This window comes from Salmo trutta, chromosome 14 (assembly GCF_901001165.1).
Source record: "Salmo trutta chromosome 14, fSalTru1.1, whole genome shotgun sequence".
NCBI lineage: Eukaryota > Metazoa > Chordata > Actinopteri > Salmoniformes > Salmonidae > Salmo > Salmo trutta.
This window is the reverse complement of record NC_042970.1, coordinates 57182493-57326671: the sequence shown is the minus strand read 5'-3', so window position 1 is coordinate 57326671 and position 144179 is coordinate 57182493. Positions and strand designations below refer to the sequence as shown.

The following is a 144179-nucleotide window of genomic DNA, read 5'->3' as shown; positions in this document are numbered from 1 at the left end:
CGGCCGTTACACATACCTATATCTATCCTACCCTGCCTTTCTATGGTCTTTGAAAGCCAAGTTAACAAACAGATCACAGACCATTTCGAATCCCACCGTACCTTCTCCGCTATGCAATCTGGTTACCGAGCTGGTCATGGGAGCACCTCAGCCATGCTCAAGGTCCTAAATGATACCATAACCACCATCGATAAAAGACACTACTGTGCAGCCATCTTCATCGACCTTGTCAAGGCTTTCGTCTCTGTCAATCACTGCATTCTTATCAGCAGACTCAACAGCCTTGGTTTCTCATATGACTGCCTCGCCTGGTTCACCAACTACTTCTCAGATCAAGTTCAGTGTGTCAAATCGGAGGGCCTGTTGTCCGGACCTCTGGCAGTCTATGGGGGTGCCACAGGGTTCAATTCTCGGGCCGACTCTTTTGTCTGTATATATCAATGATGTCGCTCTTGCTGCTGGTGATTCTCTGATCCACCTCTATGCAGATGACACCATTCTGTACACTTCTGGACCTTCTTTGGACACTGTGTTAACAAACCTCCATATGAGCTTCAATGCCACACAACACTCCTTCTGTGGCCTCCAACTGCTCTTAAATGCTAGTAAAATTAAATGCATGCTCTTCAACCGATCGCTGCCCGCACCCGCCCGCCTGACTAGCATCACTATTCTGGACGGTTCTGACTTAGAATATGTGGCCAACTACAAATACCTAGGTGTCTGGTTAGACTGTAAACTCTCCTTCCAGACTCACATTAAGCATCTCCAATCCAAAAATAAATCTAGAATCGGCTTCCTATTTTGCAACATAGCCTCCTTCACTCATGCTGCTAAACATACCCTCGTAAAACTGACTCTCATACCGATCCTTGACTTCGGTGATGTCATTTACAAAATAGCCTCCAACACTCTACTCAGCAAATTGGATGTAGTCTATCACAGTGCCATACGTTTTGTCACCAAAGCCCCATATACTACCCACCACTGTGACCTGTATGCTCTCGTTGGCTGGCCCTCGCTTCATATTCGTCGCCAAACCCAATGGCTCCAAGTCATCTATAAGTCTTTGCTAGGTAAAGCCCCACCTTATCTCAGCTCACTGGTCGCCATAGCAACACCCACCCATAGCACGCACACCAGCAAGTATATTTCACTGGTCATCCCCAAAGCAATCTCCTCCTTTGGCCACCTGTCCTTCCAAAAATCACTGAAGCTGGAGACTTATATCTCCCTCACTAACTTTAAACATCAGCTGTAAGAGCAGCTTACCGATCACTGCACCTGTACACAGCCCATCTGTAAATAGCCCACCCAACTACCTCATCCCCATATTGTTATTTATTTTTGCTCTTTTGCACCTCAGTATCTCTACTTGCACATCATCATCTGCACATCTATCACTCCAGTGTTAACGCTAAATTGTAATTATTTCCCCACTATGGCCTATTTATTGCCTTACCTCCCTAATCTTACTACATTTGCACACACTGTATAGAGATTTTTCTATTGTGTTATTGACTGTACATTTGTTTATCCCATGTGTAACTCTGTGTTGTTGTTGCACTGCTTTGCTTTATCTTGGCCAGGTCGCAGTTGTAAATGAGAACTTGTTCTCAACTGGCCTACCTGGTTAAATAAAGGTTAAATATTTTTTTTTCAAAGACTGGCCTGCTAATGCTGAGTTTTTAGCATCCTGCAGTTAGTCTGGGCGTCTGGTTAAGGAAATGGGTTTTGCTAGGGATAGCTTGAGTAGACAATGACTAGGTGATAAAAATCTAAAAGCTGGCATTCTATAGATAAGATGTGGTGTGTGTGACCCGAGATAGAGACAGCCTGGAAGAGTTTAGAACAATCCATCTTTGTCTCATCTTTCTGGCATCTGGGAAACTAAGCCAGGTTGGAAGTAAAACAACATCCCATGCAGATAACCAGGAGATGGACGAAGGTGGCTTATGGGAAGGGTAAAAATGACTGACTGAGCATTTATGGCTTATATAAGATCTCTATTTTTTCATTATCAGTTAAGCTCTCGGCAACACAACTTAGAGTGTGCGGTCAACGGTTTCCTTATTGCAATAATTAATCAATGTTGAATAAAGATGATTGTTTGAATATTTGTCCAAGTCTCTCTCAGTACTGACATTTCCATTACAGCAGTTGTTGGTTATTTCGTCTGACTGGATGCCAAAGCTGTTTATTGGGTGCTCTTGTCCATGGCGTCGGAGAGCGACTGATATAAATAAGCCTCGAGATCAGGGCTCCAGTGGACACACACACTCTCCAGTGTGCATTTGTAGTCACTCCTTGATTTCGAGGCCAAGAGCTTTTTGATGGGATGCTGGTAATCGGCCACAGCTTGGGCACCCTCTGACCCCATCTTGTACTTCACATTGTTCGAGATGTGGTTCTAGCAATTGACGATCCTGGCTTGCGGCAGCACAGACTGGATTGCCCCCTCAATAGCCGCCTCATGGTCTGTGTAGAAGATTGCTGTTGATAGTTGGGGAAGGAGTGAAAGGATGGTGCGAAAGAACTGTTTGTGGTTTTCCATGTGCCGGGTGGTGTAAATGAAGAAGGCCAGGGGAAGGACAGGTGCCTCTAGAAATGCTACATGACGGAAAACAAGGGGTGAAACATAAAAATTGCCCAGGTCAAACAGGGTGTCATAGTGAAAAATGTGTGCTTCTTGGTGTTTGCTTTTAGTGACTGCCTTGGCCTCTTCAACCATTTCTGGTGCTGCCACCACCAGAAGGGTTGCGGGTCGAGTCTCCATATGGGTGACAAATCCGGGGAGAATGTCACCCATCATATGTGTTGCCACCAACTAGTCCTGGTCCAAAACAGTGACGTCCCTTGCTCGGCGAATTGTGTTCTTCAATTGTGCTAAGTTGCAAGGTTGGTAAACTGGCATGAATGATGCATTTGGGAGTGCTGGTGGGTTATTGGTCATGAGTATACTTTGCCATGTGTTTCAGTCTTTCGCCTGGACATTTCATCTATAATTGAGGGAGCCAATCAGATGAAATCCCTTGCTTGCTGCTGTTGGCTGTTGCTGTGGGGGTGGGGGACAGCGGAGTGTGCCTCCTCACCAAAGTAGTAAACTAGCACAGTATGAGGCTGATGTAGCAACTCATACTCCCTTTTTTGGACCCCTGGTGCTTCCTTCCCTGCATACTACCACACCCTTAGTTTTGGTGAACGGCGCGGAAGGCTGTGGGATCCCTCCTGAATCCATCGCTTTTGGTCCGCCTTCCAGTCATCACATGATGAGGAACTACCCCCAAACATAAAAATGTCTCCAGGCTTGGGGTAGAGTGGTGGAAGGTGGGATACGTTAGCGGGATCAACCGTTTCAAACATTTCAGCTGCTTGTGCTGGTGTTAAAGGCAGCAGGCGTGTGGTGTATACTTGCTGGGGTATTGATTGGGGGACATGGGTTAGTGATGGGGCAATCTGGGAGACGGAGGGGGGTTGCGCATTGGCTATCCTTCCCTTACTCCACACGTCGTAGAGTTGACGACGATAGCTGAGGGTGTTCGACCGTTCCAGTTCAGTGACCAGCACAGAAAAAAAAACATGATGGTAGCACGCTGCTGTAACTTCGTCTGGTGAGAGGCCTTTTAACAACTGAGGTAATGTCATCAAAAGTTGGGGCCCTCTTTCTTGTATGGAGTATGGAGATGACACATAGGACAAGTTTTCCAGACAGTTACAGACTAACTATATGGAATGTTATATGGAAAAATGTCCCCTAGTGCTTCAAATAGTTTACCAAGCTAGATTGGGGTCCATTCAGAATTAAATTGAGACCTGTTACATTCTACATCAGTTACTTATTTTTTAATGGAAAGAATCAGTATGCAGAATTCGACACTGAATGTAAAGAACATGGATTGAAAGTGAATTACATTAGTAAAAATGTTTTAACCATATCCCCCCTGTAATCAATGATCATTTCTAAATACATGACCTGCCCAATCATGTCTAAGCAATTGATTACTTCCAGGGAGGATGGAATTGCGCTATGACGCATAACCACAGTGGGCTGCAGGCATAATCCACATAAGCAGTAGCTAGGGGGCCACCGACCATTATTATCATTATTATTTATTTTTTAACAACAGTCACTTACTGTTGTGTTACAATAGTAAAATACACAAGGTGAAATTTCGAGATTTGGTTGTGCATCAGCAGTTGGTTAGCAAATAAAAGTTTGTCACATACACATGTGTTAAGGGTGTGTACTGGAGGCAAAGTCAGGTGCAGGAGAGCAGAGTGTAGTTAACAGGCGCACTTTTTATTCCAGTCCAAACAAAAGCACATAAGTACATTTAACGTGCTCAAAACACGGAACATAAAACAAAAGTCTGGCGCGTACCAATACCCACATAACATCAAAACAATTTCACACAAAGACATGGAGGGGAACAGAGGACTAAATACATTCAGTGTGATTAGGGAATAAAAACCAGGTGTGTATGGAACAAGACAAAACAAATGGGAATATGAAAAATGGAGCGGCGATGGCTAGAAAGCCGGTGACGTCGATCGCCGAATGCCGCCCGAACAAGGAGAGGAGCCGACTTCGGCGGAAGTCGTGACAATATGTTATCGCAGAGGCAGCAAAATGTTGGTTTCTAGCTCCAACAATGCAGTAATACCTAACAATACAAAATACACAATCCTAAAAATGTATATAGTAAATAGCAGAACAAGCGTTGTCAGTCACTGAGTCACAATTAGCCATGGCAGCTACAAAAATTTAGATTGGTAAGTTAGTCTAGCCAGTTAGTCTAGCCAGTTATCTAAACTTCTTGTAATAATGGCCCGTTACCGACTGGGCACACAGGGCATGTGCCCAAGGGCCCTGACCTCCAGGAGGCCCCCAATGATTTTGTTAGTCACTCTCACTCAGATATGGTTAACATTGCATAAATCTTGGCAAAATGTGTAGAATTGCAGCAAATTCACTGTAATACTGCACCTTTTCTCTGCTCCATGGCAAAATGAGTCTAATTGCATGAAATGTATTCAAAATGGCTAAACCTTTCCCCGCACAATGGCAAAATGGCCACAATTGAAATGTAAATAATTCAACTATTTCAATTTCTATCCGCCGTCAAAAGGGGGGAGGGGCACTACAACGTTTTGCCAGCGAGGTGGGGAGCCCCCAAACCAAATATCGGTTAGGGCCCCCAAAAGGCATGTTAAGATCCAAATGAACAACATAACATGGACAGAGGGGGACCTGGGACTTCATCCACGAATCATCTCACAGTCAGTGCTGATCTAGGATGTGTCTATAATCTTATTCTTGTTGTAAACTGCAAAACTGATCCAAGAGGAACACTCCTACTCTGAGACACTTGATACGTAAGGCCGCAGGTTAGATTGAATGTTGACACTTGGCCCCTGGGGTTGAGTGGGGTCATATGGGTATCAAACTTCATGCTAATGAATTTACCTGGAGTAGGAGTGATGAGTTATTGCTGACGTGGACGAGGCAGAGGCTCAAGTGTTTCCACTGTACAAGATATCTGTGGAATGGTTACAGACAGTATACAGGTCAGAGGTCAAAAGTATATTATATGCAAATAACAGGATTGGGTTGTGCAGCTGACAATAGTGGCTCGCTCAATCTTTTACATACATCCCTCCTTTCTTGCTTCCTAGAAGTAATCACTGATTAGAAATGACTAGACAGGTTAAAGACTTGTAGTGGAGGCCTGGGTTTCACCTGCCCATTCCTGTCTAAGCAGTGATTACTTCAAAGAGGGAGGAAGGAGTTGTGCAGCAATTTGTACCAAACATCTCAGTTCTCCCAAAGTGCCCCCTTTCAATTCTCTGCATGAACAGGAAATATGGTGGAAACTCCTTTTGGGCCATGCATACGCCAATCTAATGCTCTTACATTTATGGCAAATAGTGAATCATATTATGTACGCCCTTCAGGAGAAGTGAGTGTTTGATGTCATTACACTAAATTGAAATAATGATCATCATAAGTGATTTCATACAGACATCCCACCAATTTATGTAAAATATATTTCAAAAGGACAAATTAAGAAAGACTACAAATGAAATGCTTCACCCACATATTAAACATATTCAAAGTATGTCTACATGAACAAATATAGCGATGTCCAGAATAAATTAGCAATTTCAATTGTCATTGATTGACATTTCCCCTCATCCAAAATCACATGTCATGTCTACATCAAGTAGCACCTTTCCATTTAACTGTAGGTCAGCCAACATGGGACAAGTGCTGGGGAAAAAAATAGTCACATGCTAGATCAAACAGTGAAATACCAACAAAATTTGGCAGGATGTCATCCAGAATGTGTAAATTTAAGGCCCTTTGCAAGGGATCAAAGGTCACAATAGGGCATAATGGAAAGTATTACCAATAACCAGAGACTGGATGATTTATTAGTGTATTTGTAAACTGTTCTGCATATACACAGAAAAAACCCGGTTAATTTTTCACCCGTCAGTTTTGAATTTCTCTACCCCACACTGTCAGATCGTGAAGTTATAGTTGCCATAGTTCATGAACGTCTTTGACAGGAAAATTGTGGTTAGCTAATGGCCAACTTCCACAAAAATTGAGAAATGTGTTGTTTTTGTGGATATGTAAGACTTAAAACATAATAAATGCAAAAACGAACTAAATGTTTTCTGGTAGGAGTATCATAGGACGGGCCACAGTGTCTCCCTACCCCTTGTATCTCAGCCTCCAGTATTTATGCTGCAATAGTTTGTGTCAGAGGGCTAGGGTCAATCTGTTATATCTGGAGTATTTCTCCTGTCTCATGCACCCTCTAATTCTCTCTCTCTCGCTCTCCCTCCCAGAGGACCTGAGCCCTGGAACCATGCCTCAGGACTTCCTGGCCTGATGACAACAACCTCTCTCTCAATATGAGCAAGACAAAGGGGCTGATCGTGGACTTTAGGACAAGGAGGGCCGAACAGGCCCCCATCAACATCGACGGGGCTGTAGTGGAGCGGGTCCAGAGTTCCAAGTTCCTTGGTGTCCACATCACCAACGAACTATCATAGTCAAAACACACCAACACAGTTGTGAAGAGGGCATGACAACACCTTTCCCCCTCAGGAGACTGACAATATTTAGCATGGGTCCCCAGATCCTCAAAACGTTCTACAGCTGCACCATCAAGAGCATCCTGAGAGGTTGCATAACCGCCTGGTATGGCAACTGCTGGGCATCTGACCATAAGGCGCTATAGAGGTTAGTGCGTACGACCCAGTACATTACTGGGGCAAAGCTTCCTGACATCAAGGACCTATATAATAAGCGTTGTCACAGGAAGAGCCAAAAAATGGTCAAAGACACCTCCCCCAGTGTTTTTACACTGCTGCTACTCACTGTTTATTATAAATGCAATGTCACTTTACAAATTTCTAACCTGTACCTCCACACATTGACTCGGTACCGGTACGCCATGTATATAGCTTCGTTATTGTTATCTAATTGTCTTGTGTTACTTAATTACGTGACTTTAGTTTACTTAGGAATTATTTTCTTAACTCTATTTCTTGACCTGCATTGTTGGTTAAGGGCTTGTAAGAACGCACTTCACGGTAAGGTCCACAGCTGTTGTATTCCGCGCATGTGACAAATAAAATTTGATTTGGCTTGGTATTTGCTCTGCCATGTAGTGTCAACTGTGGGACCTTATATAGGCAGGTGTGTGCCTTTCCAAATCATGTCAAATCAATTGAATTTACCATAGGTGCACTCCAATCAAGTTGTAGAAACAGCTCTAGGATGATCAATGGAAACAGGATGCACCTGAGCTCAATTTGAGTCTCACAGCAAAGGGGAAGAATCATTATGTAAATAAGGTATTTCTGTTTTTTACTTGTAATGAATTTGCTAAAATGTATAAACCCGATTTTACCTTTGTCATTATAGGGTATTGCGTGTAGATTGAGGGAAAAATTTAATGTAATCAGTTTTAGAATAAGGTTGAAAGGCAATAGCATGTAAATAGGGGAAGGAGTCTCAATACATCCAAATGCTCAGTGGTAACTTAGTCTGACCATTAGAGTAGTGGTTAAGGTGGTTACTCTCCAAATGAGAGTTTGAGAGTTCAAATCCCAGAGGAGCAATTAATAGTGAAAGTTTTTTGTTATTGCCTTTTTTGGCATGAAAGACAAATTTGAGGTTTGTAGAGGGATAGGGGCTAGTTCCCATCAAGTAAGTGACACCTTGTATAGAATGCCCTTTTAATAGTGTTGTGATAACATATTATGTCGTGGAGTAACAATACAATGTGAAACACGTACCTTTCGAATTTCGTCCCCCATTCCTAGACACATCCATCCTATAGTGTAGGTTTTGAAGGTTCGTATTCTATGCTTGTAGTCATCAGAAGAAGACTGAGGAACGGTTGATAGATCCAAGAAGTACAAGCCCCCACACCATTCTCCAACCTCTGAAATGTTGTCTTTGGTGTGTGCATTTTCAAGTTCCCCTTAACATTTTACCTCTGTCTGTCCGATAAAGTTGTGGTTATGGTGGTTGATCTCCAAACGAGGCTTATTATCCATAATCTTATTCTGGAGACAACTGATTCAGTATGATCTAGGCAAAGCTGATCGTAGAACAGTACTCCTCTGTACGCATTTATGAAATGTCTCAGGCTAAGAATGCTGAACTGGAATCAGCCCCCACCCCCTAAGCATGTGTTTAGTGAGTCCGCTCGATCAGATGCAGTAGGGATGACCAGGGATGTTCTCTTGATAAGTGTGTGAATTTCCTGTCTGGCTTAGTATTCGAAATGCAACAAGTACTTTTGGGTGCCAGGGAAATTGTATGGAGTAAAAAATACATATATTTTTTTAAATGTAGTGAAGTAAAATTAAAAGCTGTAAAGAAACAGCAAGAGTAAAAGTACAGATACAAAAAAAACATATATACGGAATGTAGTGGAGTAGTTTAAATACATTTTTGTTAAGTAATTTACACCACGACTTGAAAGGAACACCTCAATTACCTCGACTAACTGGTGCCCCCACACATTGACTCTGTACTGGTACCCCATGTATATAGCCTCACTATGTTTATTTTACATCTGCTCTTTCATTATTTGTTACTTTTATTTCTTATTTTTTACTTTAACACATTTTTCTTACAACTAAATTGTTGGTTAATTAAGGGCTTGTAAGTCAGCATTTCACTGTAAGGTCTACACATGTCGTATGCTCGGCGCATGTGACAAATACAAATGTGAACCTTGTGTGACATTATTGAAACTGTGCTGACACCTAGTGGACATCAAGAGAAACTACACACACACACACACACACACACACACACTATAACCTTAAAACAAATGGGATGCTTTTACATACGTTGCTCTTTTTCACTAATATATATGTCTAATAAACAGACGTTCAAAAGTTAGAATGTAAAGCACAAACGACTGAAAAGTTATTCAAAAGCAGCTGTAGTGAATCAAGCATCTTGAGGTTACCTGAAATAGGTCAAAGAATATATTTTACATTTTCTAATTTATTTTATCTTTATTTAACTAGGCAGGTTGAACTCAACAACATCGACACAAGTTATCTGCTATATTTGGGAAATAGGATTAACACAGAGAGAACTTGGCAAATTACAATTTATGTTTCTGTAGTACGAGTAGGCTGGTATATACAGTATCATCGGTAACAATTGTGTACAAGCCACCTAGCTAATAGAATACAGGGGCTAGCGGTCATTAGTTACATTTCAACCATAGCGATTCCCTAATTGAGGCGCTACAGAGTTCACCGGCGAATGCAGGAACACTGGAAATAATAACTAAACCAACGGACGAGGAATGGTGGAGGGTACCAAAATGAAGAGACATTTTTCCGAATAAACGTGGTGAGTGAAAAACGTAATTAATAGCTCACTCCCTACCCGGTATCTAATTCTACCGTTATACGACTTTGTATGCGTTGTTTGTTGGCAACCTTGATATTTACGAAGCTTTTGGAACGGATTCCTGTTGGAACGTTCCACAAATTATACCCACCCCTCCCTTTCCTCCACTGACACTGACCAAAAAGGGACAGTCTTCCACCTGATGGCGAAACTCGAGTGGCACCACATTATTTCTGCCTCATAAACAAATTCTTGTTACTCCTATGAACAGAGAAAGTGACATTTTCATCGATATTAAAAAAGACCCAAGCCGCTAATAATAACGCAAGCCTATAGATACTTTTCTACTCATTCATTACTGCTGCACTGCTTGTTGTAGCGCTGAGTGCAAATAGGAAATAGCGCATTTTATGGTTTATAAAAGTGTTGGTTACAAAGTGTTGACAGTGCTGAATAAGAACTTAAACTCACTCAAAAACAGCAGCTCTTTGCTGTAGTCGTTGACAGTTTCTCTAGTCATGCTTTTAAACGTTTTGAAATCTCACAGTATCAATTTTGCCGTAGCTTTCTTTCATGCCTGCTAAATTACTGCAGACTCGGTCATCTGAGCAATCTGATTGGCCAGCGGTAGGCCAATAGTGCACTTGATTTCCTTTCCAGGCCCACCGGGAAGGAAGAATTTGTACCTTCCGACATATGACAGTTTGCCTACCCGGCACGCAGGACAGCTGAATTGGCTGCACCTACCATCAACAGACCGAGACCGCAAAAAAAAAAATAGGAACACAAAAGCTTTATCGTTTGGTTTTTCCAGAAATGTTTGGCGATCGACTAGAAATGCCTTGGAGATCGACCGGTTGGTGACCGTTGGTCTAACCACTAGGCTACCTGTCGCCGTTTTACATACAGTAAAACACTTCCAATTTACCCATCGACTCAACCTGCAGCAAATAAGATGGGTCGTTCCACATCAAAAAGCACAGGCAGTCACTAACTCTACCCACATTACTCTACCCATATTACCTCAATTACCTTGACTAACCGGTGAACCTGCATATTGACCCTGTACCGGTATCCTCTGTATATAGCCTTGCTATTGTTATTTCACTGCTGCTGTTGAATTGTTTTACTTTTATTTAAAAATTTTACTTAAGAAGTTAAGAAAATAAAAAAAGTGTTAAAGCATTGTTGGTTAAGTAAGTTAAGCATTTCGCTGTAAGGTCCTGTTGTATTAGGTGCATGTGAAAAATAAAATTTGATTTGAAAGATTGACACCCACCATCTCAGATTGTTCTGAAATTGTTTGTTAGAAACAGATAGGATTAGCATCCCTGCAACATTATTTTGTTGAATATAATTTGATCTGAGAAATTAAGCTAATTGACTGCAACCAAATTGGCCATTTTAAATTATAGGGTTCCTATAAAATTCTATAAATATAATACCTAATATCTGATTTGGACTAAACTTTTTTTCTAACAATGAGTTAGACATGAGCAATCCAAAGAGAAGGTCAAAAGCCACCCACGGAACCGCCACATCCAGCAACCCCCCCCCCCCCCCAAAAGTAGGGGCCTGGATCAGAAAACCAAACAGTATCTGGTGTGACCACCATTTGCCACATGCAGCACGACATCTCCTTCGCAGAGTTGATCAGGCTGTTGATTGTGGTCAGTGGAATGTTGTCCCACTCCTCTTCAATGGCTGTGCGAAGTGGTGAGAACTGGAATGCTCTGAATCAACGTATGACAGTGTAGCCCAAACATGCTCAATGGGTGACATGTCTGGTGAGTATTCAGGCCATGGAAGAACTGGGACATTTTCAGCTTCCAGGAATTGTGTACAGATCCTTGCGACATGGGGCCGTGCATTATCATGTTGAAACATGCGGTGGCTGATGATGAATGGCACGACAATGGGCCATAGGATCTCGTCACGGTATCTCTGTGCATTCAAACTGCCATCGATAAAATGCAATTGTGTTTGTTGTCTATAGCTGATAACTGCCATAACCCCCTCCGCCACCATGGGGCACTCTGTTCACAACGTTGACGTCTGCATTCCAAACTACTCACCCACATACATTGTCTGCTATCTGCCTGGTAGAGTTGAAACCGGGATTCATCTGTGAAGAGCACACATCTCCAGCGTGCAAGTGGACATCAAAGGTGAGCATTTGCCCTCTGAAGTCAGTTATGATGTCAAACTGAAGTCAGGTCAAGACCCTGGTGATGAAGACAAGCATGCAGATTCCCGAGACAGTTTCTGCCAGTTCGTGGTGAAATTCTTTGGTTGTGCAGACCCACAGTTTCATCAGCTGTCCGGGTGGCTGGCCTCAGACGATCCCGCAGGTGAAGAAGCCGGATGTGGAGGTCGTAGGCTGGCGTGGTTACACATGATCTGCGGTTGTGTATTTGACATACTGCCAATGAGACACCAAAGATGACACCTTTAACCAGTGCCCTACTCTGAAAATCATCATTCGTCAACATCTTGTAGAGCCACAGAGTGTTCTCCTTTTGACCCATACAAAAATCAACATCATACCGCTCATGGTCACTCTGACCATTCCACTTTACCGAATTCGTCCTTAACCATCTTCGAAACCGCAAACAGGTCACCCAAAAAAACATCCTTGCTCATGAATCGATCTCCAACCATAAACTGCTGTTCATTTCCAACTTTAGCCTTTTTTATTCCACTCTTCTTCACCATCATCCACTCATTCTCAACTGTACTCGCTCCAAGAGAATCACACAACACATCAGCTTCCACCATTGCTCCCACCCGGAGCAGCCTCAGAAATTCAAGCTTTGTCTACGGTATTATGGCGGTTCGCATAGCAAGCGTTAGAAGTGCATGCACCTGCCACCTACTGTACGGGTGGTAAACTATCAAAAAAATATCCATTGTAGGAAAGGGGACGACGACCGCTAACAAAATACAAAAATAGACCCCCCCCCCCAAAAAAATACAATTATAATAATAATCACATTCCAATTCAAGTCATATTCCTGGCTCAGGTGCCTGTGAGGGCAGAACATCCTTTCACAGGACTTCTTGCAATGCCTCAGCTGTAAACTCACTGAGTCGCAAAAAGTGTTTTGCTGCACTCAACAATGATTCAAATGCCCTCTGACTTCTTTGCATGTGCTGTGCAGTTTATGACCATTGCAATAAATGCTACAAAGTCCACCTTTTTCACATGTAATATATACCATATGACCAAAAGTATGTGGACACCTGCTCATTGAACATCTCATTCCAAAATCATGGGCATTAATATGGCTTTCCACTAGATGTTGGAACATTGCTGTGGGGACTTGCTTCCATTCAGCCACGAGCATTAATGAGGTCGACACAGATGTTGGGCGATTAGGCCTGGCTTTCAGTTGGCGTTCCAATTCATCCTAAAGGTGTTCGATGGGGTAAAGGTCAGGGCTCTGTGCAGGCCAGTCAAGTTCTTCCACACCGATCGACAAACCATTTCTGTATGGACCTCACTTTGTGCACGGGGGCATTGCCATGCTGAAATAGGAAAGTGCCTTCCCCAAACTGTTGCCACAAGGTTGGAAGCACAGAATCATCTAGATAGAATGTCATTGGATGCTGTAGTGTTACTATTTCCCTTCACTGGAACTAAGGGGCCTTGCCCGAACCATGAAAAACAGCCCCAGACCATTATTTCTCATCCACCAAACTTTACAGTTGGCACTATGCACTGGGGCAGGTAGCGTTCTCCAGGCATCTGCCAAACCCAGATTTGTCCGTCGGACTGCCAGATGGTGAAGTGTGATTCATCACTCCAGAGGACACGTTTCCACTGCCCCAGAGTCCAATGGCGGCGAGTTTTACACCAATCCAGCCGATGCTTGGCATTGCACATGGTGATCTTAGGCTTGTTTGCGGCTGCTCGGCCATGGAAACCAATTTCATGAAGCTCCCGACAAACCGTTGTTGTGCTGATGTTGCTTCCAGAAGCAGTTTAGAACTCGGTAGTGAGTGTTGCAACCGAGGGTATTTTTCAGCACTCGACGGTCCCATTCTGTGAGCTTGTGGGGCTTACCACTTTGCGGCTGAGCAATTGTTACTCCTAGAACTTCTCACTTCACAATAGCGCTTACAGTTGACAGGGGCAAATTTGACAAACTGACTTGTCCACTCATTTGAAAGGGTGTCCACATACTTTTGTGTGTGTGTGTGTATATGTATATATATGTGTGTGTATATATGTGTGTGTGTATATATATATATATATATATATATATATATATATATATATATATATATATATATATATATATATATATATATATATCTCAGGAACCGTTGATTGCTGAGAAACATTCACTGGTGCTTTTTCAATTACCATTGAGTCTTCAACGCCACTTGCTCCTTCTACTCTTCTCAACGCCTCAAGATAGGAGACACGCTGAGCAGCCCTTATTCTCGCAACCTCTGTATGTGAATAACCAGCTGGTTTGATTATTAAGATGTGTCAAATCTGCGAAGACAGATTTAATCATGACACCAAAATGGCAACGTTACTTACAGCTGAACACTATGCTGGAAAACACTCGGCTTGTTAGTTTTGATTAAAACAAAACCGCTTTTAATTAAATACGAATAACAAATGTGTTTTTGCGTGGATTCCGCGAGTGCTAATTAACTGACTGTACTACAGACACCTGTCGTCGTGGAGAAAGACTCATTTGTTATATTTTGTAAAACAACTGGTTGCAGTAGAGAGCCAACCTGGATACTAAGGAGATCCTGAGGGAAATCGATGAGTACCAACAGCTTTACGTAATGAAGGAGGTAGTCGGATCATGGAAAGATCCGACTACCTCACAAAATAACTTTAACCTGACAAAAATAAGAAAAACAGATTAATCTACACACACGGACGATTTACTTACCGTTGAAGTAGAGGCTAGTGCTCTGGCTGGAATCCATGCAACACTGGAAAAGTTGTGTGAGGAGGCAGCAGGGCAGAGGGGGAGTTGAGGTAAGCCAGAATGTGAAATTCTCACGCTCCAAGGCGAGAACAAGGCACTCACAGCCAAGGTAAAAATCCACGATTCCAACATGGATTGTCTACTCAGGGAAAACAGGGTGATGGAGTTGCTAGACATACAAAGTCGTAGCATGTGTGAAAATCATTTTTTTTCTGGGATTCCTGAGGACACATCCAATAATCCAGAGGGTGGATCAAAAAATTCATGCAATCCGAAACTTCCTATAGAGCCTGAAAACAAGGTGGCTTTCCACCGAGTACACAGACTTGGAGCGAGAAGACCCATGGGACCGATCATCGCAAAATTTGAAACCTACCAACCAAAGGAGCTGATCAAAAGCAGGGGAATGGAGCTTAAAGGGACCAAATTTGGTCTCAATGACCAATTTCCAAGGGAGATAAACAAATGTTGTAAGAGACTGTATCCGGTACAGAGGCAACAAAGGGAGAAGGGTAAGCGTGCCTTTCTCATTGTGGACAAACTCTTTATAGGTGGACTGCTATTCCCAGACAGCTCAATAACACCATGGCTGTACTACATTCTACATGGACTTCAGTTTACGAAGAAAAGAAAGTATGGGAACTGTAAAAACATCTGAACACTATGAAGTGGATATGAACACACATACTCAATTACATGCTCGCTGACACATACGGACTTATTGTCACGTCCTGGCCAGTATAAGGGTTAATTAGTATTGTAGTTTGGTCAGGACGTGGCAGAGGGTATTCGTTTTATGTGGTTCGGGGTGGTGTGTTTTGTTGAAGGGGCATTTGGTTTAAGTATTCCGGGGTTTTTGGGCACTGTTTGGTTTTCAGGTATTCTATGTTTAGTCTAGTATGTCTGTTTCTATGTTTGGTTAATTGGGGTTGGGACTCTCAGTTGAAGGCAGGTGTTGTCTATCTGCCTTTGATTGAGAGTCCCATATATTAGGGTGTGTTTGTGTTTGTTATTTGTGGATGATTGTTCTGTGTTTAGCCTTTGTGCCTTACCAGACTGTTTTTGTTGATCGTTCGTTCTTTGTTATTTTGGTGTTCATTTTGTATTTATTAAAAAGCAAGATGAGCATAAACATACCTGCTGCGTTTTGGTCCTCCTTCACCGTCGACAACCGTGACACTTATACATAGACATCTGATCTCACTCTCTTCTCTCCCTCACCTCTCTATTGTCGAGAACTGCTTTATAATTTAATATGTTTCTTCTTTGTCTCTTTTTTTATGTGTTTGTCGACAAGTTTATATATGTTTACAACAAGCAAGGGGAAGATAGAATAGGGGCATTGGGGAATAATAATATGTTGTACGGAATACATTTGTACTGTAGTGAAGCCGTCGCTATAAGAATGCAAGGTCTATCTTGGGTTAATTATAAAAATCTTTGCTGTTGCCAGTGACAACAGTTTCAAACGTAAAATTGATCGCGTGCAACTTCCTTATGTTCGCGATCCAGATCGTCTAACCTTACTTTGCTACCTGACAACTTTACGGTTTTTACTTTTAATTACCCTTTATATTTTTTGTTTTTCCCTTACTCAACTTTTTTTCATTCAACTTTTTCACTCCGGACACTTTATCTGGACATGGCTCGTCAGGACCTCCACCAGCCGAAGCTAAGTAGTAACATTAACATGATGCCTTCTAATTGCAGTCGCTGTACTTATAATATACAGGAGAACGATCGCCTTAAGGCGAGGGTAGCTGTGCTGCTAGCCCAGCTTCAGACGCAATCGTTAGGCAAGAGTAATTTCAGTGTAGGAAAGGATGAAACGGCGTCTGTACCACCAGTAAGTACAGATAGTAGTATAAATCCCCTTGCACGGTCCCCGCAGCCGGACAACTTCCTCATGGCTTCTGGAGGGAAATGCAGTAGGAATGCTCAACTGGTGTTCCTGATTCAGCCGACAGAAACTTTCAACCGGTTCTCTCCATTAAGCAGCGAGTCGGAGTCAGAGGCCGAGCCTTCTCTGGTCTCTACTCCTCCCGTTACGGGGTCTGAGACACCGAAGCCTTCCACCATTAGCTCTGACAAATTGAAAACCCTAGTCATTGGCGACTCCATTACCCTCAGTAGTAGACTTAAAACGAATCATCCAGCGATCATACACTGTTTACCAGGGGGCAGGGCTACCGACGTTAATGCTAATCTGAAGATGGTGCTGGCTAAAGCTAAAACTGGCGAGTGTGGAGAGTATAGGGATATTGTTATCCACGTTGGCACCAACGATGTTAGGATGAAACAGTCAGAGGTCACCAAGCGCAACATAGCTTCAGCGTGTAAATCAGCTAGAAAGATGTGTCGGCATCGAGTAATTATTTCTGGCCCCCTCCCAGTTAGGGGGAGTGATGAGCTCTACAGCAGAGTCTCACAACTCAATCGCTGGTTGAACACTGTTTTCTGCCCCTCCCAAAAGATCAAATTTGTAGATAATTGGCCGTCTTTCTGGGATTCACCCACAAACAGGACCAAGCCTGGCCTGTTGAGGAGTGACGGATTCCATCCTAGCTGGAGGGGTGCTCTCATCTTATCTACGAACATAGACAGGGCTCTAACTCCCCTAGCTACACAATGAAATAGGGTGCAGGCAAGGCAGCAGGCTGTTAGCCAGCCTGCCAGCTTAGTGGAGTCTGCCACTAGCACAGTCAGTGTAGTCAGCTCAGCTATCCCCATTGAGACCGTGTCTGTGCCGCGACCTAGGTTGGGCAAAACTAAACATGGCGGTGTTCGCCCTAGCAATCTCACTAGAATAAAGACCTCCTCCATTCCCGCCATTATTGAAAGAGATTGTGATACCTCACATCTCAAAATAGGGCTACTTAATGTTAGATCCCTCACTTCCAAGGCAGTTATAGTCAATGAACAAATCACTGATCATAATCTTGATGTGATTGGCCTGACTGAAACATGGCTTAAGCCTGATGAATTTACTGTGTTAAATGAGGCCTCACCTCCTGGTTACACTAGTGACCATATCCCCCGCGCATCCCGCAAAGGCGGAGGTGTTGCTAACATTTACAAAAAATTGTTTTTTTTGTAAATTGAAATATGTTTTCGTCTTTTGAGCTTCTAGCCATGAAATCTATGCAGCCTACTCAATCACTTTTTATAGCTACTGTTTACAGGCCTCCTGGGCCATATACAGCGTTCCTCACTGAGTTCCCTGAATTCCTATTGGACCTTGTAGTCATAGCAGATAAAATTCTAATTTTTGGTGACTTTTAATATTCACATGGAAAAGTCCACAGACCCACTCCAAAAGGCTTTCAGAGCCATCATCGACTCAGTGGGTTTTGTCCAACATGTCTCCGGACTTACTCACTGCCACAGTCATACTCTGGACTTAGTTTTGTCCCATGGAATAAATGTTGTGGATCTTAATGTTTTTCCTCATAATCCTGGACTATCGGACCACCATTTTATTACGTTTGCAATCGCAACAAATAATCTGCTCAGACCCCAACCAAGGATCATCAAAAGTCGTGCTAGAAATTCTCAGACAACCCAAAGATTCCTTGATGCCCTTCCAGACTCCCTCTGCCTACCCAAGGACAAAAAAAAGGACAAAAAAAAAAGAAACTAGAATATGCATATAATTATTGGCTTTGGATAGAAAACACCCTAAAGTTTCTAAAACTGTTTGAATGGTGTCTGTGAGTATAACAGAACTCATATGGCAAGAAAAAACCTGAGAAGATTCCAAACAGGAAGTACCCTCTCTGACCATTCCTTGAGCTTCTTGGCTCTGTTTAAAGAAAATGTAGGATCTTTGCTGTAACGTGACACTTCCTACGGCTCCCATAAGCTCTCAGAACCCGGGAAAAAGCTGAATGATGTAATTCCAGCCGCTGGCTGAAAAACTTTAGCGCGTTTGGATGGTGGTTGATCAGAGGGCCATCAGACTGAGGCTCGTGCACGAGGGGATCACATGCTTTTACTTTCTCTCTCTCTGAATGTAAACACGCTTTCCCGGTCGGAATATTATCGCTTTTTTACGAGAAAAATTGCATAAAAATTGATTTTAAACAGCGGTTGACATGCTTCGAAGTACGGTAATGGAATATTTAGAATTTTTTTGTCACGAAACGCGTCGGGCGTGTAACCCTTATTTACCCTTTCGGATAGTGTCTTGAACGCACGAACAAAACGCCGCTGTTTGGATATAACTATGGATTATTTGGGACCAAACCAACATTTGTTATTGAAGTAGAAGTCCTGGGAGTGCATTCTGACAAAGAACAGCAAAGGTAATAACATTTTTCTTATAGTAAATCTGACTTTGGTGAGTGCTAAACTTGGTGGGTGGCTAGCCGTGATGGCTGGGCTATCTACTGAGAATATTGCAAAATGTGCTTTCACCGAAAAGCTATTTTAAAATCGAAAATAGCAAGTGCATAGAGGAGTTCTGTATCTATAATTCTTAAAATAATTGTTAGGTTTTTTGTGAACGTTTATCGTGAGTAATTTAGTAAATTCACCGGAAGTTTGCGGGGGGTATGCTAGTTCTGAACGTCACATGCTAATGTAAAAAGCTGTTTTTTGATATAAATATGAACTTGATTGAACAAAACATGCATGTATTGTATAACATAATGTCCTAGGGGTGTCATCTGATGAAGATCATCAAAGGTTAGTGCTGCATTTAGCTGTGGTTTGGATTTATGTGACATTATATGCTAGCTTGAAAAATGGGTGTCTGATTATTTCTGGCTGGGTACTCTGCTGACATAATCTAATGTTTTGCTTTCGTTGTAAAGCCTTTTTGAAATCGGACAGTGTGGTTAGATAAAGGAGAGCCTTGTCTTTAAAATGGTGTAAAATAGTCATATGTTTGAAAAATTGAAGTTTTTGTATTTTTGAGGAATTTGTAATTCGCGCCACGCCCATCATTGGCTATTGGAGCAGGTGTTCCGCTAGCAGAACGTCTAGATGTAAGAGGTTAACAACCTAACCGAGGAACTCAATTTAACCGTGCGCAATACCCTAGATGCAGTCGCACCCCTAACAACTAAAAACATTTGTCATTAGAAACTAGCTCCCTGGTATACAGAAAATACCCGAGCTCTGAAGCAAGCTTCCAGAAAATTGGAACGGAAATGGCGCCACACCAAACTGGAAGTCTTCCGACTAGCTTGGAAAGACAGTACCCGTGCAGTATCGAAGATCCCCTCACTGCTGCTCGATCATCCTATTTTTTCCAACTTAATTGAGGAAAATAAGAACAATCCAAAAGAATAAAAAATACATGTCGCAAAGCTAACTAAAAAGCAGCATTCCCCAAGAGAGGATGGCTTTCAGTTTAGCAGTAATAAATTCATTAACTTCTTTGAGGAAAAGATCATGATCATTAGAAAGCAAATTACAGACTCCTCTATAAATCTGCGTACTCCTCCAAAGCTCAGTTGTCCTGAGTCTGCACAACTCTGCCAGGATCTAGGATCAAGGGAGACACTAAAGTGTTTTAGTACTATATCTCTTGACACAATTATGAAAATAATCATGGCCTCTCAACCTTCAAGCTGCACACTGGACCCTATTCCAACTAAACTACTGAAAGAGCTGCTTCCTGTGCTTGGCCCTCCCATGTTGAACATAATAAATGGCTCTATCCACCGGATGTGGACCAAACTCACTAAAAGTGGCAGTAATAAAGCCTCTCTTGAAAAAGCCAAACCTTGACCCAGAAAATATTTAAAAAACTATCGGCCTATAACGAACCCATTCCTCTCAAAAAATATTGAAAAAGCTGTTGCGCAGCAACCTACTGCCTTCCTGAAGACAAACAATGTATACGAAATCCTTCGGTCTGGTTTTAGACCCCATCATAGCACTGAGACTGCACTAGTGAAGGTGGTAAATGACCTTTTAACCTCTTGGGTAGGGGGCAGTATTTTCACCTCCGGATGAAAAGTGTGCCCAAAGTTAACTGCCTGTTACTCAGGCCCAGAAGCTAGGATATGCATATAATTGGTAGATTTGGATAGAAAACACTAAAGTTTCTAAAACTGTTAAAATAATGTCTGTGAGTATAACAGAACTGATATGGCAGGTGAAACCCCGAGGACAAACCATCCAGGGGGAAAAAAATTGAGGTCATAGGATTTTTCAATTTGTTTTCTATGGGATACCCTCATTATTAGGAACCAGGTTGCAGTTCCTATGGCTTCCACTAGATGTCAACAGTCTTTAGAAATTGTTTGACGTTTTTCTTTTGAGAAATGAAGAAGTAGTCCTATTCATTGTAAGTGTCACTCCAGGTGGACTCTACTGTTTTGATGTGCGTGAACTGGAGCGTGCTTCACGTTGTTTTTATCTGGTATTAGAAACAGTTTATTCCATCTTAAATTTGTATTGATTATTTACATTTGAATGTACCTGAGGTTGGATTAGGAACATTGTTTGAAATGTTTGAGACCAAGATTACAGGTAACTTATTAGATACTTTGTAGGGATGTTGGGCGGGTTGAAACTGGTGTATTTCTGAATCAAACGCGACAAATAAATGGACATTTTTGGGACATAAAGAAGGACATTATGGAACAAAAGGACCATTTGTGATGTTTCTGGGACATTTTGGAGTGCCAACAGAAGAAGATCTTCAAAGGTAAGGCATTAATTATATCGTTATTTCTGACTTTTGTGGCGCACCTGCCTGGTTGAAATATGATTTTCATGTGTTTGTATGCGGGGTGCTGTCCTCAGATAATCGCATGGTTTGCTTTGTATAACACATATATTTTCAAGAATGTTAAATATTTCAATTTGGTATTTTTGAATTTGGCACTCTGCAATTTCACCGGATGTTGGCCAGGTGGGACGCTACCTGCCCATAAGAAGTTAATGGCATCAGATCGAGGCTCTGCATCTGTCCTCGTGCTCCTAGACCTTAGTGCTGCTTTTGATACCATCAATCACCACATTCTTTTGTAGAGATTGGAAACCCAAATTGGTCTACACGGACAAGTTCTGGCCTGGTTTAGATCTTATCTGTCGGAAAGATATCAGTTTGTCCCTGTGGATGGGTTGTCCTCTGACAAATCAACTGTACATTTTGGTGTTCCTCAAGGTTCCGTTTTAGGACCACTATTGTTTTCACTATATATTTTACCTCTTGGGGATGTCATTCGAAAACATAATGTTAATTTTCACTGCTATGCGGATGACGCACAGCTGTACATTTCAATGAAACATGGTGAAGCCCCAGACATAAGGAAGTGGATGGCTGCAAACTTTCTACTTTTAATCTCGGACAAAACAGAGATGCTTGTTCTAGGTCCCAAGAAACAAAGAGATCTTCTGTTGAATCTGACAAGTAATCTTGATGGTTGTACAGTCGTCACAGTTTTATTTGAGAAGGACCTCGGCGTTACTCTGGACCCTGATCTCTCTTTTGACGAACATATCAAGACTGCTTTTTTCCATCTACGTAACATTGCAAAAATCAGAAATGTTCTGTCCAAAAATGATGCAGAAAAATTAATCCATGCTTTTGTTACTTCTAGGTTTGACTACTGCAATGCTCTACTGTCCGGCTACCCGGATAAAGCACTAAATAAACTTCAGTTAGTGCTAAATACGGCTGCTAGAATCCTGACTAGAACCCAAAATCATATTACTCCAGTGCTAGCCTCCCTACACTGGCTTCCTGTTAAGGCAAGGGCTGATTTCAAGGTTTTACTGCTAACCTACAAAGCATTACATGGGCTTGCTCCTACCTATCTTTCTGATTTGGTCCTGCCGTACATACCTACACATACGCTATGGTCACAAGACGCAAGCCTCCTAATTGTCCCTAGAATTTCTAAGCAAACAGCTGGAGGCAGGGCTTTTTCCTATAGAGCTCCATTTTTATGGAATGGTCTGAGAGAAGCAGACTCGGTCTCAACCTTTAAGTCTTTATTGAAGACTCATCTCTTCAGTAGGTCCTATGATTGAGTGTAGTCTGGCCCAGGAGTGTGAAGGTGAACGGAAAGACACTGGAGCAACGAACCACACTTGCTGTCTCTGCCTGGCCGGTTCCCCTCTCTCCACTGGGATTCTCTGCCTCTCACCCTATTACAGGGGCTGAGTCACTGGCTTACTGGTGCTCTTCCATGCCGTCCCTAGGAGGGGTGCGTCACTTGAGTGGGCTGAGTCACTGATGTGGTCTTCCTGTCTGGGTTGGCGCCCCCCCTTGGGTTGTGCCGTGGCGGAGATCTTTGTGGGCTATACTCGGCCTTGTCTCAGGATGGTAATTTGGTGGTTGAAGATATCCCTCTAGTGGTGTGGGGGGTGTGCTTTGGCAAAGTGGGTGGGGTTATATCCTGCCTGTTTGGCCCTGTTCAGGGGTATCATCGGATGGGGCCACAGTGTCTCCTGACCCCTCCTGTCTCAGCCTCCAGTATTTATGCTGCAGTAGTTTGTGTCAGGGGGCTAGGGTCAGTCGGTTATATCTGGAGTATTTCTCCTGTCTTATCTGGTGTCCTGTATATTTAAGTATGCTCTCTCCTTCTCTCCTTTCTTTCTCTCTCTCGGAGGACCTGAGCCCTAGGACCATGCCTCAGGACTACCTGTCATGATGACTCCTTGCTGTCCCCAGTCCACCTGGCCGTGCTGCTGCTCCAGTTTCAACTGTTCTGCCGGCGGCTATGGAACCCTGACCTGTTCACCGGACGTGCTACCTGTCCCAGACCTGCTGTTTTCAACTCTCTAGAGACAGCCGGAGAGGTAGAGATACTCTCAATGATTGGCTATGAAAAGCCAACTGACATTTACTCCTGAGGTGCTGACCTGTTGCACCCTCGACAACTACTGTGATTGTTATTATTTGACCCTGCTGGTCATTTATGAACATTTGAACATCTTGGCCATGTTCTGTTATAATCTCCACCCGGCACAGCCAGAAGAGGACTGGCCACCCCTCATCGCCTGGTTCCTCTCTAGATTTCTTCCTAGGTTTTGGCCTTTCTAGGGAGTTTTTCCTAGCCATCGTGCTTCTACACCTGCATTACTTCCTGTTTGGGGTTTTAGGCTGGGTTTCTGTACAGCATATTGAGATATCAGCTGATCTAAGAAGGGCTATATAAATACATTTGATTTGATTTCATGATCATGTGAAACGTCAATTGCTATGGAAATGCTGGGATGTGTTTTTCAATTATGTTAAAGGTAATTATGATGCAACTATGACGATGATATGAATTACAATTATCATAAATATTAAGGCTCTTACACAGACATCGTACACACTCACTAAATCACATCCAATCTCATACACATCAACCTACTCTGATTTACTACACACATAGTATCCTGTCTCAATTTTCTAACATCTGTGGGATTGGCTCACAGGCAAACATGCAAGGGAATAAAATAAATATTGCTACAACCTATTTCTTGAATTCTAATGATCAGACAATTGAAAGCTCTAATTTTGACTGTCATAATATCTCTGATGGCAGTAACTGTACAAGCACTAATTAGGGTCAATTTAGACCGAGAATAGTATCTAGTTATGGTAAGGGGTGAAATAAGTATAGCCAGTTATAATTGTAACAGTTCAGCAGATTATAAAAAAAGATGATTAGTCTTTACGTGGCTAAAATAACAGGAATATACCATATACTGTTTACAGGAAACTCACTCTACATCCTTTGATTATTATTATTGTTATGCCTTTATTTCAACAAGGAACACAGACTGAGACCAAGGTCTCTTTTACAGCTGGGCCCTGAATATACATGTTTACACATACAGTTTAGGTACAATGCTTAAGAAACTAAACAAGACAAACAAAACGATCACAGATAACACAAAAAAATACAGCAACAGATTTAATTTACACATAGGTTATTATTCTAACAGCACAAGAACTTGCAATACCCGAAACAGTTACAAGCAATACAAAAATAAAAATGCTCCAATACATTTTTTAAATGAGCAAGGGGGACAAGAGTCTCAAGTTTAAGTTTAGTCTGCAGGCTATTCCATAGGCAAGGAGTGTAACAGGAAAAGGCAGCCATACCCAACTCTGTGGAAATCGCATGGGCCTCAAGTGTAATCCATGCTTGAGACTTGGTTTTAGGAATCATAATTCTAATAATGATGAGTGATGATAAATAAGAAGGTACTTTATTCAGAAGTGCTTTATAGACAAACACGAGAGCATGTTGCTCTCGTCTCACAGACAGCGAAGTCCAACCCACATTTTGATATAAAACACAGTGGTGAGTTCTGTAGCTAGCACCCGTAATAAACCTAAGTGCACAGTGATAAATAGCATCCAGCGATTTAAGTGTTGATGCCGTAGCAAGCATGTAAATAATATCCCCATAATCTATAACAGACATAAAAGTAGCTTGCACAATTTGTAGAGGACAAGCATGTCTTGTTTCTATAGAGGAAGCCTAGGTTGATTTTTAGCCGTTTACAAAGTTCGTCAATATGCATTTTAAAAGACAGTTTATCATCCAACCATATCCCTAAGTATTTATATGTAGAGACCTGATTAATTCGAGAACCATCTAAGCTCGTAAGTGCAAGTGTATTTTCACCCAACTTTTTGAACCTATTAAAAAATCATAGAATGTGTTTTCTTTACATTTAAAACAAGTTTCAGCTGTATAAAAGACCCTTGTAATATCTTAAAATCTGTCTCCAATAGTGATAATGCTTGGTCAGCCGTTGAAGCGATAGAGTACATGACAGTGTCATCAGCATATAAATGAATTTGACACTTTCTTATCTCATCACCGATATTGTTTATGTAGAGAGTGAAGAGTAATGGACCAAGTATAGAACCTTGTGGGACCCCTTTAACCAACTCCAATTGCTTTGACTGGATGCCGTTGACTCTAACAGCCTGACTTCTATCCTTTAGATAGTCATGAAACCAACGACAGGCATCCAATCCCAGTCCTATTGACGACAGCTTACCCAAAAGTATCACATGGTCTACAGTGTCAAAAGCTTTAGATAAATCTATGAACAAGGCGGCACAGTACTTTCTATTATCTAGGGCATTAGTAATATCATTTACATCATGTACAGTGGCCGTAATAGTACTGTGTTTAGGTCTAAAGCCAGATTGATTACTAGAAAGAGAATTGTTTACGTATAAAAAAGATTGTAGTTGCCTATTCACCAGTGACTCTAGAATTTTAGCCAAACAGGAGAGCTTAGAGATGGGCCGATAATTATCCAATTCACTACCATCACCATTTACATTACATTACATTTAAGTCATTTAGCAGACGCTCTTATCCAGAGCGACTTACAAATTGGTGCATTTACCTTATGATATCCAGTGGAACAACCACTTTACAATAGTGCATCTAAATCTTTTAAGGGGGGGTATTCCTTAAAGAGGTGGGGTTTCAGGTGTCTCCCGAAGGTGGTGATTGACTCCGCTGTCCTGGCGTCGTGAGGGAGCTTGTTCCACCATTGGGGTGCCAGAGCAGCGAACAGTTTGGACTGGGCTGAGCGGGAACCGTGCTTCCTCAGAGGTAGGGGGGCCAGCAGGCCAGAGGTGGATGAACGCAGTGCCCTTGTTTGGGTGTAGGGCCTGATCAGAGCCTGAAGGTATGGAGGTGCCGTTCCCCTCACAGCTCCGTAGGCAAGCACCATGGTCTTGTAGCGGATGCGAGCTTCAACTGGAAGCCAGTGGAGAGAGCGGAGGAGCGGGGTGAGGAGTGGTAAAACAAAAGCTGTTTTCCAAGATTTAGGAATCTTTCCTACGACAAATGTTTGATTAAAAATATGCGTCACTACACCAGCAATAATAGGTGCCGCACACTTGAGTAAATATGGATCCAGATTGTCAGCGCCTAATGATTTCTTAGAATCTATAGCAGATAGTGCAGATAAGACCTCATCTTCTGTGACTTTTTGAAAATTAAAAACCGGCTTACTGTTTTCCACATCAGCTGAAGGCCGAGGGACTGAAACAATAGACCGGTCAGGATCATGTTGGCCATTTTTTTCTTTCAAAAAGAAAACCAGCAGAAATAAAATGCTTATTAAAAACATCACAAATTTCAGTTCGGTTACTGATGATCCCAGATTCCGATGTAATTTGCTTCGGCAGGGAAGTCAAGGAGTTTCCTCGTTTAAGTGAGTTGCCAGTTTTCCAGAATTTAGCGGGATCACCAGCAGACTCTGTCATAGCATCAAGAAAATACCTAGATTTTGCCTTTTTTATTTCTCCAGTCCATTTATTTCTCAATTGCCTAAAAAGCAGCCAATCAGCTGTTTCACCAGTTTCCCTCGCCAAGGCCAATGCTTGATTCTTTTGCAGAAAAAGGATTTTGAAATCACAGGAGAACCATGGATTGGTTAGAATTTTTTTTTACCCTAAGTCGCTTTAACAGGGCGTGTTTATCAGCCATGAAGGTAAACATTTATGAAAAGTAAGAGAATGCTAAAACTGGGTCCATTATGCAGTTTACGGATAAAAGCTTGGAATAATAAAGGTCATGGATAAAGTCTTGCTCTGAGAAGTGTTTATAGTTTCTCTTTAGAATTATACAGGGGTCAGGGGTTTTTAGGCTAGTATCTCTGATACATGCAATAGGGCAGTGGTCACTGATGTCATTAGCAAATAACCCACTAGCTATATATTTGTGAGGTGTATTTGTTAAAATAAGGTCTATTAATGTAGATTTTTGGGGGTCTTTTGGATTAGGACGGGTAGGTATAGTTATTAGTTGAGTAAGATTTAGTTTGTTACAAATATCTTTTAATTTAAACAATGCTGGCATCAGCCAGTTCAGATTGAGATGTCCGATAATGAATAATTCAGAGTTTACATAATTAGACATTAACTCAAACAATTTGCTTAGAGCAGATACCGGAGCTGAGGGTGGGCAATAAACTCCCGCTAGCTTTAATAGTGCATTATGACCAAGGACCACATTTAGAACTAAGCATTCATACTGTTTCGGAACAGAAGTTGAAATGGATACAGTGACATCTAGGTTGCATTTAACATAAATGGTAATACCTCTACCCTCTCTGTCTGCTCTGTAGACATTATACCCAGCTAACAGAACATCTGAGTCTGGAACAGAGACACAGAGCCAGGATTCAGATATAATCATTATGTCAGCATGTGATTGTGAGACAAGTATTTCAATCAAATCTAGCTTTTGGATCAAGCTTCTAGCATTCAAATGAATAATTCCTAGGCCATTATTTCGAGAGCTCATGTCAGATGGAGCATTCAAGGTAATATTAGATGAGCGACGTTTCCTTGTGTGACAGGCCTGCGTTGGATGGAGATAAGATTACTTCTAACAATACCCCTCTGCCTGTGCGAGGAAGTGGCAACACGGTACCTTGACAGTAGTGTAACAATAACATAAAGTCCATCAAAAGTTTCACCCATGTTAGCAGCACCTGTAGAGCTATTTAAAGCTATGGGGGGAGCAGTAAGTATAGCCTGATGGGGAATCGACCAATTCCGAGTATGGCTATATACTGTCAATTCTTATATGCCCTGTATGAGGCTATAGTGAGAGCCAGGTTTGAGGAGAGAATGCTTGTACCATATCTATTCAGATGTAATCCATCCCGGAGAAATACATTTGGTCAATGTAGAAAAGCTGTAAAATTGTCCACATATTGTATGCTTATTGAACAACAATAACCTTTAAGCCAGATGTGTAGCTGGCGTACACAACTGAAATTATTATCCGTAGAGCGTGGAGACGGGAATGGACCTGAAATAATGTTAATAATTGTTTACCTGATTTAAGTACAGTATGAATCAGTGATTTAAAGTCCTTTTTAAGTTGCTCAGATTCCTGTAGTTTAATATCATTTGACCCTACATGGACAGTGATAGCTGAAGCAGTCGGGTGTTTACTAATGAGTAGCGGGGTCATACAGTCAATGTCCTGGACTCGGGCACCCGGGTAACAGATGGTCTCTGCTTTCCTAATAGAAACATTTTGGATCATAGATGAGCCCACAATAAGGACAGTGGGACTGCTGCTTGGTAAACATTTTTTAAAGTTGCGTCTCCCTTGAGTTATCTTCCTCCTAGAAGGTTGTTTGGGGCTAGTTATAGAGCTGTTTCTTGTAAATTGTTTAGATGGCAGGGGTCCACTTGCTTCCGGGCAAAATTGTTTGTTCCTTTGGGGCCAGCGGCAGAAATCTCCAACTCTTCCAATACCCGGTATCTGTTTCCCAGTTCCAAGGCATCACTTTGCCTTGGCGTTTTCCTGCCAAGGTTTTTTGGTTTCCGTACAGTAATCCATGGCTCCTGAGGTGGAGCAGAGGGAGTGGAGCAGACCGGGTGCTCGAGCACAGCTCCCGGTAATGGCCAAGGCTCTTCCAGCGGGACCAAAGCACATCTCATAGCCGCAGGCTCCTCCGAGCCCGCGGTGACTAGCCATGGGCAAGTGGCTTCGTTCACCACATTTTTGGCGGACTCAAGCAAAGAGTCAATCAGCTGTTCAACTTCTTTAATCTGATGAAGAGTAGACACTCTACCCTCCAGCAATTTTCTGGGTCAGTTGTTGACAATTGACACATCCAGGCGTGAGTTTGGTCATTATTCTAAGTTGTTAGCTAGCAACGCCAACTAGCCTTGGTGTGGGGGCCCAAAACGAGCTAACACGCTAGCCAGCGTTACGGTGCTACCGCAAGTCCAATACGATTTTCTTTGCAGATAGTCTGTTTGTAACTTTAAGATTGTGACTTGATAATAGTTATCACGCCAAGTTTAAAAGCAGAAGCAACGCTTCCATATGACCTTACAGGAGTATCGTTGATAGTTGCGTGGAAAAAGGAATGGGGTGGTGAAATAATTTTCTGTCATGGACAAAGGAACTCAAAGGGTGTGATATTAATTAACAAAAATGTTGATCTGAATGTGCAAATAGTCAGGAATGATTCGAAAGGAAGGTGGATCTTTTTGAATATGAAAGTGGACGAAAAACAGATTTGGATCATTAATCTATATGGTCCAAATCAGGATGACAACCGTGCCCTTAAGGAAATCACAAATTTTATAGACACATTAGAAATAGCGGATATTTGGAGACTAAAAAACCCCGACCTAGTGAGATATACATGGAGGAGACTTAATCAAGCTAGTCGGCTTGGCTACTTTGTCTCTTTCTCTCTTGCATCAAAGGTTAAACAAGTTTTAATAGGAGAAAGAATGCGACCGGATCATCTAATTGGCCTTCACATAAGTCTTATAGAATTTCCACGTGGACCGGGATATTGGAAATTTAAATCAAAGTTTACTGGAGGACAACTTATTTTTAACTAAGAAAAGACTTCAACTAAAATGTTCCACTATAATATAGGTTCAGCAAATCCCCTTATTGTTTGGGATACCTTTAAATGTACCTTCAGAGGTCATTCAATATTCATCAATAATAAAAAAGCAGTTTTTGGCTAAAGAGACAAGACTAACAGGGGAAATACATGAATAAATAGCAATAAAAACGATACTACAGAGATACAAAATAATTTAGAGGAAAAACAAAAAGAACTTGAGGAACTTATTCAAGAACGATCTAATGTAATCTATTTTTTAAAATAAGCAAACTGGATGGAATATGGAGAAAAATGCTAAATTCTTCCTGAATCTCCAGTACAGGAACAGAAATAATTTGCAGAAACTTGTTACTGAAGACAGAGTCATCTATGATTCTCTGAATTATATTTTAAAAGAGGAAGCTAAATATTTTAGGCAGATGTTCTATTTTCCATCTCATCCTCTCCCACTGAATGAAGATTACAGTAAGGAATTCTTTCCAAATAATATAAATAATGTAAAATTAACAAATGTACAGAAAGATCAGTGCGAAGGCCCTTGAATCCTTTCAGTCTGGAAAAACCCCAGGGCTTGATGGCATAGAAGTATATCAATACTTTTTTGATATACTAAAAGCACCATTGTTAGATTATATTAACTACTCCTATAGAAATGGTAGTCTGTCAGGTACTCAGCAGGAAGGTCTGATTTCTCTATTATTAAAACAAGACCCATAATGCAAATAACAACATTGAGGCTATCTAAAAAAAACTGGAGGCCCCTTACACTTGAATGTTGTGATGCAAAAATACTAGTGAAATGCAGAGCACTCAGAATTAAAAGGGTTTTACCAGGAATCGTTCATCCTGATCAGACAGGTTATTTACATGGACGAAACATTGGAGATAATATACGAAAACTACTAGAAATAATAGAACATCATGAAACATCTAAGAAGCCAGGCCTGGTATTTATAGCGGATTTTGAAAAGGCATTTGATAAAGTAAGAATGGATTTTATTTATAAATGGCTAGATTTTTTTCAATTTCGGTGAATCTCATAAAAAATGGGTAAAAATAATGTATAGCAACCCCAGGTGTAAAATAATAAATAACGGCTACTTCTCAGAGTTTTGAATTGTCAAGAGGAGTTAAACAAAGGTGTCCGCTGTCACCATATATATTCGTTATGGCCATCGAAATGCTAGCTATTAAAAATCAGATCCATTAGAGGGTTAGAAATCCAAGGCTTAAAAACAAAGGTGTCCATGTATGCCGATGACTCAAGTTTTATATTAAGTCCGCAAGCTAGATCCCTGCAATGTCTCATTGAAGATCTAGATAACTTTTCTGTACTCTCTGGATTAAAACCTAATTATGATAAGTGAACAATATTTCTTATTGGATCTTTAAAAAAGACAACTTTTACATTACCCTGCAGTTTACCTATAAAATGGGATGATGGTGAAGTAGACATACTCGGTGTTCATATCACAAAAGATATAAATAAGCTCTCCACAATGAATTTCAATAGAAATTGGAGAGGTAAGAGGTGGAGAGGTAAATACCTGTCTATTTATGGAAAAATTGCACTGATTAACTTCTTAGTCATATCTAAGTTTACTCACTTGCTTATGGCGCTTCCTACTCATGATGATTTGTTTTTCAAATCATATGAGCAAAAAATATTTTGCTTTATCTGAGACGCTACAGACAAAATAAAGCATGCCTATCCATATACTTTGGGTTGAGTTGAGATTATTACATATAAAAGCACAAAACCTCTAAAAGCTTCACTTATTCAAAAGTTTTACTTGAACCCTAAATGGTTCTCAAGTAGATTACTAAGAAAAGCTCATCCATCATTTAAAAATGGCTTTTTTGCCTTTGTGCAGATTGCCATGTCTCATTTTCGATTAATTGAAAATTATACTTTTTTCAAAGTATCTCTCCTTTTCAAACAAGCATTACAGAGCTGGCTACAATTTCAATTTCATCCCCCTGAAAAGATAGAACAAATATTACAACAATATTATGGCTGAACTCATAAAATACCTGTATTTATGGGAAAGATGTTTGAAAAGGGTATTTTGTTCTTAAATTATATTGTAAATTGGAATGGTAGAGTTATGTCCTTCATGGAGTTCTCAGAATTGTAAGGGAAGGTCTGCTCAATCCAAGAATACAACCAATTGATTACAGCATTACCCCAAAAATGGAGGCAGCGGGAGGAGTTAGGGAACTGGTCTGTCTGCCCAATATAAAGGATCAAAACTGTCAGAGGAATAAAAATAGCATAAATAGGAAAATATACCAGTTTCATTTAAGGACCAGGATGTTGATAACTGTGCCATACAGTTTGCAAAATAGTTGGGAAGATATTTTTGTTGTACTGATTCCATGGTACAGGGTGTATGAGTTGATATATAAAACGACGTCAAATTCAAGACTGTGCTTTTCAGCTAAAATTATTATATAGAATTCTTGCCACCAACAAAATGTTGAATATTTGGGGCATAAAATCATCGAAGCTCTGCAGATTTTGTTGTGAAGATACAGAATCAATAGACCATTTATCTTGGTATTGCCCTCAGGTAGCCTGTTTCTGGTCTCAGGTTCAGGAATAGCTGAAAATGCATAGCATTGATCTAAAATGGACCCAAGAAATAGTACTGTCAGGAGATCTGGAGAGACCAGGTCAGTCAATTACTAACACTCTAAGTAAAAGTATTTATCTTTAACTCACAATCTGTGGATTCTATTCGATTAGATAGAAATGGTAAGTTAAACATCACAGCATAGTTGAAAGACATGTTGAGTAGAAATCCGAAGAGGTTGGCCAGCAGAGATAGGTGGGATGGGCTGGTGGGAAAGTGAGGGTTGGGATGTGGAATTGGAGACAAGTGGGAGTGGGGAGTTGCTGTGCGGGAGATAGAATGATGGTCAAAGATAAAGGTAGAAAATAAAGTCAAAATAAAACATAATAAAAAGTACATTTGAATGACACTGAGGGGCAGTGTTTTTACAGCTAATGCCTGTTTGCCTGAGGCCGTGCAGGTGTTTGTACACATGCATATACACACACTCATTCAAATACATGCATACACATGTAATAGTGCCAGACATGCACTCAAACATATACAGTTGGCATTGCTGTTATGATTTCAGTTGTCCTTGATGTCCTTTTGTTGTTTTTGCATTTTTGTTTGCTGTCTTTCTCTTTAGTTAACTTTCTTGGTGCATTGGTTCTTGGGTGTGGGGAATGGAATTAATTATATATATTTTTTTACTTCTTGGGGGGGGGGGGGTATTGGAGGGTTCGAGTTAACATTTTTTGGCCTGGTGGGAGTTCTGTCAAAGTGCACTTGAGCAGGGCATTGGCCCTGGACGCTTCTGTCTGTTGGATGACTGGTGTGTTTTCGTATGTTTCGGATATTCAATAATAATAATAAGTAAAAAAAAAATACTTACACAAGATGGAAAAGACATGGGTGAAAGCCAGAAGGGCCAGGCCATATATTCTTGGGGTGGGCTGGTAAGTAAATAAATATATACAGTGCATTCGGAAAGCATTCAGACCCCTTCCCTTTTTCCACATTTTGTTACGTTACAGCCTTATTATAAAATAGATATTTTTTTTATCCTCAATCTACACACAATACCCCATAATGACAAAGCGAAAAAACAGGTTCTTATAAATTTCTGAAAATGAATAAAATATAAAAAATACATAAACCTTATTTACATAAGTATTCAGACCCTTTTCTACGAGACTTGAAATTGAGCTCAGGTGCATCCTGTTTCCATTGATCATTCTTGAGATGTTTCTACAACTTGATTGGAGTCCACCTGTGGTAAATTCAATTGATTGGACATGATTTGGAAAGGCACACACATGTATGTGTGTGTATATGTATATATATACATGCACACAGCTGAAGTCGGAAGGCACACACGTATGTATGTGTGTGTATATGTGTATATATATACATGCACACAGCTGAAGTCGGAAGGCACACACGTATGTATGTATGTGTGTGTATATGTGTATATATATACATGCACACAGCTGAAGTCGGAAGGCACACACATGTATGTATGTGTGTGTATATGTATATATATACATGCACACAGCTGAAGTCGGAAGCTTACATACACCTTAGCCAAATATCCTCTGTCAGGAGGAATGGGCCAAAATTCACCCAACTTATTGTGGGAAACTTGTGGAAGGCTACCCAAAACGTTTGACCCAAATTAAACTGTCACGACTCCCGCCGAAGTCGACCCCTCTCCTTGTTCGGGCAGCGTTCGGCGGTCGACGTCACCGGCTTCCTTACGTCACCGGCTTACTTTCACTGTTCGTTTGGTTTTGTCTTTATTGTGTACACCTGTTTTGATTTTCCCTAATTATGTTCATTATTTAAACCTTTGCATTTCCTGTTTGTCTTGTCGGTAATTGTTTCCTGTTGTGTGTGAACGGAGGTGTTTTCTCCGCTATATGGATTGTCCTCGGAGAAGATTTATTGATTATTTAAGTAAACACGTTTGTTTACATTGAGCCCTGTGTCCTGCGCCTGACTCCTCTACTTCTCCTAAATATAATCATGACATAAACAATTTAAAGGCAATGTTGCCAAATATTAATTGAGTGTATATAAACTTCTGACCCACTGGGAATGTGATGAAAGAAATAAAAGCTGAAATAAATAATTCTCTACTATTATTCTGACATTTCACATTCTTAAAATAAAGTGGTGATCCTAACTGACCTAAAACAGGGAATTTTTACTAGGATTAAATGTGAGGGATTGTGAAAAACTGAGTTTAAATGTATTTGGCTAAGGTGTATGTAAACTTCCGACTTCAACTGTTGGTATATGCATACAATCAGAGGTAAAGTGGCTCAGCAGCAGGATAAAAAATGAGTAAAATTGTAGCAGCAATGTATGGTGCGTTTGTTAGGAGAGAGTGATCTGCTCCATCCAAACCACGCATGAACAAGGGAATCTACAGTACCAGTCAAAAGTTTGGACACACCAACTCATTCAAGGGTTTTTCTTTTCACTATTTTATACATTGTAGAATAATAGTGAAGACATCAAAACTATGAAATAACACATATGGAATCATGTAGTAACCAAAAAAGTGTTAAACAAATCAAAGTACATTTTATATTTCAGATTCTTCAAAGTAGCCAGCCTTTGCCTTGATGACAGCTTTGGATACTCTTAGCATTCTCTCAACCAGCTTCACCTGGAATGCTAATCCATGCTTAAACAGTACCAGCCAAACTTTTGACTGGTACTGTATATTCGCAGAGCCTGTTTCTGTCCTGCCCTTGACTTTGGTGCAGGGCATGTGATGTCCATAGCCTCCTTCGCGAAGCTCCCTGGTCTTTTCAAAAATATACCTTTGTCTAGCTGTGTCCAGTCCAGGTTGTGCTTGTACAGGCAGACCATCTATGGGAGGAAGGATGTCAGCATTGCTCAGCAGCTGAAACCTGGTCCCGACTAAGTCTGAACACTCCTTGGTGACAACAACACCAGGCTCCAGAGCATTGGAAATAACAATAGTTGAAGACATTACAACCTTGCATAACATCAATTCACCTCCCAAGTTTAGATAATAAGAATAACCCCATACAATGCAATAAATTATATTCACCTGAAGTGCTGGTACTGCTTGATCTGTGGCAGCGGTCTGAAGTATAGAGTCCGGTGGTGCCAGCCATAGCTTTCCACCAGCACGGTACCATACTCCAGTCCACCCAGCTGTGGGATGCTGACCCCTTTCACAGTGCTGACCTTCACAACACCAGCAATCTCAGACAAAGTGTTCACTCTGGTCTTTCTGAAGCGCTGCTTGATGAGGCCGACGCACCAGTCGGGGGCAAACTTGGTGTGGCCTGTGATCAGGATGTGAAGGTCCAGACTGTGGTGGAGCTTGTGCATGGTCAGCCAGGTACAATACCAGAGCACAAACTTGTTCTTGTTTTGGCCACTACAATTATCACAATTCAGGTCCACATGTTTCCCCAACTCCATAGTTGGTGAAGAAATGGTGCATGTAGTTGATGACTGCGCTGCTGCATTTGTTGGATGACATGCCTTCATCAATCAAATAGTTGACTTGCTGTGTAAATAAAAAAATCCCAAGGGGGGATGAATATTTTTGCAAGGCACTGTACATGGATGAACGCTTCACGCTTCACCCCTTTCATTAAATAAGACGTCCTGTGTCGTTCCGTTTTTATTGTTTAGCTTGCTTGGCCCACTGTGTCAAAATCACTCTGGTTGAGAGCAGTAGCAACGAATTTGCAGTTCTCCATGGCTAACATTATATCTTTCAAAAAAATCCTTTCTTCTGCAGTTATCTACACATAACGAGCAGCTCCATTTTATAGACAGATGATACACAGCAGAACAATCCGAAACTCATCTGTGGGAATGTCCGGCCCATTCATTATCTCAGCCAATCATGGCTAGCGGGAAGGTTCCTGACTTTTTCTGTGGCTAAACCAACTAGGCTAATAATTTAACCTCTTACATCTAGACGTTACGCTAGCGGAAGACCTGCTCCAATATCCAATGATGGTCGTGGGGCGAAATACAAACTCCTCTAAAATCCGAAAACTTCCATTTTTCAAACATATGACTATTTTACAGCATTTTAAAGACAAGACTCTCGTTAATCTAACCACACTGTCCGATTTCAAAAAGGCTTTACAGTGAAAGCAAAACATTAGATTATGTCAGCAGAGTACCCAGCCAGAAATAATCAGACACCCATTTTTCAAGCTAGCATATAATGTCACAAAAAACAAAACCACAGCTAAATGCAGCACTAACCTTTGATGATCTTCATCAGATGACAACCCTAGGACATTATGTTATACAATGCATGCATGTTTTGTTCAATCAAGTTCATATTTATATCAAAAAACTGCTTTTTTACATTAGCATGTGACGTTCAGAACTAGCATACCCCCCGCAAACTTCCGGTGAATTTACTAAATTACTCACGATAAACGTTCACAAAAAACACAACAATTATTTTAAGAATTATAGATACAGAACTCCTCTATGCACTCGATATGTCCGATTTTAAAATAGCTTTTCGGTGAAAGCACATTTTGCAATATTCTCAGTAGATAGCCCGGCATCACAGGGCTAGCTATTTAGACACCCAGCAAGTTTACCCTTCACCAAACTCCGATTTACTATTAGAAAAGTTTGATTACCTTTGGTGTTCTTCGTCAGAATGCACTCCCAGGACTTCTACTTCAATAACAAATGTTGGTTTGGTCCAAAATAATCCATAGTTATATCCAAACAGCGGCGTTTTGTTCGTGCGTTCAAGACACTATCCGAAGTGTAAATAAGGGTCACGAGCATGGCGCATTTTGTGACAAAAGATTTCTAAATATTCCATTACCGTACTTCAAAGCATGTCAACCGCTGTTTAAAATCAATTTTTATGCCACTTTTCTCGTAAAAAAGCGCTAATATTCCGACCGGGAAAGCGTGTATACGTACAAAGAGAGAGAAAATAAAAGCATGGGATCCCTACGTGCACGAGCCTGAGTTTCATAGTACTGTGACTGGCCACTATCCAAACGCGCTATTCTTTTTCAGCCAGAGCCTGCAAAGCCACGATTCAGCTTTTTGCCGCCTTCTGAGATCCCATGGGAGCCGTAGGACGTGTCACGTAACAGCAGAGATCGCCTGTAATGGATAGAGATAACCAAGAAGGGCAAGAAATGGTCAGACAGGGTACTTCCTGTACAGAATCTTCTCAGGTTTTGGCCTGCCAAATGAGTTCTGTTATACTCACAGACACCATTCAAACAGTTTTAGAAACTTTGGAGTGTTTTCTATCCAAAGCTAATAATTATATGCATATTCTCGTTTCTGGGCAGGAGTAATAATCAGATTAAATCGGGTATGTTTTTTATCCGGCCGTGAAAATACTGCCCCCTAGCCATAACAGGTTAACGACTTTATTCTTATTTACAGATGGCATGCAAGTTTGTTATGGAGGCACATGAAAGTTCACATGTTCCAAAAGGCATTTCTGCCAAAAATGGTGTTTTGATAAATAAAAATAAATGTTCAAATGCCTCTCCTGTGAAGTCATGACTTGTGACATATACCTAGTTTCCTGAAACGAGTCACAATTTGAAAAGCACTTGATAATGACTCGAATTTCCCGGCGGCAAATACATCATTCACAAGTCATAGGCTAATATTGTCACCATCAGACTTTTTTATTTAATCTTGTCTTTACATATACAAAATAATATACAGTGCATTCGGAAAGTATTCAGACAGCCTTACTGTTCCCCCCAAAAATTACGTTACAGCCTTATTCTAAAATGGATTAAATATATATATATATATATATATATTTATCTACACACAATACCCCACAATGACAAAGCAAAAAACATTTTTTAGAAATTTTTGCAAATGTATTAAAAAGAAAACTGATCACATTTACAGAAGTATTCAGACCCTTTTCTCAGTACTTTGTTGAAGCACCTTTGGCAGCAATTACAGCCACAAATCTTCTTGGGTATGACACTACAACCTTGGCACAACTGTATTTGGGGAGTTTCTCCCATTCTTCTCTGCAGATCCTCTCAAGCTCTGTCAGGTTGAATGGAGAGCTTCGCTGCGCGGCTCTTTTCAGGGTTCTCCAGAGATGTTAGAACAGGTTCATGTCCGGGCTCTGGCTGGGCCACTCAAGGACATTCAGAGCCACTCCTGCGTTGTCTTGGCTGTGTGCTTAGGGTTGTTGTCCTTTTGGAAGGTGAACCTTCTCCCCAGTCTGAGGTCCTGAGTGCTCTGGAGCAGGTTATCATCAAGGATCGCTGTACTTTGCTCCGTTCATCTTTCCCTGAATCCTGACTAGTCTCCCAGTCCCTGCCACTGAAAAACATTCCCACAGCATGATGCTGCTACCACCATGTTTCACTGTAGGCATGGTGCAGGTTTCCACCAGACATGACACTTGGTATTCAGGGCAACAATTTCAATCTTGTTTTCATCAGACCAGAGAATCTTGTTTCATGGCTTTGTTTTTGCTCTGACATGCTCTGTAAACTGTGGGACCGTATAGAAAGGTGTGTGTGCCTTTCCAAATCATGTCCAATCAGTTGAATTTACCACAGGTGGACTCCAATCAGGGTGTAGAAACATCTCAAGGATGATCAATGTAAACATGATTCACCTGAGCTCAATTTCGAGTCTCAGAGCACAGGGTCTGAATACTTACGTAAATAAGGTATTTCTGTTTTTTATTTGTAATAAATTCACCAAAATTCTAAAAACCCGTTTTTGCTTTGGCATTATTGGGTATTGTGTGTAGATTGATGAGATGTTTTATTTATTTAATATTTTTAGAATAAGGCTGTAACATGGAAAGAGTGAAGTGGTCTGAATACTTTCCCGAATGCACTGTATGTGTTAAATTTGTTTGGATTTAAAATGGACCATTATCATGCACCTGTCTCCAGGCAGGGGAAAAAAATGTCATCTATGCACTTAAATAGCGAATGGAGGAAGCTATTCCTTTACTTAATTTGCATTGCCCTCCTGTTGTAAAGATATGCATTGTGCTTAATATTAGGAAAGTTGAGAAATAAATATAATAGGCCAAGCCTATAGAAAGCTGATGGGATCCTCTTTTTAATGGAGGCCATCACTCTGTTTTCTTACACAATATTTTATTTTTTATCTAAGCTTTATTTAACTAGTCAAGGCAGTTAAGAACAAATTATTTTTTACAATGATGGCCTACCCTGGCCAAGCCCTAACCCAGATGACGCTGGGCCAATTGTGCGCCGCCCTATGGGACTCCCAATCACGGCCGGATGTGATACAGCCTGCAATCGAACCAGGTCTGTAGTGATGCCTCTAGCACTGAGATGCAGTGCCTTAGACCGCTGCGCCACTCGGGAGCCCCCAATTGCATAGCCTATAGAAATGTTGCGCAACACGAGCTCATGGGCTCTCACATGAAGTGTTTGATTTAGATTTCCGAGACATTTGCATTGATATCAGAGTGATTAGAGGGACAATGGAGTGCTGAGTACCAGGCAGTTAGCAAGTTTGGTAGGCTACTAATGACCATTCGCTGCATCAGCGCTTGGAGAAGCCTAATTACCATGACTAAACGTTCACTCGGAAGTTGACTGCCATCATGACTCGTGACCGCTGGTGTGGTGGTAATACGGTCATAGTAACAGCCCTACCCATAACATAATGCAGCCACCACTAAGCTTGAAAATATGGAGAGTGATACGCAGTAATGTGCATGTTTTGAATATTTTTATTCTGTACAGCCTTCCTTTTCACTCTGTCAATTAGGTTAGTATTGTGTAATAACTAATATTGTTAATCCATCCTCAGCTTTCTCCTATCACAGCCATTAATAACAGGATACAAGTAACATAAAACAATACCCAACAAAGATCTGTCAATTTATGGCTGTCCGCATCTGCGTTGGAAGGTCTCCGAGCTACAGTGGTATTTGTCAGACCATGAGACATCCCGAAAAGCAGCCTTCTCACGAGAACGTCTGTAGCGTTCAAATCATTTGGGCTTCAAACTAATATGACCCCACTTTGGAAAGGGGAGACTCTCACAAACATGATAATGGTTGGTCTACGACACCAAACAGTGTCACGGGACTGAATTTAAACCATACAAATGAATGGACGTATGGAGGTAGTTTTGTGCCAACAAAAATATATATTTTCCTGAGCTTTCTTGTATCTTCTAGACATAGGACATGCATTTTAAAACCTTATGATTAATTTTTTTGTAAATGTATGAATCTGTTATTCAATACATTTCTATGGGCTGTAGTAGTAAAGGCCAAATAAAATATTTTATCAAATAACTTTTACATATTTTTGTACACCTAAAGGGGTCCTAAAATTCCAAATCAAATTGCTAAATGATCCATGGTATGACCATCTTAAAACAATTCCATATTTTAGCTTAGTAGAATTTTTGCCCATCTACCAATAGGTGCCCTTGGCGAGGCATTGGAAAAGCTCTCTGGTCTTTGTGGTTGAACCTGTGCTTGAAATTCACTGCTTGGCTGTGGGACCTTACAGATGTGATGGGTACAAAGATGGAGTAGTCATTCAACAATCCTATTTAACACTATTATTCCATGTCTATGCTTTTTATGTGACTTGTTAAGACATTTTTTACTCCTGAACTTATTTAGGCTTGCCGTAACATAAGAATACTTATTGACTCAATACATTTCAGCTTTACATTTTTTATTAATTTGTAAAAAGAAAATCGACTCTGACATGATGGGGTATTGTGTGTAGATCAGTGACACAATCCATTTTTTTTAAGCCATTTTAAATTCAGACTAACACAACAAAATGTGGAAGAAAAAGTCAAGGGGTGTGAACTTTCTGAAGGCACTGGTGTGTATACATGCATACATACTGAGTGTACAAAACATTAAGGACACCTTCCTAATATTGAGTTGCACCCCCCCTTTTGCCCTCAGAACAGTCTCAATTCGTCAGGGCATGGACTCTATAAGGTGTCAAAAGCAATCCACAGGGATGCCTGCTAATGTTGACTCCAATGCTTCCCACAGTTGTCAAGTTGGCTGGATGTCATTTGGGTGGTGGACCATTCTTAATACACACAGGAAACTGTTAAGCATTAAAAACCTAACAGCATTGCAGTTCTTGACACAAACCGGTGTGCCTGGCACTAACTACCATACCCCGTTCAAAAGCACTTAAATCTTTTGTCTTGCCCATTCACCCTCTGAATGGCACACAGACAATCCATGTCTCAATTGTCTCAAGGCTTAAAAATCCTTCTTTAAACTGTCTCCTCCCCTTTATCTACAATGAAGAGGATTTAACAAGTGACATCAATAAGGGATCATAGCTTTCACCTGGATTCACCTGGTCAGTCTGTCATGGAAAGAGCAGGTGTCCTTAATGTTTTTTTTTACACTCAGTGGATAGATAGATATTGAATTACACTGTTTTTTCTTCTACATTTTCATTACAATTCAAGTTGCTGCCATAATTATTTGGTGAAGAACAATAAAACCCTTTCTCTATATATATCATGAGAAAAATAATTTAGTTACACACCTTTCAAAATAAACCACTGAAAATATAGAGTATATAAACATGGAGAAGAATTATCCTGCTATGTGATCTATAAAGACCTTTTCACTTGGCTGGTGGTGTTTGAAAGGGACACATTTTGAGGATAAATGCTTATTCACCCTACACATCAAGTACCTCTTCAGATACTTACAAAAGGTCTGATCTCTAAGCCCATAAACTATTGGACTAATAAATCTGGGCAAAATATGAACAATTACATAGCTAGTAAACCGGATCTCCAGCGCATGTGTAGAAAATATATATAGCAACAGGCTGTCAATCAAAGGGCCTATGTAGGTGAACATGCACATTAACAACTGTACAGCATGAAGCAAGATGGTGTTGCGAGCCTTCTTGGCATCCGCATTAGCCGCCTTGGCAGTGAACATGATCCTGAAATACGTATAGAAAAGAGTGAACCAAACAACAGTCAGATACACAGCGTGGGAAATGTTTTTCTTCTCTATCAGGTACGGGTTGCGGAAAAGTGAGTCTCGACTACAGAATATGTTGGAGTGGAAGAACTGAAGTGGTTCTGTGGCCAAGAGAATGAAAAGGTCAGGTAAAATTGGAATGGCGCCCATGATCCAAATGATGCCAATGAGAATGTAGGTCCTGCGCGCTGTACATATCTGAGAATGGAGCAGCGGTATACATATAGCTATATAGCGCTCTAAGGCCATGGTAGCCAGGTTCACAGGAGTATTCAAAGTGGTAAAAATGGCGATCATCAAAAGAAAGCAGCAAAAAGACACATTGATTGTGAACAGGATGTAGCTTATGACATGCAGGAAGACAGCAATGGTCAATTGGATCATGTCATTGATCACCAGGTGAATGAAGAGGATGTAGCGAGGGTTGACATTCAAGGTCTCGTGTTTGAAGAAGGTGTGGACAAATGTGCCATTGATGTAGTTAATGGAGATGCACAGCGCCACCACAATAATGTTCTTTGTCAACGCCGTGACAAACGTGTCTCTGACCTTGAGAGAGATGTGTGTGACGTTGCCATCGACTGAGAAATTCATCGCTCAATAGTTGCAACCTGTAATGCAGTAGATTAGCAATATTTGGGCTGAAATATAAGGTAAATCAGATAGAGCTTTGTCATTTACATCCTCAAAGTTCAGATATTTACCTCATCACCCATGAGTTCATCAAACTACTGCTATTTCTAAATCTTGCTATAATAATGACTTGGTTAGGTACAGTAATGCACCATCTACTCACCTTTCTAGATGTCCTCTAATCTCAAGATCAACCTGACATAATATGTGAGTCTTCATCTCTGGCATGAGTTTATATAGTATAATTTGAGTCCTGGGACTAGCTTCTGACAAGGATGGTCATTCCCTTAACACGGGCCATATTGCTCACACATGCAGCTTTGCCACATGAGGGTGTTGAAGAAAAAAAAAACATGTTCACATGATATTTTTTAAGTGATGTTTGACTCATAATCTAATATAACACCTTTTATCCACTTACTTTGGCTGTCATCGATTGCCCAAGACAGATTCTTTGATATTTTCTAGCTAAATACATTCCTTTAATTGTTTTTTTCTGCTGCTTGGGAGTTGATAAATGGGTATGGTGTGATTTAATATTTGTCATTCTCACATTCAATTTCCAATCAGCATCCCCTAGAAAATAATTGTATCCCCAATGAGCACATTGGAATAGATCATTCACAGCTTGTGCATAATCAAGGGAAGGCTACAAAGCCCACGCCCAAACAAATGTTAATATATTCATGCTTATTGACATAGCCTAAACAAATACACTGTACATATTCAATCTCCAATCTCCACAGTTGGATCTGTGGAGAGCCTATGCCTCTCTCACTCAGATTTCTGGCTCACAGCCTATGAGTACATTAGATGTACATTATGTATTTACTGACCTCTGAAGAAGTCGAAGGGGGTTTAAGTTGACTGCAAATGCCACTTTAACACTATGGTTTAAACAGGTGTTATCCCTGTTACCACCAAAGTTCATCAAAATCACAATTTACATATGTTGAACATTTTGTTCAATTTATTTGACCAGTTTCTTGTGGTTCCTGAATGGGGAAACATCACTGTTAATGTGTTAGTTGCTAAAGGGTGGTGACTCAAATATGAACTGCTGTAATAAAATCACCAAAGTTGTATATCATCAGTGCTTTAGACTCCAAATAACACTGTGCAAGTCTGTTTACTAACTTAAAGGCATTTTGATACTGTAGACCATACACTGTTTTTAAAAAGGTTACACAATATTCAGCTATGTACAACTGCTATTGTTTTGTTGAACTGTCTTTCCATACATTGCTGGCATTGTTTACCGAGTGCTTAATTGCAACATGCATGTTTGGTATACCAACATTTGGTATATATTCTATCCACTCATCTATGATTTATCACTTGATGTGATTATTAAAAGATTTATTTTTCGTCCAAAATTAACAAACTCAACCATGATGCACTTAACACCCGGTGAATATACAAGGCCACACACGGTTTAGCATTGAAGGTGTAGTGGGCCCCACTTCAGGACCCACAGGAGGGTCATAGGTAGGCTGTTATGTGCCTGGGCTTGTGCCATCATGGCCATTGAGGCCAAAATAAATGATTTGATTGGCTGAACATTGTGCTCTTCAGCTCAAATTTCTGTAATCAAACCCAGTAAACCAACACATAAAGCATGGTATGAAGGGCAGCTGAATCAATACAGGTGTCTCAGGAAGTGGTTTTACTTTTAGACAGCTATATGGTGTGTGCCAACACTTCCTTGTCTGAGCTCCTCTGCTTCTTCCGTTCACTTGGCAATGTTACACCAGACTGAAAACTTTAGAGGCTAATTGTTGTTGAAAAGCAGTTGCATATGTTTTTCCACAGATCCTTGTGAGAGTCGAAGGCCAGACTACCTATTGGGACAATTAACATGTCTTTACCAAGGCTTGGGGGACCATCTGGCATTTCACATTCTCCAGTCTTGGCTGGGAGTTGGCAAACACGGCAATGGAAAGGGGAGCTCCGTCCCATTAGCCTTAATTAGAAGCTACTGACAAAGGTCATCCAGGGCGGGACACTTGTGGAAAGACAACATGGCATCCCAGGGACTTATTAGAACGTCTATGGAGATAAGAACTGAAGTTCATCACCATAAAGTATGTCTCTGTTTGCAAACAATGATGAAGCACGATCCCATTACACATTACTTGTCAATTTAGTCCCCCAGGGGTACACAACACTTCTCAGCCCAATTACAGGGTGACTGCTCTCTGGTTGCAATGATTCTACGAGTCGGTTCAGAGTTATGAAGAAACAACACAGAGAACAGTTCAGTCTTTATTACCATCTGTGCCAGAATAGAGAGTCTTCAACCATTACAAAAAAGGTTATTAGAAAAAATACAAAAAGTACAGGTAACCAAATATAGGAGTATAAATCTTTCCATCACATGGTCGTTTAATACAAGACTAAATAAAGAACAACAAGAAACTAAAAGGCCCTCTTGTTCATTTACATAGCTCAGTGACATTCTCTCGGTCTCAAGAAAATGCAGTAAAATGCTTCAAAGATAGGGCAAATCAGTTCAACTGTAAAAGCTCACTCCATTTAACCTCTTATGGCTAGGGGGCAGTATTTTCACGGCTGGATAAAAAACGTACCCGATTGAATCTGATTATTAGTCCTGCCCAGAAACTAGAATATGCATATAATTATTAGCTTTGGATAGAAAACACTCCAAAGTTTCTAAAACTGTTTGAATGGTGTCTGTGAGTATAACAGAACTCATTTGGCAGGCCAAAACGTGAGAAGATTCTGTACAGGAAGTACCCTGTCTGACCATTTCTTCCCCTTCTTTATTATCTCTATCCATTACAAAGGATCTCTGCTGTTACGTGACACTTCCTACGGCTCCAATGGGCTCTCAGAAGGCGGCAAAAAGCTGAATGACGTAATTCAAAGCCCTGGCTGAAACACACGAGCGCTTTTGCTAAGTGGTCTATCAGAGGACAAAGGGCTTAGGCGTGAGCACTGCCCGCCCCCGCTTTTCTGTTTTTCCTTCTGTTTACAGACACGCAGATTCCCGGTCGGAATATTATCGCTTTTCTACGAGATAAATTGCATAAAATTGATTTTAAACAGCGGTTGACATGCTTCGAAGTATGGTAATGGAATATTTAGACATTTTTTGTCACGTTATGCGCCATGCGCACGACCGTGATTTACCATTCTGATAGTGTCTAGAACTCACGAACAAAACGTCGCTGATGGAACATAACAATGGATTATTTGGGACCAAACCTACATTTGTTATTGAAGTAGAAGTCCTGGGAGTGCATTCTGACAAAGAACAGGAAAGGTAAGACCATTTTTCTTATAGGAAATGTGATTTTGGTGAAGGCTAAACTGGGTGGGTGTCTAAATAGCTAGCCCGTGATGGCTGGGCTATGTACTTAGAATATTGCAAAATGTGCTTCATCCGAAAAGCTATTTTAAAATCGGACATATCGAGTGCATAGAGGAGTTCTGTATCTAGAATTCTTATGGGTCAGCGGTCAAACGACCTCCACTCATCACTGTCAAACGCTCCCTGAAACATTTCAACGAGCAAGCCTTTCTAATCGACCTGGCCCTGGTATCCTGGAAGGATATTGATCTCATCCCGTCAGTAGAGGATGCCTGGTTATATTTTAAAAATGCCTTCCTCTCTATCTTAAATAAGCATGCCCCTTTCAAGAAATTTAGAACCAGGAACAGATATAGCCCTTGGTTCTCCCCAGACCTGACTGCCCTTAACCAACACAAAAATATCCTGTGGCGTTCTGCATTAGCATCGAACTGCCCCCGCGATATGCAACTTTTTAGGGAAGTTAGAAACCAATACACACAGGCAGTTAGAAACGCCAAGGCTAGCTTTTTCAAACAAAAATTTGCTTCGTGCAACTCCAACTCTAAAAAGTTCTGGGACATTGTAAAGTCCATGGAGAATAAGAACACCTCCTCCCAACTGCCCACTGCACTGAGGATAGGAAACTCTGTCACCACCGATAAGCCCACTATAATTGAGAATTTCAATAAGCATTTTTCTACGGCTGGCCATGCTTTCCACCTAACTACCCCTACTGCATTCAACTGCACTGCACCCCCCACAGCTACTCGCCCAAACCTCCCCCATTTCTCCTTCTCCCAAATCCATTCAGCTGATGTTCTGAAAGAGCTGCAAAATCTGGACCCCTACAAATCAGCTGGGCTTGACAATCTGGACCCTTTCTTTCTAAAATTATCTGCCGAAATTATTGCAACCCCTATTACTAGCCTGTTCAACCTCTCTTTCGTGACGTCTGAGATTCCCATAGATTGGAAAGCAGCTGCTGTCATCCCCCTCTTCAAAGGAGGTGACACTCTTGACCCAAATTGCTACAGACCTATATCCATCCTACCCTGCCTTTCTAAGGTCTTCGAAAGCCAAGTCAACAAACAGATTACCGACTATTTCGAATCCCACCGCACCCTCTCCGCTATGCAATCTGGTTTCAGAGCTGGTCATGGGTGCACCTCAGCCACGCTCAAGGTCCTAAACGACATCGTAACCGCCATCGATAAGAAACAATACTGTGCTGCCGTATTCATTGACCTGGCCAAAGCTTTTGACTCTGTTAATCACCACATCCTCATCGGCAGACTTAGTAGCCTTGGTTTCTCAAACGATTGCGTCGCCTGGTTCACCAACTACTTCTCTGACAGAGTTCAGTGTGTCAAATCGGAGGGCCTACTGTCTGGACCTCTGGCAGTCTCTATGGGGGTACCACAGGGTTCAATTCTTGGGCCAACTCTTTTCTCTGTATACATAAATGATGTCGCTCTTGCTGCTGGTGAATCTCTGATCCACCTCTACGCAGACGACACCATTCTGTATACTTCTGGCCCTTCTTTGGACACTGTGTTAACAACCCTCCAGACGAGCTTCAATGCCATTCAACTCTCCTTCCGTGGTCTCCAACTGCTCCTAAACACAAGTAAAACTAAATGCATGCTCTTCAACTGATCGCTGCCTGCACCTGCCCGCCCATCCAGCATAACTTCTCTGGACGCTTCTAACTTAGAATTTGTGGACAACTACAAATACCTAGGTGTCTGGTTAGACTGTAAACTCTCCTTCCAGAGTCACATCAATCATCTCCAATCCAAAGTGAAATCTAGAATTGGCTTCCTATTTCGCAACAAAGCATCCTTTACTCATGCTGCCAAACATACCCTCGTAAAACTGACCATCCTACCAATCCTCGACTTCGGCGATGTCATTTACAAAATAGCCTCCAATACCCTACTCAACAAGCTGGATGCAGTCTATCACAGTGCCATCCGTTTTGTCACCAAAGCCCCATATACAACCCACCACTGCAATCTGTATGCTCTCGTTGGCTGGCCTTCACTTCATAATCGTCGCCAAACACATTGGCTCCAGGTCATCTACAAGACCCTGCTAGGTAAAGTCCCCCCTTATCTCCGCTCACTGGTCACCATAGCAGCACCCACCTGTAGCACGCGCTCCAGCAGGTATATCTCTCTGGTCACCCCTAAAGCCTACTCCTCCTTTGGTCGTCTCTCCTTCCAGTTCTCTGCTGCCAACGACTGGAACGAACTACAAAAATCTCTGAAATTGGAAACACTTATCTCCCTCACAAGCTTTAAGCACCAGCTGTCAGAGCAGCTCACAGATCACTGCACCTGTACATAGCCCATCTATAATTTAGCCCAAACTACTACCTCTTCCCCTACTGTATTTATTTATTTTATTTATTTTGCTCCTTTGCACCATGTTATTTATATTTGAACTTTGAACTTTCTTCAAACTACAAATCTACCATTCCAGTGTTTTTCTTGCTATACTTTATTTACTTTGCCACCATGGCATTTTTTTGCTTTTACCTCCCTTATCTCACATCATTTGCTCACATTGTATATAGTCTTATTTTTTTTCTACTGTATTATTGACTGTATGTTGTTTACTCCATGTGTAACTCTGTGTTGTTGTATGTTGTCGAACTGCTTTGCTTTATCTTGGCCAGGTCGCAATTGTAAATGAGAACTTGTTCTCAACTTGCCTACCTGGTTAAATAAAGGTGAAATAAATAAATAAATTAAAATAATTGTTATGCTTTTTGTGAACGTTTATCGTGAGTAATTTAGTAAATTTTTTGTAAATTCCCCGGAAGTTTGCGGGGGGTATGCTAGTTCTGAACGTCACATGCTAATGTAAAAAGCAGTTTTTTGATATAAATATGAACTTGATTGAACAGACATGCATGTATTGTATAACATAATGTCCTAGGTGTGTCATCTGATGAAGATCATCAAAGGTTAGTGCTGCATTTAGCTGTCTTCTGGGTTTTTGTGACATTATATGCTAGCTTGAAAAATGGGTGTCTGATTATTTCTGGCTGGGTACTCTGCTGACATAATCTAATGTTTTGCTTTCGCTGTAAAGCCTTTTTGAAATTGGACAGTGTGGTTAGATTAACGAGAGTCTTGTCTTTAAATAGCTGTAAAATAGTCATATGTTTGAAAAATGGAAGTTTTCGGATTTTAGAGGAATTTGTATTTCGCGCCACGCCCATCATTGGATATTGGAGCAGACGTTCCGCTAGCGGAACATCTAGATGTAAGAGGTTAAAATAAATTATAAACAGGGTGGTTCGAGCCCTGAATGCTGATTGGCTGACAGCTGTGGTATATCACACCATTTACGACGGGTATGACAAAACATTTAGTTTTACTGCTCTAATTACATTGGCAACCAGTTCATAATAGCAATAAGGCACCTCGTGGGTTTGTGATATATGGCCAATATACCACAGCTAAGGGCTGTGTCCAGGCCCCCGCGTTGTGTCATGTGTAAGAACATATACCACACCTCCTCGGGCCTTATTGCTTAAGTAAACCACAGCAATAGTTGGGCATAAACTTCCCTTCCTTTGTGGTGGTATTTTGATTTCACATAATATACCAGTAAATTCATGACCTCATTCAACTTCATACATAGTTACAAAGTAAGACAATTAATGTGATCTTAATTACTCATTTAGGATGTCTTTTTGGAGCTCAAATTAATACAGAACTTTCTCACCCTCTTGACAGTAATGTTTTGCTTTGATCTAGGTAATTTTGTGACGCTTGGTTTCACTTTTGTGAATCCAGGTACCCTAATTTTGTATTCTTTTTACGACTCTCCTATCATTTATTCCTCAAAAAATATTGGATTACATTACTTTCTATGAGAAAATGCATCCGAATTTGAAGTGGTAATAATAATAATACTTATTAATATTTTTTTCCCCCAGTTATCTACTGCTGGTATCAAACTTGCTATAAACACATAACATTAACAAACCATATTAAGGATAAACGGAGCACAAATAAAAACCATCTGGTGTGAGAATGGAAAAATACTGTGTATTTAACACGCACTATGCAGAAATCGCCCCGGCATTTCCTGGTTGATAAAATTCTAATAGTTTGCCTAATTTAAGTTCGTAGAGAATCATTGTACCATGTAAACAATTGTGAAATAAATTTTCCATAACCAATAATATTTTATTTTCAGCTGTTTGAAGATGTACAAAAATGAAAGTAAAAAGACACACAAACAAAACTTTAAAACTGGAAGCATAGAACCAATCTACCAGCTTCTTAGACTTTCGATGACAGATCTATAACTCATATTTCTATGTGAATTTGGTTGGGTCGCCCAAAAAGTTACATATTGGAGCTTTAAGTTATAAACAATGGATATACTTTCTAGTTGCCTGTGATTATGTCTACATTAAGTATGGATGTGCTTGAAGTCCATTGCATGTCCACATTCATGCGCTGAAATGAGATATTCTACATAAAATATTGTTTTGGGTTTCCATTTACATCATGGAAATTCGACATTGATAGGACTTGTGTTTTTACTGTTACATTCTTGACAGGAAAATTATTCTATGCTCAACGCATCTCCTTATTCTTGCTGGGTTACTTGAATGACATCCCTCATTTTCGTGACAGCAGCTGGTTCTCCATGCCCTCCAATTGTGCAGTCATACCTGTCAGTAGAAATGGGTTAAGGAAATAAACACATCATTCAATTTTATTGTCAAATGGCCTGTATGAGAAATGTTGGGCTGAGTTTAATGATATTGTGGTCAGTAGTAGTAGAATTGGATGGCATTATTGGATTGATGTTGGGCTGAATCCTAACTTGAAACGTGTGCACAAAATTTGGACTTTGGTATAAATTATGCATTGATGTCAATGGAAGATCTCTGCAACAACTTGAGTTACACGCACACACACACACACACACACACACACACACACACACACACACACACACACACACACACACACACACACACACACACACACACACACACACACACATTAGGATTTGGGCCTACAGTATATCACTTAAATGCATATTTATAAAGTATCTAAGGTAATGATAAAAAAATATATATATATACAGTACCAGTCAAAAGTTTGCACACCTACTCATTCAAGTGTTTTTCCTGATATTTACTATTTCCTACATTGTAGAATAATAGTGAAGACATAAAAAATATGAAATAACACATATGGAATCATGTAGTAACCAAAAAGTGTTCAACAAATCTAAATATATTTTATATTTGAGATTCTTCAAAGCTGCCTTGATGACAGCTTAGCACACTCTTGGGAACTGGGAACTTGGAAAAATACGAGAACTTGGGAAAAATACAAGGTCAAATCATGATGTCAGTGATCTTCAGGTCGGAAAGTCGGGGCTCTAGAAACAGGCCCGAGTTCCCGAGTTGGAATTCCGAGTTAAATGACCGTTCAAAACGATTTTTCCCAGTCGGAGCTCGTTTTTTTTCCAGAGTCCCCAATTGTTTTGAACGTAGCAATAATCCCAACCCATACTGATTGTCATAGCTATCCACCATGCATGAATCTGCAGTTAGCTAAAGTTAACCAACAAGGTTCAATGTTAGCTAGCTCGCTAACATTAGGCTATAACTAGCAAGGCAAATTTCTTTCTGAGATACTAATATTACTACACAGATCAAACACGTAACGTTAGCTAGCTAGCTAACAGTACGCTTTAATTTGCAATGAAAACAACTTTCTGACAAAATTATAAACTTATAATATCTGAATGTTGCTAGCTAGATTCTCTTACCCGTATGCATGGATGAATGCTTATCCCTCTCTGTCACGGATGCCATGGTTGCCCTTAGTTTGAAGATGGAATCCAGAGACTGGTGTTTTATAAAACAGCCTTCTGTGTGTTCTCTTTTTGACTCCCTCCACATTTTTTCCATCTCCTTAGCTATCATACTCTGCTTCCAGCGGGTATTCCACTGATTTCAAAACTCGGTCAACTTCTTCCGTGACAACAACACTGTTGATCTCCATTTCAGAAGACTCTACAATGTCTGGTTCATTGAAAATGTTTTTAAGTAAATCAGGGCTTTTCTCATGTTCTGATTCATTTTCAGTCAGAGAGTCAGCATGGCACGATTGTCCTCCAGAAAGTGGAGGGCATTAGCAACACTTTTGTACTTTTTCACGATATCTTTCACAAAAGCTGCAGTAGAAAGGATGACCTACACATACTGAGCAGCACATGCTACATGGCAGCACATGCTACATGACAGACCAATCCGAACTCATCTCTCGGCATGTCCAGCCCATCCATTATCTCAGCCAATTATGGCTAGCGGGAAGGTTCCCCTTTTTCTGGGGCTAAACCAACTAGGCTAGTAATTTAACAATTTTATTCGTATTTACAGGTGGCATACAAGTTTGTTATTAACCTGAAAGTTCACATTTTCCGGAAGGCATTTCTGCCAAAAACGCATTTTGATCAAAAATAAATGTTCAAATACCTCTCCTGTGAAGTAGTGGCGTGCGACACGCATATTTTCCTGAAATGAGTCGCATATACAGTAATTGGTCATGCTACAACAGGGAAAAGACAAGCTACAAAGTGCACCTTTAATGAACAAGTGCAGTATATAGAAGGATATATTTTGTTTTCAGCTGCTCCAGAGTGGACATTGTTGCTTGCTGGAACTCAACCAGACTCTCACAGGCACATGGGTCTTTCACCTCAATCTCTCCCTGGCTCTCCTCTGAAACACACACACACGTGATTTGTTTTACTATCTTTGTGGGGTCCACAACACACACAGAAACAAGACACAAGACACAAGACACAAGACACACACACACACACACACACACACACACACACACACACACACACACACACACACACACACAAACACACACACACACACACACACACACACACACACACACACACACACACACACACACAAACATTGCCTGACTGTAGATAGTGTTCTAAAATAACATGTTCTGATGTGTTGTGTTTTGCTTTGATCATAGAATACAGTACCTGCACAGACACTGAGCTTGAGGTTCTCGGCTATCTGGTTGATGAAAGTGAAGTCAGTGGTATAGAAGAAGTGCTTGTCTAGTGTCTCTGAGGCAATCTCACGCAGCTCATCCTCCATGGCCTTCCCAACACCAACAGCATACATGGTGATACCTGACAAGGAGGACAACACAGTATGTCACAAAAATGTTGGATGAAGTCCTAAACTGTATTTAATTGCAAGAACTGTTTTGTTGAAACAGCCAGTCACACACCAAAGTAGCAAATGGCAGGCGATTTGGACACATTTGTTGTCTGTAAGTAGTACGTATTACGCTTTAAAGAAAAAGTTATTAAACTGTTTTCATGTATGAACCAATTGATTCCATATTTCCTAGTCATCTTATATGAGCTCTTATCAAAGCAAGATATTCTCATTTTAATGCAATCTTTGTCATTCCCTTGGCTTTATGTAAACATTACTGCAGGCGCTTTATAAGTTTATGTCACCGACCTGCTTCTTTGGCCTTCTTGGCCCACTCAGTGATGTCGTCCTGAGAGCGGCCATCAGTGAAGACCAGGCCCACGCGAGGTATGTTCTTGCGGGCACCCTCGTCCTCCGAGAAGCTGTTCTCCACCATGTGCTTGAGGGCCAGGCCTGTCATGGTGCCCTTCTCCATGTACTCCACGTTCATCACCGCCTTCTTGATGTCATGTGCCTTCTCGTACATTTTGAGGGCGAACTCTGTACGCACATGGCTGGAATACTGTACTAGGCCCACTCGAGTCCCATGGGCGGACACATCCAGGGAGTCCACCACCTGGTTGACAAACTGCTTGACCAGCTCAAAGTTCTGGGGACGCACACTCTTGGAGCCATCGATGAGGAGGACCAGGTCGATGTTGGCCGATCTGCAAGCTGGGTGGGACATGGGGGTAATCAGGGCCCTTTTGATACAGTAACATGCCCCTTTCATTTACCATGCATGGATTGTAGGTCTTTCATAAAACACTGTGGGATGTGCAGTTATTATGCATTTTACCAGATCAGCATTGTAAAAGAGAATTTCTTCTCAATGACTTACCTGGCTAAATATAAAAAAAATTTCAAGAGCTGGATTTATTTGTAGGTTATGTCATTTCAGTAGCAAGGCTCAAGCCACGCCCACCTGAGAATACAGCTCAGTTCAGCTTTCATTTGGTTTTGTTTGAGAAGTGGATTATCACCGATTGAACTGACAATATTCATTCGATTACTTGTGCAAACCACATTTTCTCTTGGGCTTTACTATCGTGGAGAAGTGTGTAACTATGTCTCAAAAGGATGGGGGTATTGTCAGAAATCGTAGACATAGGGGTTCTATTTTTACAAAGCTAGCGCAATGATAAATATTAGCGCTGCCGGTATAGCTATAGGTTCCGGGGGTGTATCAAAAATATTTTAGCTATTTTCACAGGGAATTGAGTGCAATAGCTGGCGGTGGCGCGAAAGGGTTGGGTTTAACTCATTATAGGTGTGAAGAGGGCTTAGAAACTCACAGGCCAATCAATGCTGTTCACTGATTAATATGACATGCCGTTGTCTCAAGTTCTGTAGGTTACTGACGGTCTTTGTGATGTCTTAATTCGGCTGGGGGCACGGAATAGTCTCTTCCTAGTCCATTGCGGATTGATACAGTTTAATAAATAGCAGCCCTGCATTACACTGCTGGCTTGCCTCTGAAGCTAAGCAGGGTGGATCTGGGTCAGTCCCTGGATGGGAGACCAGATGCTGCTGGATCTGGTGTTGGAGGGCTAGTACGGGGCACTCTTCCCTCCAGTCTAAGGAAATCCCAATTCCCAAGGGCAGTGAAGGGGACGTTGCCCTGCGTAGGGTACTGTCTTTCAGATGTGACATTAAACAGGTGTCCTGACCCTTTGTGGTCATTTAAAAATCCCATGGCACTTATTGTAAGATTAGTGGTGTTAACCCTGGTGTAATGGCTAAATTCCAAACCTGGCTCCATTCCATCATGGCCACCTAATCATCCCCCTCATTCCTAATTGGCATATATCACTTCTAAACTGATGTGTGATGAGTGTTCTGGCACAAAAATGGTTGCTGTGCATCACCCAGGTGGGTGCTTCACATTGGTGGTGGGTTTCCCTCTACTATGTAAAGTGCTTTGAGTACCTCAGTTGGTAGAACATTTCTATATTAATTATTACAATAACCAGTAATAGCAACAGTGAAAAACATGGTTTTATATGACTGAATAATTTGAATATGTTTGGCGTGTATTTGGTAACTGGACAAGAGCCGCTCTTCGGAAATGGTCATGGATACAAGCTGAATGGAGTAGTCTATGCACTGCAGGTATGCCTATGTGAATTGTGAATAATGCAAAAGCCTCACGAGTAAACCATTTTAGAAACCTTTTATGGATAGGCTACTTGGCTAATGCATGTCCAGGAAAAAAAAAGACACCAGACGCATTGCTATTGAACCAGCTTTCGTTACAGTAGGGTAGCATATACGGGCTTGCTTATTAATCAAACAAAACGTAAAACAAGCAATTGTTAGACAGGTACACATATACAGGTTGAAAATAGTATTTGGCACAGATAAACACCTAAATTGGAACGCAGTGGCTGTACAGTAACATGCTATACATAACGTCAGACCTTAGGCTATGTGCTTCACAGCGCTCTATGGGTTTTGAATGGAAGCCATTCTGAACATGATTACAGTGCGCAACAAGATGTTGCCCCATCCCTCCCGCTAATTGGGTAACTTTTGCTAATGTTTTGTTGACTTAGTGAGGGAAATTTATGCAGATTGAACTTTCTAGTTTTTCTTTTTTTTTTCACTTAATGTTCTTTGCTCACTGAGTGCAACTTATTAAGCACATTTTTACTCCTGAAACTACTTAGGTACTTTATAACAAAGGGGTTGAATATTTATTTAAGACATTTCAGCTTTTCATCTTAATTCATTTGAGACCCCCCCCAGAAAAACATAATTCCACTTTGACATTAAGGGGTATTGTGTGTAGGCCAGTGACAAAAAAAATCTAAATATAATAAATGTTAAATTCAGGCTGTAACACAACAACAAGTCAAGGGGGGCCACCAGAGGTCTCTTCACAATCCCCAAGTCAAGAACAGACTATGGGGGGAGAACAGCAAAAAAAGAAACGTCCTCTCACTGTCAACTGCATTTATTGTCAGAAAACTTAACATGTGTAAATATTTGTATGAAAATAAGATTTAACAACGGAGACATAAACTGAACAAGTTGCACAGACATGTGACTAACATAAATGGAATGATGTGTCCCTGAACAAAGGGGGAGGGGTGGTCAAAATCAAAAGTAACAGTCAGTATCTGGTGTGGCCACCAGCTGCATTAAGAACTGCAGTGCATCTCCTCATCATGGACTGCACCAAATTTTCCAGTTCTTGCTGTGAGATGTTACCCCACTCTTCCACCAAGGCACCTGCAAGTTCCTGGACATTTCTGGGGGGAATGGCCCTAGCCCTCACCCTCCGATCCAACAGGTCCCAGACGTGCTCAATGGGATTGAGATCCAGGCTCTTGCTGGCCATGGCAGAACACTTGCAGGAAATCACGCACAGAACAAGCAAAATGGCTGGTGGCATTGTCATGCTGGAAGGTCATGTCAGGATGAGCCTGCAGGAAGGGTACCACATGAGGGAGGAGGAGGTCTTCCCTGTAATGCACAGCGTTGCGATTGCCTGCAATGACAACAAGCTCAGTCCGATGATGCTGTGACACACCGCCCCAGACCATGACGGACCTCCACCTCGAAATCGATCCCTCTCCAGAGTACAGGCCTCGGTGTAATGCTCATTCCTTCGACGATAAACGCGAATCCGACCATCACCCCTGGTGAGACAAAACCGCGACTCGTCAGTGAAGATCACTTTTTGCCAGTCCTGTCTGGTCCAGCGATGGTGGGTTTGAGCCAATAGGCGACATTGTTGCCAGTGATGTCTGGTGAGGACCTGCCTTACAACAGGCCTACAAGCCCTCAGTACAGCCTCTCTCAGCCTATTGCGGACAGTCTGAGCACTGATGGAGGGATTGTGCATTCCTGGTGTAACTCGGGGAGTTGTTGTTGCCATCCTGTACCTGTCCCGCAGGTGTGATGTTCGGATGTACCGATCCTGTGCAGGTTGTTACACGTGGTCTGCCACTGCGAGGACAATCAGCTGTCCGTCCTGTCTCACTGTAGCGCTGTCTTAGGCGTCTCACAGTACGGACATTGCAATTTATTGCCTTGGGCACATCTGCAGTCCTCATGCCTCCTTGCAGCATGCCTGAGAACCGTTCATGCAGATGAGCAGGGACCCTGGCCATCTTTCTTTTTGTGTTTTTCAGAGTCAGTAGGTAAAGCCTCTTTACTGTCATAGGTTTTCTTAACTGTGACCTTAATTGCCTACCGTCTGTAAGCTGTTAATGTCTAAACGACCATTCTACAGGTGCATGTTCATTAATTGTTTATGGTTCATTTAACAAGCATGGGAAACAGTGTTTAAACCCTTTACAATGAAGATCTGTGAAGTTATTTGGATTTTTATGAATTATCTTTGAAAGTCAGGGTCCTGAAAAGGGGACGTTTCTTTTTTTGCTGAGTTTACATAGAGCCATGACTACAAGGAACTCTATTCCACATCAGGTAATCAATGCAAGCAGTAGAATAAGATTTCAAAAACAAATCAAAATATACGATAGATCTCTTCTCAGGTCCATATCTATATATCTATATATATAAATATATATATATATATATATATATATACACTAGCACACACGTACATTGTAATATTGTTGTTTGGTGGTATTATAGATTTTGTATTGTAGATATGTAGTGGTGTAATAATGTTATATGATGCACTGTTTTATCTTCTGTTTTATGTGTGATGCAAGTGCCTTAATGTGTTTGGACCCCAGGAAGAGTGGCAGCAGCTAATGGTGATCCCTAATAAATACAAATACTTTCTGAAGGCACTGTATGCATATTGAAATTAGTTATTTCAAACTTCATTATTCTGTCAATATAATAATTAAACATATACAGTAACAGTCAAATGTTTGGACACACCTTTTCATTGAAAGATTTTTCATAATTTTTACTATTTTCTACATTGTAGAATAATAGTGAAGACATCAAAACTATGAAATAACACATATGGAATCATGTAGTAATCAAAAAAGTGCTAAACAAATCAAAATATATTTTAGATACAGTTGAAGTTGGAAGTTTACATATACCTTAGCCAAATACATTTAAACTCAGTTTTTCACAATTCCTGACATTTAATCGTAGTAACAATTCCCTGTCTTAGGTCAGTTAGGATCACCACTTTATTTTAAGAATGTGAAATGTCAGAATAATAGTAGAGAGAATAATTTATTTCAGCTTTTATTTCTTTCATCACATTCCCAGAGGGTCAGAAGTTTACATACACTCAATTACTATTTGGCAGCATTGCCTTTAAATTGTTTAACTTGGGTCAAGCGTTTCGGGTAGCCTTTCACAAGCTTCCCACAATAAGTTGGGTGAGTTTTGGCCCATTCCTCCTGGCAGAGCTGGTGTAACTGAGTCAGGTTTGTAGGCCTCCTTGCTCGCACACACTTTTTCAGTTCTGCCCACAAATTTTCTATGGGATTGAGGTAAGTGCTTTGTGATGGCCACTCCAATACCTTGACTTTGTTGTCCTTAAGCCATTTTGCCACAACTTTGGAAGTATGCTTGGGGTTATTGTCCATTTGGAAGACCCATTTGCGACCAAGCTTTAACTTCCTGACTGATGTCTTGAGATGTTGCTTCAATATATCCACATAATTTTCCTTTCTCATGATGCCATCTATTTTGTGAAGTGCACCAGCCCCTTCTGCAGCAAAGCACCCCCACAACATGATGCTGCCACCCCCTGTTTCATCAGACCCAAAGACATTTCTCCAAAAAGTACGATGTTTGTCCCCATGTGCAGTTGCAAACCGTATTCTGGCTTTTTTATGGCCATTTTGGAGCAGTGGCTTCTTCCTTGCTGAGCGGCCTTTCAGGTTATGTCGATATAGGACTCGTTTTACTGTTGATATAGATACTTTTGTACCTGTTTCCTCCAGCATCTTCACAAGGTCCTTTGCTGTTGTTCTGGGATTGATTTGCACTTTTCTCACCAAAGTACGTTCATCTCCAGGAGACAGAACACGTCTCCTTCCTGAGCGGTATGACGGTTGTGTGGTCCCATGGTGTTTCCACTTGCGTACTATTGTTTGTACAGATGAACATGGTACCTTGGCTGATTTCTTTTGATTTTCACATGATGTCAAGCAAAGAGGCACTGAGTTTGAAGGTAGGCCTTAAAATACATCCACAGGTACACCTCCAATTGACTCAAATTATGTCAATTAGCCTATCAGAAGCTTCTAAAGCCATTACATAATTTTCTGGAATTTTCAAAGCTGTTTAAAGGTACAGTCAACTTAGTGTATGTAAACTTCTGACCCACTGGAATTGTGATACATTGAATTATAAGTGAAAGAATCTGTCTGTGAACAATTGCTGGAAAAATTACTTGTGTCATGCACAAAGTAGATGTCCTAACCGACTTGCCAAAACTATAGTTTGTTAAACAAGACATTTGTGGAGTGGTTGAAAAACGAGTTTTAACTTACATCTAGACGTTCCGCTAGCGGAACACCTGCTCCAATATCCAATGATGGGCGTGACGCGAAATACAAAGTCCTCGGAAATCCGAAAACTTCAATTTTTCAAACATATGACTATTTTACACCATTTTAAAGACAAGACTCTCCTTTATCTAACCACACTGTCCGATTTCAAAAAGGCTTTATAGCGAAAGCAAAACATTAGATAATGTCAGCAGAGTACCCAGCCAGAAATAATCAGACACCCATTTTTCAAGCTAGCATATAATGTCACAAAAAACAAAACCACAGCTAAATGCAGCACTAACCTTTGATGATCTTCATCAGATGACACTCCTAGGACATTATGTTATACAATACATGCATGTTTTGTTCAATCAAGTTCATATTTATATCAAAAAACTGCTTTTTACATTAGCATGTGACGTTCAGAACTAGCATACCCACCGAAACTTCCGGTGAATTTACTAAATTACTCACGATAAACGTTCACAAAAAACATAATAATTATTTTAAGAATTATAGATACAGAACTCCTTTATGCAATTGCTATGTCTGATTTTAAAATAGCTTTTCGATGAAAGCACATTTTGCAATATTCTGAGTAGATAGCTCGCCATCACGGGCTAGCTATTTAGACACCCACCAAGTTTAGCCCTCCCCAAACTCAGATTTACTATAAGAAAAATTGGATTACCTTTGCTGTTCTCGTCAGAATGCACTCCCGGGACTTCTACTTCAATAACAAATGTTGGTTTGGTTCCAAATAATCCATAGTTATATCCAAATAGCGGCGTTTTGTTGTGCGTTCAAGACACTATCCGAAGGGTGACGAAGGGTGACGCGCCCGACACGTTTCGTGACAAAAAATTTCAAAATATTCCATTACCTTACTTCGAAGCATGTCAAACGCTGTTTAAAATCAATTTTTATGCGATTTTTCTCGTAAAAAAGCGATAATATTCCGACCGGGAGTCGTTGTTTTCGTTCAAAGACTGAAAATAAAAACATGGAGTCTTCTCGTGCACGCGCGCCAGTCTCATTGTTCTCAGATCGACCACTATCCAAATGCGCTACTGTTTTTCAGCCAGAGACAGCAGAGTCATCATTCACCGTTCTGCCGCCTTCTGAGAGCTGTAGGAAGTGTCACATTACAGCAGAGATCCTCAGTTTTCAATAAAGAGAGTGTAGAAGGCCAAGAAATGGTCAGAGAGGGCACTTCCTGTAAGGAATCTTCTCAGGTTTTGGCCTGCCAAATGAGTTCTGTTATACTCACAGACACCATTCAAACAGTTTTAGAAAGTTGGAGTGTTTTCTATCCAAAGCTAATAATTATATGCATATTCTAGTTTCTGGGCAGGAGTAATAATCAGATTAAATCGGGTACGTTTTTTATCCGGCCGTGAAAATACTGCCCCCTATCCATAACAGGTTAATGTCTCCAACCTGTGTGTGTAAACTTCCGACTTCAACTGTATTTTCTACATTGTAGAATAATATTGAAGACATCATAACAATGAAATAACACATATGGACCCAGTTAAGAACAAATTCATATTAACAAGGGCACCCTACTCCTTCCTCCCAAAAGGGAATTGAACCCCGGTCTCCCACGTGCCCACAAAACACAGGGATTCTTTAGCTAAATAGCCCAGAATTGTAGCCTACTCCCGACCGTCACAATGTACAGCTCCATATTTTCTGTTCCATCCTAACGGAAACCCAGAGCAAAATGTCTTAATCAGTCCCATATACTATGTTCTTACAATTTTTTTTATTTTTATTCTCTAGTACAGCCACTATTGAAGGCTGTCAAATGCTTCTCAAAGTGCCCTCTGGTGGTCAAATTAGCACTAACTAGCATTAATGGTACCAGTGGGTGACACTTAAAATAACGTGCCATAGAATTCTGCAGCACCACTCAAGCTTTGCTGCAGTATGCTGCAACTTTTAAAGGACTAACCACTGTAGCCATCCTTTGCCTTGATGACAGCTTTGCACACTCTTGACATTCTCTCAACTAGCTTCATGAGGAATGTTTTTCCAACAGTCTTGAAGGAGTTCCCACATATGCTGAGCACTTGTCTGATTTTCCTTCACTCTGCGGCCCAACTCATCCCAAACCTCAGGTGTGTTTTGGGTCATTGTCCTGTTGAAAAACAAATGATAGTCCAACTACACACAAACCAGATGAGATGGCATATCGCTGCAGAATGCTGTGGTAGTCATGCTGGTTAAGTGTGCCTTGAATTCTAAATAAATCCCTGACAGTGTCACCAGCAAAACACCCCCACACTCCTCCTCCATGCTTCACGGTCGGAACCACACATGCGGAGATCCTCCGTTCACCGACTCTGCGTCTCACAAAGACACGGCGGTTGGAACCAGAAATCGCAAATTTGTACTTATCCAACCAAAGTACAGCTTTCCACCAGTCTAATGTCCATTCATGTTTCTTGGCCCAAGCAAGTCTCTTCTTCTTATTGGTGTCCTTTATATTTATATTTTCATCATTTAGCAGATGCTCTTATCCAGAGCAACTTACAGTAGTGAATGAATACATTTCATACATTTAATTTTTGTAACTTTTTTTTCTCCGTACTGGCCCCCCGTGGGAATCAAACCCACAACCCTGGCGTTGCAAACACCATGCTCTGCCAACTGAGCCACAGGGAAGACCTTTAGTAGTGGTTTCTTTGCAGCAATTCGACCATGAAGGCCTGATTCACGCAGTCTCCTCTGAACAGTTGATGTTGTTACTTGAAGCATTTATTTGGGCTGCAATCTGAGGTTGTAATGCTCGGGCGTTGTGGGTGAGGCATCAAACGCAGGAAGCAGCGAATATAGGGTAGTGGCTTTTAATGGGCCAAATGGCGAAAAACAAAAGCCACCCCAAACAGCGATGAGAGCGCACACAAAACAAAGTGCCCCAAACACAGGGGAAAACACAGTCGGCGCAAAACCAACGCATTAGTGCAAAAACACAACCAGCGTGTACACAAGCATACAACAGATAAACAATCCCGCACAAAGAGCAGGCGGGCCAGCTAGCTCATATAACCCCGCTAATCACCCCCACTACGAACAGGTGGAAACAATAACAGAAAGGGGGAAAACAAAAAGGGAATCAGTGGCAGCTAGTAGGCCGGTGACGACGACCGCCGAGCGCCACCTGAGCAGGAGGGGGCGCCACCTTCGGTGGGAATCGTGACAGAGGTGCAGTTAACTAATGAACTTGTCCTCTGCAGCAGAGGTAACTCTGGGTCTTCCTTTCCTGTGGCGATCCTCAAGAGAGCCAGTTTCATCATAGCGCTTGATGGTTTTTGTGACTGCACTCAAAGTTCTTGAAATGTTCCAGACTGACTGATCTTCATGTCTTAAAGTAATGATGGACTGTCGTTTCTATTTGCTTATTTGAGTTGTTCTTGCCATAATATGGACTTGGTTTTTACCAATAGTGCTATCTTCTGTATAACAACCCTACCTTGTCACAACACAACTGATTGGCTCAAACGCATTAACCTGTTGGGGCTAGGGGGCAGTATATGCACGGCCGGATAAAAAAAGTACCCGATTTAAACTGGTTACTACTCTTGCCCAGAAACGAGAATATGCATATAATTAGTAGATTTGGATTGAAAACACTCTAAAGTTTCCAAAATTGTTTGAATGGTGTCTGTGAGTATAACAGAACTCATATGGCAGGCCAAAACCTGAAAAGATACCATACAGGAAGTGCCCTGTCTGACAATTTGTTCTCCTTCTGCGGCATCTCTATCGAAAATACAGCATCTGTACTGTAACGTTACATTTTCTAAGGCTTCCATTGGCTCTCAGAAGGCACCAGAAAGTGAAATGACGTCTCTCCAGTCTCTGGGTGTAACACTCATCGTCGTCAGACGATACAGAGAAATCATCGTCGGAGAAAGTGGACCAATACGCAGCGGGGTTATGTGTACTCATCTTCTTTATTACTGGATAAGAAGGCAAAACCGAAAACAAAATACGTACACAAGAAAAACACAATGACGACGATGACTAACATGCTTGTAAGGCACACCGCTATACAAAGCATATAATCTCCCACACTAAACAAACCCACACACATACCTATATATAGGACTCTCAATCAGAGGAAAATAGAAACACCTGCCTCCAATTGAGAGTCCACACCCAAACCTAAACATAGAAAAACTAAACTAGACAGAATGTAGAAAATACAACCTAGAACATACCCAACACCCAGAACTAACAAATCACACACCCTAAACACAACCAACCACCCTGAACCAACCAAAACAAATACCCTCTGCCACGTCCTGACCAAACTACAATACAAATAATACCTAAATACTGGTCAGGACGTGACACTGGGCGAAAAACAGCAGTAGATTTTGTGAGTGGTCAGGCTGAGAACAGTGACACTGGAGATGCGCGTTCATGTGAATTCTCCATGTTTTTCTTTCTCTCTTTGAATGAATACAACGTCGCCCGGTTGGAATATTATCGCTATTTTACGAGAAAATCGCATAAAAATGTATTTTAAACAGCGTTTGACATGCTTCGAAGTACGGTAATGGAATATTTAGACATTTTTTGTCACGAAATGCGCTCGCGCGTCACCCTTCGGATACTGACCTGAACGCACGAACAAAACGGAGGTATTTGAATATAACTATGGATTATTTCGAACCAAAACAACATTTGTTGTTGAAGTAGAAGTCCTTGGAGTGCATTCTGATGAAGAACAGCAAAGGTAATCCAATTTTTCTTATAGTAAATCTGAGTTTGGTGAGGGCCAAACTTGGTGGGTGTCAAATTAGCTAGCCGTGATGGCCGGGCTATCTACTCAGAATATTGCAAAATGTGCTTTTGCTGAAAAGCTATTTTAAAATCTGCCACCGCGATTGCATAAAGGAGTTCTGTATCTATAATTCTTAAAATAATTGTTATGCTTTTTGTGAACGTTAATCGTGAGTAAGTAAATTCACCGGAAGTTTGCGGTGGGTATGCTAGTTCTGAACATCACATGCTAATGTAAAAAGCTGGTTTTTGATATAAATATGAACTTGATTGAACAAAACATGCATGTATTGTATAACATAATGTCCTAGGAGTGTCATCTGATGAAGATCATCAAAGGTTAGTGCTGCATTTAGCTGTGGTTTTGGTTTTTGTGACATTATATGCTTGCTTTGAAAATGGCTGTGTGATTATTTTTGGCAGGGTACTCTCCTGACATAATCTAATGTTTTGCTTTCGCCGTAAAGCCTTTTTGAAATCGGACAGTGTGGTTAGATTAACGAGAGTCTTGTCTTTAAAATGGTGTAAAATAATCATATGTTTGAGAAATTGAAGTTATAGCATTTATGAGGTATTTGTATTTCGCGCCACACGATTCCACTGGCTGTTGACTAGGTGGGACCCAAGCATCCCACCTTGCCCAGGGAGGTTAAGAAAGAAAGAAATTCCACAAATTAACTTTTTAACATGGCACACCTGTTAATTGAAATGCATTCCAGGTGACTCCCTCATGAAGCTGGTTGAGAGAATGCCAAGAGTGTGCAAAGCTGTCATCGAGGCTAAGGGTGGCTACTTTTAAGAATCTCAAATATAAAACATATTTTGATTTGTTTAACACTTTTTTGGGTACTACATGATTCTATATGTGTTATTTTATAGTTCGATGTCTTCACTATTATTCTACAATGTAGAAAACAGTAAAAATAAAGAAAAAGCCTTGAATGAGTAGGTGTCCAAACTTTTGACTGGTACTGTAAAAGGGCCATATGTGGTTTAAAAACATTTGTATCATTTCAAAGAAGAAACAGTTACATTTGACATTCAACTGAATATCTGAAATCCCACCAAAATATATCGATTCCATAGATTTGCTCTCATTATACTATTGTTAATGTGCTATAAAACAGTCAATATTTGAAAATGAGTTGAGTATTTTACTCCATTATGCAGCTGTTACATTTACAGAACTTTATTTTTGACCTTTTATCATTTTTGACGACCTTTGCTAATTTCATTTCTGGAGCACGTTAGATACTGTATCCAATATACTACAGAGAGACAACTGAATAGAAGTAGTTGTATAGAGCCATTGCATCCAGGGGTGTATTTATTACGCCGATTTGGTTGCAAAACATCTCTTAAATGGAAGCAAACGGAACGAAACCGGACCAGGCTGAATTTGTCCAATAGAAACTCTTGTTTTAGTACACAACATTTTACAACTGTTTGAACTAATGATTAAACCTCTGGTGAACCACATGAGATGTACACTTTTATAAAAAAAGGTGCTAAGTAGAACCCTTTGCAGAGAGTTCTACCAAGAACCCTTTTATCTTTGAAGGGTTCTTCCTAGAACCCGCTATGAACAGTTCCACCAGTCTTATTAGCCTTTAAAATTCAACTCTCTATTAGTGATGAGTCATTCGCGAATGAACTGCTATTTTTGAACATATCTTTTTGGTGAACGTCAGGAACCGAATCGCATCTGTGAAAGAGCTGTTCATTTGGTTCCCTGATTTGCATACTGCTACTACTGCTTTTTGAGCTCCAGACATCAACTTTCTGTAGATAAGTTATAAAAACATTCTGTGAAGATGGTAATTCCTCACAATAGGTAGTGAGAAAAGAGCCTTATTATGGTCTACGCAAACATTTTTGCAAGCGATCTAATTTCATCAGGTAAAATGTATTTGAACACAGATTTCACGATCTGACATAATGATAGGCAACCTTTTAGGCTTTACACTACAAATTAGCTATTTATCATGGTTTTTCATACATTTTTAAGCACTACTGAATGACGAGCCGTTTGGGAGCCAAATGAATGCCTCATTTAGGTGAGCAGAGCCAAAAGATCCGGCTTATGGAAAATATTTGGAATGCCCATCAATACTCTTTATGACAATACATTACATATATACTAGGGCATTTATTTGAGGGCCTTGTTATACCCTAACAGTTGCCAAACTCCTGGTTTACAGGCCACATCAGGCCTGCAAGTCACAATATGCTGGCTTGCAAAGTGATGAGTAATTCTTATTGGAATCCAGCCGGAGTCAGGATATCCAATAATTGGAACTTTCAATCACCCACAACATGCATTCAGAATGACTGCCAGGGTAGGAAAGACTATCTAAACTGGTAGAACCATCTTAGTAATGGGTGCAATACATCAAACTCCTAACAGATTGTATTAGTTTAGAAAAATGTATGTTATTTATCTTTGTGTAGCATATGATTAATCAACCAACCAATGTACACTACTGTTTAAAACCTCTTGCCACTCCGATCCCGTTAGCGGGATCAACAGCCAGTGAAAAAATCAGAGCACCATATTCAAAACCAAATATAATAATTTCTATTTCTCAAACATAGGACTATTTTACAACATTTTATAGATACACTTCTCCTGAATCGAACCACGTTGTCCAATTTCAAAAAGGCTTTACAGCGAAAGCAAAACATTAGATTATGTTAGGAGAGTACATCAACAAAAATAACCACACAGCCATTTTCCAAGCAACTAGCATGCATCACAAATACCCAAAACACAGCTAAATGCAGCACTAACCTTTGACGATCTTCATCAGATGACACTCCTAGGACATCATGTTACACAATACATGCATTTTTTGTTCGATAAAGTTCATATTTATATATAAAAACAGCATTTTACATCGGCGCGTGACGTTCAGAAAATATTTTCCCTGAAATACTGCCGGTGAATCAGCTCCACAATTTACAAAAATACTTGTCATAAACATTGATACAAAATTAAACTGTCATTCAAAGAATTATAGATGAACATCTCCTTTATGAAAGATTTCAAAAAAGCTTCACGAGGAAAGCACTCTTTGCAATAATCTGAGTACTGAGCTCAGAAAAATACACTAGGCTATACAGATAGCCGCCATCTTGGAGTCATCTAAAATCATACATTGCATTAGAAATATTCCCTTACCTTTGATGATCTTCATCAGAAGGCACTTCCAGGGATCCCAGGTCCACAACAAATGTTGTTTTGTTCGATAAAGTCCATAATTTATGTCCAAATAACTCCTTGTTGTTCGCGCGTCCAGTAAGCTACTCCAAGTGTAGGAAGTGCGCGGACGATGTCGCAACGAAAAGTTAAAAAAAGTTGAATTTACGTTCATTCAAACTTGTCAAATGTTGTAAAACATCAATCTTTAGGGCCTTCAGAACGTGAAGATTCAGTAATATTTCAACCGGACGGTTCCTGTGTCTTGAAAAAGGTTTTTGGAACAGAGGATCCACTCTCATGAACGCGCGCCAAGAAGTGATGTCATCCCCTGCCTCAACAACTTCCCCTCCTTCTCATTCGGTCTCTGTTCATCGTAGATGCTTCAAACAACTTTGTAAAGACTGTCGACATCTAGTGGAAGCCGTAGGAAGAGCACAATTATTACTACGTCACTGTGTATTCAATAGGAAACGACTTGAAGAGAGCCCATGCATCCAGATTTCCACTTCCTGGTAGGATTTCTCTCAGGTTTTTGCTTGCCATATGAGTTCTGTTATACTCACAGACACCATTCAAACAGTTTTAGAAACTTCAGAGTGTTTTCTATCCAAATCTACTAATTATGCATATTCTAGTTTCTGGGCAGGAGTAATAACCAGATTAAATCGGGTATGTTTTTTATCCGGCCGTGAAAAGACTGCCCCCTATCATAACCAGGCATCCATAATATGCATATCCTAGCTTCTGAGTTTAAGTAGGAGGCAGTTTAATATGGGCACATATTTTTTCCGAAATTGGCAATACTGCCCCCTATCCTTAAGGAGCTGTAAGAAGTTTTAAACTTTTGAATGGTAGTGTACATGAAAAAACGCAGATATTGAAAAACAATTCTGAAAATCAACCTACAATGCAGTGCATGCTGACACGGTCGCCAGGTGTACGGTGTTTCCTCCGACACATTGGTGCGGCTGGCTTCCGGGTTGGATGGGCATTGTGTTAAAAAGCAGTGCGGCTTGGTTGGGTTTTGTTTCGGAGGACGACCTTCACCTCTCCCGAGTCCGTACGGGAGTTGCAGCGATGAGACAAGACTGTAACTACGACCAATTGGATACCATGAAATTGGGGGTGAAAAATAAAATACACATTTTTAAAAAGTTCTAGGTAGAACCCTTTGCCTTAAAAATAACCCTTGTCTTCCAAAAAGGGTTCTTCAGATGAGGATAAAGAACCATTTTGGAAGTGAGTGTAGTGAGGGTGTTAACATTGTTGTATTTAGTGGGTGTGTGAAGTATACTTACTTCTGCAGCTCTTGCCATCCTCTGCCAGTAGCTGCCCCTCAGGGCAGATGCAGTAGTAGGAGCCTGGTGTACTGATACACTGGTGGTCACAGCCATGCTCAACTGTGTTACACAGGTCAACATCTGTGGAGGGACAAACACACACGGACACACTGAAAAACTGGGGGGCAGTGGATGAGAAGTGTGTGGTGTCATAGGTTAGGTCCAGGATCAGTGGAACGCCGTGAGGGACATCACAAGGATGCCGTTATTTGTACCATTCTAAAATGCTGATGCGAACAACGTGCACATCTTATACAGTGTCTAATGTGGTTACTAAAATCCAATTTGGTTATATTTATCTGTTTTTGCAGCATAATATTTAAATGTTGTCCTTTTCGGGTGTAGAATTGTTTTGCTAAATGCTAATTCCACTTGTAAAAGCTGAAAGCATAGATAGCCAGTAATTGCATTCTGGTTACCAATGCAGTTAAAAAGTAACTAGATGGCATAAAAGCAAGATAATGTTATTTGATTGTGACCAACAGCATAGGTGTTTCTATAATAAACAGACCTTCGTTCAAATAGTATTTGTATTGTTTTGAATACTTTAGTTGCTTTCGACTGAGCTGACTTGGAGCACTTGAGCTGACATATACTCGGCCTTGTCTCAGGATGGTAAGTTGGTGGTTGAAAATATCACTCTAGTGGTGTGGGGGCTGTGCTTTGGCAAAGTGGGTGGGGTTATATCCTGCCTGTTTGGCCCTGTCCGGGGGTATCATCGGATGGGGCCACAGTGTCTCCTGACCCCTCCTGTCTCAGCCTCCAGTATTTATGCTGCAGTAGTTTATGTGTCGGGGGGCTAGGGTCAGTCTGTTATATCTGGAGTATTTCTCCTGTCTTATCCGGTGTCCTGTGTGAATTTAAGTATGCTCTCTCTTATTCTCTCTTTCTTTCTTTCTCTCTTTTGGACGACCTGAGCCCTAGGACCATGCCTCAGGACTACCTGGCATGATGACTCCTTGTTGTACACCTGGACGTGCTGCTGCTCCAGTTTCAACTGTTCTGCCTGCGGCTTTGGAACCCTGACTTGTTCACTGTGATTAACACTGCCTGTTCACCCCGTTAACACCTGCTAACCATGTGTATGTGACAAATACATTTGATTTGATTTGGTATCAGACCTCATGCTCCAATACTGTCTGCACGGCGGTAAGAGAGTGAACAGCTCGTAGCTGGGGTGTGTGGTCCTTGATGATGCTGGGGGCCTTTCTCGGGAACCGTTTCAAGTAGATGTCCTGGATGGGTGGGAGCATGGTTCTTGTGATTGGCTGTCTTCACCACCCGCTGGAGGGCCTTGTGGCCGTGGATGGAGCAATTCCTGTACAAGGCTGTGACGTAACCGGTCAGGATGCTCTCAATGTGCAGCGGTAGAATTTGGAGAGGACACGGTGTGGCATGCTGAATTTCTTCAGCCACCTTAGGAAGTAGAGGTGCTCATGCACCCTCTTACAAGAGTGGTGGACACAGATTAACTTAAAACTGCTGACTCTCTACTTCAGTCCCGTTGATGTGGATTGGGGCATATTCCCTCCTCTGCTTCTTGAAGTCTACAATCACCTCCTTTGTTTTGCTGACATTGAGGGAGAGGTTGTTGTCCAGGCACCACAATGACAGTTCAATTACCTCCTCCTTACAGGCTGACTTGTCGTTGGTTATCAGGCCTACAACCGCGGTGTCGTCAGCAAACTTGATGATGGAGTTGGTGTCAGCCTGTGGTCTGCCTCAGGAAGTCCAGGATCCAGTTACAGAGGGTGGTGTCCAGACCCAGGGCTCTGAGCTTGGTGTTGAGCTTGGAGGGAACAATAGTGGTGAATGATAAACTGTGGTCAATGAAAAGCATTCTCACATAGGTGTTCCTCTTGTCCAGATGTGTTATGGCCGTGTGAATAGCGATGGAAATGGCATCTTTTCTGGATCTGTTGGAGAAGTAGGCAAATTGGAGTGGGTCTGTTTGTACATGATTCAGCAATAAAGACTGCTTCCGGGTAAGAGGATTTTTGTTGGCTAATGATCTTGTACAGTTCGCCTTGGTGTTTGCTTGTGGCAGTATGTACACAGCTGTGATAACACTTGAATTCCCTCTGCATTTAGTGGAATCTGCATTTTAGCATCAGGAACTCCAGGTTGGGAGAACGGGAGCTCGAGATATTTTCAACTTCGGTTTACCAGGAATTGTTGATGAAGAAACATACGTCTACCCCTACTCTTACCAGAACCCGCAGTTCGATCGATAAGGAAAAGGGAAAAGCCATCTGGTTGAATAGCAGTCGAGTGTATCGTCTGTAAGCCAGGTGTCTGTAAAAATACATCCTTCTGTTATTGAAGCCTTGCTCTGAGTTCAAAGTATTATCTAGGGATTGGACATTGGCCATCAGGATACTAGGAAAAGGAGGCTGTGTAGCCTGTCCGACTAACTTGGAGACCCCTTTCCTTCCTCTCCTTCGTCACCGGTGTTGCCTTTGGTCATCTTGTTTAACAGCAACAGGTAAGCCCGCTGTGCAGTGAACAAAGGAGCAAACAAAGTAATAATTGTTTTATTTTAAAGCCATAAAAAAGCAAAGTTGAGCAGGAACCGGCAAGACGCGCACCCTCCTCAGAGCCGCCATATGTCTCCAGTATGCACATGACAAAGTAATCCATGCCCACTTGGAAGAAGACTTTGCGAAGATGTACACACTCCTGGGTCTGGCCCTGAACATAAAAAAGACACAAATCATCCACTAAGCCCCACCAGACAAGACAACACCGGTGACAACAATACTTGTTGACAATACCAGACAACACAGGTCACAACAATATATGTTGACAATACCACCCGTGTAAATGTGGATCACTTTCAATACCTTGCCAGCTTTCTCTCCTCCAAAGCTGACATAGACGCGAAAATACACCACCTCCTAAAATGTGTCAGTGGAGCCTTTGACAGACATGGGAAATTTGTCTTTGATGATTGTGATATCCAGATCTAAACTAAAGTCCTAATTTACAAAGTTCTCTACACCCTACTGTATGGGGAAACCTGCACCAACTTCTGAAACAGCTCTTGTACTCCCAGCTTAACATAGGGCAGTGGGGCCCGCAGGAGGATGGAAAAATCATTACAAGGACAAAATCAGGACCAACCTGAAAAAGTTCCCCATCAACACCACTAACTAGGAGGACAGAATCACATGGAAGAAGACCATCCACATTCTACAAGATCTCTGCCGGATCGCAGAAGACAAGTGGCAACAACGTAATGAGAGCTTTACCACCAAGAAGGCCCAACAATCAGCCACCACCATCACATACCCTTGTCCACACTGCAGCAGAATCTGCATCTCTCGGATTGACCTTCAGCCATCTAACGACCAACAAACAGGACCCAACAGGAGGACAATTATTCTCAACCCACATGGTAGACTAGCCATCCTGGAAAAAGTGCTTGCTCTTTTTTGCTTGTTACAGGCTAGATTAAACAATGATGGGGTGATACACAAAGTTAGGCCGGATAACACTTTACATTTGGATTCTTAAGGAAATTTTCAATGGGTTAAAGGTCAAATCTGGTGAAAATGGGAATAATGGCAATAGTCAGATTTCTGTCAAATATCCAGAAATTCACAACAAAAACTGAGTGGATTGTCAAACAAACACAGACTATGGAATGGATGCATTAATAGTTACTTTTCTTGAAGTTATATTTAAGGCATGCAGATATACAGAAAGGATCATTTCAGATGTTTTCAGCTACAGTTGTGGTCTGTAACACCACCAAGGACCCTTCTCAGATAACGTAGATTCTCTGAGAAAACTGTGGGAGACCCCACTGAACCAGGATAATTTTTCCTCACAAGAATCTGACTTTCTGGGCCAGAGATATTGAAACTGTAATTTCTTATTTAATCTTTATTTTGACAGGGATTCAATGCTGGGAGTCAGTAAAAAGGTCCTCCCACAACCATTTGAAATGGCCTAGAGCAGGTATTCCCAAACTGGGGTACCGCACAATGCCGTCAGGGGGTATGGCAAATAAAAATGTGATCCATAAAAATAAAACAAATCTTAACATTTTAAACAGTACATTTATATTTTCCAACGGGGCTATACATTTGGGTGAGTTTTTTTTCCTCGCCTGAGTAGCCTCGTTTCACTTCCAAAAATAAAATGAAACCATCTCGTGTTCAGCGAATATCAACACAATGTAAGTCGCTCTGGATAAGAGCGTCTGCTAAATGACTTAAATGTAAAATGTAAATACAGGTAGCCTAGTCAAATAATTAACATCCAATCACATTAACCGTTACTCTCTCGTGGGAAACCTTCCCTCTAGAGCAGACATTTAGAAATGAAACATGACAATGTGAAAAATAAGCCATGGGAGTGATTTGAGCGAGAATACAGACGACTTTCGAGTAGTAAGACATGTACAAAAGCAACAGATACTATTAATAGAAGGGGCTAGAAGTGTCTTATATGGTGAGCTACCGAGTGGCTAGGACAGGCAAGCTCCATACTATTGTGAAGGACTTAATTCTTCCTGCTGCCGTGAATATGGCTGGGACAATGCTGGGGGGAAAGGCCCCCCAAAAAACTATACAGACAATGACTTCATCAAACAACACTGTTTCACAATGCATCAGTGACATGGCGGGAGACGTTTTAAAACAATTGCTGCTTCGCATACAAGCTAGTGAATTATATGCATTACAGCTGGATGAGTCAACAGATGTGGCGGGCCTGGCACAGCTACTGGTATATTTCCATTACATTTATGGGGGTCGATTAAAGAAGACATCCTCTTCTGCAAACCACTGGAATCCAGGACATGAGATTATATTTTTTAAGTACTGGACAGCTTTGTGACAGGATTAGATTGGTTGCCATGTGCTTGCCATGTAGTTCTCCCAATATAAAATCATCCTTCAGCAGCTTTTCCAGGTTATTTCTGACCGAAGAGTATGTTGCTAATGATGAGGTCATGTGGTAAGGAGAAGATTTCCATTTGAGTTGGTATTACCGATACCTTGATTTTCATTTGTGCATCTCCAATGGTTGTGGACCCAGCCGAACCGCATGAATTCTGGGTTAATCAGCAGTTTTTTTGTCCTCTTTCAGTTGCCCTTCATCTATCAATTTTGGAAAGTGTAGCACTGTCAATCCAATATCTTCTCAATTATTTTGGAATGATCACGGTTGATCACTGGTTGCACTCTCCATCAGGGTTTGCACATTCCATGCATATACAGCTCTGGAAAAAATTAAGAGACCACTGCAAAAGTATCAGTTTCTCTGATTTGACTATTTATAGGTATGTGTTTGGGTAAAATGATATTTTTGTTTTATTCTATAAACTACTGACAATATTTCTCTCAACTAAAAATATTGTCATTTAGAGCATTTATTTGCAGAAAATGACAACTGGTCAAAATAACAAAAAATATGTAGTGTTGTCAGACCTCGAATAATGCAAAGAAAATAAGTTAATATTAATTTTTAAACAACACAATACTAATGTTTTAACTTAGGAAGAGTTCAGAAATCAATATTTGGTGGAATAACCCTGATTTTCAATCACAGCCTTCATGCATCTTGGCATGCTCTCCACCAGTCTTTCACATTGATGTTGGGTGACTTTATGCCACTCCTGGCGCAAGAATTCAAGTAGCGCAGCTTTGTTTGATGGCTTGGGACCATCCATCTTCCTCTTGATCACATTCCAGAGGTTTTCAATGGGGTTCAGGTCTGGAGATTGGGCTGGTCATAACAGGGTCTTGATTTGATGGTCCTCCATCCACACCTTGATTGACCTGGCTGTGTGGCATCGAGCATTGTCCTGCTGCAAAAACCAATCCTCACAGTTGGGGAACATTGTCAGAGCAGAAGGAAGCAAGTTTTCTTCCAGGACAACCTTGTACGTGGCTTGATTCATGCGTCCTTTACAAAGACAAATCTGCCCGATTCCAGCCTTGCTGAAGCACCCCCAGTTCATCACCGATCCTCCACCAAATTTCACAGTGGGTTCAAGACACTGTGGCGTGTAGGCCTCTCCAGGTCTCGCACATAATGGAAATAGTCATAGAATTAGTTCAAATATACAGAAATTAAAAAAAGAGTGGATTATCAAACATAAACACTTGGAATGGATGCATTAATAGTTACTTTTCATACAGTTATTAGGCTTTAAGACATGCACATACTGAATACAGAAAGGATGACAATTCAGATGTTTTCAGCTACAGTTGTAGTCTGTAGTACAACCAAGGACCCTCGGCTCCGATGACATAGACCCTCTGAGAAAACTGTGGGAGATCCCGCTGAACGAGGAAAACTTTACCTTGTAAGATTCTGACTTTTTGGGCCAGGGATATTGAAACTGTAATGTAATTTTTAAGGGGTCAAAATAAACAGGCTATTTAATCATACATACATACTTAGAGTATAGAATAAACATATTTATAATTACTGTTGTCATTATTAGGTCCTCAATGATGTCACCATTGCCCTTGATTCTAAGCAAAATTGTGCTGCTATTTTTATTGACTTGGACAAAGCTTTTGATACGGTAGACTATTCCATTCTTGTGGGCCGGCTAAGGAATATTGGTGTCTCTGAGGGGTCTTTGGCCTGGTTTGCTAACTACCTCTCTCAAAGAGTGCAGTGTATAAAGTCAGAAAATCTGCTGTCTTAGCCACTGCCTGTCACTAAGGGTGTACCCCAAGGCTCAATCCTAGGCCCCACGCTCTTCTTAATTCACATAAACAACATAGTGAAGGCAGTAGGAAGCTCTCACGTCCATTTATATGCAGATGATACAGTCTTATACTCAGCTGGCCCCTCCCCAGATTTTATGTTAATGCTCTACAACAAAGCTTTCTTAGTGTCCAACAAGCTTGCTCTACCCTTAATCTTGTTCTGAACACCTCCAAAACAAAAGTCATGTGGTTTGGTAAGAAGAATGCCCCTCTCCCCACAGGTGTGATTACTACTTCTGAGGGTTTAGAGCTGGAGGTAGTCACCTCATACAAGTACTTGGGAGTATGGCTAGACGGTACACTGTCCTTCTCTCAGCACATATCAAAGCTGCAGGCTAAAGTTAAATCTAGACTTGGTTTCCTCTATCATAATCTCTACTCTTTCACACCAGCAGCTAAACTAACCCTGATTCAGATGACCATCCTACCCATGCTAGATTACGAAGACATAATTTATAGATCGGCAGGTAAGGGTGCTCTCGAGTGGCTAGATGTTCTTTACCATTCGGCCATCAGATTGGCCACCAATGCTCCTTATAGGACACATCACTGCACTCTATACTCCTCTATAAACTGGTCATCTCTGTATACCCATCGCAAGACCCACTGGTTGATGCTTATTTATAAAAGCCTCTTAGGCCTCACTCCCCTCTGTCTGAGATATCTACTGCAGCTCTCATCCTCCACATACAACAACCGTTCTGCCAGTCACATTCTGTTAAAGGTCCCCAAAGCACACATATTCCTGGGTCAATCCTCTTTTCAGTTCGCTGCAGCTAGTGACTGGAAAAAGCTGCAACAAACACTCAAACTATACAGTTTTAACTCAATCTCTTCATTCAAAGACTCAATCATGGACACTTTTACTGACAGTTGTGGCTGCTTTGCATGATGTGTTGTTGTCTCTACCTTCTTGCCCTTTGTGCTGTTGTCTGTACCCAATCACGTTTGTACCATGTTTTGTGCCTGTTTGTGCTTGTTTGTTGCTACCATGTTGTTGTCATGTTGTGTTGCTGCCTTGCTATGTTGTTGTCTTAGGTCTCTCTTTATGTAGTGTTGTGTTGTCTTTCGTGTCGTGATGTCTGGAGATCCTACTCAGAAAGACACTTCTCAACAATAAACATTTTACCTTGTGAGGATCTGACATTCTGGGGCAGAGAGATTGTAACGAAGTGGGCAAGTGTAAATGCAGTCAAAGTTGACATTTGAGGTAATGGTAGATTTCGGCCATATTCACTAAATATATGACTAACATCCTAATGTATATTGGAAAACGGCAACGTCAATCATCACAATTTATTTTAGATTTGTGGTTCATGACATACAAATACTCAATCTATCTAATGCATGGAGGCCATTTGTGCAGAGAAACCTCTAAAGTTTGTCATAATAAAACACCCAAAAATATGTTCTACTGCAATCATACTGTGAAATTAATGCAAATACGCTTTTATTGTATGAGAGCAACAGTACAGACTATACATTCCTTAGTTATAATATCGCAGTTAATTAATAAAAAAAAGAAGGGAATTTGCTACAAACTCAATACTTTCTCATTGTTCTTTTTAACGGGGTAGCAATTCTACAACGCACACAAAACATCAACCTGAAATAAAATTCACTTTGATGATATATTCAGTGAACATTTCTGAGAAATATGTTTTTTGTGCTTATGGAACATTTCTGGAATCTATTATTTCAGCTCATGAAACATGGAACCAACACTTTACCTTATATAGTTGTTCAGTGTACATGTGATTTGTTGAATATGACATTAAAATGCTGATAAACTCAACAAAAAAAGAAACGTCCACTCCCTGTCAACTGCGTTTATTTTCAGCAAACTTAACATGTGTAAATATTTGTATGAACACAACAAGATTCAACAACTGAGACATAAACTGAACAAGTTCCACAGACATGTGACTAACAGAAATGGAATAATGTGTCCATGAACAAAGGAGGGGTCAAAATCAAAAGTAACAGTCAGTATCTGGTGTGGCCACCAGCTGCATTAAGTACTGCAGTGCATCTCCTCCTCATGGACTGCACCAGATTTGCCAGTTCTTGCAAGACACCTGCAAGTTCCTGGACATTTCTGGGGTTAAATGGCCCAAGCTCTCACCCTCTGATCCAACAGGTCCCAGACGTTCTCAATGGGATAGTTATCCAGGCTCTTCCCTGGCCATGGCAGAACACTGACATTCCTGTCTTGCAGGAAATGATGCACAGAATGAGCAGTATGGCTGGTGGAATTGTCATGCTGGAGGGTCATGTCAGGATGAGACTACAGGAAGGGTAACAGAAGAGGGAGGAGGAGGTCTTCCCTGTAACGCACAGCGTTGCGATTGCCTGCAATGACAACAAGCACAGTCCAATGATGCTGTGACACACCACCCCAGACCATGACGGACTCTCCACCTCCAAATCGACCCCGCTCCAGAGTACAGGCCTCGGTGTAACACTCATTCCTTCAACGATAAATGCGAATCCAACCATCACCCCTGGTGAGACAAAACTGCAACTCGTCAGCGAAGAGCACTTTGACAGTCCTGTCTGGTCCAGCGACGGTGGGTTTGTGCCCATAGGCGACGTTGTTGCCGGTGATGTCTGGTGAGGACCTGCCTTACAACCGGCCTACAAGCCCTCAGTCCAGCCTCTCTCACCCTATTGCGGACAGTCTGAGCACTGATGGAGGGATTGTGCGTTCCTGGTGTAACTCGAGGAGTTGTTGTTTTCATCCTGTACCTGTCCCGCAGGTGTGATGTTCGAGTATACCGATCCGTGTTGTTACACGTGGTCTGCCACTGCGAGGACGATCAGCTGTCCGTCCTGTCTCCCTGTAGCGCTGTCTTAGGCGTCTCACAGTACGGACATTGCAATTTATTGCCCTGGCCACATCTGCAGTCCTCAGGCCTCCTTGCAGCATGCCTGAGGCACATTCACGCAGATGAGCAGGGACCCGGGGCAACTTTCTCTTGGTGTTTTTCAGAGTCCTTAGAAAGGCCTCTTTAGTGTCCTATGCTTTCATAACTGTGACCTTAATTGCCTACTGTCTGTAAGCTGTTAGTGTCTTAACGACCGTTCCACAGGTGCATGTTCATTAATTGTTTATGGTTCATTGAACAAGCATGGGAAACAGTGTTTAAACCCTTTACAATCAAGATCTGTGAAGTTATTTGGATATTTACGAATTATCTTTGAAAGACAGGGTCCTAAAAAAGGGACGTTTCTTGTTTTGCTGAGTTTAAGTACATTTAATTTCTAAATCCAAATGAGCAGTTGTTGGGGTGCTAAATATACATATTTAAGATTAGCTAATTATTCAACTGTATGTACGATAGGTGAATTCCTTTGTCTCTTCTTCTCCCGCTCTTTCTTACGTGCCACTCCCTTTTCATTGTGTAACAAGCCGTCATATAGGGTTAGTCCACTAGGGGATTTTCATTGCATTATGTAGTAATCAACGTGTAATCTATCCTGTTTGTGTGTTTATGTATTTCTGTGTGATTAGTTAGTTAGTAAATAAATAATTAAGCTAATTTGATGACTAGTACAGGCAACTGTTGTACAGACCCTCACCTCATCCGCTCCACAATGTCCATTAGACTGATGAAATAAAAAAATAGGATGCAAAATAGATTGAGCTGGCCCAGACTTAACAATGATATTCTGGGGGAATATCCTTCGAACCAAAGATGGACAAAACCTGCTGAAGGATGATGAATCAATGAAATACCCCATGACCCCATGACAAAGCAAAAACAGGTTTTTAGAAATGAAAAAACTGAAACTGAAATCAAATTTACATATGTATTCAGATCCTTTACTCAGTACTTTGTTGAAGAACCTTTGGTAGCGATTACAGCCTCGAGTCTTCTTGGGTATGACGCTACAAGCTTGGCACACTTGTATTTAGGGAGTTTCTCCCATTCTTCTCTGCAGATCCTCTCAAGCTCTGTCAGGTTGGATGGTGAGCGTCACTGCAAAGCTATTTTCAGGCCTCTCCAGAGATGTTCATTCGGGTTCAAGTCCGGGCTCTGGCTGGGCCACTCAAGGACATTCAGAGACTTTTCCTGAAGCCACTCTGCGATATCTTGGCTGTGTGTTTAGGTCAATGTCCTGTTGGAAGGTGAACCTTTGCCCCAGTCTGAGGACCTGAGCACTCTGGAGCAGGTTTTCATCAAGGATCTCTCTGTACTTTTCTTCGTTCATCTTTTCCTCGATCCTGACTAGTCTCCCAGTCCCTGCTGCTAAAAAACATCCCCACAGCATGATGCTGCCACCACCATGCTTCACCGTAGGGATGGTGCCAGGTTTCCTCCAGAGTTGACACTTGGCATTCAGGCTAAAGAGTTCAATCAGACCAGAGTATCTTGTTTATCATGGTCTGAGAGTCCTTTAGGTGCCTTTTGGCAAACTCCAAGCGGGCTGTCATGTGCCTTTCACTGAGAAGTGGCTTCCGTCTGGCCAATCTACCATAAAGGCTTGATTGGTGGAGTGCTGCAGAGATGGTTGTCCTTCTGGAAGGTTCTCCCATCTCCACAGAGGACCTTTGGAGCTCTATCAGAGCGACCATCGGGTTCTTGGTCACCTCCCTCCTCTCCCCCGATTGCTCAGTTTGGCTGGGCTGTCACATTGCTATAAAGGGTCAGGAGACAGGTGCAGGAATGTGTAATATACAAAACACAGGGTTGAAACCCAAACAAAATAGCGAGGAGTACCTTGAATAAATACACAATCGCACAATGATTATCACACGGGACGAGACCCGTAATCATCTGCTCAATCCACAATGGCACGAAAGCCAAAACACACAGCACAATGGTACGGACATTGGAACAATAATTGACAGGACAATGGTGAACCAAAGGACACACTTATACAGTTGCTAATCATTGAGAAGGTGTACGTAATGACAGTTCCGGAGGGATCCGTGACACGGGCGGCCAGCTCTAGGACGAGTCTTCCAAACTTCTTCCATTTAAGAATGATGGAGGCCACTGTGTTCTTGGGGACCTTCTGTGCCTCGACACAATCCTGTCTCGGAGCTCTACGGACAATTCCTTCGACCACATGGCTTGGTTTTTGCTCTGACATGCACTGTCAACTATGGGACCTTATATAGACAGGTGTGTGCCAATGAATTGAATTTACCACAGGAGGACTCCAATCAAGTTGGAGAACCATCTCAAGGATGATGTGGAAAAAGTCAAGGGGTCTGAATACTTTCTGAATGCACTGTACATTAGCGTTAGTTTCTTAACATTTTGCATTGTTCCATTACATTGTTAGTTTATCTTTCTTCCTCTGTCACGTTCATGTGGTAGCTCCTGAGTATTTGCGAGCAATAGTGAATCATATTAGGCTGAAGTATTACAAGTTGTGCAATAATTTGGGACATGTAGCCTATTTGAATCATTATGGAACGCAGACCATACATAGCAGTTTAAACCTGGAGCACGCTTCATGACAACTGGATCGTTGTTATCACAGTTCCGTAACTAGTGAGGATTATTAGGGTAGATGTATAGGACTACTGTTCAACCAATGTCACTTTCCAATATTTCATGGCTTGAATATGGCAACTTTCAGGATGAATCAAACCACTGTACTTTTGATTCACCAATATATTTTGAAGTGGTCTAAAGTACTTAAGTAAAAATACTTTAAAGTACTACTTAAGTATTTTTTTTAGGGTATCTGTACTTTACTATTTATATTTTTGGCAACTTTTACTTTTACTTCACTACATTCCTAAAGAAACTAATGTACTTTTTACTAACACCCGAAAGTACAGGAAAATGGTCCAATTCACAGACTTATCTAGAGAACATCCCTGGTCACCCCTACTGCCTCTGATCTGGCGGACTCACTAAACACAAATGCTTTGTTTGTAAATTATGTCTGAGTGTTGGAGTGTGCCCCTGGCTATCCGTCAATTAAAAATGTATATTGTGCCATCAGGTTTGCTTAATATAAGGAACTTGTAATTATTTTACTTTTATTTTTGATACTTAAGTACATTTAAAATCAAATATGTGTACAAAAGTATTGCTATGGTAAATATGCATTACTAGGAGATAATTGCATACATTTGTGTGAGTGCATTTGATGGACCACTGGGAGCAGATGTACTGTATAATGAAGTAATAAATTAATAAAGGCTTTGATATGTTTGGCGGTATAGACATCTATGGATGTGGTCTGGGAATAATCTTAGGTTTCACTTCAAGGGACCTATCTTTGAAAGAATGGTTTTGTTGATCTGAACATTCTTGAGACTTTCTTGAGTTTTACTAGGCAAGTGAACATATCAAGTTAAGAAAAATGGATTTAAGTGAGTTGCATAACTCAATGAAAGCAAATTGTATAACAAAGGTTTGGCTGGATAGATTTTTTGTATGTTTTTTTTAAGTAGAGAGGAGGTCATAAATGTCATGAAGCTTATTAAGCTAGTGTTGGTTCAGAACATAAAATAGTAAGATGTATGGACTACCTGTAACAGTACACACAGATATTGGTCACCACTTTTTATGAACATCCAAATTACGGTACATTTTTTCCCCTTCCAAATGGCTGTGTAGACTAATGTAAAACAAGTCAATGTATCTTACATAAAGACTTCGCTTCGGTATTTGGGCGAAATATTTGTTTCTATTTGTCAGTTTCTGCTGAAGTAGACCTTTGGCATTATGAAGGTTAAATCATCTTACAGTCTGTCGAACTTACTCTGGCAGGTCTTTCCATCCTCCTGGAGTGTGTATCCTTCATTACAGTGGCAGAAATAGCCATTGAGGACATTCACACACTCATGCTGACAGCTGTGATTCCCAAACGAACAGTAGTCAATCACTGAAGGAGAGAAGAATGCAATTAAATGATATGCAAAAGCAGCAAAGCAAATTAAAAATGGCATTGAAAAATTATTCATATGATTCTAGAAATTCTATAAAGTTATAATGCATAATATGAAATAGTAATTCAATAATGATCTTTAGTATAATTAATAATGTTTCTGAGTGGAAGTATACTTACAGTGGATTTACTGTTTTTAAAACTATTTCCTCACCCAGGTTTTCACCATGGCATACAAAATACTGTGTCCAGAGTATTTAATAATCCTCTTAGATGTAAAGAAGTCCACTGTTTAAGGGACCGTCATGGTTCTGGTTCCGACCGACATTTTCACTTATAAATTGATCTGAGGACACCTCCGATCGAAATGGCTTGCATTGAGCAATAGCCCTGGTTCCCATGGACACAGTAGAGCCTGTGTGACGTAGGATGTGAAATCTGAAACCACTTGAAGCTGTGCTGTCCCTCCTACCATTTAATTCGCTCTTCTGACTGTCCATCAACTCCTGTCTGAACCCTACATCACAGCCACTGACAAAGCACATGCTTGCAATCCATACATCATAGTGCAGCAGGAGAGAGTGGTTCCATTGCTGTAGCACATTCAGACATCAATTTATAGCAATTGTAAGAATATTTTGAAGATAAATACACAACGCAGAGGACGAGAGGTCAAGAGAACTAAAGGTCAACTCATGTCAAGTTCTCATTGGTCCAGATTGTTTATACATTGAACCTGAAATAGGAAACTTGTTAATTTGGCCATTGGCCCAGTTTTATTGCAAGGAATTCTAATTTGTCAACCACAGGCTAGGGCTGGGTTGTAAAGTACACCCTGTCCCTTTGTTCTGTGGAGATAATCACAGGAGAGAATCACTGAAGAGAATTCCTGAGGACAGGGGAGAATGAACATCTAACTCTCAGCATAACATCTCCTCTTTGAATAAACCTATTTTTCTCACCCTGATTTGCTTTGGGGTCTGTGTTATTGAAGAGTAACATCAACTGCTAACACCATTAATCTAAAATAATTCATAGATTTTAAACAAAAAACATTTTCTGTTTGTTACAGATGGGCAATATTACTATGAGATGAAAGGCACGTTCCTAACGAGTTCACGAAGCCAAGCTAAAATATTCACATTTTCTCTAACACTAAACACACATATATATGTAAAAGTTATAAGGAAGGTGAAATCTTATAGTTAGTCATTTTATAATTTGGTTATACAACAGTTGAAATCAGAAGATTACATACAGTTTAGCCAAATACATTTAAACTCAGTTTTTCAAAATTCCTGACATTTAATCCTAGTAACAATTCCCTGTCTTAGGTCAGTTAGGATCACCACTTTATTTTAAGAATGTGAAATGTCAGAATAATAGTAGAGAGAATGATTTATTTCAGCTTTTATTTCTTTCATCACATTCCCAGTGGGTCAGAAGTTTACATACACTCAATTAGTACTTGGTAGCATTGCCTTTAAATTGTTTAACTTGGGTCAAACCTTTCGGCTAACCTTCCACAAGCTTCCCACAATAAGTTGGGTGAATTTTGGCCCATTCCTCCTGACAGAGCTGGTGTAACTGAGTCAGGTTTGTATGCCTCATTGCTCGCACATGCTTTTTCAGTTCTGCCAATACATTTTCTATAGGCTTCAGGTCAGGGCTTTGTGATGGCCACTCCAATACCTTGACTTTGTTGTCTTTAAGCCATTTTGCCACAACTTTGGAAGTATGCTTGGGGTCATTGTCCATTTGGAAGACCCATTTGCGACCAAGCCTTAACTTCCTGATTGATGTCTTGAGATGTTGCTTCAATATATCCACATAATTTTCCTTCTCATGATGCCATCTATTTTGTGAAGTGCACCAGTCCCTCCCGCAGCAAAGCACCCCCACATGATGCTGCCACCCCCGTGCTTCACGGTTGGGATGGTGTTCTTCGGCTTGCAAGCCTCCCCCTTTTTCCTCCAAACATAACAATCAAATTTATTTATATAGCCCTTCTTACATCAGCTGATATCTCAAAGTGCTGTACAGAAACCCAGCCTAAAACCCCAAATAGCAAGCAATGCAGGTGTAGAAGCACGGTGGCTAGGAAAAACTCCATAGAAAGGCCAAAACCTAGGAAGAAACCTAGAGAGGAACCAGGCTATGAGGGGTGGCCAGTCCTCTTCTGGCTGTGCCGGGTGGAGATTATAACAGCACATGGCCTAGATGTTCAAATGTTCATAAATGACCAGCATGGTCGAATAATAATAATCATAGTAGTTGTCGAGGGAGCAACAAGTCAGTAACACAAGAGTAAGTGTCAGTTGGCTTTTTCATAGCCGATCTTTGAGAGTATCTCTACCGCTCCTGCTGTCTCTAGAGAGTTGAAAACAGCAGGTCTGGGACAGGTAGCACGTCCGGTGAATAGGTCAGGGTTCCAGCAGGTCTGGTACAGCAGGTCTGGGACAGGTAGCACGTCCGGTGAACAGGTCAGGGTTCCATAGCTGCAGGCAGAACAGTTGGAACTGGAGCAGCAGCACGGCCAGGTGAACTGGGGACAGCAAGGAGTCATCAAGCCAGGTAGTCCTGAGGCATGGTCCTAGGGCTCAGGTCCTCCGAGAGAGAGAAAGAAAGAAAGAGAAAGAGAGAATTAGAGACAGCATATTTAAATTCACACAGGACACCGGAAAAGACAAGAGAAATACTCCAGATGTGACAGACTGACCCTAGCCCCCCGACACATAAACTACTGCAGCATAAATACTGGAGGCTGAGACAGGAGGGGTCAGGAGACACTGTGGCCCCATCCGATGAAACCCCCGGACAGGGCCAAACAGGTAGGATATAACCCCACCCACTTTGCCAAAGCACAGCCTCCACACCGCTGGAGGGATATCTCCAACCACCAACATACCATCCCGGGACAAGGCCGAGTATAGCCCACAAAGATCTCCGCCCCGGCACAGCCCAAGGGGGGGGGCGCCAACCCAGACATGAAGACCACGTCAGTGACTCAACCCCCTCAAGTGACGCACCCCTCCCAGGGACGGCATGGAAGAACACCAGTAAGCCAGTGACTCAGCCCCCGTAATAGGGGTAGAGGCAGAGAATCCCAGTGGAAAGAGGGGAAACCGGCCAGGCAGAGACAGCAAGGGCGGTTCGTTGCTCCAGCATTTCCGTTCACCTTCACACCCCTGGGCCAGACTACACTTAATCATAGGACCTACTGAAGAGATGTGTCTTCAGTAAAGACTTAAAGGTTGAGACTGAGTCTGCGTCTCTCACATGGGTAGGCAGACTATTCCATAAAATTGGAGCTCTATAGGAGAAAGCCCTGCCTCCAGCTGTTTGCTTAGAAATTCTAGGAACAATTAGGAGGCTTGCGTCTTGTGACCGTAGCGTATGTGTAGGTATGTATGGCAGGACCAAATCGGAAAGATAGGTAGGAGCAAGCACATGTAATGCTTTGTAGGTTAGCAGTAAAACCTTGAAATCAGCCCTTGCCTTAACAGGAAGCCAGTGTAGGGAGGCTAGCACTGGAGTAACATGATCACATTTTTTGGTTCTAGTCAGGATTCTAGCAGCCGTATTTAGCACTAACTGAAGTTTATTTAGTGCTTTATCCGGGTAGCCGGAAAGTAGAGCATTGCAGTAGTCCAACCTAGAAGTAACAAAGGCATGGATTAATTTTTCTGCCGTCATTTTTGGACAGAAAGTTTCTGATTTTTGCAATGTTACGTAGATGGAAAAAAGCTGTCCTTTAAACAGTCTTGATATGTTCTTCAAAAGAGAGATCAGGGTCCAGAGTAACGCCGAGGTCCTTCACAGTTTTATTTGAGACGACTGTACAACCATCCAGATTAATTGTCAGATTCAACAGAAGATCTCTTTGTTTCTTGGGACCTAGAACAAGCATCTCTGTTTTGTCCGAGTTTAAGAGTAGAAAGTTTGCAGCCATCCACTTCCTTATGTCTGAGACACAGGCTTCTAGCGAGGGCAATTTTGGGGCTTCACCATGTTTCATTGAAATGTACAGCTGTGTGTCATCCGCATAGCAGTGAAATTTAACATTATGTTTTCGAATGACATCCCCAAGAGGTAAAATATTTAGTGAAAACAATAGTGGTCCTAAAACAGAACCTTGAGGAAATTTACAGTTGATTTGTCAGAGGACAAACCATTCACAGAGATAAACTGATATCTTTCCGACAGATAAGACCGAAACCAGGCCAGAACTTGTCCATGTAGACCAATTTGGGTTTCCAATCTCTCCAAAAGAATGTGGTGATCGATGGTATCAAAAACGGCACTAAGATCTAGGAGCACGAGGACAGACGCAGAACCTCGGTCTGACGTCATTAAAAGGTCATTTACCACCTTCACAAGTGCAGTCTCACTGCTATGATGGGGTCTAAAACCAGACTGAAGCGTTTCGTATACATTGTTTGTCTTCAGGAAGGCAGTGAGCTGCTGCGCAACAGCTTTTCAATTTTTTTTGAGAGGAATGGATGATCCGATATAGGCCGATAGTTTTTTATAATTTCTGGGTCAAGATTTGGCTTTTTCAAGAGAGGCTTTATTACTGCCACTTTTAGTGAGTTTGGTACACATCCGGTGGATAGAGAGCCGTTTATTATGTTCAACATAGGAGGGCCAAGCACAGAAAGCAGCTCTTTCAGTAGTTTAGTTGGAATAGGGTCCAGTATGCAGCTTGAAGGTTTAGAGGCCACGATTATTTTCATCATTGTGTCAAGAGATATAGTACTAAAACACTTTAGTGTCTCCCTTGATCCTAGGTCCTGGCAGGGTTGTGCAGACTCAGGACAACAGAGCTTTGGAGGAATACGCCGATTTAAAGAGGAGTCCGTAATTTGCTTTCTAATGATCATGATCTTTTCCTCAAAGAAGTTCATGAATTCATCACTGCTGAAGTGAGAGCCATCCTCTCTTGGGGAATCCTGCTTTTTAGTTAACTTTGCGACAGTATCAAAAATAAATTTCGGATTGTTCTTATTTTCCTCAATTAAGTTGGAAAAATAGGATGATCGAGCAGCAGTGAGGGCTCTTCGATACTGCACGGTACTGTCTTTCCAAGCTAGTCGGAAAACTTCCAGTTTGGTGCGGCGCCGTTTCCGTTCCAATTTTCTGGAAGCTTGCTTCAGAGCTCGTGTATTTTCTGTATACCAGGGAGCTAGTTTCTTATGACAAATGTTTTTAGTTTTTAGGGGTGTAACTGCATCTAGGGTATTGCGCAAGGTTAAATTGAGTTCCTCAGTTAGGTGGTTAACTGATTTTTGTCCTCTGACATCCTTGGGTAGGCAGAGGGAGTCTGGAAGGGCATCAAGGAATCTTTGGGTTGTCTGAGAATTTATAGCACGACTTTTAATGCTTCTTGGTTGGGGTCTGAGCAGATTATTTGTTGCGATTGCGAACGTAATAAAATGGTGGTCCGATAGTCCAGGATTATGAGGAAAAACATTAAGATCCACAACATTTATTCCATGGGACAAAACTAGGTCCAGAGTATGACTGTGGCAGTGAGTAGGTCCAGAGACATGTTGGACAAAACCCACTGAGTTGATGATGGCTCCGAAAGCCTTTTGGAGTGGGTCTGTGGACTTTTCCATGTGAATATTAAAGTCACCAAAAATTAGAATATTATCTGCGACGACTACAAGGTCCGATAGGAATTCAGGGAACTCAGTGAGGAACGCTCCATATGGCCCAGGAGGCCTGTAAACAGTAGCTATAAAAAGTGATTGAGTAGGCTGCATAGATTTAATGACTAGAAGCTCAAAAGACGAAAACGTCGTTGTTGTTTTTTTTTGGTGAATTTAAATTTGCTATCATAAATGTTAGCAACAGTTCTATTTTTGTTTCATCAGACCAGAGGACATTTCTCCAAAAAGTACGATCTTTGTCCCCATGTGCAGTTGCAAACCGTAGTCTGGCTATATAGATACTTTTGTACCTGTTTCCTCCAGCATCTTCACAAGGTCCTTTGCGGTTGTTCTGGGATTGATTTGCACTTTCCGCACCAAAGTACGTTAATCTCTAGGAGACAGAACGCGTCTCCTTCCTGAGCGCTATGACGGCTGCGTGGTTCCATGGTGTTTATACTTGCGTACTATTGTTTGTACAGATGAACGTGGTACCTTCAGGCGTTTGGAAATTGCTCCCAAGGATGAACCAGACTTGTGGAGGTCTACAATTATTTTTTTGAGGTCATGGCTGATTTCTCTTGATTTTCCCATGATGTCAAGCAAAGAGGCACTGAGTTTGAAGGTAGGCATTGAAATACATCCACAGGTACACTTCCAGTTGACTCAAATTATGTCAATTAGCCTATCAGAATCTTCTAAAGCCATGACATCATTTTCTGGAATTTTCCAAGCTGTTTAAAGGCACAGTCAACTTAGTGTGTGTAAACTTCTGACCCACTGGAATTGTGATACAGTGAATTCTAAGTGAAATAATCTGTCTGTAAACAATTGTTGGAAAAATTACTTGTGTCATGCACAAAGTAGATGTCCTAATTGACTTGCCAAAATGACTCCAACCTAAGCCGTATTCATACTATTTTGTTGAATAGGAAATACATCATAAAATATTTCATATTTTCATATTTAAAAAAAAAACATATTTGTACTGTGTACTTCAGCTTGTGTCCTCAATCATGACTACGCCTCAGCAATTCATTACAATTTTTACCAGCAAGGTGAGATTTTAACCTTTCTTGGAGTATGCAGCATTACTATTTATCAGTGGTGGAAAAAGAACTAAATTTTCATACTTGAGTCAAAGTAAAGATAGCTTAACAGAAAATGACTCAGGTGAAAGTCACCCAGTAAAATACTACTTGAGTAAATGTCTAAAAGTATTTGGTTTTAAGTATGAAAAGTAAAAATACAAGTATAAATAATTTGAAATTCCTTATATTAAGCAAACCTGACGGCACCGTTTTCTTTTTAATTTTTTTTATGGATAGCCAGGGGCACACTCCATAACTCAGACATCATTTACAAACAAAGCATTTGTGTTTAGTGAGTCCGCCAGATCAGAGGCAGTAGGGATGACCAGTGTATGAATTGGACCATTTTCCTGTCAAAATATAAAGAGTACTTTTGGGTGTCAGGGAAAATGTATGGAGTAAAAAGTACCTTATTTTCTTTAGGAATGTAGTGAAGTAAAAGTAAAAGTTGCCACAAATATAAATAGTAAAGTAAGAAGAGGGACCCCAAACTACATAAGAAAAATTACTTTAAAGTGGTACTTAAGTACTTTACACCACTGCTAGTTATCCTTTATGGCCCTTTCATGATAAACAATTACTTTTGGGGATTACGTAGTGTGGCGCCCCCGGTTATGTGGCCGGGGAAAGCCACTGTTTTGAGTGTGAACCACGTCCCACAACCCGCAATGTAGGTGGCAGCAAGCTTGGCTACAGGGATACGCCCGCACCTGAGGCCACTCGGCCTCGTTAGGCTGCAATGCACCTGGGGAAATTTAAGTGGCTGCTTTAGTTTAGCACAGGGGCTGGACGCCGGAGGCTGAGCTCTACGGACATTTGTTTGAAGCCCTGGACATTGTGTTCTCCACAGGAAGAAGTGACCGGTCTACAAGTGAAGCTGGTAAACTGGGTAGCAGCCCAGCTAGTTTTCTTTAAAGTTAAGGCTATCACTAGGTTCAGGTAAATGGAGTGGGAGAGTTTTGTTTTCTGTTAATGTTTGAGAACCAGATTTGTGAACCATTTATTTTGAATAAATATGCTAGCCTAGGTTAAACTGTGTCCCTGTCATTGTTCCTCCTCATTGCCTTCCTACCAGTCACCTACCAGACACGCCTATTGAGTCATTCCGGTAGATTACATTTTCAATTACATTTAGGGTGGGTTGAACCAACATGGATTAACTTTTAAACTGGGTTAAATCAAGGTTTATCTGTTTATCTTGTTGCAACAATTTTTAAACCTAGTTTTAAATTAATCCTAGTTAAATTAAATACTTCCTCTAATCTAAGTTTAAACCTAGATTAATTTTAAGCCTATTGCTCAATTAATAAAAAAAAAACTATAAACTTAAATTGGAGATTAATTCTAAACTGCCACTTGAAGGGGTTTAACTGATAAAATGGCAGTATATCTACTGTGGAGAGACCAAAACGAGTTCCTCAGAGAATAATTAGAAACAGGTTGAATCCTGTAGAGTTTTATGATAATTAACTCATTATTAGTAGGCTATTTACGTGCCCATTTTGTGCAACAATTGAATTTGAGTTTATGATATGCCCAGCCTTGGTACGAATGATGTTATGCAACATGCTATAAATGGCCTGATAACGGTAACATTGTAGTGAAGTAGCATTAACATTAGTTTTAATGTGCATTATAGGCATTGATATTTACTTGGACGTAGGCCCCCCTCCGGCTCCAGTTTGAAATAGCCCCCGCCTCTCCTCTGCCCCATCCTTTTTGGCTTCCGCTTTTAGTTTATAAACTAGCTAGCTAAAGTTGGCTAACAAATTCGTTTTCTGTCTGGTACTGGCAAATAACGGATTTTATTTAATATCAGCCAACCCTTTTATCAAGAAACAGCAACTTTGTGGCCTCATTTGTCAAGTAGGCTAGCTACTTCAACTCACAAAATACCTCTTATTGGTGTAACATGTCACTAATCATAGTTTAAAACCGTTATTCATAAATTTACTGATCCAGATTTAAAATTAAGTGGTGCAACACAGCTCTGATTAATTATAAACCTAGATTTACAAAACCTAGATTAGCTCTAATCCATGTTGGTGCAACCAGTCCTTACTTACATTTAACTGGTTTAAGGTACTTGCTGAGACCTGCAGATAGACAACATCACCATAATCCAGCAATGGTTTAAAAGTGCTTTGAACAAGATCCTTTCTGACTGACATTGAAAAACAAGATTTGCTCCTAAAACAAAAACCACATTTCAACTTCAGTTTCTTGGTCAAGTTATCAACGTGCTGTTTAAAATTCAGCTTTCATCTAACCAAATCCCAAGAAATGTATAGAAGGTGACCCTATTAATTTGCTGGCCTTTTAGAGTTAAACTCTGCAAGTGACTCCTATCTACTTTCAGAGAAGAGAAAATCATATATTTAGTTTGCCTTGCATTAAGCACCAGTTTCAATTCGGAAAGTTGCTTTTGAACAGCATCAAAAGCCAACTATCCTGAAAAGCCTTCTCAATATTACATGTGCTAGAATAAATAGTGTCATCAGCATACAGATGGAGATTTGCAAAGTCAACAGTCTTCCATATATAAGTTATATACAGTGTAAAAAGGATCGGACCTAAAATTGAGCCCTGGGGAACTCCTTTCGTAAGCCTTCGAAACGCCGATTTCATTCCCTGCTGTGCTAAACACTGTTCTGCCACAAAAGTAGTGTTAGAACCAATCCAATTCTTCAACACTTAAGCCAACATTTTTTTGGTTATACAACATCAGGGCAAGGTCAACAGTGTCAAAAGCCTTTGATAATTCTATAAAAAGTGAAACAGTGATGTTTCTTGTCCTGAGCATCTAGAATATCACCTATAACTTTAGTTACCGAAGTAATGGTACTATGCTTGGCTCTAAAACCGACTGGAATTGAGAACTAATAAAGAAAGTCTTTCAACTGTCAGTTCACCAGGTTGTCCAAGACCTTTTCCAGTGCACAGTTTTGATATGGGACGATAGTTATCCAACTGGGATGGATCTCCACCCTTATGTAAAAGTGCGTTCCAGACTTTTGGAATTGTATTATTCACCAATGAAAGATGTTAATATATGAGTGAGAGGGGCAGCAATTTTTTTTAAATAAGGGTTAAATTCCAGCTACTTAATATCAATAGATTTGAGTGCCTTTACAACTTCTGAAAACTCAGTCTCGGTATAATGAAATGGATGAACCGTAGGCCGGCAGGCGGCAGTTTCCTTCACAGCCTCATTCGAGATGTTAGGATGGAGTTCATTATCAAATAAATGCCCAGCCTTAGCAAAATGCTCATAAAAAATATCAAGCAGTTGTTTCTTGTCTGTCACTTAATGGTTTTCCATAATTTTGTCCGGTTATTGAGATTTGCCTTGGGAGATTCGTAATAGAAGTTAGATTTGCATTTCTGTATTAACAAAGAGCACTTGTTTCTCAGTGCCCTGAATAACAGCCATTCAGCCTGGGAGTTAACCTTTTTGGCTTTAGCCCATTTGTGTATTTTGCTTTTGGATCAAATCAGATAATTCCTCTGTAAACCAGGGATTGTCTCTACCTCTTACCCAGTACTTTTTGAGAGGGGCATGTTTATCACAGATACTAGAAAACATGGAATGAAAATAGGAGAATGCCTCCTCTGTCTGGCAAAAACAGCAATCCTATCCCAGTTGCATGTGTAAAGTTCATGCAGGAATGCCTGCTTACAGAACTGCTTAAAATGTTGTTTGACTATGTACCGAGGGGGCACTTTAGGGATTTTAGTGTCTCTAATGCAAGCAACTGCATAATAATCGCTTAAATCATTATGGAAAATACCAACGGCCAAGTACTTATGCGGATTGTTATTTAGAATAACATCAATAAGTGTTGACTTGGAGATGTATTTTGGATTGGGTCTTGTGACTGTATTTATCAATTGAGTAAAATTCAATGTTTTGCACAGTCCTCTTGTGGTCTTGGAGTTTGGACATAACCAGTCCCAGTTTAAATCACCCATGAGAACCATTTCATTTTTCCCCCAACCACTCTGTAGTTTAGCCAGAGTATTCAGGGATTCTTTTGCAGATGGAGGTCTATAACATCCTATTAAATCTAAGTTCACAGCTTTTTTTCTCAGCAAGGTGCATTTTTGCATTGCAACACAGAAAAGCTGTAGCCAGGAACATTGACTTATAGTTCTCTAGGGCCTGAGCTGAATCAAGACATCTCCTAACTTTCAGTCCTCACTAGGTTGTAAACACATAAATTGCGTCCTACAGTACCCAGTGAAAGCGGATGAAATGTCTGTAATAATTTCTCTGAGTGCTTAAGTGTGTGTGTGAGAGAGAGTGTGCGCATACGTGTGTACATTCCTGTGTGCTTGCATGTGCATGTGTGTGTGGGCGGGGGCCAGCCTGTGTGTGTATGTATATTTTGGTCTATATATCTCCATCGGGATGGGAGGATTTTGCTAACCATGTTGCTTTTAGTGCATTGTATTGTTTGGCCTGCCGATGGCTTCACTAACTTGTACAGGTCTTCTTGTCGTCGTTAAGGGTGTAGCCAGTGTTGCAGCCGCAGGTGAAGGCTCCAGGGGAGGGGATACAGATCTGCTCACAGTCATGCTTCCCCTCAGCACACGGGTCTATGGCTGTATCATACAAAGAGACAAAAATCACTGTTGCTGTTAAGTCAGTAACTGCTGAATTTTAACTTGACCTTTCCTACATGCTCACAATTTCTGACTCATTTCTGGCTCATGGTTCTCAAGAACCAGACCCAGTTACAGCTATGCATGCACTTGACTGACATATATACTGAGTATACAAAATATTAAGAACACCTGCTCTTTTAATGACTTAGACTGACCAGGTGAAAGCTATGATCCCTTATTGATGTCACTTGCTAAATCCACTTCAAACATTGTAGCTGAAGGGGAGGAGACAGGTTAAAGAAGGATTTAAGTCTTGAGACAATTGAGACATGGATTGGGTATGTGTGCCATTCAAAGGGTGGATGGGCAAGACAAAATATTTAAGTGCCATTGAACAGGGTATGGTAGTAGGTGCCAGGCGCACCGGTTTGTGCCAAGAACTGCAATGCTGCTGGTTTGCTCAACAGTTTCCCGTGTGTATGAAGAATGGTCCACCACCCAAAGGACATCCAGCCAACTTGACTCAACTGTGGGAAGCATTGGAGTCAACATGTGCCAGAATCCCTTTGGAACGCTTTCGACACCTTGTAGAGTCCATGCCCCCAAAAATGTAGGCTGTTCTAAGGGCAAAAGTGTGTGTGTGGGAGGAGTGCAACTCAATATTAGGTATATTCAGTGTATAGTTCATTAATAATAATACAAAATGATTAAGTTGGCTCATTACTAGCCCCATCGACAGCCTATACCTTTACAGGTTTTGCCATCCTCGTTGAGAGTGTACCCTGGCAGACACAGGCAGTGGAAAGAACCAGGGGAGCTCTCACAGAGGTGCACACAGCCATGGTGATATTCTGATAATATTTGCATTAGGAAATATAAGGATTTCCTCATACTGTTTTGAAAGACTGTCAAGTTCCCAAAAGCTAGTGATGCTCTTGTGAGAATTAGATGCTTGATATTGTGCGGCCAAGGATGCAACTAATAGCGAGAGCTAAAAATCCCACAGAGCTTTATTCTGAGTTGAGTATATTTTTTATTTAATTTATTTAACCTTAACTGACTTACCTAGTTAAATAAAGAACAAATTCTTATTTATAATGATGGCCTACTCCAGCCAAACCCTAACAACGCTGGGTCAATTGTGCACCGCCCTATGGGACTCCCAATCACGGCCAGTTGTGATACAGCCTGGATTTGAACCAGGGTCTGTAGTGATGCCTCTAGCACTGAGATGCAATGCCTTAAACTGCTGCGCCACTCGGGAACATTTTACAAGCTTTGAAAGTCTCTAGTACGAATACAAACCTTTGTGGACACTGGTGATCTTGACTCACTTCAGCAACAGTAAAGTGGGATTTGTAAAGTGGGATACTACAGTTGGAACAATAACTTTGATTTATCATGGAAACGGAGTAGTGTTTATATTGCACATATCGCTGAAAATACACAGTACCAGTCAAAAGTTTAGTCACACCGACTCATTCAAGGGTTTCTTTTATTTTTACTATTTTCTACATAGTAGAATAATAGTGAAGACATCAAAACAACACATCGAATCATGCAGTAATATATATTTTTTTAACAAATCAAAATATATTTTAGATTTCAGATTCTTCAAAGTAGCCACCCTTTGCGACAGCATTGCACACTCTTGGCATTCTCTCAACCAGCTTCATGAGGTAGTCACCTGGAATGCATTTCAATTAACAGGTGTGCCTTGTTAAAAGTACATTTGTGGAATTTCTTTCCATCTTAATGTGTTTGAGCCAATCAGTTGTGTTGTGGCAAGGTAGGGGTGGTATACAGAAGATGGTCTTTTACCAAATAGGGCTAAGTCTATATTATTGCAAGAACAGCTCACCTCATATTGCAGCCCAAATAAATGCTTCACAGAGTTTAAGTAACAGACACATCTCAACATCAACTGTTCAGAGGAGACTGCGTGAATCAGGCCTTCATGGTCGAATTGCTGCAATAAAACCACTACTAAAGGACACCAATAAGAAGAAGAGACTTGCTTGGGCCAAGAAACACGAGCCATGGAAATTTGTCCTTTGATCCAATGAGTCCAAATTTTAGATTTTTGGTTCCAACCGCCGTGTCTTTGTGAGACGCAGAGTAGGTGAACGGATGATCTCCGCATATGTGGATCCCACCGTGAAGCATGGAGGAGGAGGTGTGATGGTGTGGGGGTGCTTTGCTGGTGACACTGTCAGTGATTTATTTAGAATTCAAGGCACACTTAACCAGCATGGCTACGACAGCATTCTGCAGCGATACGCCATCCCATCTGGTTTGGACTTAGTGACTATCATTTGTTTTTCAACAGAACAGTGATCCAACACCCCTCCAGGCTGTGTAAGGGCTATTTGACCAAGACGGAGAGTGATGGAGTGCTGCATCAGATGACCTGGCCTCCACAATCACCCAAGCGCAACCCAATTTAGATGGTTTGGGATGAGTTGGACTGTTGAGTGAAGGAAAAGCAGCCAACAAGTGCTCAGCATGTGGGTGAGCCTTCAAGACTGTTGGAAAAGCATTCCTCAAGAAGCTGGTTGAGAGAATGCCAAGAGTGTGCAAAGCTGTCATCAAGGTAAAGGGTGGCTGCTTTGAAGAATCTAAAATCTAAAATATATTTTGTTTTGTTGAACACTTCATTGGTTACTACATTATTTCATAGTTTTGATTTCTTCACTATTTTTCTACAATGTCGAAAATAGTACAAATAAAGAAAAACCCTTGAATGAGAAGGTGTGTCCAAACTTTTTACAATAATTCGATAACATCGCTTATCGACCCAACCTACCGCAGAGCTTGTCCTGGAACTGCAGGCCAAACTGGTAGATCAGGTCAAAAGACTCCACCAGGAAGACATGGTCCTCGATGGGTGGCGACACCATAGCACGCAGCGAGGTCATATCCGCCCGGGCAACACCCACCGCATAGATCTCGATTCCTTTGTCTCGAGCCTCGGCTGCTACCTCCGCCACGCGGTCCTGGGGCCGCCCGTCCGTTACGATGATGGCCACATTGGGCACCTTGGGTCGGTCGCCCTCGGCTGCCGTGAAGGCATGGTTCATGACGTACTTGATGGCCAGGCCAGTCATGGTGCCCTGCGCCAGGGGGAGGATCTCATTGATGCCTTTCACCATGCCCTGCAGCTTGCTGTAGGTCTTGAGAGAGAATTCATTCTGGACCTAGAGTCATGGAAACATGCAAAGCATCAGTCACCTCTTCATATGCAGGATTTGCATGTCTAGCTCTCTATTTAGGTGCAACTGAGTCTTCACCAGTGGCATTTAGCCTTTACAAGAACTACAATTGGAAAGGGAAGCCAAGCTAAGAATTCATCAAGAATGATCTTCCCTTTCCAAGCGTAGTTCTTCACTAATGTGTATAAACAAAAGGATAAATTGTGAAGTTGATAAGAGGTTGTTTACCTGGCTGGAGTACTGCACCACGCCCACTCGGGTGGCATTCGCCTCCATGTCCAGCGTGTGGATGATGTCAATCATGAACTTGCGCATGGTCTCAAACTCGTGGGGCCGCACACTTCGAGAGCTGTCAATAATGAACATGAGGTCCACTGGGCCGGACTTGCACTTCTGCTCTGGTCCTGGTTTAGGCGATGTGAGAAAGTGTGAAGCCAGAGTGGGAAATCATGAATATCACATTAGCTACGGCATAAGCAGATAATTAAACAGTAGTTTTGTATTAATTTCATTAACTTCCTTGCAAAGCCAGTTCTCATTTTGATGTAATCTTGGAATAAAATATAAAATGCAAGAAGCAATTGAATGTGGGCTGAACTGCAATCCATTCATGGTCTTTTTATTACTTCAGTTGGACTTGGCTAACCTGCTTTAGGCCTAGCTACAGCCATGGTGGCCAAGGCTAGCAGGACAGACACACAGACACACAGCTGTCTCATGTTCAGGGTGCTGGTCTGGGAGCCGGACCTCTCGGGGCTGAGTTTGGGCAGGCTTCACACTGCACCACAACGAGAGAACACAGAACAAAACAGGTCATCTAGAGTACTTTACCACCAGCACATTCCTGCGATAAAAACCTTGACACCAATCAGATGGCGGAGGTACAGAGGAGTAATTCCTATCCTAATAGACGGCTGCACACAGGACTAATCTGCGAAAGGCATGCTGTCAATTCAAAACAGGCATTATAAAATAAACTTCTCTTCTTCAGTCCTGAGAGAGGTGTCCAGGTGAAATGTATCGTTATCGCTCAGATAATTTGTACCTTGAATATTAGTCATTCATTGGCCTCATTTTGGTCAATTTGTGAATGCCCAATGGGAACAACTTCCTCAGAGCGCGTAGACAGACATCACATCAAAGACAACTGTGCCATGTGCTTTGCCTACTTGGCAGTGAAGTTTGAGTGAAGGAAACATTAAACCAATGCCAATTGACATGAGCCGGCAAGCTCTCTGATATGAAAATGGATGTCAAAGCCAACAGACTAATTTCATAGATAGCAAGAAAGCGATAGAAAGAAAAGACGGATACAGCAGAATAAAGTGAGATGGAAAGTAATCAGGTTTCCATCCTACTCTAATTTTTTCAAATGTCGACAAAACAAAAAGACGCTAGACAAGGTGGGATCTTTTTGTGGGTAAAATGAATTATGCGAGAAATGTTGGTGGAAACGCTTTTATGCACAAATATTGATATAACCATGATATCGAGTAAACTTAGTCACTTGATATGTTGTGTGGTCCTCCCACTATGACTCGTCAAGAAAGCATGCAGTTTATTTGGCTACAGATGAGGCGCTGAATATTTGCACAAAATGTAGAATGTTTACATGAAAATCTGTCACCAATTGGATGGAAACCTAGCTAGACAGTCGTGAAGAGGACCCGACAGAGTACGACAAAGCCTATTCCCCTCAGGTGACCGAAAAGATTTGGCATGGGTCCTCAGATCCTCAAAAAGTTCTACAGCTGCACCATCGAGAGCATCCTGACTGGTTGCATCACTGCCTGGTATGGCAACTGCTTGACCTCCGACCACAAGGCTCTACAGAGGGTAGTGCATACGGCCCAGTACATCATTAGGGCCAAGCATCCTGCCATCCAGGATCTCCATACCAGGCGGTGTCAGAGGAAGGCCCTAAAAATTGTCAATGACTCCAGCCAACCTAGTCATAGACTGTTCTCTCTGCTACCGCACGGCAAGCGGTACCAGAGCGCCAAGTCTATGTCCAAAAGGCTTCTTAACAGCTTCTACCCCCAAGCTATAAGACTACTGAACAGCTAATCAAATGGTGATCAGCAAATCAAATCAGAAAATGTGCTTTTCTTTCAAAAACAAGGACATTTCTAAGTGACCCCAAACTTTTGAATGATAGTGTACATATTACCTTGACTAACCCCCTGTAAATAGCCTCTTATTTAATTATTTGTTATTTTTCAAATTTTTACTTAACTGCATTGTTGGTTTAGTAAGCATTTCACTGTGTGGTCTACACCTGTATTCGGCGCATGTGACAAATACAATTTGATTTGATATAGTTAGAGCAAATTAAGGGGTAGACAGACAGAGGTTTATTAAGACAGACACAAAGATGGAGAGATCAGGACCTCGCTAAGAGCCCATATCCAGCTGAGAGAGACCCTTATGCATTGTGGTCTTGATCAGTCTCCTCTGAGACCCAGTGAAAAACTCTAGAAGTGTGTTTCAGTAGCCTCCTTCTGTAAGTGCCTACTATAGACCACCCTCTGCCCCCAGCTGTGCTCTGGACACCACATGTGAACTGATTGCCCCCCATCTATCTTCAGAGCTCGTGCTGCTAGGTGACTTAAACTGGAACATGCTTAACACCCCAGCCATCCTACAATCTAAGCTTGATGCTCTCAATCTCACACAAATTGTCAATGCACCTACCAGGTACCACCCCAAAGTCATAAAGACGGGCACCCTCATAAATATCAACCTAACCAACTTGCCCTCTAAATATACCTCTGCTGTTTTCAACCAAGATCTCAGCGATCACTGCCTCATTGCCTGCATCCGTAATGGGTCAGCGGTCAAACGACCTCCACTCATCACTGTCAAACGCTCCCTGAAACATTTCAGCGAGCAAGCCTTTCTAATCGACCTGGCCCGGGTATCCTGGAAGGATATTGACCTCATCCCGTCAGTAGAGGATGCCTGGTTATTTTTTTTAAATGCCTTCCTCACCATTATAAATAAGCATGCCCCATTCAAGAAATTAGGACCAGGAACAGATATAGCCCTTGGTTCTCTCCAGACCTGACTGCCCTGTTATGGATAGGGGGCAGTATTTTCATGGCCGGATAAAAAACATACCCGATTTTATCTGATTATTACTCCTGCCCAGAAACTAGAATATGCATATAATTATTAGCTTTGGATAGAAAACATTCCAAAGTTTCTAAAACTGTTTGAATGATGTCTGTGAGTATAACAGAACTCATTTGGCAGGCCAAAACCTGAGAAGATTCCAAACAGGAAGCGCCCTCTCTGACCATTTCTTGGCCTTCTTGATCATCTCTATCCAAAACAGGGGATCTCTGCTGTAACGTGACATTTTCTAACGCTCCCATAGGCTCTCAGAAGGCGCCAGAACGTTGAATGATGACTTTGCAGGCCATGGCTGAAAAACAGTAGCGCATTTGGTAAGTGGTCGATCAGAGAACAATGAGACTGGTGCGCGCGTGCACGAGACGACTCCATGTTTTCATTTTCAGTCTTTGAACGAAAACAACGACTCCCAGTCGGAATATTATCGCTTTTTTTACGAGAGAAATCGCATAAAAATTGATTTTAAACAGCGTTTGACATGCTTCGAAGTACGGTAATGGAATATTTTGAACTTTTTTGTCACAAAAAGCGCCGGGTGCGTCACCCTTCGTTACCCTTTGGATAGTGTCTTGAACGCACAACAAAACGCCACTATTTGGATATAACTATTGATTATTTGGAACCAAACCAACATTTGTTATTGAAGTAGAAGTCCTGGGAGTGCATTCTGACGAAGAACAGCAAAGGTAATCCAATTTTTCTTATAGTAAATCTGAGTTTGGTGAGTACCAAACTTGGTGGGTGTCAAAATAGCTAGCCTGTGATGGCGTGCTATCTACTCAGAATATTGCAAAATGTGCTTTCACCGAAAAGCTATTTTAAAATCGGACACCGCGATTGCATAAAGGAGTTCTGTATCTATAATTCTTAAAATAATTGTTATGTTTTTTGTGAACGTTTATCGTGAGTAATTTAGTAAATTCACCGGAAGTGTTCGGTGGGAATGCTAGTTCTGAACGTCAGATGCTAATGTAAAAAGCTGGTTTTTGATATAAATATGAACTTGATTGAACAAAACATGCATGTATTGTATAACATAATGTCCTAGGAGTGTCATCTGATGAAGATCATCAAAGGTTAGTGCTGCATTTAGCTGTGGTTTTGTTTTTTGTGACATTATATGCTAGCTTGAAAAATGGGTGTCTGATTATTTCTGGCTGGGTACTCTGCTGACATAATCTAATGTTTTGCTTTCGCTGTAAAGCCTTTTTGAAATCGGACAGTGTGGTTAGATAAAGGAGAGTCTTGTCTTTAAAATGGTGTAAAATAGTCATATGTTTGAAAAATGGAAGTTTTCGGATTTTCGAGGAGTTTGTATTTCGCGCCACGCCTATCATTGGATATTGGAGCAGGTGTTCAGCTAGCGGAACGTCTAGATGTAAGAGGTTAACCAACACAAAAACATCCTGTGGCGTTCTGCATTAGCATCGAACAGCCCCCGTGATATGCAACTTTTCAGGGAAGTCAGAAACCAATATACACAGGCAGTTAGAAAAGCCAAGGCTAGCTTTTTCAAGCAGAAATTTGCTTCCTGCAAACACAAACTCAACTCAACAAACACAAACTCAACAAACACAAACTCAAAAAAGTTCTGGGACACAGTAAAGTCCATGGAGAATAAGAACACCTTCTCCCAGCTGCCCACTGCACTGAGGATAGGAAACTCTGTCACCTCCGACAAATCCACTATCATTGAGAATTTCAAGAAGCATTTTTATACGGCTGGCCATGCTTTCCACCTGGCTTCCCCTACCGCAGTCAATAGCACTGCACCCCCCACAGCTACTCACCCAAGCCTTCCCCATTTCTCCTTCTCCCAAATCCAGTCAGCTGATGTTCTGAAAGAGCTGCAAAATCTGGACCCGTACAAATCAGCCGGGCTAGACAATCTGGACCCTTTCTTTCTAAAATTATCTGCCGAAATTGTTGCAACCCCTATTACTAGCCTGCTCAAGCACTCTTTCGTGTCGTCTGAGATTCCAAAAGATTGGAAAGCAGCTGCTGTCATCCCCCTCTTCAAAGGAGGGGACACTCTTGACCCCAAACTGCTACAGACCTATATCTATCCTACCCTGCCTTTCTAAGGTCTTCGAAAGCCAAGTCAACAAACATATTACCGACCATTTCGAATCCCACCGCACCTTCTTCGCTATGCAATCTGGTTTCAGAGCTGGTCATGGGTGCACCTCAGCCACGCTCAAGGTCCTAAACGATATCGTAACCGCCATCGATAAGAAACAATACTGTGCTTCCGTATTCATTGACCTGGCCAAGGCTTTCGACTCTGTCAATCACCACATCCTCATCGGCAGACTCAATAGCCTTGGTTTCTCAAATGATTGCCTCGCCTGGTTCACCAACTACTTCTCTGATAGAGTTCAATGTGTCAAATCAGAGGGCCTGTTGTCCGGACCTCTGGTAGTCTCTATGGGGGTGCCACAGGGTTCAATTCTTGGGCCAACTCTTTTCTCTGTATACATCAATGATGTCGCTCTTGCTGCTGGTGAGTCTCTGATCCACCTCTACGCAGACGACACCATTCTGTATACTTCTGGCCCTTCTTTAGACACCGTGTTAACAACCCTCCAGACGAGCATTAATGCCATACAACTCTCCATCCGTAGCCTCCAACTGCTCTTAAACACAAGTAGAACTAAATGCATGCTCTTCGACCGATGGCTACCCGCCCGCCCGTCCAGCATCACTACTCTGGACGGTTCTTACTTAGAATATGTGGACAACTACAAATACCTAGGTGTCTGGTTAGACTGTAAGCTCTCCTTCCAGACTCGCATCAAACATCTCCAATCTGAAGTTAAATCTAGAATTGGCTTCCTATTTCGCAACAAAGCATCCTTCACTCATGCTGCCAAACATACCCTCATAAAACTGACCATCCTACCGATCCTTGACTTCGGCGATGTCATTTACAAAATAGCCTCCAATACCCTACTCAATAAACTGGATGCAGTCTATCACAGTGCCATCCATTTTGTCACCAAAGCCCCATATACCACTGTGACCTGTACGCTCTTGTTGGCTGGCCCTCGCCTCATACTCGTCGCCAAACCCACTGGCTCCAGGTCATCTACAAGACCCTGCTAGGTAAAGTCCCCCCTTATCTCAGCTCACTGGTCACCATAGCAGCACCCACCTGTAGCACGCGCTCCAGCAGATATATCTCTCTGGTCACCCCCAAAGCCAATTCCTCCTTTTGCCGTCTCTCCTTCCAGTTCTCTGCTGCCAATGACTGGAACGAACTACTCTGAAACTGGAAACCCTTATCTCCCTCACTAGCTTTAATCACCAGCTGTCAGAGCAGCTCACAGATCACTGCACCTGTACATAGCCCATCTATAATTTAGCCCAAACAACTACCTCTTCCCCTACTGTGTTTATTTATTTATTTTGCTCCTTTGCACCCCATTATTTATATTTCTACTTTGCACTTTCTTCCACTACAAATCTACCATTCCAGTGTTTTACTTGCTATATTGTATTTACTTTGCCACCATGGCCTTTTTGCCTTTACCTCCCTTATCTCACCTCATTTGCTCACATTGTATATAGACTTATTTTTCTACTGTATTATTGACTGTATGTTTGTTTTACTCCACAACATCTCCACCCCGCTGATCCTCAACACTGGGTCCCCACAAGGGTGCGTTCTCAGCCCTCTACTGTACTCCCTGTTCACCCATGACTGCGTGGCCATGCACGCCTCCAACTCAATCATCAAGTTTGCAGACGACACTACAGTGGTAGGCTTGATTACCAACAACGACAAGACGGCCTACAGGGTGAGGGCTCTCAGAGTGTGGTGTCAGGAAAATAACCTCGCACTCAATGTCAACAAAACAAAAGAGATGATTGTGGACTTCAGGAAACAGCAGAGGGAGCAGCCCCCTATCTACATTGACGGGACAGTAGTGGAGAGGGTGGAGAGTTTTAAGTTCCTCGGCGTACACATCACGGACAAACTGAAATGGTCCACCCACACAGACAGCGTGGTGAAGAAGGCGCAGCAGTGCCTCTTCAACCTCAGGAGGCTGAAGAAATTCGGCTCGTCACCAAAAACACTCACAGATGCACAATCGAGAGCATCCTGTCAGGCTGTATCACCGCCTGGTACGGCAGCTGCTCCGCCCATAACCGGAAGGCTCTCCAGAGGGTAGTGAGGTCTGCACAACGCATCACCGGGTGCAAACTACCTGCCCTCCAGGACACCTACACCACCCGATGTCACAGGAAGGCCAAAAAGATCATCAAGGACAGCAACCACCCGAGCCACTGCCTGTTCACCCTGCTATCATCCAGAAGGCGAGGTCAGTACAGGTGCATCAAAGCGGGGACCGAGAAGCTGTTTTTCAGTCTCTATCTCAAGGCCATCAGACTGTTAAACAGCCATCACTAACATTGAGTGGCTGCTGCCAACATACTGACTCAACTCCACCCACTTTAATAATGGTAAAATTGATGTAATCAATTTATCACTAGCCACTTTATATTATATAATGTTTACTTACACTACTCACCTCTTATGTATATACTGTACGCTATACCATCTACTGCATCTTGCCATCTTGATGTAATGTATCACTAGCCACTTTAAACAATGTCACTTCATATAATGTTTTCATACCCTGCATTGCTCATCTCATATGTATATACTGTACTCTATACCATCTACTGCATCTTGCCTATGCCGTTCGGCCGTCCTCATTTACATATTTTTTGTGTACATATTCGTATTCATTCCTTTACACTTGTGTGTATAAGGTAGTTGTTGTGAAATTGTTAGGTTAAATTACTTGTTAGATATTACTGCATGGTCGGAACTAGAAGCACAAGCATTTCGCTACACTTGCATTAACACCTGCTAACCCCTGCTATGTGACACCTGCTAACACCTGCTATGTGACAAATACATTTGATTTGATTTGATACTACCAGGCCCCCTATTCTCACAGGTCACACCACAACAAATACACTATAATTATGCATTAAGAAAAACATTCAGTGCACTTTACTATTCCCCTGTTAATCCACTGCACTGAATGGACTGATACAGTGTCTATACGGGTGGTGGAATTCTACATTATGTAATGGTATGAGTTGTGAATTGCATACAGTATAATATGTAATTGGATGCTAAATACTGGAGCAGTAATCAAGCAATTATAGCACAATTGACAAAAGAAGACCTAGCCTAGCCTACTATTCTGAATGAAAATATGAACGCAACATGCAACAATTTAGTTACAGTTCATATGAAGAAATCAATCAATTGAAATGAATTAATTAGGCCCAACTCTATGGATTTCACATGACTGGGAATACAGATATGCATTTGTTGGTCACAGATACCTTTACATTTTTTTTACCTCACTTCAGGATTTCATCACGGTATTTTTGTGCATTCAAATTGCTGTCGATAAAATGCAATTGTTTGTGTTGTCCGTAGCTTATGCCTATCCGTACCATAACCCCACCACCACCATTGAGCACTCTGGTTCACAACGTTGACATCAGCAAACCGCTCGCCCACACGACGCCATGCACATGGTCTGCAAAGCTCTGGTGGACATTCCTGCAGCCAGCATGCGAATTGCAAGCTCCCTCAACTTGAGACATCCGTGGCATTGTGTTGTGTGACAAAACTGCAGATTTTAGATTGGCCTTTTATTGTCCCCAGCACAATGTGCACCTGTGTAATGATCATGCTGTTTATTCAGCTTCTTGATATGCCACACCTGTCAGGTGGATGTATTATCTTGGAAAAGGAGAAATACTCACTAACAGGGATGTAAACATATTTGTGCACAACATTTGAGAGAAATAACCTTTTGTGCGTATAGAAAATGTTGAATTTATATTTTTGTTCAGTGTAAGTATGAAAATGAACAGATTGAACTCTGCATATGATTCTTCATCACATGGGAGTAGCTAAAGTAGAATGGAAGAAGATATGTACAGTTGAAGTCGGAAGTTTACATACACCTCAGTCAAATACATTTAAACTCAGCTTTTCACAATTCCTGACATTTAATCCTAGTAAAAATTCCCTGTCTTAGGTCAGTTAGGATCACCACTTTATTTAAAGAATGTGAAATGTCAGAATAATAGTAGAGAGAATGATTTATTTCAGCTTTTATTTCTTTCATCACATTCCCAGTGGGTCAGAAATGTACATACACTCAATTAGTATTTGGTAAATTGTTTAACTTGGGTTAAACCTTTTGGCTAGTCTTCCACAAGCTTCCCACAATAAGTTGGGTGAATTTTGGCCCATTCCTCCTGACAGCTGATGTAACTGAGTCAGGTTTTGTAGGCCTCCTTGCTCGCATGCGCTTTTTCAGTTCTGCCCACAAATTTTCTACAGCATTTCCTCCAAACGTAACGATGGTCATTATGGCCAAACAGTTCAATATTTTGTTCATTAGATCAGAGGACATTTCTCCAAAAAGTATGATCTTTGTCCCCATGTGCATTTGCAAACCGTAGTCTGGCTTTTTATGGCAGTTTTGGAGCAGTGACTTCTTCCTTGCTGAGTGGCCTTTCAGGTTATGTCGATATAGGACTCGTTTTACTGTGGATATAGATACTTTTGTACCTGTTTCCTCGCATTTCACAAGGTCCTTTGCTGCGTGGTCCCATGGTGTTTATACTTGCGCACAATTGTTTGTCCAGATGAACGTGGTACCTTCAGGCGTTTGGAAATTGTTCCCAAGGATGAACCAGACTTGGGGAGGATTTTTTCTGAGGTCATGGCTGATTTCTCTTGATTTTCCCATGATGTCAAGCAAAGAGGCACTGGGTTTGAAGGTAAGCCTTGAAATACATCCACAGGTACACCTCCAATTGACTCAAATGATGTCTATTAGCCTATCAGAAGTTTCTAAAGCCATGACATCGTTTTCTGGACTTTTCCAAGCTGTTTAAAGGCACAGTCAACTTAGTGTATGTAAACTTCTGACCCACTGGGATTGTGATACAATTAATTATAAGTGAAATAATCTGTCTGTAAACAATTGTTGGAATAATTACTTGTGTCATGCACAAAGTAGATGTCCTAACCGACTTGCCAAAACTATAGTTTGTTAACAAGACATTTGTAGAGTGATTGTAAAACGAGTTTGAAAGACTCCAACCTAAGTGTATGTAAACTTCTGACTTCAACTGTACATTCTTTCTGCAGATTTCTACAGCTCTTCTGTGAAACTTTTCAAAAACCATGTAGCATATATTGCTGACGAGTCGAAAATAACAGGCTTAGATGTCAGTGCTCACCCTTGGGGAGCAATGCCACTAATGCAACTTCCATACTTCCCTTACACCGGCCCCCATATGCCCTGAGTTCACAGTAAACTATCAGTTCTACTGTGTGGGTTGTGGCTCCCTGGAAGTGCAGATTACTTTTATTCCTACTTGATATAAAACACAGGTGTCTTATTCTCGGCATTTATTTTCAGAGACACACCACTCAATTCTTAATGCAATTAGAAGCTACTGCATAGCTGTTAGACAAGCACTCACTGTCTGGTTGGACGTCACTCTTGTCTTTGGGCATTCTCTTGCTATCTCCTGCAGTGTTTGCAGAAGCAAGAGGGCTGTGAGAACCCTGCACCTGAGAAACAGGTGACTATCTCTCAATACAAACAAATGGAGACACACACACACTGCCACTGGAATAAGAGATCCGGAATGGAGAAAGGGGTGGGGGTAACAGTAATAAACTAACATTAGCGCTAACACACAGTATCCATATTAGTGAGTCACAGTGAATTCACAGGCAGAGCTGTATTGAATGGAGCGGAGTGGCTTCTCTGAGGAAGTAAAGCACAGTAGCAGCAGAACCCCTGTTGTTGGGACATGCATGGTGTAGCTACAAAAGGACTTCCTCTTTTCAGATTTAACACTGCTACCAGACCATGCAGAGCCTCATCAGGGAGGCAGAAACTGGGGAAGAGAGGCGAGAAGGTAAGTGAACCAGCTCCAGAATAAGCCACATAGGAGGAGGAATGGATAAGCCAGATGGGTTACCCAAAAAATAAAATAAATGAAGGTCATTGTTTGCGTTTTCCCTGTAATCATCAAGATCAGGATTTGTGAAGACTGAGCTATCCCTAGATCTGTGCCTAAGAGCAACGTCTACCTGGGGCTAGGGGAGATGAGAGGGGGGAAATAAGGAGGGGGATAGGGAGGAAGAGAGTGTGCATGCTGCAAGTTAGCTGAAGGCCTACATTTCTCTATGGGATATCTGTTTATGCTCTACATAAAAAATCTGCTTAACCCGAAGGATCTCCAAGGGGTAAGTCCTGACAGTTAAAGCATTCTTCACAGTTTGAGTTTGACAGGGGGCTCAGGCACAAGGGGGAGGCTGATAGAAAGCAAAGGAGGAAGTGAGAGGTAGGGGGGAGAGAGAGGTGGGAGAGGAATGGGGAGAGAGGGAGGGAGAGACCGGGAATGTGAGCGACACATTCGGAATGAGTGAAGAGAGCAGTTATGTGGTTGGTAGGGAGTTGAGTGACAGCTTGAGCCCATATTCAGATTAAGACACAGCAGCTTCTTGTTCTTGCTCAATTGGAAGCAGATGTGGACTTTGCTACTGTTAGCAGTTTCTCCTGCCTCCTAACCTCCTCACCTCCAGGCAACCACTGTGCACCAAGCAAATACAGCCAGTCAGCACCCTCCACATACTCTCACGCTACAGTACACAATGTTGAGTTGGTTACCAGGTGGTAAAGAAGGCATTTTTTGAGATGTGGGTTTGTTGTATATTATCCTGTTTGATGATAGTAGAATGCAATATTTCAAAACTAAATAATATAGTGTAAGCCAAGTGTTGTTTAAGGTATACGTTTCAATTTAATAATAGCATTTCATCAAATTAGATTGGCAAATACAGATTTTTCTAATTCTATACCATCCCCAGGAACTCTCCAAAAGACAACCATCTAGTCTAGCACAAACAGATATAGGCTACCAGCAACTACTGCTACTATTTGTACTACTATAAAACAATATAAGTTGTAGTAATAGTAAATCAAATCAAACTTTAGTCATATCAATTAAGTTTGACTTTCATAATACACTCTTAGAAAAAAGGGTTCCAAGGGGGTTCTTCAGCTGTCTCCATAGGAGAACCCTTTTGGGCTCCAAGTAGAACTACTTTGCGTTCCAAGTAGAACCCTCTGTGGAAAGGGTTCTACCTGGAACCAAAAAGGGTTCTTCAAAGGTGTTGGGGACAGGTAAAGAAGCACCTTAGGTTCTAGATAGCACCTTTTTTCCTAAGAGTGTATGGCTCTGTATAAATTAGCTACACCTCAGGTCTAGACTGCATTTTGGCAACTCTTATTACTACCCTATGGTGGCAAAATCAGAAATGTCATCAGAACACCTAAAACAATCCCACAGCAGCACTAATGAAGGATCAGACAGGCATTTCCTCACTGGGTCATGTTGCCTGGTTAACCAAACTATTTATTAGCCTATAGACGAGTAGCAAAACAAAACACATGTTTGTTTTCTTATTTGAAATATACACTGACCTATAGAGACGGAGTCAGACTCAGTGAATACTGACAAATGACACAAACGCACTCTCTCCATTACATTTTCAGCATCATTGCAGATAACGGATTCCTTGGACACCGCCCACACGTACCAACCCTGGGATTCGGTAACTCACCTGGAGACGGCGCTGGGTAGGACAGAACCTCGGCTGTTGGAATGGAACAGGTACTGCGGTAAATGCGACTTCCACACACACAAAACTCCCGCTGTGACTCACAAAATGTCCATGCAAAAGCAATGGTATCCAAGCCTCTCCAAAGTCACCAAGCTGGGAAAAATTTGATTTCCTCTGCAAAAAGTGAATGGAAAGATCGTCCTTTTATGTTGTGCGGTTGTTTAGCCTTGTCTCAACAATTATTTTGTCATGGAATGAAGGAGCGGAGGCTCGTGCAGGTATTAAAAACCAGGGAATGAGAGTTGAAGTGTAGACCCCACCCACCTTTGAAATAGGAACAGCTGGGGACGCATGCCAGGACTGGGATGCTCTTGTGCCTTTTGTACAGCGTAGAATAGGCTACAATAAATTCGAGCTTATTACGTTAGTAAATAAAAGTTGGGTACATTTAGCCAGTGTTGGAAAAAGTACCAATTGTCATACTTGAGTAAAAGTAAAGATACATTAATAGAAAATGACCCAAGTAAAAGTGAAATTAACCCAGTAAAATACTACTTGAGTAAAAGTCTAAAAGTATTTGATTTAAAATATACTTAAGTATCAAAAGTGAAAGTATTTTTACTTAAGTACTTTACACCACTGCATTTAGCATTAATAAAATGTGTAGCATTTATGGCATTTCTAAAGTTGTAATAATAGGCTACCCATTGTGCTTTTCTAATGGCCAATGTTAAAACTGTATCAACAACTTAACAATAACAACAATAAAAGTAATTTTGCATAGATTTGGCTTAGTTGTGTAACTGCTGGAGTGTATTTCAGCCTTATTTGGCCATGGTGTGAAATACCACTACGTCTGTGCTCCTGACAATGTGGAGAATGTCTCATTTTAAACTCCTGACACAGTGAAGCCAGGGTCAAATAAGAGCCCCAGTCACCTTTTATAGTGGTTATCCGCTGTTGAAACAATAACAAAGCACCCCCTCCCCCACTGTTTTGATAAAAAGCTGAGTGATGAGGCTGGAGAAAAGTAACCACTCTCAAATTCATATATGGATGCCAAGACTGACCATCCATGATATCAAAAGTATAATTTTAACCATGTTTTGAGGCTATACAGTGTTTGTTTACATTTACTTTTACTTTGGATTCTGATGGGGAATGACAGTTATGTATAGGTTTTATAGGTTATATTTTTCAAGAATCAATGGGTACAAATGATTAATGAATGTCCAAAAAGGATATCGCAACTGCAGATTGGCCCTTTAAAGTCTATACGAGGGGAAAATGACAGTGAAGTTATAGTGTGACAATTCTATGAGACATTTTAACATCAATAGCTATGTCAATAGAAACTGAGGCCAACATATAAAACTGAACATATTCCACTGGTACATAAAGTCAGTGGGGAAACTTGGATGTTTTTATTGTATTGTTATGATGTGTTTGGCTTATGGGTTTGCCCGTGATTGACAGTTGTTGTCCAGTGTGTTCATGTCCCAATTGTATTATACTGATCTGCTATCTAAGCACTCATCTTGGAGTTCTCTCACAGTGTATTTGGTTGTCTAGTTTGACCTCTGGGAATTTACGAGGAACTCTTTTACCTAGGTCGTCTGCACAATAGCCACAGCAAGAGTGTGTCAGTACCAATTATGGGTCCTCCATCTTCACAACAGTATCCTTGGTTTATTTTCCCTCTTTCCCGTCTCTATGTTCACCCTACCACTCGTATCAGATAACCTTTTCAACACACCAAATTATAAGGGCACATTCTATGGCCCTAGCCCTGTGGTTAATAAGAAAATAGCTCTTTCTCTCTCTCTCTCTCATTATTACTTAGAATATTTTGTTTTATTTTATTGTTTATTTAACCCTTATTTTACCAGTTAAATTGACTGAGAACACATTCTCATTCACAGCAACGACCTGGGGAATAGTTACAGGAGAGAGCAGGGGGAATGAGCCAATTGGAAGCTGGCGATGATTATTGGAAAGAGAATTCTCAAATCTTTGTTCAGAGAGCTGTGCAGTGCTATTTAGTTAGTCTTTGTTCTGATGGCAACATGTTGTTAATTTGTTAATTAAACAAGAACATTTTGGAAATTTTGTAAAAACAAGTGTTTTCTATCTCGTCACCTTATGGGTGAAGGAAGATTTAATCAAGCATAATGTGTCTTTCATAAGAACAGAATATATTGCAGATGATTTCTATTCTGGTTAGAGCCAGTTTGCGCTGTTCTGTGAAGGGAGTAGTACACAGCGTTTTACGAGATCTTCAATTTTTTGGCAATTTCTCACATGGAATAGCCATCATTTCTCAGAACAAGAATAGACTGATGAGTTTCAGAAGAAAGACTTTGTTTCTGGACATTTTGAGCCTGTAATCGAACCCACAAATGCTGACGCTCCAGATACTCAACTAGTCTGAAGAAGGCAAGTTTTATTGCTTCTTTAATCAGGACAACAGTTTTCAGCTGTGCTAACATAGTTGCAAAAGGGTTTTCTAATGATCAATTCGCCTTTTAAAATGATAAACTTGGATTAGCTAACACAACGTGCCATTGGAACACAGGAGTGATGGTTGCTAATAATGGACCTCTGTACGCCTATGTAGATATTCCAGTAAAAATCAGCCGTTTCCAGCTACAATAGTCATTTACACCATTAACAATGTCTACACTGTATTTCTGATCAACTTGATGTTATTTTAATGGACAAAACAATTGCTTTTCCTTCAAAAACAAGGACATTTCTAACTGACCCCAAACTTTTGAACGGTAGTGTACATATTACCTAAATTACCTCGACTAACTGATGCCCCCACACATTGACTCTGTACCGGTACCCCTGTATATATCCTCGCTATTGCTATTTTACTGCTGCTCTTTAATTATTTGTTGCTGTTATTTTGTATTTTTTCTTAACACTTATTTTTTCTTAACTGCATTTTTGGTTAAGGGCTTGTAAGTAAGCATGTCAATGTTGTATTCGGCGCATGTGACAAATAAAATGTTATTTGATTTGATCACTCCATGGACTGTGTAGCGAAAGGAATGCAATTATGTCTGAGCAAGAGGATCAAGTGTGTGTGTGTGTGTGTGTGTGTGTGTGTGTGTGTGTGTGTGTGTGTGTGTGTGTGTGTGTGTGTGTGTGTGTGTGAGAGAGAGAGAAAACCGTATCCCTTAGTCTAGTAGAGAAGAGGTTTCCTGCCACTGCATTGTTCAGGAATTAAAACATCCACTTTCTCTTTTCTAACCGTATGCACACCTAACATCATAGTGGAAACTGTCTTCAGCATTTTATGGTATACATTGTAACCTTCTTTCTTTGCCAGGTACCTGTATTACTCCTTTGGGATTATGCTTTATAGCATAGTGGGTTCAGAATATCTCGGAGTGAAGGCATGTCAATTAAAGGGATAGTGCAACATTTTGCCTATTAAGCCTTTTTTCTACTTACCCAGAGTCAACATGCTATCTGTTCTGGTAGACTTCCAGTCATTGCGCTAATGCTAGTTAGCAATGACTTGCGAAACTACCTTCAACTTCCTTCAAACTGCACACAGGTACATAAAAATGGTACCCATGAGTTAATCTGACTCTGGGTGAGTAGAAAAGGGCCAAAATTGCCAAAATGTCGCAATATCCCTTTAAACCCACACTTCCCGTCAATGGCAATCAAGAAAGCAATAATACTTTTTTATAATGGTAGGCTAATTTGTTCTTTTACTTTAATATGTTCACCTAAATCAATTATGGGATTGTATAGCTGTTGAAATGATCTGGATATTATGGCAAAATCTTGAATTCTGAGTAGTACTCTACATTTTAAGTGTCAACCCTTTTCGTAACGTCACTCATCTAAAAGAGGAACAACAATGGAGAGTTTGTCTCTTTTTAATTGATTTTCTATTCATTCAGCAGATTGGACCAAAGTTTCTCTCCACTGCCCAGAGTGACCAGGGAGTCAGTGAGACAGTATCTGCAGTTTCCCCCTGACCAATCTGTGCGAATACTCCATGCAAAGGTCGCCCAGAAATCATACGGCAACGAGAAACGGTAAGTTGACAAGACCCAATAGACTTAACATGTTCATGTCATCATGACACATGTGTAATGGAGTTAAGAATGTAACCTCTCTCCACAGCTAACTTGAAATGTCGCCAATGGAGCTATCCACATGTTATTTGCACGTTGAAAAGCAGGTGGTCACGTGTGTTTTACGAGGTAGAGGACCCTTGTTCAAGCTCAGTCAGAGGAATGTTCAGGGAGGCAGCGCTATATGCTAAGCTAGCACACTGATGTCGGTGATACATGCAGGGAGTTTATTGGGTTAGATTGTTGGCAAACTAGCCTTAGCCAGATTGCAGTTGCTTTTTGTATGGTATGAAGAAACATTGTGTGTCTACATACAATAGGTTCTTCTGCCCTCCTCCTTGTATTTACATCAGTGGCTCAGGATGGAAACTGAAACAAGACCTTTTGAATGGTGAGCCCGAGGATACATGTTCTCCCACACATTTGGCATTTATTTATCCAGTAAGCAATTAAAGTACTGTACTACATGATCTGACTTAAGCTCTGTAATCCTACCCAGCCACTGGTGCAGGGGACTCCTGCTACAGACTCTATGGTTATATGGGCCTGGACAGCTCCTGTGTGGCCCAGGCAGACACCTCCAAACTAGCCTTCGAGGACCAGCCTGATGCCAGGGTGAGAGGGGGAATCAAAATCAAAATGTATCAAGGTGAAAATGGTCTCCCGTTTTATGACAAACACATGGCCTCCTGTGTTTCCAGCCCAACCTCAAGACTGACCGATATACAGGGCTGGGGAGTAACTGATTACATGTAATCTGATTACAAAAAACCTGTAACTGTAATCGGTATATATTTTGATTTGTTTCAAACTTTTTTGGTTACTACATGATTCCATATGTATTATTTCATAATTTTGAAGTCTTCACTAATAATCTACAATGTAGAAAATAGTAAAAACAAAATACAAAAAATGTAATAAGTAGGTGTGCCCAAACTTTGACTGTTACTGGTGTGTATATACAGTTGAAGTCTGACATTTACATACACTTAGGTTGGAGTCATTAAAACTCGTTTTTCAACCACTCCACAAATTTCTTGTTAACAAACTCTAGTTTGGCAAGTCGGTTAGGACATCTACTTTGTAATTTTTCCAACAATTGTTTACAGACAGATTATTTCACTTAGAATTCAATGTATCACAATTCCAGTGGGTCAGAAGTTTACATACATTAAGTTGACTGTGCCATTTAAAGAGCTTGGAAAATTCCAGAAAACGATCATGGGAAAATCAAAATAAAACAGCCAAGACCTCAGAAAGAAATTGTAGATCTCCACAAGTCTGGTTCATCCTTGGGAGCAATTTCCAAATGCCTGAAGGTACCACGTTCATCTGTACAAACAATAGTACACAAATATAAACACCACGCAGCCATCATACCACTCAGGAAGGAGACGCGTTCTGTCTCCTAGAGATGAACGTACTTTGGTGCGAAAAGTGCAAATCAATCCCAGAACAAAAGCAAAGGACCTTATGAAGATACTGGAGAAAACAGGTACAAAAGTATCTATATCCACAGTAAAACGAGTCCTATATCAACACAACCTGAAAGGCCGCTCAGGAAGGAAGAAGCCACTGCTCCAAAACCACCATAAAAAAGCCAGACTATGGATTGCAACTGCACATGGGGACAAAGATCGTACATTTTGGAGAAATGTCCTCTGGTCTGATGAAACAAAAATAGAACTGTTTGTCCATAATGACCATCGTTATGTTTGGAGGAAAAAGGGGGAGGCTTGCAAGCCAAAGAACAACATCCCAACTGTGAAGCACGGGGGTGGCAGCATCATGTTGTGGGGGTGCTTTGCTGAAGGAGGGACTGGTGCACTTCACAAAATAGATGGCATCATGAGGAGGAAAATGATGTGGATATATTGAAGCAACATCTCAAGACATCAGTCAAGAAGTTAAAGATTGGTTGCAAATGGGTCTTCCAAATGGACAATAACCCCAAGCATACTTCCAAAGTTGTGGCAAAGGGGTATAAGGACAACAAAGTCAAGGTATTGGAGTGGCCATCACAAAGCCCTGAACTCAATCCCATAGAAAATTTGTGGGCAGAACTGAAAAAGCGCATGCGAGCAAGGAGGCCTACAAACCTGACTCAGTTACACCAGCTCTGTCAGGAGGAATGGGCCAAAATTCACCCAACTTATTGTTGGAAGCTTGTGGAAGGTTTTACCCAAGTTAAACAATTTAAAGACAATGCTACCAAATACTAATTGAGTGTATGTAAACGTCTGACCCACTGGGAATGTGATGAAAGAAATAAAAGCTGAAATAAATCATTCTCTCTACTATTATTATGACATTTCACATTCTTAAAATAAAGTGGTGATCCTAACTGTCCTAAGACAGGGAATGTTTACTAGGATTAAATGTCAGGAATTGTGAAAAACTGAGTTTAAATGTATTTGGCTAAGGTGTATGTAAACTTCCAACTTCAACTGTGTATATAGGTTGACTGTGTATAGAGGTTGACTGTGTGATATTAAGTTGCTTCTTGTGTAAATATTTTCTGTCTGGATTTTAATGATTTGTAGTGATTTGTATATATATATATATAGAGAGAGAGAAATTATTTTAAAAAATATATACACTGCTCAAAAAAATAAAGGGAACACTAAAATAACACATCCTAGATCTGAATGAATGAAATAATCTTATTAAATACTTTTTTCTTTACATAGTTGAATGTGCTGACAACAAAATCACACAAAAATAATCAATGGAAATCCAATTTATAAACCCATGGAGGTCTGGATTTGGAGTCACACTCAAAGTTAAAGTGGAAAACCACACTACAGGCTGATCCAACTTTGATGTAATGTCCTTAAAACAAAATGAGTAGTGTGTGTGGCCTCCACGTGCCTGTATGACCTCCCTACAATGCCTGGGCATGCTCCTGATGAGGTGGCGGATGGTCTCCTGAGGGATCTCCTCCCAGACCTGGACTAAAGCATCCGCCAACTCCTGGACAGTCTGTGGTGCAACGTGGCATTGGTGGATGGAGCGAGACATGATGTCCCAGATGTGCTCAATTGGATTCAGGTCTGGGGAACGGGCGGGCCAGTCCATAGCATCAATGCCTTCCTCTTGCAGGAACACTCCAGCCACATGAGGTCTAGCATTGTCTTACATTAGGAGGAACACAGGGCCAACCGCACCAGCATATGGTCTCACAAGGGGTCTGAGGATCTCATCTCGGTACCTAATGGCAGTCAGGCTACCTCTGGCGAGCACATGGAGGGCTGTGCGGCCCCCCAAAGAAATGCCACCCCACACCATGACTGACCCACCGCCAAACCGGTCATGCTGGAGGATGTTGCAGGCAGCAGAACATTCTCCACGGCGTCTCCAGACTCTGTCACGTCTGTCACATGTGCTCAGTGTGAACCTGCTTTCATCTGTGAAGAGCACAGGGCGCCAGTGGCGAATTTGCCAATCTTGGTGTTCTCTGGCAAATGCCAAACGTCCTGCACGGTGTTGGGCTGTAAGCACAACCCCCACCTGTGGACGTCGGGTCCTCATACCACCGCCACGGAGTCTGTTTCTGACCGTTTGAGCAGACACATGCACATTTGTGACCTGTTGGAGGTAATTTTGCAGGGCTCTGGCAGTGCTCCTCCTGCTCCTCCTTGCACAAAGGCGGAGGTAGCGGTCCTGCTGCTGGGCTGTTGCCCTCCTACGGCCTCCTCCATGTCTCCTGATGTACTGGCCTGTCTCCTGGTAGCGCCTCCATGCTCTGGACACTACGCTGACAGACACAGCAAACCTTCTTGCCACAGCTCGCATTGATGTGCCATCCTGGATGAGCTGCACTACCTGAGCCACTTGTGTGGGTTGTAGACTCCGTCTCATGCTAGTGAAAGCACCGCCAGCATTCAAAAGTGACCAAAACATCAGCCAGGAAGCATAGGAACTGAGAAGTGGTCTGTGGTCACCACCTGCAGAACCACTCCTTTATTGGGGGTGTCTTGCTAATTGCCTATAATTTCCACCTGTTGTCTATTCCATTTGCACAACAGCATGTGAAATTTATTGTCAATTAGTGTTGCTTCCTAAGTGGACAGTTTGATTTCACAGAAGTGTGATTGACTTGGAGTTACATTGTGTTGTTTAAGTGAGCAGTGTGTATAAGCTGATACACAAAACAACACCGGATTCATATATATATATATATATATATATATATATATAAAACATCCTATTGGTTGCACGAATGCTGTATAATAATTTTAATTGAAAAACTGTTACGTTTTGAATCCGGCGTCGTTTTGTGTATCAGTTTATAAACCATGTGCCATGTAATTGGTACATCGAAAATCTCTTCCCAACTATTTTGCAATGTGTATGGCACAGCTGTTTCTTTTTTGGTCCTTAAATGAAACTGGTATACTTTTTTATTTATCACAATTTTCTTTAACCAATTTTGGTCTTTAAAGCAGGGATGACAGACAAGTTCCTTACTTTCTCCCCTTCCACTGGCCTCTTCCATTTTTGCAGTAATGCTGCAATTCGTTTTGGATAGAGCAGACATTTCCACAGATTTTTGTTAGCTGCATGTGTGACATAACTCCACCAGTCCTATTTATGATATAATTTACAAATATTATACAGTTTTTAAACATTTATTCCCAAAATATTTTTTTGCAATTAGTTTATTTGAGTTTAACCATAATATTTTTTTTCAATATTTGTTCCATCTTTTCTGGTTGATTAAACTAAAATTGCAACCAACTTTCTGTGGCTTGTTTTAAAAATAGCGATATTTTGGAAATTATTTCAAAGTGAGAGGTTGAAATCTGAATAAAGGGAAAAAGTCCATTCATGAGCACAGGGGGAGCCATTCTTACTAATCTATTAGAGAACCATTTTTGCATTTAAGTATAGATTTTGTATGACTGAAGCCTTTAGTGAGAGGTCTAATACTTTAATATTTAATCATTTCTGTCCTCCGAATTCATATTCATTATATAAATAGCTCTGTTTAATTTTGTCTATCTTGCCAAATCAAATTGAATATTTTTTGCTCATATAATTAAAAAAATAGTTTTTAGGTGTACACAGGGCCATAAGCAAATAGCTAAACTAGGATATGAGTTAATCAGGGTGATTTTTCTACAAATAGACAGCTATTTTCCTTACATGGTAGAAAGATCTAAATAATTTTTGCTAACTTTATATTAAAATGTATAGTAGTGAGAATGTATTTCTTCTGGGATATGAATACCGAGTATGTCCAGTTCACCATCAGACCATTTTATTGGTAAACTACACGATAATGTGAAAGTTCTATTTTCTTTAGAGATCCAATGCGTAATATAGTACACTTATTATAATTTTATTGTAATCCAGAGAGGTTAGAACAATTATCTAGATCCTCTATGAGGCTGTGGAGGGATCCAAATTGTGGATTTAAAAGAACATGAATCATCAGCGTACAATGACGCCTTTTCTATTTAAGCCCTGGATTTCTAGCCCCTTGATATTATTGTTGGATCTGATTTTAATAGCTAACATTTCGATGGCCATAATATGATATGCCAGTAGTGGACAACCTTGTTTTACTCCTCTTGACAATACTTTCCGAGAAGTAGCCATTATTTACTATTTTACACCTAGGGTTACTTACATAACTTTAACCCATTGTATAATAAATTCTCCAAAATTGAGATATTCCAGGCATGTATATATAAATTCCAGTCATACTTTATCAAAAGCCTTTTCAAAGTCAGCTTTTTAGACTTGCTTTCAATGACAGATCTATAAGACACATTTCTATTTCAATTTGATTGGGTCGCCCAAAAAGTTACATATTACAGCTTTAACCACTCTCAAATTCATAGACAGAGCTATGGATACAAGGACTGACTATCCATGATATAATAATTATAGTTTTAACCATGTTTTGGTTATATAGTGTTTAATTACATTTATTTTGTTACAAACATTGGAGTAAAACAAGCTTGTGTTCTATTTTGGGTTTTGATGGGGTACAACAGTTGATGTAAGTAACCTACCCTGCCACTATATTGACCCAGACGAGGTTTCAAAACATTTTATTACAAGAGACTGTTAACAGAGCAAACACAGCGAATGAGGCACTTCTGAATGTTTGCTTTCTTTTTTAACAGATGTTTGCCTGCGCCAAGTCCCTGTACATCTCTGACACAGACAAAAGGAAGCACTTTCGCCTGGTCCTCAAGCTCTTTCTTGGTAACGGGCAGGAGATTGGCTCCTTCCTCAGTAAGCTGATCAAAGTTATCTCCAAACCGTCCCAGAAGAGGCAGTCTATGAAGAATGCTGACTGTGAGTGAAAGGTGATCCTAAGGTGCCACAATCCCCAGGGTCACGGTAAGGCTAGAGTGGAGGTGCAGATTGCCACTTCTAATTAGGCCAGACATTTGTCCTTTTGATCCAGGAGCACACACTACGAGTCCAGTTGTATTGACATAGGCTCCTACCCCTTGCGAGATAAAAAGGAAAGGCGCCAGAGAGGTTTGACAGCTGAGATCAAAAGTGGGGTGACATTGAATTTCTCACCTTGCCATAGGAGAATGCGTCACGGTGCACTGTGTGCGAAAGGGAATACCTGCAATTGTCATGCTGCATCAGTCATTAATGAGAATGGTGTATGCTTATTTATGGGCTTATTTGTGGTGTATATTTCTGTATTTAAGGTAGGGAAATGTGTCATGTACACAACATGTGAAAATGAAATGTATTTGTCATGCTGCATACTACGGCTGTGTGTGTGTGTGCATATGTGTGTGTTTGTGTGCGCATGCGTGTGTGTACACATGTCTGTATGTTTGCGTGTGTGTCCATTTGCAGTGTGTATTTCCACGGGGTCGAGGGTGGCTCTGTTCAACCGCTTGCGGTCACAAACGGTCAGCACACGTTACCTGGCCGTAGAACGAGGGGCCTTTGTAGCCAGCGCCAGACAGTGGACTGCATTTACAGTCACTCTAGGTATGAACGGTTGTCTGAACCACTGTCTCTCAGTCCTCCATCTACACACTCTCTCTCTCTTTACTGCTGTGGGCAGAATGGGTTGTCAGAGCCCTTATGAAAGGAAGAAGTAAATCTTCTAGCTGGTGGTAATGCTGGGACAATATTTGTTTTCCATCATGAAATAAAAAAACATCTGCTAATACATTCCAAGACGGATTTTCAACCTTTCTCTGATTGGAGTCAGATCCCAAAAACTAAGATCAAGCTCACCTCAGAAGTAGACTCAATAGACTTATCTGTTTTTCATGTTTTCATCCTACTGCTATTCATTCACTTACATTGTTTTAACTTCTTGTCTGTCTGTCTGTCTGTCTGTCTGTCTGTCTGTCTGTCTGTCTGTCTGTCTGTCTGTCTGTCTGTCTGTCTGTCTGTCTGTCTGTCTGTCTGTCTGTCTGTCTGTCTGTCTGTCTGTCTGTCTGTCTGTCTGTCTGTCTGTCTGTCTGCGCAGTGGAGGACCAGCATGCTGACTCGGAGGAGTTCACGGTGTGTGAGGGATTCATCTGCTACGGCTGTGTGGTTCAGCTGGTCTGCACTGACTCCGGGGTGGCCCTGCCCCCCATGGTAAACACACACATGCAATATAATCGGATATCACCTCAATAGTACCATTATACTGGAGACCTTGATAGCTGCAGTAGTCTGTAGTCTGACCACCTTAATTCCGCTGTATTTCATAATTGGGGTATATAATAATGTGTTATAGTTTTTCCTCCTCATAAGAACTCTGAGCAGATGTTATATGGTTTGCTGTACAGCAGGATTCTACTGTTATTATTGTCTTACTCATGTTCATAGGATGGGATTATTTTTAGGCAACCCTTCATGGCAATTCGCTGATCAGACCCCTTTCATGTACCCCCAAATTGGTGTTTGAATAATACAGCTGATGGTTTAGAGTAACATTCACCTACATTGTACACATATACATTTTATTTAAGTTGAGGCAATTTGCTGACATTTTTTGTTGTTGTTGGGAGATGCTTGTATATTTTCCTATTTAAACTCTAGAGTGCTCTCCACCACATTTACTGTGTTTGCTTACAGTTTGGTTCAGCTCAGGCCTTTGGAGGGAAATGAAATAGAGCTAGCCCACTGTCGTGCTGAGACTGCAACCCCAGTGATGCTCTCTCTGGTACACTCTTAGACAAAATGGTTCCAAAAGGGTTATTTGGCTGTCCACATAGTTCTCCTTTGAAGAACCTTTTTTGGTTCCAGGTAGAACCCTTTGGGTTCCATGTTGAACCCTCTGTGGAAAGGGTTTTACATGGAACTCAAAAGGGTTCTACCTGGAACCAAAGGGATTCTACCAGGAACCAAAAAGGGTTCTTTAAAAGATTCGCTGATGTGGACAGCCGAAGAACCTATGTAGGTTATTTTTTGTCTAAGCGCGTAGCTCAGGACCAGCCAGGAGTTATCTATAATGGGAAGATGATACATTGGCTTTCCCTGACAGGAAGACACAATCTTATTCAGGGGCCTCCTCCAGACATAACATCATCTAAGCCCATCTAAGTCATGTTATTAACAAAGCTATCATGTCGTACATAGATTTAATAGAGGTCCAGTTTATTTTAAAAAGAGAGTAAGCCAATGATTTGTCATATTGGAATATAGATTCCATTAGATTCCTATCATACTAGTACATATATTTCTTATTGTCGCTGTTTATTTTTTTATAGAGAGGAGGCCAACGATGTGTCAAAAGGATGATGGATTCCGTTAGATCCTTGTTGTTTTTGGATTCCCTCCAGGTGATCCGCAAGGTGAACAAGCAGCACGCCATCCTGGATGTGGATGAGCCCGTCTCCCAGCTTCACAAGTGTGCCTTCCAGTTCAAGGACAACAGCCAGATGTACCTCTGTCTGTCTAACGAGAGAATCATACAGTACCAGGTTAATATTACCCTCTTCACACGATTGTGCCGACCCAAACCTGCGCTTGCTTTGATATTTCCTCTTCTCATTATGCTTTTCAACACGGTTCTTGCAATAGTGGGTGGTATTGGGTAACCAGACCAGCTTAGTACAGTTTGGTTTGGCTTTGCTTGGTTTGACTCAGTAGTGTAAGAAGCCCCCATGAGAGGTAAAATGTCACTTGTGGGACATGATGATACATGTCCATGCTATAACATTCGCTAGCACTCGCAATCATTATTTAGCCCAGAATTAGGTCACATACCTAAATTAGTAGCTAAGGGATAGTGTCACTGAACCTATTCCTCAGGCCCTGGGTTCACGAGCAGTGAGACAGTTGTGGAATGGGGGGGTTCGATGGGAATGGGGCATGGAGAAGTTAACTTTTTTAACTTGGGTCTTCCCAGGTTTCATCCAGTCTGAGGGAGCAGAGCAGAGAGGTGCTGAACGATGGATCATGTTGGACCATCATCGGTACAGAGGCAGTGGAGTATACGTTCTGTGAGGGCTTGGCCTGCGTTCAGGGCTCCGTCAGCCCAATACCTGTCATCACAGGACTGGAGGTGCGGTCTTAACACTACTGAAGCTGACAAAAAAAATCCATTGAGGAATAAAGACCTGCAGTGATTCAAGGCTGCAAATCAGCCTTGTTTTCTGTTCCTGTCAGTAAGACAGATTGTTTTTTTAATGTAAATTGCACACAGTAACATTTAAGAGATGTGGATGGGTGGAAATGAGTACTGTAAGAACACTGTACAATACAGTACCTAAATAATACAGTGCTAAAACTACTACTATTGGTAGACTCCCCTTGTAGGTAGATCATTCCAGTTTACAGAATAAGAAGTGTGTGTGAGGGTAGTAAAATAAGTTTAATGTTGATATGATGGCTGGATTGAATTAATGTTGAATGTGTCCTTTTAGGTGAATGGTGGAGGACATGTAGCCATGCTAGAAGTAAATGGAGAAAACTTTGGTCCCCATCTGAAAGTTTGGTTTGGAAATGTGGAGGCAGAAACTATGTTAAGGTACATTTTAAATCTCACAAGCAACTGTTCTTGTTCCATAATCAAGTAAATGCAATGCCTCAACCAGACCAGTGTGGTGTCCTTACAAAGGAGGACACATATAAAATGCACAGTGCAAACTTTTTTCAATTTACTAATACCTATGTAATTGTTGTAGTTACCATGGATATAGGCTTAATAATGGCCCTCTTGCCTACTTTAGTTTGTATTGCTTAGTTGCTTTTTATGGCCACTTCCAGGTGAACGTAGACTGTTCCTGAGGATTACAAGCATGCCAAAGAACACTTGGAGAGGCCCCAGTCCTATGGCTTGGCCATAGGATTACAATGCTGCCCCAGATGCTTGACCCAAATATGAAAGTAGCCATTTTGTGATGTACATAGGTATTCAGGTGAACAGAAGGGTCTTTAAAGGGGCAGTGCGGTTAAAACTTATTTTTTCATTTCCACACTATGAGGTCAAAATTACACTCTGAAATTGCGAACATGCCTTTTTTACATTTTAGTCATTTAGCAGACATTCTTATCCAGAGCGACTTACAGTAGTGAATGCATACATTTCATAAATGTTTTTCCTGAACTGGTCCCCCATGGAATCGAACCCACAACCCTGGCGTTGCAAACACCATACTCTACCAACTGAGCCACACGGGACCGTGCTCTACCCTCACACACACTGAGCCACACAAGCTCTTTTTGCTTAAGAGCAGTTGGGGAAAAAAATGCCAGGAATTTTAGTTCATCTTTGATTTGCGTTTCTCCCACTACCGGTCCCACACGATCAAATTGGTACTTCTCATGTTGACATGCACAGGAGAGAGGTAGGTAGTTAAGCATGGCTAAAAGCATTTAGAGATTGTACAGTAGTTGTTGATGCAAGGCAGCAATTGTTTGTTTGCACTTCCACTTGTTTGTCTTCCATCAGAACAATCACTTTGTCTGATTTGGCATATGCACAGCAAACTTCAACAAGTTAGCTAGCTAGCTACACTTACACCAGCCAGTGAATTTACAGCTGTCATCGTCCATCAAGGTTCTGTCCCATACATCTAGCATCCGGCAGGTGGCAGCCGGGAGCAACCTTGCAAGAAGTAAGTCTCTAAATAGTTCTTCTTCTACCTACTTATTATTATTAAAAGTAAAGAACATGATATTGTAGTTCTAGCTAGCTAACTACTAGCCTTGACCGCAACTAGGATGGCTAAGTATCTACTGACATAGGTACCTGTAGCTAGCTACATAAAAAGTAATGTCGGAAACAAGTCAGACATTGCCTCCCACAATGTAAACAATGTTCCCACATAGCCAGCTACACTTTTCCCCTATGTCTGGGATTCAGCTAGCTAACGTTAGCTTGTAGGAAGATAGTTAGTTAGGTAACGTGACTAACACCGATTCGTTCACATTTGCGCAACTGCGGCATTCAAACGAGGCTGCAATGAAAACTAATGTAGCGACTGCATTGGCATCAAAATGCGGGGTGTGAACTATGTTTCTATTCAAGCGTTGATTGACATGGTAATGGACCAATAGTATTGGAGAAAAGTTGAAAAAACGGACCCCTCTGACGCTGTACGTTAAATTGTGACGTGTCACAACGTAATGTACGGCATGCATTATGAAACTCATTCTGTGCCATACAGCCTCTTTCCACCAGGTGTAGTGCTTCTCGCAGACTAAAAACAAGAAATGATCAATGGTGAGTGTAATGGTGATTGTAAAGTGAATTACTTGTTGTGAGTTCATCAATCAATCAATTGTTATTTTTTGTGTAATCACTGCGAGCCATCATGACTCTAAAACCGTGTCAGCAGCAGTTTAATTGTGAAGATACTGTAGCGACCCGCACAGACAGTTGTGGGTTAGGTGTTAGGCTATTAGTGGGTTGTGTCGTACTTACCAGTGTTCGCGGGGTCATGCCAATCAACCTGCTATCTGCCAATCACGGGAATGCCTGGAATGTTCGGATACCGGGCAGCCTGATGGTTGGCGGAGTGGCGTGAAGGGGGGTTGGGCAGGGGGATGGAGCATTGGAAGTTAAGACCGGGTTTAGCCATTGTTCTCTCTCTTACGTCTGGGCTTCACAAGAGAAGGTCACGGTTGGTTTGTAGTGTACCTTTCATTTATTTGGCGTGGGCTACGGCCAAACAGTAGCCTGTGTTAAGTTGGGTTAATAAACTGTCCATTCGTTAACTCCATCTTCTGTCTGGACAATTGTTCCTTCATGATCTAGTCAGGTCATTACACTGGTGTCAGAAGTAAAAACGTGTATAAAAGTTAGCCAGCTAGCTGACTTCGGTGGCTAGCTAACATAGGTGAGAACGGGGTTGAAAATGCTTCAAGGGAATCCAAAAGTGAAGGTGGAGGTAGGGGACGATTATGGCCAAGGAGGTGCGTGTGCATGGACGTCGGAGGATCTGGCTGAGGAGATCGCCAGGGCGTCGGATCCCAGAGGCCGCTTGAGGGAGGACGTTAGAGTGATGGCGGCTGAAGCGGGCATGAGTGCTTCGTCTAATGTGTTTCGCGCGGATTCTGGTGGGCGGACCGAAGGGGTGACGTCGACGCGGCGGGACGAGGAATCTGGGGCTCAGGATGTAAACAAACATGGCGGCGCCCAGCCCCCGGCTGCGTCCGTATCCGTTAAGACCCCGAAGTATTCCGGTAAGGCGGATTGGGAAGCTTTTCATGCTCAGTTTGAACTGTTAGCTCATTTTAGGGGGTGGTCGAATGAAGATAGGGCACTGCAGTTGGCTTTATGCCTGACGGATGATGCTCTGGCCTGTTTGATATTGATTAGCCCCGAGGACAGACGCGATTATGGTGCCTTAGTGGGAGCACTGAGGAGGCGCTATGGACAGTGTGTACAGCCCGGGCTGCTGCGCTCCGAACTAAGTAATAGACGCAGGCAACCTGGAGAGCCTCTACGGGTGCTAGCTAATGACATTGAGAGCCTCTCTCGGCGGGCATATGCTCACATGCCCCCCTACGTGCAGAGCGAGCTAGCACGGGACCAGTTCATACAGGCGCTTTCTCCTACGGAGCTGCGCATACAGACCCAGCTGGCTCGTCCTGAGTCATTGCAGATAGCCTTGGAGATGGCTTTGGAGAGGGAGCTGGTGTGGGCTGGGGCTTCAGCTGGGTCTTTGGTGGGGGCGCAGGGAGGCAGACCCTCTGGGAGAGCGGTGGGGCAGAGCAGCCCAGAGCCGGAAAAGCCTGCATGCGTGGCTGATATAACAGAACTCATTCGTGCTGTGTCGCTACAGGTGGAACGAAACACACGCCGTGGTCCCCGGGTCTGCTGGGGTTGTGGCCAGACAGGCCATCTGCGCCGAGATTGCCCCAAGTCCCCCGGAGCTCAGGGAAATGGCTCGGGGTCCGCATTGACCGGGTAGTGCGGACCCCTTGCTTTCTATCCCAACCACCACCATCTTCTTCAGGAGGAGCCCACCGGCCCAGACGGGGAAGCAAGGCTCCACTTCCCCCAGAAGCAGACGTGGGCAAGAGGACGGAGCCTGTTGTCGTGGTGGGCCGGACCTGTGTTGGGGACTTTTGTCATGTCCCTGTCACTGTGGAGGGGGTGCCCTGCTCTGCCCTGGTGGACACTGGGTCCACAGTAACCCTGGTGAGGCCAGATATTGTACCAGGTTGGATTCAGTGTGAGCCCACAACTGTGCAGCTCCGCACAGTCACAGGTGAGCTGGCACCCATGAAAGGGAAGGGAATAATGACTCTGACAGTAGGGGGCAGGACTGTGCGTCATCCCGTGTGGGTGGCGGCTGTGCAGGACCCTTGTATCCTGGGGTTGGACTTTCTTAGGAGCACAGGCTGCCAGTTAGACCTAAATGGGGGCACACTGAGCTTCCAGGGAGGGCCTGCAGTCATCATGGCCCCCCCTAATATCACATACACTCAACCCAACAAACCCTTTACTCCAACAGTTAAAGCAGCAGAGACTCATGGCTGCCCCCCCTCCCCCACATCTGTGTGTGACTTTTCCCCAGCCCCCCTGTCACCTACGGCTGTGTGTTACATTCCCCCAGCTACCCCCACGACACAGCCCTCCGTGAGCCCGGGCCGCACCCCCCCAGCCCAGTTACCCCATATGGGAGAGGATAGGACACTGTCTGCAGTGAGGGAGATATGGGGGAGGAACTGTGTTGGTCTTGACCCTGAGCAGCAGGAACGGTTGTGGCAGTTGCTGTTTGAATTCAGAGACAGCTTTGCGCTGAGTGAGGAAGAGGTGGGTCAGACTCATCTGGTGCAGCATGAGATCGACACAGGTGATGCTCGACCCATCAAGATGCGTCCCCGCCGTATCCCGCTGGCACGCCAGGACGCGGCAGACAAGGCTGTGTTGGAGATGCAGCGGGCAGACTTCATCGAGCCCTCAGACAGCCCCTGGGCGGCGCCGGTTGTCATGGTTCCTAAGAAGGGGGGCAAGCTGAGGTTCTGTGCGGACTACAGGCGGCTGAATGAGGTAACCAGGAAGGACTCATACCCCATACCACGTATCGATGAGTCGCTGGACCTGGTTAGGGGGTCCTCCTGGTTCTCCTCACTAGACCTCCGCAGTGGCTACTGGCAGGTGCCCCTCTCCCCAGAGGCCAGAGCCAAAACTGCGTTCTCCACTAACAGAGGACACTGGCAGTTCAAGGTCCTGTGCTTCGGCCTGTGCAACGCTCCAGCTACTTTTGAGCGTTTGATGGACAGGGTGCTGGATGGCATCCCCCGACAGCAGTGTCTGGTATACCTCGATGACATCCTGGCCCATGGCAGCTCCTTCCAGTCAGCTCTGGTGGCGCTACGGAGTGTGCTGGAGCGGGTGGCTGCCGCAGGTCTGAAGCTCCACCCCGAGAAGTGCCACTTCATGAGGAGAGAGGTGTCCTTCCTGGGCCACCGAGTGGGGAAGGAGGGGATCAGCACCATGGAGGACAAGGTGGGGGCTGTCCGAGACTGGCCCACCCCCACCGACCAGCGTCAGCTGAAGAGCTTCCTGGGCCTGGCCTCGTACTACAGGAGGTTTGTACGGGGCTTCTCAAGCGTCGCTGCTCCCCTGAACCGCCTGCTGCCGAAGGACAAGGCCTTCACCTGGACAGGGGAGTGTGAGGAGGCCTTCAACACCCTCAAATGTGCACTGATTGAGGCCCCTGTGCTCGCCCCCCCTGACCTCACCTTGCCCTTTATCCTGGACACAGACGCGAGCAATGTGGGCATGGGTGAGGTGCTGGCCCAGGTGGGGCCAGAGGGGGAGAGAGTGGTGGCGTACTTCAGCAGAACATTTAACAAACATGAGCGCCGCTACTGTGTCACCCGGCGGGAGCTCTTGGCTGTTGTGGCTTCCATCAAACACTTCAAGTACTACCTGGGTGGCCTGCCATTTACTGTGAGGACTGACCACTCTGCTCTCCAGTGGCTCATGTCGTTCAGAGAACCAGAGGGGCAGGTGGCACGCTGGTTGGAGGAGCTTCAGCCGTATGACTTCACAGTGGTGCACAGGGCAGGGGCACGCCACTCCAACGCCGACGCCATGTCCCGTCGGCCCTGTACTGCAGATGGCTGCCGCCACTGTGAACAGGGAGAGGGACGGGAGAGAGCGCTGAGTGCAGAGGAGGGGGTCTGTGCCACAGTGTGTCGGGTGAGCAGCCCTGTCTGCTGTGAGCTGCAGACTGTCAACGTGGCTGAATGGGGGCAGCAGCAGGGACGGGACACAGACCTACAGCCAGTGCTACAGTGGGTAGAGGCACAGGTGAGGCCACCATGGGAAGAGGTGACAGCGCTCTCACTCGCGACCAAAGGGTTGTGGTCAAAGTTTGAGAGACTGCGGCTGGCTGATGGCGTGCTACAGCGGGCATGGAAGGAGTCAGCTACGGGAGAGGAGAGGTGGCAGGTGGTGGTCCCAAAAGCATTGCGGGAGGCTGTGCTCCAGAGTACTCATGGGGGGGTGGGGACTGGACACTTTGGGGTCACAAAAACACTCCGCCGCCTCCGTCAGGGCTTTTACTGGGGGCAGCACAAGAGGGATGTGGAGGACTTTTGCCGCCGCTGTGACAACTGCACAGCGAGAAAGGGCCCCCCAGGCCGCTCTCATGCTCAGCTCCAACAGTTCCCAGTGGGGGCTCCTATGGAGAGGGTGGGAGTGGATGTAGTTGGGCCGTTCCCCACCACAGACAGTGGAAACCGCTGGGTGCTCACGGCTATGGACTATTTCACAAAATGGCCTGAGGCCTATGCTCTGCCTGACCAGGAGGTAGAGACCATCGTCGACGCCCTGACAGCGGGGATGTTCAGCAGGTTTGGAGCTGCGGAGTCCATCCACAGCGACCAAGGCAGAAACTTTGAGTCCCGTGTGTTCGCCACCATGTGTGAGAGGCTGGGTATGCACAAGACCCGCACTACTCCTCTCCATCCTCAAAGTGATGGCCTTGTGGAGCGCTTCAACAAAACGCTTGGACAGCAGCTGGCCATCGTCTCTGCCAAACACCAGCGTGACTGGGACAAGCACCTGCCTATGGTCCTCATGGCATGCCGTTCCGCTGTCCAAGACTCCACCTCCTGCACGCCTGCCCTCCTCATGCTGGGGAGAGAGATCCGCACCCCTGCGGAGATGGCGTTTGGTCGTCCCCTGGATAGCCCTCATGTTCCCCCGGGGCCGGAGTATGCCCGGAGACTCCAGGACCGCCTGGAGACAGCCCACAACTTCGCCAGAGAGCAGCTGGTGAATGCAGGTGTGAGGCAGAAGAGGAACTATGACGTGCACACCCGAGGAAGGCACTTTGTGGCTGGGGAGCTGGTCTGGGTCTACAGCCCCCTAAGGAAAAAAGGCAGATGCCCCAAGTTGGACAGTCACTGGGTGGGGCCCTGCAGCATCCTGGAGAGGGTAGGGGAGGTTGTGTACCGGGTGCAGCTTCCTTCCAGGGGGAGAAAGGTGGCACTGCACCGGGACAGGTTAGCCCCATACAGAGGGGCCGCTTCTCCCCAAACCCCAGGGACCCCCACAATTCCCCTCTCTGGTAAGGACATTCTCCAGGCACCCACCCCCAGGTGCCGTCGACAAGGCTCCAGACGGCCCACTCCCCCTGTCTCCCTCCCTGTGTCTCCGCGTGGTTCTCTGGTGCCACGGACTGTATTCCCCGTTCCCGCTTCCTTGTCTCCCATATCCCTTCCTTCATCCCCTGGGTCCCAGAGGGGCAGCCCCCTGCCACGGGTGGAGCCCACTGTTTCACATCTGGACACTCTGCGACCATCAAGGCCACGCAGGCAAAGGAGACCTCCGGGTCGCTTCAGAGACTTTGTTTGTTCCCTCGGGGACGAGGGACTTTGTGGTGGGGGGGCTGTGTAGCGACCCACACAGACAGTTGTGGGTTAGGTGTTAGGCTATTAGTGGGTTGTGTCGTACTTACCAGTGTTCGCGGGGTCATGCCAATCAACCTGCTATCTGCCAATCACGGGAATGCCTGGAATGTTCGGATACCGGGCAGCCTGGTGGTTGGCGGAGTGGCGTGAAGGGGGGTTGGGCAGGGGGATGGAGCATTGGAAGTTAAGACCGGGTTTAGCCATTGTTCTCACTCTTACGTCTGGGCTTCACAAGAGAAGGTCACGGTTGGTTTGTAGTGTACCTTTCATTTATTTGGCGTGGGCTACGGCCAAACAGTAGCCTGTGTTAAGTTGGGTTAATAAACCGTCCATTCGTTAACTCCATCCTCTGTCTGGACAATTGTTCCTTCATGATCTAGACAGGTCATTACAATACATTTAGCGCTGGCCTAAAAACCCTATTCAAATTCGACACAAACCTTCAAATAGGTATGTAATGAGACATTATATAGTGTTTTATTTACATTTAGAGGTGATAAGTTGGACAAATTGGGTGAAAAAATAAGTTTTCCCACACGACATATCTCCCCCTTGCACTATTACGCAGTAGCTTTCGCTTCCCCACCCACCATTTTAAAAAGACCCGGCGGAGCTCCATTGCCTTCTTCAATCATACAGAGATGAAGGTCTTGTCATTGATTTTGCTGGCAAGGGGAGAAATTGTGCTTTACAATGGTATTCATATTAAAGTTGACCTGGAAGTATTATGTTTTTGGGGCGCTAAAATAAGGTCAAATGTACGGAACAGCATGATGTACAAAAGCGATTCTGACATTGCTTCATTATGTACAGGTACCTAAGTAAAGGAACGTCATGTCAGTATCCTACGGTCGAAGCTAGCTAGCTACCTTGCTAACTGGATCCCCATGGAAAGTGTAGGCTGGAAATGTTACAGTTTACATTGTGGGTGGCAACCCGACTGTCATTGCCGCCTTTCCCAAATGCTTCGACAGATTTGAACATTTATAAAATAAAAATGTGTCCCTAATTTAATACAGCCGTTAATAGAATTTGGTTGTGATAAACAGAGGGCTTTTTGTTTTTGTCCTGCAAATATGGCTCTAATTTTTTAACAGTTGGAGCTATAAGCTTATTATGACCCCATTCCTGTGAAACCTAAGATTCTTAGGAACACAAGCTGTGAAGAACTTGTTAGAGAAGAGAGTGGACAGGACCAGGCATAATCAGACTGGGGGAAAAGCACCGCAAGAATGTTATTTTCTACACAGAAGATCATACACAATTATTGCCTGGTGATCTTCTTATCACTTTCCAATATCTTTCTGAATCATTTCAGTCACTTCAAACCATACTTCCTTTAGATAGAAATACTGTCAAAGTACTTTCAGACTGATTTGTAATAACAGACCGTCATAGAGCTAAATCACTTTTTTAAGTTTGGCAATTGATGGGGTAACTACTTACCAATAACTAGTTTTATGTCACCACATTCTATACTGACCAAAAATATCAATGCAACATGTAAAGTGTTGGTCCATTGTTTCATGAGCTGAAACAAAATATCCCACAAAAGCTTATTTCTCTCAAATGTTGTGCACAAATGAGTTTACATCCTTGTTAGTGAGCATTTCTCCTTTGCCAAGATAGTCCATCCACCTGACAGGTGTGGCATATCAAGAAGATGATTAATTAAACAGCATGATAATTACACAGGTGCATCGTGTGCTGGGGAAAACATAAGGCAACTCTAAAATGTGCAGTTTTGTCACAGCACAATGCTGCAGATGTCTCAGGTTTTGAGGGAGCATGCATTTGGCATGCTGACTGCAGGAATGTCCCCCAGAGCGGTTGCCAGAGAATTGAATGTTAATTTCTCTACCATAAGCCACCTCCAACGTTGTTTTAGAGAATTTGGTAGTACGTCCAACCAGCCTCACAACCGCAGACCAAGTGTAACCACGTCACCTGCAGGATCATCTGAGAGCCACCTGGACAGCTGATGAAACTGGGTTTGCACAACCAAAGAATTTCTGCACAAACTGTCAGAAACCGTCTCAGGGAAGCTCATCTACGTGCCAGTCCTCACCAGGGTCTTGACCTGACTGCAGTTCTGCATCATAACTGACATCAGTGGGCAAATGCTGACCTTCGATGGCTACTGGCACGCTGGAGAAGTGTACTCTTCACGGATGAATCCCGGTTTCAACTGTACCGGGCAGATGGCAGACAATGTGTTTGGCGCCGTGTGGTCGAGCAGTTTGCTGATGTCAATGTTGTGACGTTTGGCGGCATGTGGTCGAGCAGATTGCTGAGGTCAACGTTGCGAACAGAGTACCCCGTGGTGGCGGTTGGGTTATGGTATGAGCAGGCATAAGCTACGGACAACTAACACATTTGTATTTTGCCGATGGCAGTTTGAATGCATAGAGATACCGTGACAAGATCTTGAGGACAATTGTCGTGCCATTCATGCGCCGCAATCACCTCAACCACCTTGGTCTTAGGGGTCAAGCCAAATTTCTTCAGCCTCCTGAGGTTGAAGAGGCACTGTTGCGTCTTCTTCACCACACTGTCTGTGTGGGGGACCATTTCAGATTGTCAGTGATGTATATGCCGAGGTAATTATTGTATGTTGCATTTATATTTTTGTTAATTGTATAAGCAAAGGTAAGGTGTAAGAGGGCAGTGAATATTCAGTTTCAATTTAGCAAAATTATGGTATGGATATGAAAGTGGGTCAGATGTATACATAGTTTGTTTGTCTGTCCCCCTGGTCCTGTATGGCTCATCTTGTAGAGCAAGGTGCTTGCAACGCCAGGCTTGTGGGTTTGATTCCTATGGGGGACCAGTATGAAAAAGTATGACAATGTATGCCCATACTACTGTAAATTGCTCTGGATAAGAGTGTCTGCTAATTGACTAAAATGTAAATGTACATTTATTTCTGCAGACAAGCTCCCAAACTCATCCAGGAGGGGCTCCCTTAGAATCTTGGAACGCCTGGTGGATGCAAAGGACTACGCAGGCTGCAGCCACACTCCTTTCCTATGGCCCAGATAGCCCCAGCACCAACTGGCAAAGCTCCTATATGCCAGATACCTGTAATATCTACCAATGTCTTCTATTGGTCATACAGCCCATCACAGATAGACGAGTAGCCCCCTTCCATTGACAATTTATACTAAGTCTGTCGAAGGGCATGGTTTAGCCACTACGTGTACTAAAAATAGTAATATATAGCCCCATGATTGTTCTGCTATGGGGACAAAAGTTATATTCAGTACCAGTCAAATGTTTGCACACACCTATTCATTCAAGGGTTTTTCTTTATTTTTATTATTTTCTACATTGTAGAATAATAGTGAAGACTTAAAAATTATGAAATAACACATATGGAATCATGTAGTAACCAAAAAACAGTTAAAAAAATCAAAATATATTTTATATTTGAATTTCTTCAAAGTAGCCACTCTTTGTCTTGATGACAGCTTTGCACACTCTTGGCATTTTCTCAACCAGCTTCATGAGGTAGTCACCTGGAATACATTTCAATTAACAGGTGTGCTTTGTTAAAAGTACATTTGTGGATTTTTTTTCTCCCTTGGTTACATCATTGCTGCAGAGAATGTACAGATGGCTCCAGGGAAGGTGAGAGCATGATAGACTGGCCCCAGCCTGCGTTCAGAGTGCAGCTGCAATGTTTCCTGGGATTTGTCAACTTCTATCGCAGCTTTATCCGGGGTTACAGCACCCTGGCTTCTCACATCTGCACTCACCTCTCCCAAGGTACCGTTCACATGGTCCCCAGCTGCTGACCGGGCATTCTGGGACCTCAAGCTCCGCTTCACCACTGCTCCCATATTGGTTCATCCTGACCCGTCCCGTCAGTTCGTGGTGGAGGCCGATGCTTCGGATGTTGGAGTGGGGGCTGTCCTGTCCCAGCGTTCTGCCATTGACCTCAAGTTACATCCCTGTGCCTTCTTCTCCCATCACCTTAACGCCACAGAGAGGAACTACAATGTGGGGAATCATGAGCTTCTCGCATTGGAGGGGGCGGAACATCCATTCATTGTGTGGACGGACCACAAGAACCTGGAATATCTCCTCACCGCCAAGCATCTCAATTCCAGGCAAGCTAGGTGGGCCCTGCTTTTCACCCGGTTTAACTTCTCCTTCTCCTACCGACCAGGATCCTTGAACATCAAGCCGGGTGCGCTACCACAGCGCTTTAGCCCCGCGGCTACACCCTTGGACCTTGAGACCATCCTTTCCACCTCGTGTCTGGCGACGTCACTCTTCAGGGGAATAGGGATGCAGGTCTGTGAGGTGCAGCGTTCCCAGCCTTGTCTCCGCCAACCCCACCACCTGGAGCCAGCAACTCGTGTGGGTTGAATACTGTCATGAGAATTTTTATCCCAATGGTTGAACTCAGCTATAACTATAGCTTTGACCAATTCCCAGAAGTTTGTAAGACCCTGGTTAATAAAGAATTAGACAAAGCCCCCAGTCTGCAATAGGTTAGTTCTTTATTCAGAGAACGTTCTGAAGTCAAAAATGCAAACGTAGTCATTTTATAACTTCCACCCCCACCTACATAACCCCCCCCCCCCCCCCACACACACACACACACACACAGTTGTATCACTTTTCTATCAGCCTTGGCAGTTTCTTGCCGTTCTTCTCCTCCCTAGATTAGAGAGGCCTTGGAAGGGCCCTTTTTCCTGTTGTCAGCTTTTTCAGTTATAACCAGGTCATGTGTAGGTCAGTTGTCCTCTGTTTTCTCAACCATACATTTCTCCCTCTTAACTTGTCCCACACACACATTATTGGATTATAGTCTTATTATTCTAATACATTTCACACAGTTAAATATGTTTCAGGATGGAATTCTTTAGTCATTACTTTAAACATATAAATTCCTTTATCAATACCCCCACAACACCCTCCCCTGCTCTGTCACTAGGCTCTCGCCTTTCGAGTGTTCCCTGGGGTATCAACCCCTGCTCTTCCCGGAGCAAGAGGAAGAGGTCAGCATACCCTTGCCCAGATGTCTGTCCGCCGCTGTCGCCGTACCTGGAAGACAGCCTGGTCGGCTCTTCTCAAGACCCCCTCCAGGTATCGATGACAAGCGGACCGCTACCAGACCCCGGGTCCCTGGTATCATCTCAGGCAGAGGGTATGGCTGTCCACTCGTGACCTGCCCCTCCGGGTGGAGTCCCGCAAACTTTCCCCTTGCTTTATCGGCCTTTTCCCCATCTCCAAGATCATTGCTCTGCTGATCATTGCTCTGCTGTTCATCTTCTGTTGCCTCGTACCCTCTGTATTAATTCCACTTTTCATGTGTCTAGGATTAAACCTGTCTCATAGCCCTTTGTCTCCTGTTTCCATGAAATAAACTTTGTGATGATACTGAATATTAATATTATTATAGTCTGCCTCGTAGATAATCATGCAATGAGTAGACAGCAGACAGGGTATACCGTAGGCCAGGAGGGTCCCCCATGCAAATAGGCTATTCTGGGCCGGCATCTTCTGGTGACCTATTGAAGACAGTACAACAATGATATAACAAATTAAGATGCATTATGTATACCTTTTGTTTGGATGACATGGCAAAGTAGCCTACATACCTGTGGAAGTTCGTTGCTTTCAGGGTCCAGCTCCAACTGACAGGTTGAATACCATGTGCCTTTGTTGTTTTTTGAAGGGGTAAGGGGGTGCGCTCTAGATGATTCCATCAGCTAATCAGGGCTGTATGTAAATATATTAACATTTGTATCCCCACGTACACACAGTCGGACTGAGCATTTCAGTGGACCAAGAAGGCTCAGAAAAATAAATTATAAAAAATATATTTTGGATTTATATTAAAAAATGTAACACGCACAGTAATTTCTTAGACCTAAAGTGAAAATAAAGACATTCAGTTAAAAAGACTGTTCCACTTGGCCAACATTTTCATGCAAAAAGGAGGTACTGTATTTCAGATGAAGATTCATTTTTGTCCTCCACAAAACATGTTCTTTAATTAATCCAATGGATAGGCCCATGGGTCCACAATGGAGTTCAAGTGGCTTTGCCATTGGAATTGCTTGGCTCAGCTGTCCAACTCTTCAGCCCGTTGTAATGGTGTACGGAATGTTCCACTGCAGCATCAGGTGTCTCTGAGGTTTTAGGTAATTTGACCAAATCCAAGCATTTGTTCTGACGTCATCACCACCCTTAAACCTCACCCAAAACGCTGATATATCATATGCTAGGGTCTTGCCAAAAGGTTCTGCAAATATCCTCACCACCGCAAGATCAGTGTTTGTATAACCTGTTGGGGATAGGGGGCAGTATTTGCACGGCCGGATAAAAAACGTACCCGATTTAATCTGGTTACTACTCCTGCCCAGTAACTAGAATATGCATATAATTATTTGATTTGGATAGAAAACACCCTAAAGTTTCTAAAACTGTTTGAATGGTGTCTGTGAGTATAACAGAACTCATTTGGCAGGCCAAAACCTGAGAAGATTCCAAACAGGAAGCGCTCTCTCTGACTATTTCTTGGCCTTCTTGATCATCTCTAACCAAAACAGGGGATCTCTGGCATAACGTGACATTTTCTAACGCTCCCATAGGCTCTCAGAAGGCGCCAGAATGATGAATGGTGGCTTTGCAGGCCATGGCTGAAAAACAGTAGCGCATTTGGATAGTGGTCGATCTGAAGACATTGAGACTGAGGCGCGTGCACGAGGCGACACTATGTTTTTATTTTTTCGTCTTTGAACTAAAACAGGGTTTCAAGGTCGGAATATTATCGCTTTTTTACGAGAAAAATCGCATAAAAATCGATTTTAACAGCGTTTGACATGCTTCGAAGTACGGTAATGGAATATTTCGAATTTTTTTTTCACGAAACGCGTCGGGCGCGTCACCCTTCTTTACCCTTCGGATAGTGTCTTGAACACACGAACAAAACGCCGCTATTTGGATATAACTATGGATTATTTTGAACCAAACCAACATTTGTTATTGAAGTAGAAGTCCTGGGAATGCATTCTGACGAAGAACAGCAAAGGTAATCCAATTTTTCTTATAGTAAATTTGGTATAATAGTAAGTTTGTAAGTTTATAGTAAGTTTGGTGAGTGACACACTTGGTGGGTGTCAAAATAGCTAGCCTGTGATGCCAGGCTATCTACTCAGAATATTGCAAAATGTGCTTTCACCGAAAAGCTATTTTAAAATCGGACATAGCGATTGCATAAAGGAGTTCTGTATCTATAATTCTTAAAATAATTGTTATGTTTTTTGTGAACGTTTATCGTGAGTAATTTAGTAAATTCACCGGAAGTGTTCGGTGGGAATGCTAGTCACATGCTAGTCACATGCTAAAAAAAAAGCTGTTTTTTGATATAAATATGAACTTGATTGAACAAAACATGCATGTATTGTGTAACATAATGTCCTAGGTGTGTCATCTGATGAAGATCATCAAAGGTTAGTGCTGCATTTAGCTGTGTTTTTTTTTTGTGACATTATATGCTAGCTTGAAAAATGGGTGTCTGATTATTTCTGGCTGGGTACTCTGCTGACATAATCTAATGTTTTGCTTTCGTTGTAAAGCCTTTTGAAATCGGACAGTGTGGTTAGATTAACGAGAGTCTTGTCTTTAAAATGGTGTAAAATAGTCATATGTTTGAGAAATTGAAGTAATAGCAGTTCTAAGGTATTTGAAAATCGCGCCACGGGATTCCACTGGCTGTTGAGTAGCCATAGAGGATAACATTGTAATCCACAATATCCTCTTCGTACCAAGAATGCAGGAAAAGTGTGAGAGAAACATAATCTTCCACTGCCATGTAAATGAAGCTGGATTCATCATTTTTTCAATGAAGAGCTTAAAATCAAACACTATTAGTCAGAGATTTTGTGACTTGAAACATGACTTGGAAAAAACACTTGACACTCGACTTGGACTTGAGCATCTATGACTCGGGACTTAACTTGGACTTGAGCTCTGACTCAAGAGACTCGAGAGACTTGGATTTCCCCCTCCCAAAAGAGCAGCACCACCTTCCTCTCCTGTTAAGTTATGTTATTACACCGTGAACATACATTTGTGGCAATTACGTTACGCAAAGCGGAGAATCTTAATGGGTTATATGGGAAATGACTGTTCAATTCTGTTCTGCCTAGCACCGCTGCGCTGGCAGGTGCGGAAAGGCAGGGGGAAATATAGAGCATTGTCCTATATTTTCAACGCTTGTCACTTGAAAATATGCACTCTTGAGCAAGAGTTTCCGTGAATGTTTATTCTCAGCCAACCACAGACCTCTCAACGCGCATGTAGTGGGCGTGGGGAAAGCAACAACACTTGATTCTAATTGGAAATGTCACAATATCAGTCAAACTGTAGCTGTACTATCAACACTAGCTGTAAATCATAATTTGGATGGCCTTTCTATTGGTAATGATGATTCAAAAACCATTTATCTCATGATCTGTGAAGTTTATTATGTAGGCGTATGTAGTGTACTAGTAGTCCTAGTGTAAGGAAAACAGAAAATATAACCTGAATTAAAAAATTGCATTGATATTGGTATAAAACACTTAACCATTGACTTGAGGACTCAAACCCCAAAATTAGGGACGTGACTTGACCTGAGCTCTGGAACTTGGGACTTGACTTGAGACTTGCCCATTGTTACTTGGAACTTGACTCGAGATCTAAAGGGTAAGACTCGAGACTTGCTTAGGACTTGCTAAATTGTGACTTGGTCCCATCTCTGCTATTATTTGTCTCAAAACTGAAAATGTTTGCCAATGCTTCCTGGAGAACCCATGGAGATTAAGGCCGGGATTCAATCCAATTAACGACTTGAATACAGCGCTAAACTTTTAAAGACAATTTCAATTGCAACAATGTGCGCATTCCCTGTGGGTCCTGTAGATGTCAGCTCAAGCTGAAATCGCTGCAGTCCATTGTTTCTCTGTCTTTGAATCCTGGCCTAAAACCCTGTCTAATCTAGTATTGGTGAGACCATAAGCAGTCTATTCCTTCAAAAGAAGCACATTTTGATTAACCAGTTTAATCCAAAAAACGTTCAGATTTTCTTCTAAACAACTCTGCATTAATTCTAACTTAAACCACAACTTATTTAGCAATAAGCGATCAGGCCTGGAATCTACAGCAAGAGCTGCCCGACTCACCTCTCTATTGTGTCACTGCAGGTCACCAAAGTCCATGCTGTGTGTGGTTCCAGACGTGTCCGTGTTCAGTGGGGAGTGGAGATGGCTGCGGCACCCCATCACCGTACCTCTGTCCCTCATCCGTCTGGACGGTCTGATCTACAGGAGCACCTTCAGCTTCACCTACACCCCTGAACACAACACCCCCCCGCAGGCCAGAGGGGCACTACAAAATGCCCCAGAGTCTGACACTCTCATAGACTTCATCCACCAAGAGTTCACACGCACCAACTTCCACTTGTTCATGCAGAACTAGCTAGTAGAGCTGGGCTGCATTACGATTTTTTACCCTTCTCCTGAGGTGTGCACTCATTCACTCCCCCTCCTGCAATTAAAAGCATTGGATTGGAGCAAGCATGTTTCCACCATATTCTTGAGAGCAGCTCATTCCTTTTTTTCCCTTCTTTTTTTCCCCCACAGTAGGGTTGTTTCACAAATAGAGTGCTTTTTATGTCCCTCAGGAATTATGTATGTACATTTTGCTAAACACTCAATTGAACAGTTGGATCACATACATACATAGTGCTCCCGAGGCTCCCGAGTGGCACAGCTGTCTAAGGCACTGCATCTCAGTGTTAGAGGTGTCACTACAGACCCTGGTTCAATTCCAGGCTGTATCACAATCGGCTGTGATTGGGAGTCCCATAGGGCGGCGCACAATGTGCCCAGCGTCATCTGGGTTAGGGTTTCGCCGGGGTAGGCTGTCATTGTAAATAAGAATTTGTTCTTAACTGACTTGCCTAGTTAAATAAAGGATACATTTTTAAAAAATGAATACATCAATGCAGTTAAGTTACTACTGTTTTCATTAAAATAAGTTATTTGTTTTCTCTGTAAAATCCCCATTTTGGCATGTCCCACGTCATGTACGTCCAACTTCTAGGAAGAAGTTAACCCACTTAACCCCAAGATTTCACCAAGTTTTCACTATCATTTTGAAGCCCTAGTTATTTTATTGCTTTGGGAAAGAAATTTCGAACGATTTTGTACTTATATAATGTGGTTAGTAATTAATGTACATGTGTCCCTCAGGTGAGCTGGTTCTACTCTTTTTGGACATTTCCTGGTATTTTGTATTGGAAAACTAAGCACGTCGAGCCTAACACATCAACCCTGTTACCCATAGATAGAAATGTATTAACAAGTAAGCATTTTTGTTAAGGTTACATAAAATTGCCCCCCGCACACAAAAGCTCCCATTCCCCCTCTCACAAGGGGAGATATTGCTGATTTAAGATGAAATCCACAACCCTTTCACGGTCAACCCTGTCGCTGTAATAGACATTTTATTGTAATCTTTCTTAATTAACCTTTTGACAAGGAAAGCATGTTTTTTTTTACCTTGAACATGTGCTCTTTATAACAGTGTTAAAATTAGGTGAAATAAATAGTTATTTTTGACAAATTACACTACCTAAAAGGCACTCTATTTGTGGAATGACACAGCAGTACTTACTGTATCTTCATTACAATGGTATTCTCTTCACTTCTTCGGTAAGGACAGAAGAGGCCTGTGTCCAAACAAGTGTGACATGTTGCCTAAAATAGGTACAGTTGAAGTCGGAAGTTAACATACAACTTAGCCAAATACATTTAAACTCAGTTTTTCACAATTCCTGACATTTAACCTCTCTAGGGTATGTGGGACGAACTCGTCCCACCTACGTAACAGCCACTGAAATCCAGTGGCGCGATTTTTGAATCGTTAGAAATACTATTACTTCAATTTCTCAAACATATGACTATTTTACAGCTATTTAAAGACAAGAATCTCGTTAATCTAACCCCACTGTCCGATTTCAAAAAGGCTTTACAACGAAAGCAAAACATTAGATTATGTCAGCAGAGTGCCCAGCCAGAAAAAATCAGACACCCATTTCAAGCTAGCATATCATGTCACATAAACCCAAACCACAGCTAAATGCAGCACTAACCTTTGATGATCTTCATCAGATGACACACCTAGGACATTGTGTTATACAATACATGCATGTCTGTTCAATCAAGTTCATATTTATATCAAAAACCAGCTTTTTACATTAGCATGTGACGTTCAGAAAAAGCATAACCCCCGCAAACTTCCGGGGAATTTACTAACAGTTTGCTAAATTACTCACGATAAACGTTCACAAAAAGCATAACAATTATTTTAAGAATTATAGATACATTACTCCTCTATGCACTCGATATGTCCGATTTTAAAATAGCTTTTCGGATGAAGCACATTTTGCAATAATCTAAGTACATAGCCCGGCATTACAGGGCTAGCTATTTAGATACCCACCCAGGTCAGCCTCCACCAAAATCACATTTCCTATAAGAAAAATGTTCTTACCTTGCTTGTTCTTCATCAGAATACACTGCCAGGACTTCTACTTCAATAACAAATGTTGGTTTGGTCCCAAATAATCCATCGTTATATCCAAACAGCGACGTTTTGTTCGTGAGTTCTAGACACTATCAGAATGCTTCTTCACGGTCCCGCGCATGGCGCATTGGCGTGTCAAAAATGTCTAAATATTCCATTACCATACTTCGAAGCATGTCAACCGCTGTTTAAAACCAATTTTTATGCCATTTATCTCGTAGATAAGTGATAATATTCCGACCAGGAGTATGCATTGAGCCTAAACAGCCGAATAAAATTTCTCCTCAGGAGCGACTCGTGCACGCGCCTCATTCAAAGGTCCTCTGAGTCGACACTTACAAAAGGTGATAATGTGTTTCAGCCTGAGGCTCCCTCGTAAACCTTCAGTTATTTCCCGGGCTCTGAGAGCCTATTGGAGCCCT

At 42.0% G+C, this 144179-nt stretch overlaps 3 protein-coding genes across 5 annotated transcripts; 1 reads left to right on the top strand and 2 right to left on the bottom strand.

Annotated features, from left to right (window-relative positions):
• Positions 1 to 42217: 42217 nt before the first annotated feature.
• Positions 42218 to 43402, bottom strand: LOC115207116 (odorant receptor 131-2-like). Its single transcript, XM_029774109.1, has one exon. The coding sequence runs from the start codon at positions 43354 to 43356 to the stop codon at positions 42361 to 42363; it is 996 nt and encodes a 331-aa protein (XP_029629969.1). The 5' UTR covers positions 43357 to 43402; the 3' UTR covers positions 42218 to 42360.
• A 7484-nt stretch (positions 43403 to 50886) lies between these two features.
• On the bottom strand, positions 50887 to 110997 carry LOC115208427 (matrilin-4). The gene is made up of 11 exons (XM_029776481.1): positions 110759 to 110997; positions 98579 to 98710; positions 98161 to 98336; positions 97527 to 97917; positions 94595 to 94717; positions 83242 to 83364; positions 69734 to 69856; positions 54264 to 54668; positions 53771 to 53923; positions 53376 to 53480; positions 50887 to 51416 (listed from the first exon to the last, which is right to left on the bottom strand). Exons 2-11 carry the CDS (start codon positions 98649 to 98651, stop codon positions 51358 to 51360), a joined length of 1731 nt encoding a protein of 576 aa, XP_029632341.1. The 5' UTR covers positions 98652 to 98710; positions 110759 to 110997; the 3' UTR covers positions 50887 to 51357.
• On the top strand, positions 108778 to 141757 carry rbpjl (recombination signal binding protein for immunoglobulin kappa J region-like). 3 transcript variants are annotated; one of them, XM_029776483.1, is made up of 12 exons: positions 108778 to 109047; positions 110691 to 110808; positions 114685 to 114819; positions 115179 to 115249; positions 115358 to 115473; positions 120996 to 121170; positions 121696 to 121833; positions 122324 to 122436; positions 123627 to 123767; positions 124196 to 124351; positions 124713 to 124816; positions 141372 to 141757. In XM_029776483.1, the coding sequence occupies exons 1-12, from the start codon at positions 108999 to 109001 to the stop codon at positions 141643 to 141645; spliced, it is 1590 nt and encodes a 529-aa protein (XP_029632343.1). In that variant the 5' UTR covers positions 108778 to 108998; the 3' UTR covers positions 141646 to 141757. The 3 variants fall into 3 exon arrangements, with proteins under 3 accessions (XP_029632343.1, XP_029632342.1, XP_029632344.1); XM_029776482.1 differs by having other exon boundaries at positions 114682 to 114819; XM_029776484.1 differs by lacking the exon at positions 141372 to 141757 and adding an exon at positions 135101 to 135489 and having other exon boundaries at positions 114682 to 114819.
• Positions 141758 to 144179: the final 2422 nt, after the last annotated feature.

What these genes read in the sequence shown, in the direction of transcription:
- LOC115207116 (XM_029774109.1), bottom strand. Translation starts at nt 43,356, where the DNA reads ATGAATTTCTCAGTCGATGGCAACGTCACACACATCTCTCTCAAGGTC.
- LOC115208427 (XM_029776481.1), bottom strand. Translation starts at nt 98,651, where the DNA reads ATGAGACAGCTGTGTGTCTGTGTGTCTGTCCTGCTAGCCTTGGCCACC. An exon ending in TGTAGCTAGGCCTAAAGCAG is followed by an intron (nt 98,337 to 98,578) that starts GTTAGCCAAGTC and finishes CGCCTAAACCAG; the next exon opens with GACCAGAGCAGAAGTGCAAG. An exon ending in GGAGCAGCTGAAAACAAAAT is followed by an intron (nt 51,417 to 53,375) that starts ATATCCTTCTAT and finishes ACCCATTTCTAC; the next exon opens with TGACAGGTATGACTGCACAA.
- rbpjl (XM_029776482.1), top strand. Translation starts at nt 108,999, where the DNA reads ATGCAGAGCCTCATCAGGGAGGCAGAAACTGGGGAAGAGAGGCGAGAA. An exon ending in TGCATTTACAGTCACTCTAG is followed by an intron (nt 121,834 to 122,323) that starts GTATGAACGGTT and finishes CTGTCTGCGCAG; the next exon opens with TGGAGGACCAGCATGCTGAC. An exon ending in CTGTCATCACAGGACTGGAG is followed by an intron (nt 124,352 to 124,712) that starts GTGCGGTCTTAA and finishes GTGTCCTTTTAG; the next exon opens with GTGAATGGTGGAGGACATGT.